At 38.6% G+C, this 144,179-nt stretch overlaps 2 protein-coding genes across 3 annotated transcripts; both read right to left on the reverse strand.

Moving 5' to 3' along the window:
• Positions 1 to 28,437: 28,437 nt before the first annotated feature.
• Positions 28,438 to 37,056, reverse strand: EIF1AX (eukaryotic translation initiation factor 1A X-linked). Its single transcript, XM_062515144.1, has 7 exons — positions 36,940 to 37,056; positions 35,990 to 36,073; positions 34,308 to 34,411; positions 32,909 to 32,959; positions 31,468 to 31,549; positions 31,269 to 31,360; positions 28,438 to 29,713 (listed from the first exon to the last, which is right to left on the reverse strand). The coding sequence occupies exons 1-7, from the start codon at positions 36,953 to 36,955 to the stop codon at positions 29,708 to 29,710; spliced, it is 435 nt and encodes a 144-aa protein (XP_062371128.1). The 5' UTR covers positions 36,956 to 37,056; the 3' UTR covers positions 28,438 to 29,707.
• Positions 37,057 to 38,602: 1,546 nt separating this feature from the next.
• Positions 38,603 to 112,971, reverse strand: RPS6KA3 (ribosomal protein S6 kinase A3). 2 transcript variants are annotated; one of them, XM_062488065.1, is made up of 22 exons: positions 112,844 to 112,971; positions 99,999 to 100,055; positions 78,718 to 78,834; positions 76,574 to 76,655; positions 72,756 to 72,836; positions 71,706 to 71,785; positions 69,183 to 69,289; positions 66,238 to 66,275; positions 65,722 to 65,864; positions 62,720 to 62,790; positions 58,329 to 58,417; positions 57,999 to 58,063; positions 57,799 to 57,901; positions 57,489 to 57,613; positions 55,599 to 55,721; positions 54,060 to 54,149; positions 49,615 to 49,773; positions 46,036 to 46,197; positions 45,753 to 45,829; positions 44,562 to 44,679; positions 43,733 to 43,873; positions 38,603 to 42,624 (listed from the first exon to the last, which is right to left on the reverse strand). In XM_062488065.1, the coding sequence occupies exons 1-22, from the start codon at positions 112,913 to 112,915 to the stop codon at positions 42,502 to 42,504; spliced, it is 2,223 nt and encodes a 740-aa protein (XP_062344049.1). In that variant the 5' UTR covers positions 112,916 to 112,971; the 3' UTR covers positions 38,603 to 42,501. The 2 variants fall into 2 exon arrangements, with proteins under 2 accessions (XP_062344049.1, XP_062344048.1); XM_062488064.1 differs by having other exon boundaries at positions 55,599 to 55,724.
• Between the last annotated feature and the right edge of the window lie 31,208 nt (positions 112,972 to 144,179).

The following is a 144,179-nucleotide window of genomic DNA, read 5'->3' on the forward strand; positions in this document are numbered from 1 at the left end:
CTCACGTATTTTATTTATTGAAATCATTACTAGGAAAAAGAAGCAACTAAGAGAAAATATTCAGCAAAGAAAACTAGATTTATGAAGCTTAATATTTCTCCTAAACTAGCCGAATGCACAACACACCTGTGATGGTGGTAAGGTTATGGAGCATAAAATCCATTTTCTTTTTTGTGCAAGCAGATGTGTTACCATGCACAAAGCCGACAAGGCAACTGGCTCTGGCATGAAGTAACAATGCAGAAGACACCCCGGACTAAAATTCTCACCATATCACACCAAGTTAATACATATTCCATTGACTGGTCCTCTTGGAAGGCAAATGAAAGCACACAGGAATACAAAACAACACATGTAATTACTACTGAAGGCATTGACTTCGAAAGCTTAGATAATTTAATCTCTTTACGTAATCAAAAATACAGAAAAATTAGAGTTTCCAGATTCTTTCACAAACCAGAAAAAGATTTGAACATCCAACGCTGCATCAAATGTATATTTATTCTTGTAAGGAAAAGCAGAGCTCAAAAAGTTAAATATTATATGATGCACAGCAAGCAATCTCTTCTGTTAAATCATTAGAAGAATTCCAGTTCAATATTGCTTTTCTAACTGAAATCCAATCAAAAAAGCACACACCTGTAATACTGGAACACAAAAAGTTGCATTTTACAGACTGTAAAGGAACAACTACATATAAGTGAAACATTAATACCAGAAGTTTGCTACTGGCAACTTTATGCCAAGAAAAGTAACATGAAAACAGAGAGAATAAAACAAACTTTGGCAAAGAGAAAAACAGTTTAAAGCAAGCTCATGCCTAAGCAAACAGCTACCACGACACAACTGTGCAAACCCTGCACAACATCAGGAATACCTCTTCTATTCATCACTGCTTTGGACCTTCTCACTGAAAAGCTGCTAAAAAAACAAACACCTGCTGTGTAAGTGAATTTTATGCAAGGATCACAGAACTGCTTTATCAATTTCAGCAAAGTAGACGTTTGTCTGCAGTACCTCAATACAAGAATAATCAGCTTCTCTTCGATCAAAGAAAAGCAGACAAACACATGAAAGAAGTAGCAAAATCCTTCAGATATTTAAGTGCAAAAGCAAAACTGACGTCCCAGAATTTAGGGCAAAACAATTTGATCTGGAATTTGGCAAACAAAGATGACATGCACACAAATAATACATTAAATGAAAAGAAGCACAGTACTTCACAAAACTTCAGATCACAGAGGGCACAGATATTAAATAGTTACATGAAAGTGCAACTACTGTGGATAATGCATTTAAGAGTCACAAGAAGAAAATTTGAAAACTAAGGATGTGACCAACAAGCATTTGAATATATTAGTTCATTACAGCTGCAAAAAGCCTGAAATGTACGTGCAATATGTACATACATACACAGAGGACAACTCAAAGCCAGAAGTAATTCCATGTGAAACATCTGGATTACTATTTAACTACAACAAAAAGTACTTTACTAAGATTCTTACAACATTCAGACCCACAGAAAATGCTGGCATTTTAGGATCTTGACAGCTTCATGACACAAATGAAGAAAAACAATAGTGCATTATTTGAATGACAAAGTCTGTCAGATGCATTACAGTCTTTTAAACAACACGACAATAATCTTGAGGGGTTTCTTTTCCTAGTTTAATGGCTAGATAGATTTCCACTTTGTGAAACCCACTTATCTTTACACAGCCACACACCATCATCATTAATCATTGTGGAGATAAGACACAGTGAAAGGTTCTTCTAAATATCCTATCTAAAGTCAGTCCAGGGTTATGTGACTACCCAAGATTTCAAGTCCCTTTTTTCATTGGGTAAGCTGTTTGAACACAAGTATATTGGGAAAACTGGTACATAGCATGTTCCTACATGCACTAATTCCAGGCATAGAAAATACATACAAAAATTATGATGAAAATACCAAACACTAGCCAATTACAGCAAAATAACTCAAATTACATAAAATGACGTAAAACAGATTAAATTGAACCCTGTTAAGAGTACTGAACTTTGCTTTTGATTACACCAATAACCTTGGCTGAGCATTACTACTCCTTCCACTATTTAAGCACATAATCCATGAGAGATTTTCCCTCTCAACCAGTAGATGTCTACAAGAAAGTTAAATCTGAGTGTGTAACACAAGTAACTAGATGCAGTTAACATTCCCAAACCTTGCATTAGCTTCCTTATCAGCTTCATCTCTCTCCAACCTGTACAGTCCAGCTATTTATAAAAATTTCATAAAACAGTATCTTTAAAAAATCAAAAAAGCATTATATAAATTAATGTCAAATCTAAACTGAGGATTACTGCTTCTAGGATCTGCTCAATAGCTTGAGCCAGTCACAAACAAAGGGCTGCAACGCCCTATCAGGGAGCTGGTGCAAAAACCTGATTTCATGAGGAGTGGTCAAGATAACTAAAAGAGAAAAGCCAAGCAAGCTACTCAATAATCCTGACACTGGGACCTTCTTGAAAAGGTGAAACACACAAGGAGGCAGTAAGATGTTTTGTTTTTTTTTCCAGTCACCTGAGTAGTCCAGAATTGAACAGAATTTAATGCTCTATTCTGTAACCTCAGAAAGCATTTTAAGTGAATGACAGACATAAGATTTTTAAAGAATTTCTCCTGTCAGCTTTGGTCCACATACATTGAATGACTGATAACCAAGAAAGTTATAATTGTATTTTATTTATTCATAGGATTTAAAAAAGCCTGACTACATAAATCTTCATACAGTATCATCACACACAATATATAGTTTCATTTACATTAAACATGCACATGCTTCTTCAATTAGCACATATAGAAATAATTACCTAATGTTAAAAAAACAATCCTGATGCCTTTCCACTGCTATGGATACACAACTGCCAAGCAAATGGAAGTATGTGACACTATACAATGCTGTCTTATAAACACTGAAGTTTTCAGATGGTTCACTTTCCTAACCTGAGCATTTCAAGGGATACACCTTCATTTTACTTCTCCAGTCCTGGAATTCAAAGGCAAGAAGACATTTTTCTTTGCTGCAGTTTAATGAACTTTATTGGAAAGTGGTTTGACTTTTTCTTTTTGAAGGACAAAGCCAATGCTACAACACTTAAAATACCAAAACAGTAACCTCGAGAATATGTAGTGTACTAAACTGCCCTGAACTAAAGCCAATACTTGCAAATGGTAACATCACATGAAAAGCAGCACATGAATTAACCTTGGGGATAAACAACCTTGAGTGTCCATATATGAGAGAAAACAGCACAGTACAAAAAGAAGAGTGCAAGTATATGTTGTTTACATCATTTTGGCCTATAAGAAATCACTTGGAAAAGCAATGGCATCAAGAAGAAAATCCCACACAGTATTTATAAAGGAATCCACACATTAATTCCTTTCACACAAACTGGTTTTGCAATATATAGTCTAAGATGGCACAACACATCATTTTTTCTCTTAAATTATTTTAGGCGTGATCATGTTTTCTATAAGGAAAAAACCTCAAACAACCAACAAACACATATTACTCTGAAAATCAAAGTGTCCAGTATTTAACCTCCTAGCACATACATTAAGCAAATCTCACTGGGCAGTAAAAAGGAAGATTAGAGATTCAATACTGAGCTACTTGTCCTTCAAATGCTCTTTAGTCATTACCTTTACTATAGACAGCAGCAGCAGAAATGCCTACATTTTGGTCACCTAACACTCTCCCTGACAGAAAGTTTCCTACAGTGTCTTCTCAGGCTATTGTTTGCCTCATGCCTTTGATTTTAGGCAAAGGGATATAACTGAGCTCTGCAAACACTGTTTTCTTGTGCCACAGAATTTTGCTCCTTTTTTGCAGAATTATAAACAATTTAACAATATTCTCAACCCTAGTAGTCAAGAGATGCAAAAAAATTCCCTTATTTCAGGCTTGTTTGTTACAGCTTGGTCTGGGCAGACAGTCTGAAGTGCCCTGCTTGCACTGCCATCCTAGCAATTCCCCCAGCACTGGAGGATCCTACAGATCAAAATTCAGATGCTGCTAGAGAACTACAAAGTTTGGGAAGGGGAACAGCGGCTGCCTGCTGTTGGGGTAACACCCCTTTGGGGGACAACACTGTGGGAAGGAGCATTTTACTCTGGAACAGAGAGGTAAGATTCTTCCTATCCCTATGACCAAGACGAGGACTCCAGGACCAAGACATACATACATACAAACACAAATTAAGAGAGCATCATTTCCACAGCCACATTAGTAGCTGTTGTTCTTGCTATAAAATTGGCAAGTCTCACAAAAAAGTCTCTCTCTCTGCTGCAGGAGATCCAAACCTCATCCATACTGCTGTTGGTAACACACACCACACATACAGTCTTTTACACCATGTATTACCTTCTAGCAGACAATTTAAATAACGAGTTTGGCCAAGACCACTCTGTACTGCCCTCCTTGGGCATTAGTGTTCAAATGCCAATGCTTGACCACAAGTAATTACATCTGTCTGTGCTTGTCCATGCCCTACAACACGATCCATTTGTTACCATCTTTAATTATAGTACATGCTACCTTTTCTATGGATTCCCATTCTCATACAGGGTGAAAAACAGATTATGTACTGGTCAATGTAAAGAGTGAAGGTTATTTGCAACATTTGCCCCTGAAGTTAGAATGTATAAACTAAAAAAAACACAAAAAGAAAACTGTCTGGGAAGAGTGCAGGTAAATATTGGGAAGAATTCCTTATTCTTTAGAAAGTAGGTGAAAAAAATTCCACACAAATATAAATTCCTCCCATCTTCCATGTGAAATACTAAAAAATGGAGACCCAAGCCCTAGAAATGCCTGACTGCTCAACAGCCCACAGTGTTACAGCAAAAGCCACAACTGCTGAGCGTGTGGAGAAGGGTGAAGAACAGCAAACACAGGTGTTCCCAGCTCCTTCCTTGGCTCCTCACACTGCGTTACCTCAGAGAAGTCAAAGTCTCAGATTCCCACTCCATAAATTTGAGAGAGTAATCCTTCTTTATCTCCTAAACAATTGTAAAGCTACTTTCAGTCACTAGAGTGGCTTAGGACAAACGGGGAAATTAATTCCCTCTTATGCACCAGGTTTAGACGGTTTACCATCCACAAAGCAGAGGTTCCATACCAGATAATTAAGGTAAAAGTGTAGCGAGCACCTGCATAACACCTTAATCACCGCTCATCTCATACTGGAGCCCAGAGGAGGTCATGTGAAGAAGGAGCAGCCAGACCCACCCCAACACCTACATGAGAAGCCAAGAGCCAAGGTCACGACCACCAGCCCTGGCCCCAACATCTCATCGTGCTGGGGGGAAGAGATCCCATGCCAGGTGCTGCTCCACACATACAGCACAGCAACCTTCACCACATCTCACACACCCTTTTCACCCTCAGAAATTAAAAGTTACGTTCACTGAGCAGCGAGGAGGGACCTTAACCAGGAGCCGTGCCTATATAAGGGCTCTGCGTTCGGTGTTCACGCCCGATACCCGCTCAACCAGTTTGCTGCCCGGGCTGGGCAGCACCGGCACGGGCAGGCCCAGGCACCGCCGAGAACGAGCTTTACAAATCGCTGCCTCCCCGCTCTGCACTTCAGGGCACAGCCGAGCTGCCGCCCGCCCGCCCCGGCAGCAGCGCCGGCGGCCGAGGAAATCGCGGCGGCACAAAAGCCACCTCACGGCAAACACCTCCCGCACCACGAACGGCAAGGACGGGGCTCGCCGCCAGCAGCAGCGGGACCCGCTCCGCGTCCCCTCGGGAGCGGCCGCCCGGCGCCGGCACCGCCGCGGCTCCCGCCGGGAGCGGCCGCCCCATCCCTCGAGATGGCGGCCGGGGCCGGCGGCACCTGCCAGGGAGCGACCCCCGCCTGACCCTCCCCGGGGCTCGGGCAGCGCCGGCCCCGGGACCTGGGACGGGACGGGACGGCGCCGGGGGAAGCCTCAGGATGCGGGCGAAGGAGCCGCCGTCCCCCGGCACCTCGCGAGGCCGCGGCCCCATCCCTTACCTGTGGCCCGTGGGTGGCTGCGCGCAGCCCCCGGCTCCGCCATCTTCCCCTCCGGTGCCGCCGCCGCGTCCCGCCGGGGCCGGCTGGGCTGGCTGCGCCCGCGGCCGCCGCACAGGCGCAGTGCCCGCCCCGGCACCTGACGGCGCGGCGAGGGGAGGGGAGGGGACGGGAGGGGAGGGGCGCGGCCGGGCCCGCACGGCGGGGCGGGCCCGGTGCCCAGGTGGGGCCGCGCCCTCAGCGCTCGGGCTGCGGGGCCGCGCTCGGGCGGGGCGGCGGCCGAGCGGCGCTTTGGTGCCCGGGCGCGTTCAGGCGGGTTATCCCCAGAGCCAAACAACGCGCGCTCTCCGCACGGATCCTGCCGTTCTCCCAGATTTTTCCGTCCAGGTGTTTGCGTCCCCTGTTTGCAGCCTCGTGGGGCCTCGGATGAATCGCTGGCACCGGGGAAAGGCACAGCCGTGTCCTTCCCATCCAGCTGCGGTCGCGGTTCCCCCCACGCGGTCCCTTCGGGCCGGGCTGGCCCTGCAGCGACAGGACCACTTTGTACTCGGCTTTAGCAAGGGAGAAATTAACATAATCTTTGTTTCTCCTCATCACTCACACACTAGTGGTTCAACTCCCCTCCCCAAAATTTTAGCACGCGCGTTGTGTACTTCTCCCATCGCTGGTTTTGCTGTTTCCGGACCGTGGTGGGACGCAGCAGTGCTGCGGGAGCGCGCACGGCCCCAGCGCTTGTGGCTTTGGGACAGCTCCTGCTCAAAACGTTGCCAGAAATGGTGTTAGATGCCAAAAATCTTATTGACCCATCTTCACTGCCAATTTACCAAAATTTAAATGTAAGATATATTTAATCCTTCCACTTTTCATTTTCACTCCTTTTGTTTTCTTCTTTTTGCCAAGCAATTATATTACCTTCATATTCTTCACTTGCAAGTACAGACTGTATGAGAGGAAGGAGGACAGCATTTACTTTGGTATTCCTAATGTGTCTCCTAGTAAATCACTATATCCTAAGAGGCAATTATTCTGTGGGGGAGCTGGGAAACAATACTTCCATCTACACATTCAAGTGTTTTTCTCATGTTTGGATTCACACACCTCAATAAAAGTTTCGCTACACAGATTTAGGGTTTCTGGTGCATATAGTAATAATTATTCCTAATGTTGCTTTATCAGTGAAACACATAATTTTCTTTTTTTATAACTCTGCCAGATTTTAAAAGTGTCAAATGATGTTTTCATTTCAGCTGTTTTCCTGCTGACCCTACATCAAAGAGCTCCACTTATTATTCTAACTGTCTAGAGATTAAATTGCACAGTTTTGGTCGTATTACAGAATAGAAACCTCACCCACATTACTGTAGCTGTCCCTCCTAATTTCCAGGGGCTCCTTTGGCAACAAAACCAGAAGAAGGAAGAATCTCCTGTAATATTAATTAATCTTTAGCCTGTTGCTGTCTGATGAACACAAGGGAAAGAACAGCTGGTCTCAGTGCAAGATACATGGGCTTAGTGATGAGGAAAAGAAAACTGAGAGGATGAATTTCCAGGGCTGGGAAATAGGACAGCAGAGAATGGATATGGGGCATGAAAGATGGAGGATCATGGCCAGAAACTGGAGAAAGGGGAATGAGGGTATCTGCAGGGTGGGTGGTCACGCCGTAGCCAGTGAGAGGAGAGGGATGGGTGGGGGCACTGGAGAATCTGCCCTGAGGAACATGAGCCCAGCAATGCTGGCTCTCAAGTGGTCGTGAAGCCCATAAGTACAGCATGTCACATGGAGACAGAAGTATTCTCCTGCAACTGTAATTTCCTCTGATAGTGCATTCACAGCATTCAGACTGGGAGTCATGCAGTGGAAAAATAATAATTAAAAAAGAAGATATTTTAAAGTAAACTTAAGGAAACTATACAGAAAACATGAAAGCTCCAAAGACAAAGCCCTCCCCTGCAGCACTGTATGTCGTTTGTGATATAAATCAGCTTTTAAATTACCTTTGCAGAGTGTTTTTTTCCACAAGACTCCCGCCTCATTCAATACAAGGATGACTTTAATTAATGTATAGTTCTTCAATGTTTCTCCTCATTTTCATCACGTAAAGTGGAATCTTTCATGTCATATTCTCTGTACATTCTTCAAACCCTGCCTTGAAGGCAGGTTAATTAATTTCTGTGATGAATTTCCTGTGGTAGTCTCATAACTCCTTCAAACGTAAATTTAACTTTGTAACAGCCTTCTAAGCAGAAGTAATACTATTATCATATTTCCACACAGGGAAGAGCTAACGGAAGGTAATGTGTCTGGAGTTGTCTGTAGCAGTTTGCAAATTCTTTTATGTTGTGGAGGCTGGTAAGCTGTTTTAAAGCAGGGAATAGTGGATTTAATACAATGTGCATCCAACAGCACCTCAGAAACAAGACCACAACTTTTCTTGCTCATGTTTGACTTTAAATACTTTATAGGACTTTAAGCACTAGATGTAGTGGGCTACTTACAATCTACAAAGCTTCAATATGCACTTACACCTGGGAGTCAGGAACTAATTTCAGCCATGTCTGTTTATCCTCCTTTATGACAGACAGAGGAACTCCAGGAAATTTTTTAACATTCAGCTGCTTAAAAGGAAGTTATGAACAGTTTAATTGTGCCCATACTTCACAGAATAAGATTATTTTCCTGACTACGGCAGCAAAAGGGGCCTTCCCAGCTGTCTGGATGCTTAGAATTGGAGATGTCACCATGTTCCTCCCTAACTCTCCACAGCCCACCTTCCTTTAATGTCCCTTCCTATCAGCAGAAGGAAAGCATCCTAGAGGTTGCACATCACCAGGAGCAATGGGAGGGTCCACTTTTGAGTGATAGGGGAAGGATTACACAACTTTCACACAGTCATACAGCCTTTGGCTGCTGAGGGATGGGATTGGAAAGTTTCTCCTCACCTCCTGGGCCAGGAGTGTGAATTATCACAGCAGTGCCTGCAAGGACAATGAGACAGCAGGGAGAAGCTGTGTGTTTGCTGGGCATTGCCGGTCTGATCACCAGCTCTCTGGCATGAATTATAAAGCAGCACAGGAATTTTCCCAGCACACAACTAAACCTCTGCAAGGCACATCACACTGAACACTCCATTTGGGAAAGTGTTTATTGCAGATGCTTTGGTTATTCTGTTTTCTTCATCTGAAGCCCAGTTTGTTCTGCTATGAATAAAGCTCTGATAACACTTGTTCTAGATTGTATTTTGAAGCATTGTTCTTTCTTTTAAGGTGTGTTTTGCAATGTTAAAATTAACACCACTTTGGATTTATTTCATGGAAACCGTTTTTCCTCTCTTATCACATATTTTCAGGAGATTCTGTCTTTAAACAGGTCTGTGCAAATGAGCTATAGTAGCTAGTGGCCAACCTAAGCCTATGAAAATCTCAGAGGTAAATCTGTAGAGAAGTAAATTCTTAAAGTCGGCTCAGGATACAGACAGAAGAAAAAGCTGGAGAGACTGATAATTTTGCCACCTTAACAGACATTCAAATAAAAACTGTCAAAAGTGTAAAGTAATTTTGTAAATCTTGGCTTCTTTTCTCAGTGCTTTTGAGATGGTGGTACCTGTGCAACCAAAGCTATCCCACCCTAGGAGTTCTTCTGAGGGAAAACAGAACAGTCAGTCCTGAGCAAACTAGCCAAATTTACAATGTTACAAGTCTATGTTGGTCCACAGTTTTTGCTGTAGTTTGCCATTTTGAATCAATAGCCGAGAATTTGAGTGCCCAAAAAAAGTAAGGCAAGTAGAATGGTTGCCTGGGGTATTTCAGTTGGAGCAACTGGCCCAGTGTCACACTTCTCCTAGGCAGTATATTTCTGCTTTAATTTCAAAATCATCCCTCCTTTTCTGAAACTCTTGGAAGTCCAGTGCCTCACAACCTCTGGATAGAATTCAGTGTCCAGACCGAAGTATTTTTAGAAGCAGTGCAAAGTCAACTGAAGAGAAGTACTCCTCTTCATCAGGTATGTTTATGTTCAAGATAAACAGAACATGACTCAGAAGTTAAAAAGTGTATTTTAGCACATGCATCAGAAACTGAGGAAAGGTGGTGGGTATAACTAAATATAGATGTTCCTGATTGTTGAAATACTAACTCAGCATCTTTAGCATTCCCATAAATAGATTAGAGGGGCACGAAGGGGTAAGATCAGGGGCAATGGCTTTAAACTGAAAGAGGGCAGGTTTGGATTAGATATTAGGAAGAAAATATTTATTGTAAGGGTGGTGAGTTACATGGACACATTGCCCAGGGAAGTTGTGGATGTCCTGTCCCTGGAAATGCACAAGGCCAAGTTGGATGGAGATTTGAGCAACCCAATCTAGTGGAAGATGCCCCTGCTCACCACAGGGGGGTTGGACTCTAAAAGAGATGAGCTCTTTTAGACATCTTTAGAGATGAGTTCCAAAAGGTCACTTCCAACTCAAATTCTATGGTTCTATGAAATGACAGAAATGCTCATGGAGTAATTGATGACAAGAAATCTCCATCACAAAAGTTCAATCTTTAAAAAAATCATGGGTATTGAGTCAATAAGCCAAATATCATTGTGATAAAAGAGAAAATAATTTTTTCAGTAGCTTAAGACTTTCTATAGAACATGTTGGTGGTAGCAGTCTTGAAGGTAGATACCAACAGCAAAATGTTGCTCTGTTTCAAAAACACCGTTTTGAAATCAGAATTCATGTTTGTATTTCTGAAGGTCTATTACCTGTTTCTCAAAAATACTTTTATAAAAAATAGTTAATTTGCCCAGGTGAAATAGCTTCAGTTTATGTTTGCTCTCATTGTTTAAGAAGCCACAGATACTCACAGGCATTAAAATTGCTTTTTTAGGTCCCCCGATGGAAGAGCAGGAACAATGTCCAACCCAGTCTGGAAAAACTTGAACTACATCTCTCTGCTTTATTTTTGTGTATTTATGTATCTAAGAGCTGTCATTCAGTGAGTAGTATCAGCCTAATGTTAAAATATTTTTTAGTATGAATCATAATGAATTGCTTTTGTATTTGTTATTTGACATGTGAAAAGTATATTATTTCTCCTTCATGTGAAAGTAGATTTTTAAAAACATTGTTGAATGTTAAATTGTTAAATCACACACTCCAATATCCTATGCCATATGTGATTTTTTTTGTACTCCCCAAATGCTGTGAACTAGGGGCTTATTTTCACTTGTACACACTTTCATCCTTTGAAGTTCAGTCACAGCTATTTGATTTGGAAAAGGTTGGCACTAACAGGGTTGATCTTCACAAAAATAAGTGAAAATAGAGCAAGAGAGGAACTCTCTCATCACCTTGTCCTTTGTTATTTACTGACAGCAGAGTCATTTTAAGTCATGTACAAACATAGCCCTGTATACACACCCTGCTTTGCTGAGCATGATAATGGGATAAACAGTAGTGGAATGCAGCACAAACCTATTTCACATTAATTTAAACTAATTTAAACTGAATATTTTGGTATCAATATTTCATTGAAAGAGTGATATTTATTATTTCTCCTGTAAATAAGTCCTTAAGTATTTGCCACCAAATACCTGCTATTTTCCTCCAGACTCAAAACCTTGCGAGCCATGAATCTTAAGAGCTGTGTTACTAATTGCTTTGCAGATTTGTGTGCAGGCATCATTGGGGAATATGAACAAGTTAGATTTTAACGCGTTCTTGATTGCTTTTGATTCTGGGATGCAACTAAAGATTATTTACTGCAGTATTAGGCAAAGAAAAGGCAAAAGATCTGTCAGCTTTTCATGTTTTAAGAGCATGTGACACAGTCTTACCTTTGCTGGGAGAGGCAGGAGACAGGTCTTGCTTTGGAAAGGAAGAATGCCTGCCCTGCGGCCATAGAAATATTTTTCTATTTCTCTTCACCACCTGCTGAAGTGAATGATATTTGCCTGAAGGATTTGCAGTTATTTGTAGTACTTTTGTTTAACTGCACCAGGATACTTTGCCAGGAAGTGGAATATTATTCCCTCAGCAGTACCTCAACTAAATATGCAGGAAAAGATTTTGCTATATAGGAGACAAGAATGGACAGGAATGTTCCTACCTTACACTGATAATGAACTGTTCTCAAGTTTATGGAATATCGAATTCTAAGATATTTCTATCCTGATTGAATGCCTAAAACAGCATTAAACTAATCAAGTTTAGATATAATTGAATAATAATTGTACTGCATGAGATGTCAGTCAGTCAGTAGAGAATTAGTTTTTTACTTTCTTTGGTTAAACTAGCATCCCAAGTATGATAAATTCAGTCACTTTGAAGAGAAGTGAAATCATGACTACCCTGATGTCCTGTGGTAACTTTATGATGTTGAATTGTATTCCCATTCATCTGTTTAGCCCAGAAATAAGTTCTGCACCTTTAAGACTGGTTCCGAGAGTGAAGTGGGGAAGAAGGAAAAGTGGTGGAATTTTTTCGCGGGTGTATTCAAAAGCAGAGATAAGAGCTTCAGCTCTCTCTTGGTGTGTTGTCTGCAGCACAGACAGCGGGACAGAGCTCTCCTTTGCTTTTAGTTATTAGCCAGCTGAGGCTGAAAAGTTCCCCAGACGGTGACTTTTCTTTATCTTGGCATTGATCAGCCCTGCTCTGGACTGGAAAACCCAGAAAAGCACCAGGAGCTCACACCTGTGACCCACCAGGGCCTGGACATGACATTTTCCAGCAGAAGGCACTGAGAGAGACTGAGTGAGCTGAGCCACACCCCACAACAGGGACTTTCTGAATTTGCCATCTCTTCAGAACAGTGAGAGGTTTTATTGTTTAATATTAATCATATTTTATGCTTGTGAATTCTTTGCTTGTTAAATAAACAGTTTTCTTCCACTTTTCTCCAAGGAAATCCTCTCCTGAACTAGTAGGGGGAAGGGCTGCTTGAATCTGCTTTCTGGAGGGACCCCTTTGGAAGTTTCCTCCCAAATTTGCCCTAAATCAGGACACCTGGGGATGCAAAACCTCTGCAACATATAGACCAGGTAGTCCAAAGAGTCATGTGGTCTTGAGACTGCACAACTTGATGAGTAGCACTGCAGTGCACAGCCAGGCTGCCTCACAGTCACAGTGAGACCACTTGGATGCTCTGTGCTCACCACTTCCTACATGCCTGGTAAGTCCAGTGCCTCACCCTCTCTGAGCTCTATCCACGAGATAACTCTGGGAGAGACGTGATAATTCTAGGAGAGAAGTCTGTCTGCTTTAATATCTAATTTTCAATTAGTTTTAAAATCATAAATATTAATTAATTTTTTACCTTTTAGGAATCTATGACACACCCAGACATATTTTAAGAAAATAATTAATACCTGCCCAGCATAGAGAAGTAGAAGTCAAATTCTGATTGCTTTTATTGAAAGAGAGGAAGAGCATTGTAAAAGATGAGGATTTTATTTACTCTTATACTCAATTTTTTCATTCTTCCTTAAATTCCACAGACAAGGTATGTGCCATGTGACTTGGCATACTCAGGCATGGAGGAAGCAACACTGGTCCCAGTCATTCTGTGGCTGCTTCAAAGCATGATAAATCAGGCTATGCCTGGATATGGTTACAGTCTGAAGGCCTGCTGGTTATTAAAATTAGATCAATAATTTCTAAGCAAGCAGTGTTTGAAAAATGGTTGAGCTGAATCTGAAATCAATTAGTATAAAATATTATACTAAGTGTTTTAACACAAAAGGGGGGGGTCTGTTGTTAAAACTTGCTCATCAAGAATGAAATAGATTTTCAGACTGAGCTCCACTGACTTCAACACAGCTATAACAAATTACTTAGTCTGTCTCTGAAGAGAAAAATCAGTTACTTTAGTTTATAATGTATAAACATTTGATAAAAAATCCTAACTAGATATGCTAAAAAGATAAAATGACAGCTTCAAGGAATCTCATGGAGATGCATTTAGATAGTTGCCCATGTGTTCCAAACTTGAATAAACATCAGATATTAATTGAATATTAGCTTACCTTAATTTCACAGGTTAAAGATCACTCTCATGAACAATTAAGCATCCATCTGCCTCACTGCCAATCCAGTCATGGAACAAGCCACTTCCTCTAGATTTGAACTTTATAAGAATTACAACTCAGCAAATACAGTGTATGCTTTTGGTACGTGTCTATAAACCTCTTACCCAACATAAGAGAGACCAAAATTTTAAAAAATATAGGTTAATTGCTAGTTATTGAGTAAAAATAGGCATGAGAGATTCTGTGGAAATAGTGTTGAGGATGGTCCAAAATGTATAATGTTGTTTTTGTAGCCATTTTGTGTATTTTCTGAATTCTAGCTAATTAGCTTTCCCTCTGCCCCCACTGAAAATCAGAATTACATCCAGCATGTATTTTCTAAATTCCCTCTTTTATATGTATTTACTGCATATTAGAATGTTCAAATTTTGTTTTTAAACTAATTTGTGATATTTATGACATTAGTTATTTACCTTATTGTAGTTAAAAATATTTAATAGTTCTATAAATTTCTTCTACAAATATGAAAATTATGGCAAAGTTTTCACAGCACTTTGCACATCTTCTCACTGCAGTGTAGTGGTCTGTTAAGACTTTCAGAAATAGCTTTTACAATGTTGTGCCTCCATATTTATAGGGAAACTAAAGGTACTTAGTAGATGACAGACATCTACATCCTTGTCTGAATTCAACTCCCAGGCTCTCTTGGATATATCAGAGATATCTCTCTGATGCTCCAATACAGCACAGTATTTTTTCTAACTTTTCCTAAACAGTCTTTACTTAAACGTGACTCTTGCTATTCACACCATCCCTTTCCTTTCTCTGAAGTCATTAATGTAAAATGCTGTTTCACCATCTTTTTTTTTCCTCCATCTTTCCTAAATTATGCATGTAATTCCATACTATTATTCCAGCCACAATTGCTAATCCTCCACATATATCTGTGTTGACCAGTTTTGCATTCTGATACAATAGTTTTGAATCCTCTGTTTTGTTTTACCAATCCAATATCTTCATGCTGGCCACCACAAGAGGCTAATTTTTAGCCAGCAGTTTCCCACTCCATGTATCAGTATTGGCACTTTCATTCCTCTGACCTTTTGATATTCCTTTCTCACTACATTATCATCACGTAGATTAAATGAACCTTTCCCAGCTTTGTTCCCTACTTTAAAATTTAAGCTTTCATCAATCAAATTAGCCTTGATCCAAGTCCAGACCTCAAACTACTCTGTGAGTGCGTGTGCGTATAATCATCCTCCAAGAACATTTCCCAGTGGCAGACCAACCCTAAGCCTTCCTACAGGTCATCTGTTGGTCTTCCCTATCAAATTGCACCTTCCTTCTTTGAAAAACAAAAGAATCCTATTCATTTTTTACTGATATTGTATTAATCACATTTAACTGGGTTATAATTTCAGACATTTTTTTCATGTCTTCCTGCTAGCTGCCAATTACTTCTGCAGTTGGAGCAATTTTTCCATGTTCCTTCATAAGTCTTGACCTACTGGAACCAAAGTGTGCAGGAGTCAGAATGAACATCTCTTCTATGTGATTTTGATTAGCCAAACTAAAAGAAAAGTATTTTAATGTCCCAAGTAAATCACTACCACCTGACAGACTCAAAACTACCCACAGCGTGAGGCACTTGGTGTCAAAACCTGGAATGCCGAAGCCCAGCTGGAGTTGAGACTGCCAAGGGGTGCTGGTTGGAACAAAGCAGATTCTGGAGATTGCTAATTGGAAAAGCAAGTTCAGTGAAAATGGACTTCTAGACAGAGGCCTTGCGAGAACAGGTATTGACAAAAATGCTGATGAACTCAATGCCTTTTTTCTGCTTCTGTCTTCAGAGCCAAAGCCAGCTCCTCAACTCCTGCCTGTGCAGACAAAAGTGGGGAGGAAATTGGGCAGCCAGCAACAGAGGAGCAAGAGGTTAGAGAGGCTCTGTATATTCAGATCCACTTGGCTGGATGGGAATCACCCCAAGCTGACTGGGAGACCTGGTGTGCTGGAGTCCCCCTGGTCTCTCTGACCTGCCTCAGCTAGCTCGGGGTCAGAGAGAGAGGGTTCTATCCAGCAAGGACAAAGATAAAAGATCAGAGGAGGCTCTCCTTCCCGGGATAATCCAAGTTTATTATCTGGAAGGGTTCCAGGGAAAGAGAGAGAGAGAGAGAGAGAAAATGGGAAACGTGGGACATTTTCAAACCTCGGTAAGGGGAGGAGGAACCCCGGGTCACAGCAGTCAGGGCTGGCCAGGGGGAAAAGGGAAGGGTTAAGGGGAGGGAGGAATCATGGCACAAACCGAGAGGGGAAACAGAACAAACCATCTTCAGTGCAATATAAAACCATGAATGTCCATTACAACACTGGTGAAGCCACTATCAATCCTTATCCTTAAAAAAAGGCAAGAAGGAAGATGGGAATCATAGAATCACAGGATGGTTTGGGTTGGAAGGGGTTGAGGATCAGAGGGTTGCCCTCTGGATGGGCCAGCCACATCTCAGTCAATGGAAAGAGCAGGGAGCAATAATCAGTGGGGTCAGCCTAGGAAGGAAAACCATGTTTGACCTGCTGAGTGCCTGCAGTGATGAAATGTCTGGCCCTGTGGGCAAGGGCAGAACGGTGGCTGCAACATACCTCGGTTTGAATATGGCTTTTGATAAAACCTTCCCCACCCTTTCCCTCTGGAGACAGTAGAAGTGTGGACTGGACAAACCACCTGTTTTGATGAATTGGAAGCTGTAATGATAGCAGTCACTAACTCAATATTTGGTTGGAAATCAGCAGGGCAGCCTGGGCTCAGTACTGGCACTCATATCCAGTGCTTTCATCAACAACCTGGCTGCAATGCAGAGCTCATTCTGAGCAGGTAAGACTGCGGTCAGGAAGCAGCTGCTGGTTCAACCCAAAAGGTTGCTGAACCAGAAGGTACCTGAAAAGCTTAAGGAGAAGTCATGATTCTTATAAGAACTATGAAGTTCTGCTCCTTGAACAGCTGGAATTGCCCCATGTATGGGTACAGAGTGGGAAATGGCTGGCAAGGTCACAATCCTGTGGGTTACAGCATACACCAGGGTGAACAGGAACCCGTGGGTAGCTAGGCTGAAAGGAAAGTGCAGGACGGAATCTTTCCCAATGACTTGCAGCTGAACTGATTACAAAGGAGTGGAAACATCTGTGCCTGCACCATCAGTTTAGGGGGATATAAAAGAGTGGGTTAGTTGGCTTCAAATTGTAGGCACTTGCAGTTTGAGTTGGAGTATAAGACTGCTGGAGTAAGAGCAGGAGTCTGCTGGCTGTGCTGTGAGGAGGTAAGAGACATGTGGTCGTGCAAGGGGCAGATATAGCAAGAAGATGCTGTATGAGGGACAGACAGGGTTAGGTGGCCAGGAAAGGACAGTTTGGATTTAGCCAGTCATGCAGAGTGGAAAGAAGGAGTCAAAGCTGAGTTTATGCCTGTAAGACAAGGAATTGGTACTGTGTGAAGCTGCCAGTAAGAGGAGTTGGAGTTACCTGGGAGAGGTCAATAAGAAGATGAGTGGGAGTTTTAAGGTAAGAAGTTCATGAAGAGAAGAAGGCATGTAGAGTTTGCTAATGAAGGACTGGTGGTGATACCAGCTGTGTCCATCTTGACATAACTGCAACAGGAACCCATGGCTCTTCTGGAAGGAGGCTCTCACTGGGGTATGCATTAGATGTGTAGCCAGCACATTGCAGGGAATTCAGTGATAACCTCTGCTATGTACTTACTGGTGAAGGCATGCCTGAAATAATCTTGGGTACCTCTGATCAAGACAGACAGGGCAAGATTAGAGCATGTTCAGTGGAGGGCTGATAAGAAAATTGAGGAGAGGCTGAAGATGGTGGACTTAGCTAGTAGAAAGGAAGCTATGAAGTAACATAGCATCAGCCTAGAAGTGTTTGAAGGATCATTAGGAAAGTGTCAAAGCCAAACTCTTCTTATCACTGCTAGCTGGGCTGACAGAGCAACTGCCACAGTTTACAACTTGGAGGTTCAGACTGAGCATCAGAAAATAAAATCGAGTGGCTGGGCAGTAGAACAGGCTGTCCAGAGCAGTACAGGAATTTCTGTCACTGAGGCTTTTCGAGACTCAGGTAAAGCCAAGATGGACATAGTCTAGTGCTGACCTGGTCCAACTGAAAAAACAGCCTTCAGATGTACCTTTCAACCAACATTGTAATAGTCTTGCAGCAGGTCTCAGGTCTTCACATCCTATTAATAAAGCCTATTATTAAAATAATCTATTTATTAACTTGTTTGGTTTAATGAGTGGTACTAAAAGATTGTCACCTAGCCTGTTTGGAAAGAGAAGACTCACTATATGGGAAACACCTTGGTGAGTTGCCTAACTGGGACAACATCTCTCACCAACCTACTTTATGGAGTTAGAAATGTTTACCTTTCTGACTTAGCTGACTGAGGCCTCTACCACATTAAAATATGAATATAAACTCAGCTGCTCCTTCCAACATGTCTGAAACAAATAGTAATTAGCCTTTCTCTGGCTTTCTGTTATCAAAGCAGTATCCAACTTCTTTTCTGTAGAAAATGATTTGATATAAATAGTTGTGTTCTGTAGTGAACTATATTGATTCTGTAACACCTCAGTCCAGTGGATTCCCAGATGGAGCCCACCACCAAGCGAACTTGCTTTTACTTGTTTTTTGGGGAACAGTAACCTGCTTGTCTTCAACTTAGAGCTGTGAATCTTTTATGCCCCACTCTCAGTGGATAGTGTAGATCCATACATCTGAATAATTTCTTGTATTGTGGATTTGCTTTGGGTCCAGTATTCAAAGTTTCAGTGGAAAACTGGTAGGAAGTGATGTACCTAAATGGGAGGAGCACAGCAGCCATACTTGGAGAAATTAAAACTGGAGTGTCTGGTGGACTATACCTGACCCACATGGAAGATAAAATAATGTAACTTTACAGAAGTTGCACAGAGCTGCATTTAGCTATTTGTCATACATGTCAAAATTTCAGTAAGCGTATTAATCAAGCATTAACTAATCTTAATTGCAAAGGTTAAAGTTCACTGTCATGTACAATTAAGATGAAGTTTTTTTTCCTCCCTGCAAATCCTGCAATTCACAGAATGTGTTGCTTTTTCCACATTTGAATTATGTAAGTTATAAGGGTGTAGAGATGGCTGAGGTCACCCTCACTAATTTCTGGAAGGGATCAGTGATCATGGGAGGTTCTTTGGGACTGGGGAAAAATAAATGTCACTGCTCTCTTCAAGAGAGGCAGAAAGGAGGATCCAAGAACTTGCAGGGCAGCCAGTCTCGCCTCAAACCCTGGGAAAGTCATGTTGTGAATGATTTCTAAACACATGAAGGAGAGCAAGATGTTGGGAAGTAGTGAAGATTGATTTACCAAGTGGAGATTATGCCTCCCTATGATGAGATCATGTAAGTGACCTGGTGGAGGAAGGGAGAGCAGTGGATGTTATCTACATTGGCTTTCAATGCTGTCTCTCTTAACATCCTTGTAGAGAAACTGATAAAATATGTACAAAAACAGTGGACAGTGGGGTGGACTGAATACAGACTGAACTGCTGGACTCAAAGGGTTGTGATCAGAGGCAGGAGCTCAAGATTGAGGTCAGTCATTTGTGGTGTAACCCCGGAGTCAATACTGCATAACATCTTCATTAATGGCCTGCATGATGAGACAGACTGCACCCTTTGCAGATGATACAAAACTGGGAGGAGTAGGTGATGAGTGTGCTGCCATTCAAAGGGACTCTGACTGGAGAAATCAGTCACCAGAATCCTTGTAAAGTTCAAGAAAGGAAAATGCCAAGTTCTGCACCTGAGGAGAAAAATTGAAGTACCTGAGGATGGACTGAAACACTGTCTGATCTCCCTTTTTCTTTTGTTGAAGTAGTAGAAATCTCTTTTTACCTGCCCTTGTCTCATGCAGTACCTAATCAGTAAAAGCTGGTGCTGTTTCAACCACTGGTGACTGTTTTTCCCACTTATCTGTCTGTGACAGTGGGTACTCAGCCATGGAAGGGCTCTTCAATTCTATTCACTTACAATATTGAGCTGAAGAATCTTTTGTCTTAAGTATTGCAGATAGAAAACTATGACTTTAGGTGTTGCTGACACCTAAAGTGACAAATAAATAGGGCTTTGGATTAGATGATAGAATATTTTGAATTAGAAAGGAACTTCAAAATCTATTTCAACCCTCCCCCTCTCCCCCCCACCCCCCATAAGCACAGACAGTTTCAGCTAGACCAGGCTGCTCAGAGCCCTGTCCAACCTGACCTGGAATGTTTCCAGGGATGAAGTATTCAATACCTCTCTGGGCAAACTGTTCAGTGTTTCATCACTCACATTGTAAAAAACTTCTGCTTCATAACTAGTTGAAAACTAAATTCTTTCAGTTTATAACCATTATCCCTTGTCCTATTGCAACAGACCCTACTAAAGAGCTCATCCCTAACTTTCTTTCAAGCCTCTTAAAACTAGAAGGCTGCCAGAAAGTGACCCCAGAGCCTTTTCTTCTGCAGGCTGAACAGCCCAAACTCTCTCAACCTTTATTAATAAGGAGAGGTACTTCAGCCCTGGGACTGTAGTCGTGGCCCTCCCATGGACCAACAGATCCATCCCTGTCCTGTGCTGAGGATCCCAGGGCTGGATGCAGCACTCCAGGTGGGGTCTCACCAGAGCAGAGGGGCAAAATTCTCTCCCTCACCCTTCTGCCCACAGTGTTTTTTGGATTCCACCCAGGGCATGGCTGTTTTTCTGAGCTGCAAGTTGCACTTTGCCCATTTGCATCCACAAGTATTCATGAGTCCTCAGCAGGACTACTCTCAATCTGTTCATCCCCCAGCCTCTGTTGCTTCAGCCACGGTGCAGCCCTTTGTATTTGATCTTGTTAAACCTCTTGAGATTCCCACGGCCACTCCTTGAGCTTGTCCAGGTTGTCCCTCAGGATAGCATCCTATCCTTCAGGTGTGGCAACCACCCCACTCAGCTTGGTGTCATTTGCAAACTCGCTGAGTGTGTGCTTGACCCCACCATGTCATCAATGCAGACATTAAACAGCACTGGTCCCAGTACGGAGGGGCAGCCCTCGATGTTGTTCTCCATCTGGGCACTGAGACACTGAACACTGCCCTCTAGATGTGACCATCCAACCAATTTCTCATCCACTAAGCAGTCCACCCATCAAATCCAGATAGACACAGAGGGCGTTTAAAACGGGGCTGGGACAGAGAGAGTCTCAGAGTAACAATTAAATTATTCCAGTGGTTGCACTTATTTCCTCAGAAAGCACCTCCCTAGAAGAAAGGCTGAAAGCTAATTAAATTAAAGGATGAACAGTGATCCTACAGAATGAACACTCAGACTGATTACAGGCTTAAGAAAAATACTTTGCTTAAACATGAACTTAAAAATAACCCCAGAAACTCACAGCTCAAGCAAGTACACCTTTGAAAGTCCTTCTGGTATGAGAAATATGTCCTACTCTCTACACCAGAATTTACTTTTCTGAGCTGGGATTCAGCAGATATAAATCACACCTTTGAAGCTTAGCTCCAAGATTTCCAAATGCTTTATCTGTCTACCTGTGGTTATGACAGTAACCAGTACCATAGTCTGTGGTGCAGTTTCAGTAAAGTTACAGGCACTTCTAATTGTGCTGAAGATATAAGCTAGTTTAAAAAGAAAATGAAAAAAAGAGAACCTCTACTTTTTTTTTTTTTTTATGCAAGACTTCCCAGTTGTATTTTTCCATTTATGCTCAGTCAATTGCTCAGTTACCTTCTCTAACAGAGAGGTGAGACAGTTCCCAGATCCTTGGAGTCAAGTTCTAATCTTGTGATTCAGATCCAGTGGTTCAACAGTTCAGCAGTGGTCAAAAAAAAAATCATACACCAGATGCCTAGCTCAGAAGTGAGTTTCGGTTTCTTCAGCAGTGGAGAACACTGTTATGCTGACACTGGTCCAAAGCACTGTGTCCATTTTGAGGCTCCCCAACATGAGAAAAATGAGCAGCAGATGACTAACAAGATTCCTGAAGGAACTGGAGCACATGATATTGGGGAGGCATTCGTACATCTGGGCTTGCTCGGCCTGGAGAAAAGAATGATGAGGGGCAATCTTACTCTTTTCTGCAACTACATAATTGAGTTGGAAGGGAAGAGAGAGCCAGACTCTTCTTGGCTGCACATCGTGGGTGAACAAGAGGCAATGGACACAACTCAGAGCACAGGACTTTCCAATGACATGCAAGGAAGTTATTTGCTCTCAAACTCTGGAACATATTTCCCAGAAAGGCTGTGGAACCTCCAACCTTGAAAATACTAAAAAGGCAACAGGACAAAGCCATGAGCAACCCGCTTTGCACAGAACATTGGACATGCAACCCCCAGGGGTCTCTGCCAACCTGTGCAATTCTCTGAGTCAATCAGCTGCTTGAGGCCAGGATTTCCTCAAAACCTCCAGAGGCTATACCAGCTCACAGCAGTATCTGTACCTCCACTGCTCTTCTCAGTGCATTTTCCCTTCAGCTTGGCTGGCACTAACACAAATGGAACAGTGAAGTGACCCAGATTAAAAAGAGGTTTGCAAAAAAAAAAAAAAAAAAAAGTTTTCTTTAGTAGCTGAACAACTAAACTGCCCTAAGATGGTTCAGGCTGTTCTGCACAGAGTGTTGTATTGTACACACTGTGGCAGAAGTTCAAAATGAGTATTGACTAGGGGAGGAGCTAAAGATAATTTATCTGAATTTACTGTCTTGCCAGTGATCACTGTTAAAATTTTTGCAGTTTCAGAAATTCTCCTGTTTTAATCTTAGTTTCATCTTTTTCTCTGCCATTTATACCAATACAACATTATTCTGCCAACACAACCACAGAGAAATAGAGTAACACAAATACTGACTTCCCAGAGTCACTGCCAACTCTATACCAATAAACATAAAACTAACTTCAGTATCATTAAAGGACAAATTTCACAGAAGAATTAGACTGGTGAAATCTGTTGCAAAGATTCCCAGGCTACTGCTAATTCATCTTAGGCCAAGCAAGGAAAAGGTTTCTGCAGCTTCTGATTTCTTCTTATTGAATAGTAAATAGTAAGATATAATAGTATCTGCTGAAGAGATCATATAGATATAGTACTTCAGCAGTGCAAAGTAGGTGCATTCATTATTGTTACAGTCAAAAACATTAAAACATATGTGTACAGGCAGGAGCCCCTAATCTGAATTCGATTGATAGATCTCCACTGGATCTCATTTTCTCCTCACATACTGTGTTCTTCAGTTTGTTCTGTGGATCAGTTGGTAACTCCCAAATTACCTTGAAAGTTTAAATTTCTCAGAATTCTTGTGTGGGGTATGCTCGGTGGTTTACAATTTACCTTCTTTAGGCATGAACGCATCAAAACAAATCCACAAAACCTTTTCACAAGTAAATAATACTTTGAAAACCATTAATAAGGAAGGGGTGAGTAATAAAGAAGGAAACTATTAAGTGTTATACTCTCCTTCCTTCCCCCTGTTATTTTTGCAATCGATTGAGATGTCAATCTACATAAGTAGTCAGAAACATTCATGCTGTCTTTTCACTATAAAGTTATTGTCTGCTTGGCACTCAAGCTGTTTCCTCTAAATGCCTCCCCATGTCCTAGACCAGACACAGATCTTCAGTGTTTTTGTTCTCCAGCATCTGCTTATGTAACTACTGATAGGTTAACCTAAACTACCTGTAAACACACACAATCAGCTAGCTACTGGCTATATTATGTTATCTTTCTTTGTAACCATACATTATTTTCTGTATTATCCTACACTAAATATTACAGTTAACCTAGGCTTTTGTAATCCTAAACAGTAGCTTTACATCAGTTTAGTTTAAAACCTTTCATGAAGCGAGATCCCTCCTTCTACATTTGTGGACAAAGCATACACCTGGCAATATGGTAGCATAAATTCAAACTGGAAGAGAGGAGGGGCAGAGATGGGAGTTGTTGAGGATGAAAGCACAATGCAATACAAAAAAGCACAAGGATGAAAGCACAATGTAATACAAAAAAGCACAAGCTAATACTGGCTTTTTCCACTTTTCAGCAACTGTTTCACTAGTCGGTGCCAGGATAACAATACACCAGTAACAGTATTTGTTCCACTTACAGGTGGCACACTCACACTTTTAATGAAACAGTCTGTTGCACATTTCCAACACCTTTGTGAAACTGGTGCCCTCTTTTGGGAAGAGGTTTCTGCTCACTCACCCATACTCTGGTTAACAGCAGCAATCCAAGCACATTACTAGGCTGGAAGTTGTGTAAGCTGCTATTAAGGGGATGTGGCTGACAACCACGGTGAGATACAGGTGCCCATTCCTTCTGACCCAGTCACTCAAGAGGAATACAGTACATCTGCACAACACACCAATGGGCCTTAGGACATCTTTTAAGATGCATTCAACTAACAGAGCTGCCAGAATCAGATGTGAAAATCCATCATACGGTTACTTAGCACCAGCTCCTTTTGCCATTTTTAGCAAAGCTTATGATCTAGCTGCGTATTGTCACTTGTCCAAGACAAAAAGGTCCCTGTGTCAGAGCTGCTGCAAGACTCCCTCTGGTCAGCCACCTGCTGCAACAGCTCATTATCAACATCCCAGTGTATTCCAGAGCAACCTGCCAAGGCAAGCTGGGACAGTCACTGTCCAGTGGGTAAAAAGGCAGCAAGGTCTTCCACATCCTTTTGGGGTCTTGGGCTTCTTGACAAGCCTTCAAGACTACATCTTTAATCACTGTAGTTTCTCTGTATATGTTCATTACCAGGGCAGATCTTTCTACTGGGTTAGGCAGCAAAAGACTGAAATTCTTCTCAGAAACCTCGTTAATGCTCCTTCCTCCACCCTTCACCACTGTCTCCTACAGTTAGTTTCAAAGTCTTGTAAATGAGAAGCTGTTTCCTCAAGCCCTGTGCAGCACTTGGCTTTCCTCTCCAAGCACAGAGGCTAAACACAATCTCCACAGTGTCCTGTCACTGTCTTGAGGACTGGCACAAGGCTGACTCCTCCCTGACAGCCAGCATCACTGATAGTGGAACACATGTAAGCTACACAGTTCTGGGTGTCCCACGGGGATCCTTCAGTATTTCTGCTGCTCTTTGCTGTATTTACTCCAGCAGGCAACACAGTATCCACTGTGTGTGTTAGGTACCAGAGGTGCACCTAAGCCCATACAAACATGTTTCAATCAGCTGCTCCTTTAGGAAAGAAGGTGACCTACTTTGAAAACCCTAGAAAAAATCCCAGGTATTTCCATTTCTGGCAATACTTATTGCAGACATGAGCACCTCAGAGTCCCTGAAAGCCTAGAAACTTCCTACTGAGATGCTGAGGCGCCCTGCTTGCTCCTGTTTGGTTTTTTGTTTGTCTGCTCCCTCCAGAGGCCAAGCATACAAAGGCATTTAGCTGATCATCTTCCTCAACCGGGAATAAAATTCATTACTTTAACCATAACGAAGAGTAGGGCTGATTAAGGAATACAGGTGCACGTGACAGAACAGACTCCTACACCAACAGCCTAGACACACAATGACAAGCCACCCACTTTTGCAAGAGGCAAAAATGAGTGCCTACAAAACACAGTGAGAGGGCTTCAAAAGAGAATTTACTCCTAAGCAAGTGATGCAGTAAGAGGCCCCAAGTCTCTGTCAGCTTCTGCTGAAGCTTTCCTTCCTTGAGCTGGCAGCCTGGATATAAATAAAACTGCTGTGCAAGTGTCTTCTCTACAAACACAGAAAAAACATGAAGAACAGCTCATACATCAGACAAGTTTAATCTGTGCGTTTTTTGAAAGTATTTTTTGTCCCACTAAACTAGCTGCAATTACTAAATGAAGGTAACTCAGTTTTCACTTTGCCTCTTTATTTGGCTGTGATTGCATTTTATAATCAGTGTTGAGCTCTGACATTCAATCTGACAGGCAAGATAGCACAAGCTATAACCTGAATTAATCAATGGGAACTCTGACTCTTGCTTGCTGTGATTAAAAATAAAATGAAGCAAAGGCCTCCCCCTTACTTCTTCTCTCCTTCTCCAAAAGGAAGGGCAATCACAGCCTGAGAAATGAAATAAGTTCTGAAGACTCATTTTGCAACAAAATGAGAAAATATTACCAACAGGTACCTGCAGAAAAGCCAGTCATGGGCCTCAAGTTTAAAGGAACAAATAAAGCTGCACTCAAACTACAACAAAATTATTTCAGATAATACTTCCCTCTTCCCACACATCTTTCAAAAAGCTACACCTAATTTTAAGTCTTCTATGAAGCAGTCAACCTGCCTATGGGATAGCAATGTCCACAGATGAAAAACTAAGTTTGAGTCCTCCAAGAAACCATAGGATAACTCAAGTCTTCTGATGTTCATATATAGAAAGTAATTATGGATTAGACTGGAGCTTGCTCAGCCACAGGAGCAGCTGACATCCCAATTCACCTGAGAGCAGGACTTACCTTATGGCCAGAGGGTCTCAGGGAGCATCAGTCCCAGCATTATTTTGCACAGAGATGCCACCAGTCCTATCAGTTTATCATGAAGAACCTGGTGGGAGTGTGGCCAGATACCATACAGAGCAACCTGCCAGCCTTGGTCATCAGCTCACTGACATTTGTGGGCATCACCCAGCAGAAAGAGCAGCCCCTGTGCCACCTAACCTCTGCAGGTTCTATCTGTACACTGATTTAAGTGTGTGTATAATATGGTACCACATGTATGAGATTTATGGCATGTATCACACATCTGTGTGGCACTAGCACACAGTACCTCAGATGTGCATGCTGGCACGTGCAGAGCACAGCCATGACACAACCTATCAGCAGTAACAAATAAATGGCACAGAGCTCAGCAGCCACACCAGCTCCTCCTCTTGAGAAGGGAACGAGAGATTGTTTCTCATGCACTTTTTTCAGTTGGTGCGTCTGGACTGTATTAGGGAAGAACATTAGGGCTGTCCAAGTAAATGCACAGTTGCCCCTATTGTAAGGTGAAGAGACAAGATTTGGAACAATGGACAAAAATAATTTTTAAAAATGCTGATCACAGAAAAAACCGTGAAGTGGGAAACAGAGAACACAAAGTTTGTATTTTAGCTGTGGGAGATTAATTTTTGCATCCCTGCATTCAATTTTGCACTCTAAGGAAAAAAAACCAGCAGCAATTCTCTCAGTTACACAAGAATAAGTAAAAAATTATCTAGGAAATACTTTTACAGATGGAGCACCTTTCATAGCTTTAGAGTCTGCAACCTTGCAATGCTCTAGCTAGCAGCTGCTGTTCTACCACTGTTCTCTGAACGAAGACATGGGAAAGACAGCTTCTTGTGCAAGCTGTTTCTCCAGCCCCAAGGGAAGGAGGCAAGAGGGATGATATCAAGCTGTCTAGATTGGACTGTGAAGGGGGCTTAGGCAGAGGACAGAGAAACAAGGTGGTCAAGGGTACTCAAGAAGGCAATACAGCCCAGCTTATGAGTAGAAACCTAAGGGTGTTAAACTGGTGCACTAATAAGAAATTAATAGTTAAGTAAGAAATTTCCTTAAAATCTGCAGTTAGGTCGAGCCAGACAAGAACCTGGGAGCAAGGAAGGCTGTGTTATGCTAAGAACTGTAGGCTCCCTACAGCAGCAGGGTATGTGTGTTTCCCCTTACCACTGACCACGCAGTTACATTTCACATACAGAAGATCAGTTTTGGCAAGTACAGTTCCCATAATATCTAAATCTTCAGTACACAGTCCCTGCAATTTAATCACTATCCTTCCTACTAGTACTGAAAGAACAGACACGTTCTGCACTTGGATCTCAAGAACTTGGAGAGCCTTTAACCATTTTCAGAGCTGCTTATAGCCTGCTGAATACAATGAGAAAACCAATGAGCTCAGGAGTGGTTTATAAGCCTTATTCTGAAACATTACACCATTTATGTTGCTTCACCATTGGACCTTACAGACATACAAAGACAGTAAATTGATACATTTAAGATCAGTTGTGTAAGAATACTGTACTGGTAGAATCTTTCCCTCAATATTTACCGAGTTTTTACAACAAATAGTTAAAATCCATTAAATATTTGGCAAAATTACTTAATGCTAAGAAAATGTTATTCCTAGAACAGGGTAGCTGATCCACAGGTAAGGAAAATAGACACCATAATGAAAGAAAAAGTAAAAGAAAAGACATTTTTACGAAAGCTCAGGATGTTTAAATCTCCTTAAAAAAACATGTAAAGCAAAGAGGCCACTCCGTATTTAAAGCCATTTTGTTTTTATCTACTGGGGGTAGTCACTTTACATCATACCAAAAAAGACTGTATAAGGAATACAGGTGTTAAGAATCAGATCTTTATGGCACAAAAGGAATTTTTCCATTAAACTGCTTTCAGAGTTGTTAAATACATTATTAAAGACAAAGACACTAAAGCTACCACAAAAAAAAAAATTGCATGATGATGTTAGTCTTTATTCAGTCTCTCAGCTGACTCCTCCAGTCTGAAGGTGTACAAGAATCTGTCCAGTAGTCTGTTTCATCAATTTGTTCTGGATGAAAAGATTCTTTCTACTTTTGACACAAACTTATTTTCTTATTTATACTGTTACTCAAAGTTCGCATAAGCTTTTATGTTGCACCTTACAATGTATGGAATTTCAGATTAAAATAAAACTCTACTCTTAACATAACCTTTTATATAATGTAAAAAATATTCTACACGTTTAACATATCAAGAATGTTAAGCATTTACTTTGGGGAAAATCTATTTAATGCATTTTTTCAGCACAAACCCAACTGTGAAGGCTTTGCATTTGTGTTCAGTCGGGTGCCACCCAGTGTTCATCGTCTGCAGCTGCAGCTCGGCCACTGCACCCGCCGCGGTTTCCAAAAAATTGCAAATTTGAGATGCTGCTCACTTTTCATCTTTACTCCTCTCCCACCACTCCCTCCACCATGGAAAATTTACATCTTTCAAATAATGAGTGTTTTTAATTATCAAAATCAGTATAAAAAATAGCAGCATGCTACTAAATGCGAAAAGCAGATTCATCATGCATTGTGAGTTTAAACGCAGATTTCTGCCTTCCTCTTATATTATCAAAATATTTTTTAAAGTTAACATCAAGGCAAGGGGTATAAGGACAGACACTGCATAGTATGATTTGATACTAATCTGAACTGGGTTATTTGCCTTTAATCAAAATCCATGATAATTACAGGGTAAACAATTTTTATTTCAAAATACAAGTTTAACTGGAATTGTAGTGATGAAAGCAGAAGAGGGAAAAATGCAGTCTTTTACAGCCCATGTCACTGTATTTCACTTACATCCAGAGATAAAAGCTCTAATTGGTGAAGAGACAAAATATTTGTGGCATGTCATTGAACCTGTGTGATAATCCAGCGTTATCCATTTCTAAAGAAATATAAATACTTTAAAACAAACATTGAAAATAAATCCTTTTGATGTAACAAACTACACTCTTTACCGAGAATTTTCAGTCTTCTTAAAAGTAAGGGACTTCACCCAAAAAATAATCGAAGTATCAATGTAGAACAATCCTTGGAGGAAAAAAGTTGGAATGTAAACCTCTGTTCCAAATTAGATCTGAAAAGCAAAAACACCACACCATGTATTTCATCCAAGTGTATTTTTAATCAAGCAACTCTACTTGCACAGTTCAATAAGAGACTTCTTGAACTTAGCATAGTCCTGGTTTTGCCACAGCTCATACATACCCTGTTTTCTTAACACATGAAACATTACTCCCTGCTTTTGTCCCCACCAGCCCTGTGACAATACTATGGTCATGCAGGTGAGCAATTCTGTATTACCACAGTATCTACAATACAATTATACATCACTAGAACAGCCATAAATTAGCCCATGATTCTCAAAAATGAAAATAAAACCAAATTTGAGAGTCACTTGCCTAAGTAATGAATTTCTAATGATTCTTCTGACATAAAAAACAAAGGAAAGGCTCCACTGAATTCCTCCTATTAACAAGGACCTTGGAGGCTGCACTTCATTCCAGATATATGACGGCGATTTACATATTTTACTTTCTTAAAGCATGATATTAATATTTTATTGAAGAGCTGACAAAAGCTTAAAAAAAATCATAGCTGCTCACTTAACCCCACACACAGATAGATTAGTTTGCAAAATTGTCCTACAGCTACTTATCTCTTTGATGTCTTACAACAGTTTCATTATTAAAAGCATGTAGTACTAGTTTGTCTGGCTCCAATGAGCTAAATCTTCAGTAAGCCCAACCACTGACAGGCCCAAAGTGAAATTTTCAAAAGTCTGAAGAAAAAATTCCTCAGCATTTTGATATTTTTACAATACTTGTTTTAATGAATCGTATACTGAGAACCTAAAAAGGTCAGAATAATATAAGCATTTTAAAAGAATTAGTCCTATAACCAACTCAGAGTGAGGACTAAAAAGATGAAGAATTAAAGCATAATAGTATTCTTAGAACAGTCTATCCTATTAAGTTAACTCACTGCCTCAGTAAGTTACTACTTATCCTCTCAGCCAGCTGACCCTGCACATATTCATCCCTCAGCTGTAAATTAAAGTGCATCAATTTAGAAAACATTGCACAGCAGATTCTACTTCTGCATTTCATTATAAAATTTGAGTTGTAACAACTCTACTACTATAATTGCAGAGTGTGCATGACCAGTTACTACACTTCATTGGTAAGCAGTAACACAAGTGACTGTGACTACTAAGATGCAGCTTTTTGTAGTTTTTATGTAAACCAAAATGGAGACTTAAAACCTTTGTTTTTTTAAAAAACAAATCCCTCGATGATTTCTTCAGTTCTGGTGGGGACAACAAAAACCTAGAGAGGAACTGGGGGTGGTCAAAAGACTGATTTTCTCTTAGGCACCTTCACACTGCTCTCCATGTGTTTCAGCAGCACGACACCAAGTGTACCACGTGTTTGGAGGCCAGCTCAGAATGACAGGACAGGAGAGAGGACAGATAGCTGGCACATGCATGCACCACACCACCTCCTGAGGAAGTCCCCGATGAGCCAAGCTATCTTGAGCACCCATGTATTCTCTGCTGTAGAGCTAAAAACAGCTTATTGCCAAAGATGACAGCTTCAAGCATATGATAAAAATACACATTTACTACTTACATCATCAATATCTTCATCATCATCTCCAATATCATCAAACTGGATTTCATCATCATCTCCAGGACCAAATGTGTCTGTTTCATTGATTTTAGCTATGAAGGAATTTAGAGAAGTTAAGGACTGCACTCACACTGTGCCAAGACAGACTGAATATTCTTGTCCAACATGAACTTGCAATTTGAAGTGAAAAGATTCTTACCATGTTCTGGAAGCTCCCCATATGCTTTCAGGCTTCTGGCTTCATCTGCATTGTATTTTAGAATAACATCAGCCTTGTTATCCTAAACAAGAATTTATTAGAATGTATTAATCATCTATGAAGGAAAAATAAAACTATTAACCTCAGCAGACTGCATTATTTACAGAGGATTAACATCTATCATATTCATCCCTTCCCCTCCAGTTCCTTTAAATGTGAAGTAAACACACTGGAGTATTTTCATTTCTGCTGAGTGATAACTTCATTTTCTCCAATTACAAGTAATTTACAGATTCACAGAATGGTTTGGATCAGAAGGGACCTTAAAGATCATCTACTTCTAACCCCCCTGCCATAGGCAGGGACACATTCCACTAGACCAGAGCGCTCAAGCTGGTGTTGAACACTGCCAGGGATGGGGCATCCACAACTTCCCTGGGCAACAAGACAAAACAGAGTTGAGACAAATGAGAAATGTTGAGAATTCGACAACTTGGCAAGTTGAGTTTCATGCCTTTGAAATTAACCTTTCCTCAGACAATACACATAGTGAGGTTTTTGATGGTCAATCAGAAATCAGAGAATCACAAGAGACCTTTGAGTCCAACCCATGCCCTAACACCTCAACTAAACCATGGCAACTAGTGCCACATCCAATCGTTTTTTAAACACATCCAGGGATGGTGACTCCCCCACCCTCCCAGGCAGACAAGTCCAGTACTTTATTATTTGTTCTATAAAAAAACTTTTTCCTAATATCCAGCCTATATTTCCCTTGGCAAAGTCAAAACTGAAAAATTCCTAGTTTTAAGTACTTTAATATATACAGTAAATGACAGTCTCTTAAATGTTTTATAAACCTAATGAACATTTCAGAAGCAGAATCTATTTGCAACAACTGATGACAACACTAACATTCATGAAAGGCATTCACCTAATGACAACTTGACAACTGTTTCCCATTACTGTTTATATTATGTAAAGTTATGTCACTCCATTTTTGGATATTTAAGTACTAATTTAATTACTGATTTATTTGCCTCTTACGGTAAAAGCCTAAACATCAATGATCCAAAATTCTGATCACCTAAAATTCTAATTATCACAATAAAATGCTTGGTACTTGACTCAATCTCCCTTTTGACTACAGGATGCAAGCACGGAACAGCTTCTTTTCTGGAAGAAAAAGGTCAAGCCTGATGACAATAAGCACCTTCACTCACAAATTCTCAGGGTGCAATTTAGAAGAACAAGTCAAACCAGAATTTGTCTACTCATTACAATCTTCCTGTAGTACAAGGAAAATAAAAACCATCATTTAGCATAACTAAACACAAATGCAAAGTTGGACAGGAATTTCCTCACAACACCTGGTGAAATTTAACAGTAAATAAAGCTAAATGTAAGATACTTATAGTGGCATATTACACTGAATTTTTACCTGGTAGTCTCTTAAGCCAATCAATATAATATCAGATGTATTTATCCAGACCTGAAGGAGAAAACATGTGTTACAGAAATTCAACTTCTGTTGTATAACATAAGAACCAAACAGCACATTTAGATTTAAGGAGAGATATAAAACATTTCACTACAGCCACCACCTTCATCTTCTAACCAGTATGCCAGAAATATCCAACTGAGTGTTTTAACAACAAATCCAAGTTCATAAAGACTCATAGACATTATTTTTACATGTTATGGAGCTGTTACAAGGCAAATCAAATTTCTCTGAAGAGCTTCTAGCCATCAGGGTGGTTATTAAGCCTTAACATCTGAGAATACAGAAAGAATGCATCAAGGCACTAGTCACAAACTGAGCTCCTCAAGGGCAAAAATGAAAGAAAAACCTGATGAAGGGGGTGATGGACAAGAACAGTGGAGAGAGCAAGAAAGTGAATGGAGTTGTTTCTAGGAACTATGTTAACCAGAAATCTGCAGAGCAGAATATGCTTTTACATGCAGAGGGTGGTTCTATGTGGATTCTCTGCCACATCCACTTGTTTTTATTTGGAGACTGAACTAATTTCAGTTAGAATTTCCTTTCTTTTAAATGTAAGGAATAGATAAGTGGTGCTTTTTGTAGCAAGAAATTAATTCTGCAGCACTTCGTGTTTATTTATGCACATTCTCCACTACCTTCAGCAGTTTCTTGCAGGCAGCTATAGCACTGGTTACACTGATCCCAAGACATGTGCATTCACTGCTGAACAAAAAACTGAACAATCCAGAATGAAGACAGTGAATGTCAGTTTTCATTGGAAACAGACTGAGGGACCTCCTCCTTACCACGCACCGGCAGAGGACAGGAAGATGTAACACCTGACAAGTACCAGAGGGGTCACCATCTGAAGATGGCAAAGTTAAGAATGCAAACACTCACACCTGACATCCCTGAAGGTACATATCTTCACAGATTGGCTTTCAACAGAAATATTTTGGGAATTGATGAAGTGGACAATGAAAAAATAGCATTGAAGGTGTATTTTCTAAATAGTCACCAAGTTCCCCATCTGGAATTACGGAGAATTTTATTGTTTTATATATGTAAAACTTTCTAGAATATTAAAAGCTTGTATTTCATAAACAGTCAAAGCAACCTTCCCCTGAAATATATACATTGAAAGGCTGCCCTTCAACTGTGAGTTTCACCCAAGAGCCAAGACTGCTTGTTCTTGTGCCAGCAATGGAAACAGAAGGACAGACTAGTTTACTATCAAAAACAGTAGTTTAAGGAATTAAGTGAAGTATAAGTATTTATTTTTGTAACAAGCTACATTTATAAATTTTTACAATTACATATCATGCATACATATCCTATTGCAATGCTTGAGAATTACCTTTTTCCTTAGCTTTCCTCTAATATGACATAACCTCTTCACACCATCAAAACATAATGCCTCCAGTCTTCCATTGCCTAACATCTTGATCACCTGGGCATATTCTGAAAGAGATGGTAACATGCTGAAACACAGAATCATTTAGGCTGGAAAAGATTTTCAGGATCAACAAGTACAACCATTAACCCAGCATGGTTAAGTCCACCATTAGGCCACGTCACAAAAGCACAGAGAGCAAAACTTCTGAACAAATCCAACTCCAAAACACACCCAGTAACATTTCCACTGTAACCCAAATTTGCTGTAACATTTTATCAAACATTAATTGCTGAGAGGAGCTTCAAGCATGCAGAGAGACTGCTGAATGTATCACAGTTTTGTATCACAGTTGACGTTAACATTTTCAAGCACTGCTCCTTCTTGTTGCATCCACACTTTCTCTCCCTCTGAAATGCTTACTACAGAAAATCTCAGAGCTATTGAGTCACACTCAGAGTCTGAAAGTTTATGACAACATCTCAGTGCTGTCACTGAGGCAGGAAAAAGCCACACACCCTGTATAACCACCCACTGAGACTCCGAATCCCTCTTGCAGAGGCTCTGTGGACAACACCACACTGTCCTTGAAAGGACATAATCTGGTGTTATCAGACACTGTCTAGAAGGCATCCAGACTTCAGCTGAGGTATATGAAGCACCTCTCCAACACCTACCCTCAAATCTCTTCACATTATCTTCTCCCTCACCAAGCAGCAAAAATCACATACTGGAAAACTTCACACAAGTTAGATAGTCCAATGAACCACAAGACTGCTCATCACTGAGAATAATGTTTCATTAAATAGATTTTGCTTGGGACATGTAAAGGATCTTAAGTTTCAGATGTACATAAAAATAAACTCCTTTTCTGCTTATAACCAACAAAAAATACCAGAAATTTGTTCAGTGGCACTCCTTCTACAGTGATTTAAATCAGTACCTTTCCCATATTTCTAACAAACCAACTGATTAATTGGTTATTAGGAAAGCACTCGCATTATGTGAGCAACCACCAGAGTGTGACACACAGGACAGAGCGAGCTGAAAGGGAGGTGAGCTCACTGTCACCAAAGGCAGGGCAGAGGGGAATTCCAGTCATCCCCTGGCTGAACTTTCTTGTGCCTTACTTCACCTGACAGCATCCCACCTACTGCTCCTGTTTTAGTAACTGTTAGACTTCCAGCCCAGGAGCCAACTGGACCAAACCATCAGGGGACAGAACAGTGAAATGAGCTGCTCTGTCACATCAGTGTCTTTGGGGAGCTCAGTGAAGGATCCAAGAGATGCTGGAGTTCATATAAAACACAAAGTGTGACTGTGCGTCCCAGGGACATTTACTGGCAAAACTGAATCACATCTGCTAATCCAGCTGCTCACAGACGCTCAAAACGATCAAGAGGTTTCCAGAGAATGTTTAAGTGCTGTTTTACACAGAGCACTGCACTAAGGTCAAGAACAGGGGAAACTTCATTCTTAAGTGGTGAAGCTATCAAAAATTTCCCTTCCACTAATGTCTTTCTCTTACACTCAGTATGTCATTTGGAATTCAAATACAACCACGATAAGAACACCTCTCTCTATTCTGTCACTTACAGTATGTGACTGAAAACAATGTCATTGCCACACTATAGTTAAAAACTCACCTTGCCCATCTTCTTTGAACACCAGTTCTCTTTTTTCTGATTCATTCTCATTCTTACCTCGTCGCCTGTTTTTACCTCCTTTGCCTAAATTAAAAGTGGGAGAAGTAAAAAGCGTGTGTTACTGTCTCTAGATACAATGAGTGAAAAAAGAGAATTATGGAGATTTTTACATTTGCACTCTATAGGGCTATTTTAAGTATACCCAGATCTAGATTTTTTTGCTTACTTTAAAATCTAATTTTTTAGCTGAGTAGTAACAAGGTAATTAAACATTAGAATCTCCACTGTTTAAAATGTCCTGGTTGCTCTGGAGTGACAGCAGCCTTCAAAAAAGATTTTCACAAGATGGCCATTTTCAGTTTCGGTGATCCCTGCTACCAAATGCCTCAAAAATAACGGTGGGATAGCCAGATGCACATAATCATCAAGAGCAGATGAATAACTTCAGTCCCCGTGGTGCTGAAATCCCTGAAATACTCAAGAGGAAGCCTACGCTGCAAGTGAAGCTGCCCTTTTTAAAAGGCACACACGTGGCAACAGGATTAGATGCTTTTCACGGAGAGCATAAGAGCAACTCATATTTGCGCCGCTGTTAAAATCTGCTGCTCCTTTCCCTCACGCTTTCTGCGTTTCCTTTCTGGGGTAAGAAAGAAGGGAAGCGGCAGCAGCACTGCCCAGCGAGGGCACGGAGGGGCCCGGCCGCCTCCTCGGCAGGGCCGCCCCTGACAAGCGAGCCGCGGGCAGGGCCTCCCGCCGCCGGCAGGGCCTCAGCGGCCTCCGACGCGCTCCCGGCAGGCGGAACAGGCCCGGGGACCCGCCGGGAGGGCCCCTCCGCCCGCGGGCTCCGGGCTCCGGCGGCGCCCACGTGAGGGGCCCCGGGCCTGCCCTGCGCGACCGCACCCGGGTCCGGCCGCGCCGCCGCGGGCCCGGCGAAGGGAAGGGCGACTCACCTTTATTCTTAGGCATGGCGCCGAACGCTCCGCCGCGGAGGGGCTGCGGGAGGGGCGGCGGGAGGGGCTCCGGGCGGGGGCGGCGGTTCGGGCTCGGCGGCGGCTCCGGGCGGGACCAGCGGCGGGGCCGGGGCTGCGCGGGCTCGTGCGCTGCGCTCCGGCCGCTTCGCCGACCCGGCCACAGCGCCCCCCCGCGGCCCGGCGGACTGCAGCGCCGCTGGACGCGCCCAGGGCCCGCTCGAGGCCTCGGGGTCGGGAAGGACCCCGGCCTCGGGAACGGGATCGGGAGCGGCCCCGCCTGGCACGGCGAGTCGCTTTGGATGGAGTTCGAGGAAAAGGAGGAGCAGCGCGCAGCCGGCCAGCCCCGGGACACCGCGCAGCGCTCGGCGGGAACGGTGTTAGTGATGACTCCTTGCAGTACCTGCAGTACCTGCCAGGAAAGACGGGGCAAGATTTTTTACAGGAGCTCATAGTGACGGAAGAAGGAGGAATGGGTTAAAATTGAGGGTAGGTTTAGGTGACACGCTAGGAAGAAATTCTTTAGTGTGCAGGTGGTGAGGCACAGGCTGCCCAGAGAAGCTGTGGATGCTCCATCTCCCGAGGCGAGGCTGGCTGAAGCTCCCAACAGCCTGGTCTCGTGGGAGGTGTCCCGGCCCACGGCAGGGGATTGGAACTAGATGATTTTCAACCCAAACTACGAATTCTGCATTCTTTGATTCTGTAATTCAGCGGGTACAAAGGTGAGGAAGGATGACAGCAGGAGCTATGGTATACCAGGCCCTGTTTCTGCCTTTGCAGAATTTCTGGAGGCTTACAAATTATCCAGTTTATTTGTAAATAAATTAAAAAATTGTTTTAGACAGGCAGGATAAAGCCTTGTGTGAACAGGGGGCCACAGTTGTGCCCACCTCTGATCCCAGGTGTGAATTTGAGGAAATCACAGTATCCTTGCCCTGTATCCATTACCAAACAGACCTCTCCATGTTCTCTGATGCCTTTCTTTTGGTACACTTTGCAAAACCTCTGGTGACATTGCTCACAAATTCTCTGTCACAATTACTGCAATTTTTTTGTAGACTATGCAACCTTTGAAAATCTTCCATACTTTCCAGGTTGCAAGGTTAAAAAACTTCCAAGTTATATGAGCTGTCAAAACATGGGCCTATTGCTTTTGGAGTGCTTCTGCCTATGTTATGTTTCAAATGTTTACAAAATGCATATATTATCCAACATGCCCATATTTTCAGTGTCCAGAGCAATGCAGGCATTGCAAATGCCATGTAGCAGCCTCCTGTTAAGTGGTACTTTAGAGTGACTGGAATCCGACAGGGTATTAAAATACAATATCCTTGCACTGCAGTCTCATATGTTATATCAGGTCTATAAGCACCAGCTGAACATGAATTTTTCCTTTGTCTCCATGTTTATCTTCCTTGACATGCTGCAATGGCAGGACACTTGCTCTTTAACAAACCCTTTCTGGTTGGCAAAACACATGCAGGGTGCTGTGAAGGTAGTTCAGTTAGTGATGAACAAGTAATGACTTCTGTAACATTTGAGAACAAATGATTACGCAAAGCACCCTTTAAGATTTTTGAAAGTTTATTCATAGTAGAAATTTCAATTTCTTTTGAAGACTACAAAACCTGCCATTAGACAGGAAAACAAGCAATGATAACTTTCCAAAACTGTTCATAGTTACATCTGGAACAGTTTTAATTACACATTAATAGCATGATTGGAACATCTCTTAGATCAGACTCTGAATAAAACAATCATTTAAAGTATTCAGTACAATTAATTATTTTTTAAACTAGCATTTCAGTTCTAGGACAGCAGTGCCAAGCATCTAACAGATGCTATTGTAATAGTCTAGAACAAGGTACAATACCACTGATTTCCTGGAACAGTACCCTAGACTCACTTACATGCCATGCTGAGAAAACTAGTATAAAGTATGATTGTATAGAATCGTAGAAAAATATTTTATCTGTGATTTTGTAATTTTTTAAAAATTGCTTAAGTAGACTTCCCCCTCAAATAGGTTGCAAAATAATTACATCCCTCATAAGTACACCTTCCCTTTGATTAGGTCAAGAGTATCAAGATAAAGCTAATCATTTACATCATTTTCATATGTGAAAATTCATCTATTAACCACTGCTGCTTAGTAAGGGCCAGTACACTTTGAATCCTTTCCTTCCAATAATAGAAAAGCACAGCTTCAGTTGGTAACACCACATTTACAAAAGGAAAACACACACACACACACACACACACAAATCCCAGACATGTAAATCTATTTTCTTATGAGCTTGTCTCTTCAGAAAAAAAAAAGTTTTAAATATTTTTTTGAAAAACTCCTTTTGAGTTTCATTCAGTGTTATAGTGATTATGAACAGAGCACTTTGCCCTTACTGGACACAGATGGCCTTTAACAGGTATTGCAACTACACTCTTCCCTCTGTTCCCTCATGCTCTTAAGCACACTAAATGGTAATGACACACTAAAAGAATTAAAAACAAACCACGGTCAACACAGAAAATTCACCTGTATCTGTATTCTCTTTTTTTTTTTTAAATCCTCTATGACTCTCTGAGTCACTTGTTTTGCAGACCAAGCAGCAGTCCAGCAATGATGAACACAGTGTGTCATATACTCACATTCTAACAGAAAGGTACTGAGACTCAGAGAAGCATTATGTGGATTTCTTTATAGGTCATAAAATCTGCAGCTATAAAAACATTAAAAAAAAGGCAAAAGTCAGTAACATAGATATAAACCAGGAAGTAACATACATAAACCATGCCTGGCCTGTAAAAGACACCTCCCTGATTAGGCAGGCCTTTTATACCTTGGTTTAGAAAGTAATTTAAAAATATAGTGGATCTAGACTTCAACACATTCAGCTTAGGCTGTGCTAAATTTTCCCATTTTGCTACAGTTTAAAATGTTCATCCTCTGCTGATATATATACATGACTTAATAGCAATATCTGTAAAGTCTAGACTAAATCAATGGCTCACTTGAGAGCATAGATATGTAAAATGCAGGAGTTAAACTTTGCTTCACTATTTGGCTAATGATCAGTGAGCTTGAGGACCACAAAATAGGGCTACAATAAAACTACTGAAAGTATTTTTATATTATTTTAATGTGGATATTGCCAATAGTGAGGCAGCTTAACACTTCCTTTTTGATCTGTTCTTTGCCAGGTACCTATATAGACACAATGAACAGAGTAGGAACTCCTTCCTGAAGTGAAATGTTATTAGTGACACACCGGCAAGTACTGCCATCCTTTTATTTCAACAGCATTTAAATAATTTGGTTAACTATATATGACAATCTTCTATTTAACACCTTAAAAGCTGCCAAAAGGTACAGTTTGTAGATTTTGAGAAGCCTTACTTAAAACTGCTCAGAGAGCTGAAAAATATATTTTTTGAGAGGTAAGGTTTTACTAAATTCCTCTGTAACTGCTGACAAAAAAATTCAAGATGGCCTTTTTCTGCCTTTACTTAAAATGTTTCTTGAAGGAAGAGTAGATGCATCTGTACAGCTAAAGGGAACTTCAATGCTAGAGCACCAAGTAAGGGAAAAATAGTTTGCTTGGGAAGAGCTATGTTTTCAAATTTCTGAGAGCTAGGCTAATTTAAGAATCCTTGTTTATAAAACCAATTTCTTCACAATTATATCACGGATTAAATACTTAGCAATTTTTTAAGGGCAATAAAAGTGAGATCCTTTGCAAATTTAGCAATGAAAGCTTCCCCAAGGAGCTCAGAAATTCTGGCAGAAGAAACACTCCCATTCAGAGAAAATCCGTGGTGTCATAAAGATGATTCTTCCTTTCAACAAACCACTGATGATTTCAGGAAAATAAGCCAATTAATCACCATAAAAGAAATTTAATACCACTAAGCCAAGAAAATACCATCTTATAAAAACCACAAAATTGTATTTTTCACCAACAGTTATTCACCCAGATCCATATTTTATTAAAGCTGGAATTCCCAACCCTCATTGTCGTATCTGGAAGGATTTTACATAGCCTATAATTTTGGCAGAATGGAACACTCACTGTATTCAAACACATTCCAGTGCCCCTTCTTATTTGGGCAACTTCATCTTTTCAAGACCAGCCATCAAGATGGGCCTTTAATTACTTTAGACACCAAGAGGCCAAAAGTTCATATCAGTAACCAAGAGAGGCAAAAGTTTATATCAGTATTTAAAGTGAGTCTTCCACCCTCCTTACCAACTCACTTCTACCTGCAGAAAAGTGAGAATGTTCGCTCTGAATGGCTTTATCTTACCCGACTGGCATGACACTATTTTCATGGTAAATTAAAATGACCCTTTTCAAACCAAACAGATCCTTATGATTTGCCTCATTTTGCTTTTGAAGTCAAAGTTAGCAGAAAGTAATTGACAGAACATTAGATCCATCAGTTTTGCAACCGCAATGAATGCGGTTAAAACCTACTCTTTACAGGCTGCTGCTTATTAGCAACCAGTATGTTTTGCTTTATCTTCAAATGTTGCCTTTCTTCTATAATGCCAACATTCATTCACTGAACAATTCCTTTGCAGCTTAAACAAAAGTCATAGAATACAGATAAAATATTAACAATGGATTATAAGAATAAATCATATAGAAATGTCCTCTATCAGAAAATATTTAGCAATAATTCCTGAGTCCAGAGATGAGATGGGAGAGACTAGAAGAGTGGGGAGGGGTAACAAAGACGGTGAAATATGGAACAAATTATCTTTTCTCTGGCTTATATTACCTATAGGATATATAGTATGGTGAGAGGTTCACTGTTTAAATTTCATAACATGACATGTGGCATCAAAAACACAGAAATGTAGAAAAGACACAGGCAAGGAAAACTATCCATAATATTACATTCAATAGCTGTTTAACAGTCAGACTTCTTTCAGAGCTGTCCAACAATACTGATTAATCCAGGTGAACTGTTTAATCAGATTTACTTGTCATAATGATTAATAATATCTAAGTAAAACAAGGCATGTATACATTAAAGAAAACAGCACAGAAATGTACTGCTTGTGAACTGTTTACAAAAACATACAAAATGTTGGATGGCACAATGTATAGTGCTAATATAAACAGATTTTTTAAGCTAAGTGCTTAACATAAACTGTCCATCTCGACCTGTAACAAAGAATATTTTAGGGGACAAAAAAAATATTCCTTATAAAAATAATGCTATGTGGTGCAGAGTGCTTTATTCAGTGTATTTTTGACAGAGGTGGCATTTGCAATTCTTCTGGTTATTCAGTCGTGAACATGATCACTTTCTTTGTTTCCACTTGTCACTCCATTTGCAGCTCCAGTATGATCAGTAACTTGCCATGAACAGTTTAAAGCGAGAGTAGATGAAAGCAGTAGCAGCAGCAGGAGCAGCAGCATTATAGGTACCAGCTGGGACAGAGTGTGCTTGCAGGTATCTGTCAGGTATGTGCTACCTGTCGCCATGATTTGTGCTATCATCTTATGCCATGGTACCAAGTGTCTGCTTGAGGTCATTTCACAGGGCTGTTGAGGTAATTTTTTTTATACCTCTCCTCTGAGCAAGAGTAGAACGGCCAACTGGCTCCAAAACTGGTGACTGATTACGATTCAAAGCAGAGTAAGTGGCTGCCATCGCACCCTGTGGGGTAGAGGGGAAAAGAACAGTATGTTGTGACTGATGCACACGCTATAGCAGTGCTAAATGCTAGAAACTCTGAACAAGTTACAAGTGTCAGTCTATTTTCATCTACAAAACAGAAACATACTACTGCATTACTCAAGTCCTAGCAGTGTTAGGAGCGAGTGTTTTTTAGGGTAATAGATAGTTTCACATTGCTTTAAGAGTCAAACCCAGAAGGTATAAGCTAGGTTGCCAAATTAAGTTCTGTCACTATGTTGTGTGAAAGAGTTGGGGGATGAAATCCCATTGGTAGACTGTGTCTGCTTATCACTTACATAACCATTTCATTTTCCGTAAAATACTTAAAAATCACCCACATCGTTCAGCAAATAACATTTATTTTAAAAAAGTTTAGAAAGTTGTGAGCTGTGCGATCAGAACTCCCCCACTTCCCACTTGTGTTCTTGGATGCTAGAAATTTCCAATAGCTGACTCAGAGAGTGTTAATCATATTCTTCAGATCCCTTTTATTCCACAGAAGAGATTCTTGAAAGTAGGACTGAAAACAAGGTTGAATACAAAGAAGTAGAATTCAATTATTTTTGATTTTCCTCTGCTTGTTCAAAGTGAAGAAGTTCCAGGTTCTTTCAGACAGAGTGCAGAAAGAGGATACCATAATAATTAACACTGCCCTTTTGACTTCTCTTCAGCTTTTACTGTGATCACAAAGTATTCTGTTTTCCTTCAAACACTGGCAAGTATCCTCCTCTAAAACTGTAAAGTCCACAGATGATTTTTCAGCTCGCCTATAGTCACCTGCCATTTTTCACTGAGATTATTTATGTTGGTTTCTGAAAGCACTTATGCCTTCCAGTGTAAGTCCAACACATTTCAAGCACAAGAAAATTATTCTTTCAAATATATTAGATTTATCACCATATGCGGTTTCACATTAAGACCTATTACATATTACAAGTTCATTTTATGGCTTAGTGCAACATCCAGTCGTAAGAACTATTTCACAATATTTAGAGGAGACACATGCTACCTCCTAACTTAAAAACAAAACCCCTTTTGTTTACATTGATTTTGGCTAAACAGCAAGGTGAAAAAAATATCTACTTACTTTCACTAAATGGGGAGCATCCTGCCTGTTCAGCTGGTATTGAGGCAACTGGTCACAGTGAACTATCCATGGGTGACTGAGAACTTGGGCTGCAGTCAGTCTTTGATGAGGGTCAACATGAAGCATTTTTGAAACAAGGTCCTGTCAACAAAGGTCAATGGAAATAACAGCAGAACGTCAACTTAGAAAAAGATTAATAGTTCAAAACTATAAAAGAAGATTCTAGAGGTATAAAAATATGTTCATAATGTCAGTTTTAAATAAATGAAAAATCTCCCAGCAATGCTAACAGCATATATTTTAATTATGTGACTTAAGAGATATTTGGTAAAACAAAAGGAAGGTATCCAGTTAAATGCAGAAAACTTTAGCATTTTAAGCATCCATATAGAAGGGGCATAAAGGATATTGCACAGTGAGGTTCAGAGTATTTGCTGTCAAAAATAGAGTTCTCAAAAATGCAATGTTTCATTGGTTTTCATTATAATGATTTAGACTACCTGTATGGTTTTTGAATGTCATGCTTCCACATGAAGTTTTATGAAAACACTTCTCACTGTGGATAATTGTGTGTATAAAAAGTGATAAAACACACTATTTCTAAGGACAGATGTTAGCTACTACAGTGTAACGCACACCTCTTCTTTCCTCCTACATGCTAAGTGACTGCTGAAACATGAACAGATCAACAACAGGGGGATTAGATCAGTATTTTAATAAAAGAATGTGTGGAACTTACTCAATCTATGATATAACACGTACATTATAACCAACATGTTACATTGCAATCCCTCCCTGATCTCCTAAGAGACAAAGCAAATATACTTGCCTTAGCTGTGTCTGAAACAGTGTTCCAATAACCACCACTGAGGGAGAACTTTCCACTTCCTATTCGGGCCAAAATCTCCTCTGGGGTGTCATCAGGACCATTTGCAAAAGGAGTGTAGCTATTTAACCAAACAAATTCAATGTTAGTAAACTTCCACAACCTGGGCCTCAGTAAATATTGTAACTCTGATTACAATTTCAACATAATTATAGGCAATAAATAGTGAAACAGTTATAAAAAGAATTCATTCTTAACATGTGAAAATACATGGCACTAACTCTAGATCTGCTCTTATTGTATGTATTCCCTCTATTTGATCTGAAAAGCAGATTTTTCCGATTGTAGTTCAAATACTGGTCATTCCTGAATTACAGAAAGTATTCCTTAAGCTTTCATATTCTAGTGAAGTACCAAACCAGTCCATTCTGTTGAAAATCTGCCTGAGAAGGAATAAATGCTGGTTTAATGCCAGAGGAAGAAAGGTGCACCAGTTTTCCTTGCTTGACTATACATACTCCTGCTGCTATCAGAATGCCCCCAACCAAAGAAAAGACATACACTTAAAACCAAATACATTTCCTGCTTATTTATTTTAAAATACAAAAATCTTTGTTAACTCTTAACCAAAGTGGCAATATGAATAACTTAGCATAAAAAGATAGTTGCTATTGCATCTGCTAAATAGATTTTATTTTAAACATCTGGTACTATAGTTGAAGTCCTTATTTTTCATCCAGTTAATTTCTGTTGAAATTTACAAATTTACAAAATGCCTTTCTATTGCATTTATTATATTCTAACTGCATCACTTCTAACATTTCAGTGATTGCATCTTGTACACAAACATGCTTTAATACATTGCAATTATATTTGCAACATATGTTTCCTTCAACAAATATGCTGTTTAATCTAGCTTTTAATTTTCACATGAAACAATAAATTCTTGGTGCAAAATCACCTTTAAGCAGAACTTAAAAACCTAAAACAGATGTTAGAAGCAAAGAATTTTGCACATCAGTCCCTGCAAACTTAGATTTTACTAAAGGCAAAGCATAATCTCAACCCCAAAGTTGAGATCAATTAGTGCTTTGATAGAGACATCTGCAACAGTGAGCCTACATTTATTACTTTTGTAATAAATTTGTTTGTATTGGTTTGGTATTCTACAATAAAGCAAACAATCACCCTTACCCAGTGAGCATGGTATAAAGTAGAACACCAAGGCTCCATATGTCACATGCAGCATCATAACCTTGCCTCTTTAAAACCTGAGGGAGACAAATATTTTTTCTGAAAAATAATGCTTAAAAATGCTTTTTAAATGCTTTTTTCACGCTATAAAAATGGTAAAATTTCAAATTTTTACTGTTTACAGAGTGATTCTACTTGTTAAACAAGAACAAAAGAAAAAATCTATCTAGCAAAAATATCCCAGTAAAATACATCAAGGCATATAAACAATCCTGGGCTTTACCTCTGGTGCAACAAAATTTGCTGTGTAACAAGGAGTCATCAGAAGACCATTTTCTGCTCGCAGCTGTTTTGCAAAGCCAAAGTCACAAATCCTAATTGATTCTGGATTACCAGATTCATCAACATAAAGAATATTGCTTGGCTTCAGGTCTCTGTGAACAACCTAAAAAAAGAGAAACCATTAAATACAATCAGCTAAGCACATAAAAAAATTTTTTTAGTATAATTAGCAATTCTGCTACTTAATTTTAAGTTTCCTATCAGTGTGCTCACTTTCCAGAGTTCCAGCTTCCACCATCAGCTGCAGTGTTTTGCTGCTCTGTGGTGTCTAGAGCACAATAACTCTAACTGGGAAACTCTAAAACCCCCACCAGACATCCCCACCCCCATAATTTATTTGTACAGACAGTTCCAGATGTCTTCTGATGGTTGAATCATGTATTTCCTTTTTAACATGCATAACTACCAGGCTCTTTAAATCAGAACCTTTGGCTACTAATATCTTTTGGAGTCAGGGGCTGATGTACCACCTTGCTATGTAACCCCAGACTAGTTACTGCTGGAGTAACTGTATTCCATTCTCTTCAGACAGTCTGAATTCATCTCAGAAAAACACCTAGAAGCCTGATTAAGAAGGAACTTTAATAATAAAAAAAACCCAAAGTATTGAAGTATTTTCCCAGTATAAAAAAAGCCTGTGCTGGTTGCTAAGTGGCTGCTTTTGCTCAAGATGTAAAATGCTTGACAATACTGGAGAAGCTGCCAAAGTAATGGCAGAATTTGAATCTAAGTTATAACGAGCCTTAACAAAACCTGGAATGTGCAAGGCCAGTCTTTGAAATCAGATGACCTGCTATATTTTCTTCACAAGACAAAGTTAGCCTACAGCCTCTAGAGACTCTGCTCTCAGTAAAGAAGAGGGCATACAGCACTGTAAGGCAGCAGAGTGGATCTAAATGTCCTCCTTTAAATATTGAAGTAGAACATGAGGGCCTTTATCTTCCTTGTTATCATACATGTTTCATTAATATTAAACACAGCTTCTCATTATTAAATTTAAATGGAAGAGATTGTGAAATATTTCATAAAAGTAATCACATTAGAACAAGAAGATACTCCCAGACTTCTGCAAATAAGTGATGTCCAGAAATCAGAAGCTCAACACACTCATCCAAACCTAGCAGAGCTTCAGGAAACCAATATGAGACGATGAAGAGCGCAGAGGGATGTGCACATTGCAAAGCCATTTAACACATTAAGTCTATTTAGTAGAGACTTTTCCAGCATGCAAATCCTGTGTGATTCTCAGATTTAACAAACCAAGTACTTAAAATTATGGAAATAAGCACCTTGTAAGCTGAAATATACAAATAGTTTTAAAGAATTTGACTTGGAACAGTAGGTGTTAAGGGAACATCCTGGCTTTAGATGTCAGTGTATAAGAGAACCAGTTCCTGACTGCCCTTGTTTTTGCCTTTTACCCTAATAATGAGTGAAACAACCTTTATTGCTCCAAGAAGCAAATAAAAACCCCAGTTTTATTCTTGTTGATGTTTTATTTTCTTTTTTTTTAAGAGATTCTAAAAGGGGTAGAAAGGAAGAAGTGAGCAATGGAAGCAGCACAGATCTGGGGATTTGGCAGTTTCTAGAACAGTCTGCTTGAGTTGTATGCTTTTTTTACAAGAAGGAGAAGCAATGCTCAAGTAGGAGGAAGAGTAAGTGTAGCAGTCCAGTTCAAATTAAAACACTACTTCCCAAGCAATCAAAATGTTTATGTCAAAGAATAAGTGAAGCACCTTCCTATGTTAAGCAGTGTTCCCAAAGGTAAATTTTGACAATGTTTAAAAATATAATGCTTCTTAAAAATTGCCAGATTGTTTTTAGATTATGTTGGCATTTTGTATAGAGGTAACATTTTATTTTAGAGCAACAGAAGAGAGCAAAATAACCTGCAGTAACTTTCAGTTCTTTATTTCTTAGCATTGTGCTTTTGACCAGCAGTCTCAATTACCTACCAGCATTCACAAGTTTGCTGCTCCAAGATGAAATGACACTTCTTATTTATCTGTTTTATGATGTCTCTTGTGCCAATCCTCAATCACTGTATGTGGGCCCTGCTTTTAGAATGCTCTGGGTGACTGTTGGAAGCACTGCTTACCCTGAGGATTTAATTCCTTGCTTAGCTAGTTTCTCAGTTCAAAAGTATCTTACGAATGTCCGTGAGGAAACTGTTCCTGGGAAAGGTTGTGGAGACTGCACACAGATGCAGAGACTGTCAAACCAGATATTACCTAATACCATATTCAAATAGGCTCCTCCAGTGTCTAAAGGAGTTTCAACAGGAAAATCCACGGAAGACACGAGGGACTCTTCCAGAAAAGAATTAGACTATTGAAGTGCTCACTATTTGCATATATGGCCAGCTTTCCTGTGGAGATGTACTTAATATAAGACTTGAAAATTTCCAAAAGCAAACCTTCCAAAGTGCACATGGTCTAATAAAAGTTAAAATGCCAATATTTACGGATATCTACAATAAAGAAAACATAACCTCTAAAATCCCTTACTAGATGCAAGGTCACTGGGCCTCTTCCAGCCACATGTGACAAGAATGAACCAAGTTATGATTTGTTATTCTATTATCTGTATTTCCATACTGAAGGTATCAAGGTTTGATCACAATTTCCATGGGTGCTGATGGCCAAGGACTATAATCTGTGCACACAGGCTCAAATGAAAACACACACATGAGCAAGTGACTGAAGTAATCACAGAATGAGATACCAGGTAACTCTGATCATAAGTTTTCTGAAATAACAGCTTCCAGACACAACAGTTCGTATTGAATTGCTATTTGCTACTTAAAATTCTTTGAGTATATGTTCCAAAGCCTCTTTTCTTGGGTAACAACATCATGTATTAGCAGCTTGACTTCTTCCTTGCACCCTTATTTTCTGCTTTTTCTCCATCCGCTTTTTCTTGTTTACTTAAAAATGCAACATAACTTGTCTTTCTTGCCATGCAATTATCACACTGTCCTTCTCTATATTTGATCTACTTCCTCTGTCTCCAAATTAATTTCCCAAAGTGCTAATTTTCTGTCACCTACAAGTTCCTGACCCTATGTCACAGGAGTTACAAGTCATAAACCATGTTCTTCAAAACTAAGTTGTCAAAGGAATTACAAGTATGACAGGTGGAAAATAAATTATCAGGGTATATCACAGGATGAGATTGAAATTACATTAGGTCTCATGGCTATGCAATAACACTGGTCCTAGCACTTCTTCCTGGACTTTCTTCCCCTCCTATCTTCTCTCTCAGTAATTATCTGCATCTTCCACTGAATTGCTGACAGACTGCATGAAGAATGAGAGAAACAGTTGCATCATCTCAGTTATCTGAACATGTACAGAGCTGATAAGGGAAGTTTTGATTTCAACATAAATTCCTGCTGCAATGTAATTGTTTACCTAAAACCACTTAATTACCAAAGAAGAATGTATCAAGATACAAATTTATCTTCTACAAGAGAAGATTAACAATAGCTATAAACATTTTGTCTGAGTTGAAAACTTACCCCTTGTGCATGGAGATATTCAACCGTTTTTGTTATTGTAAACAGAACAGCACTAGCTTCTCGTTCTGAGAAAAATTTTTGCCGAAGAATTTTGTCCAGCAATTCTCCTCCTTTCATAAGTTCTGTTACTACATACACATATTTTCCATCATCATACACCTGCAAAAAGTACATAAAAATTTAAACTTCAAAATATTTATTCTCTGCTGTCTTCCTGTGAAACACACAGAGATAGTGCAGTTATGTCCACAAGCTGTTTTCTTCAATGGTTTTCCCTGTATTTCACAACCCCCACACTATCCAAATGTTGTCATCTTCAGAGGTGAACATAAAACCTTTACAAAAAGGCAAAAACGTACCAAAATAACATAGAAATACTGGCATGAAAGTGTTTAAAGATAAAAGGGGGTAAATAGCAGGTAGTTTCCCCCCACACAGTTTCACTAAAACAGAGTGAACTAGATGTGAGAAATTAAGTAGTAAAAATGGAAACTAGTCTAATTAAGGCAAAACCAGAGCTAATTCAAGCAGCAATTATCGCACCAAATTAAAAATATAAATTGAGATCATTCCAACAGTCAGACAAAAAAAAAGGGGGAAAAAAAAAAAATAAATCAAGATTTACCTCAGATGGCCCCTGTGAACTGTAAATACAAAGTTGCTATGATAAAAATCAAAAACTTATACATTATTCTGCACATAAAGTCTATATCAAAGTCTAAAAGTATTCAAATATGTATATTTTATCTGTTACTTCTAATTACAGAAGATTGCTTAATTTTTGCATAGCTTTTATCATCCAAGGAAGCATTTGAGAATTCTTTACATTCTCACCAGAGGGCACTACAGACTGAGTGATACTAAAGCACATTTTAAGGTACATAGACTTCAGCATTTCATTTCAGTTGCACTTTGACAGAACCATGGAATGGTTTAGGTTGAAAGAGCCCTTCAATATCATCGAGTCCCAACCTTCCTCCATAGACAGGGGCATGTTTCACTAGATCAGGTTGCTCAAAACCCCATCCAGCCTGGCTTGGGAGTTCCAACTTCATCAAGAAACAATTCCTGCTTTAGTGAAACCACTTACAGACTGTTGCCTTGAACAATTTCACCTACTTTTATGGTGAGGTTGCAAATTTTTTTTCAGAAAAATGTGTGAAATAAAAAAATAACTTGTGTTTAAGTAGAAACAATTATCAAAATTAGAGTAAAATAAATTTAGGAATAGATATCAGCTAAGTAACAGAAAAGAATAAAACCCAGGTCTTCATCTCAGTTTCCTGGTCTTAAACTACCTGGGAAAAATATACTAATAAAGTTCTAAGTATCAAAACTTTTGTTCTCCCAATGACACTTTTAGCACCATTATTTGTATCAGATTTATTCTCTCACCAAATAATAATTAAAAAAAGAATGTTAAAGAATTCCATGGGCCTTACAAACTTATGATCTTAAGGAGATGAAGACATGATGGGTTTCTGTGTTGTCATTTAACAGGAATTTCTCCCTCAAGAAATATAGAAGACTGAGCATCTGAATACGTTTGTATTAAGACTTTAAATATTACACATTATTCAAAAGCAGAACCATCTAATTCTAGATAGTAAACTGGGTACTTTTTTCTGTTAGGCATGCTTCCTCTAATCCTGGTATAACATGAGGAGATCATAATATTTAATTTGATGTGACAGAGCATACACAACTCAGGATTACAGAATTCCAGCAAAATTTGCATTTGGTTACTATTTTATCTTCTGGTCTTGTCTGTCAGCCAAAAATCCCCACAGATAACTCACCCCAAACAAACCATTCCCTTTGCACCAATTCCTCTAATGGTATAACCAGCCTAAGTTGTTTTTGAATAAATACTGATGACTTTTTCTTTGCAGGTGCACATTGTCATGCTAAGATCATAAATGTGACACTACTTTTTAAAATTAACTCTGAGCACAAGCCACAGGTGACTCAGTATGTTTTTTTCTACAAGGTAAAGTGGAAGAAACTATAGTGAGAAACAGATGTAGGTATATGAGCCAAATATAATGCAATGAAGAAAGAAATCAAGGTTTTTGCCAAGGGAAGTAAGATTTTACAGACATATGAGGTATTTTGAAATCATAAATAAGCACTTGGACAGGGAGACTGGATATCTTATATTCAGGTTTCTAAAATGCTTCTGAAAAGATTCTTCAGTCAATGCTTTAAATAACTCAAACCAGGAAAAAAGTTCTGTTACAGAACAGAAACTATTACATAAAAAGGGTAAACTACTTATAATGGTCTGGCACAGGAAGTTCCTAGGTAATGTTTTGCTGGAAGCTGTGTGCTTCCTCCCTTCTTACACTGTTTCCTAGGCATCCACTAAGGGCCTCTGTCAGAGGCAGGATACTGGATAAGAAGGACATCTGATTTAGCACAATATAGCTCCTTTTGTTTATATACTGTGTAACTGAAAAAGACCACTGATAACAATCAGAAGGAAAGCCCCCAGAGAACTCTGCACTGCAGAAAGAATTTGATCTCTTGAATATCCATTGTTTCAATTCAAACACCTTCAGAGTTAAATTACATAAAAAGGCTGAACAAGAATGAAAACTTACATCTTAAGCAAAATTCAAATATTACTGCATTTCTTCTTGAAACAGAAGAAAAGAAATAAATTATTTCTTGCAGAATAATGATTTCCAAAGCAGGCACTTAAATGCTGAAGTATTTTATTTTGGCACTTCAGATTAGAAACATCTAAGTTGAGCAAATCAACGAGTTTTATTTTTAACACAGTACATGGTGCTCTAGAGTTTGAGACCTGAAGGCAAAATACTCCTTATCTTCTCTGAAAGCTGTAATAGCACACCACTATAATGTGGGACATGCAAGCAATCTGCCCCATGGGTCTGTATTAGGACAAGAAAAACTTAATGCCAAATTCTTATAGATTTATACAAGATTCTTTCTTACACTGGACATCCTTCCATAATTTCTGCTTGGGGACCTGATCTGAAGCAGAAGTGAGTGAAAATTATAGCCTTTCTCCCTCTGTGGGCTTAAGGGCTTTTTTTGGTAGTCTCCTGTTTGTGTATTGCTGTTGCTGTACATAAAAGATGGTTCCTGCTGAAAGATGACTGACTATGATAAAAGATTAATTACAAAGTGAAATAATACAGCATATATTGCTGATGTTTAAGACTGCCTGGATTTCTATTCTCAATGTAAAATAATCATCATGCCGAAGTTGTGGTAAGCACTCACATTCTCATGTCTGTCTTCCTGTTTAATTAACAAACTCTGTCATGAATTAAAGTAACACATGAGCACATGCAGCACTAAAAGCACCACGAATGCTGATGCAGGTTCTGTTCAGCACAGCTTTCAAGTAACTTTACTGCTCAACCACATGAAGCAGAACAGAAAATGGGACTGTAAATGTGGGATCTTGCTTACAATAAGATAAGCTCCCTGGTGGGCTCCCCTGAATATCTACCTTATTTTCTCTGTCCAAGAAAGGGCCAAACAGTATGCTATCAATAAAGTGAAGACAGATTATAGTAGACCAACTTCATGCAGAGTTCTCTGGTGCTCATCTCCGCGGTATTTATGAGCTGTTGTTTTAATGACTTCAAAATGTCTGAATCTCCTTTCAGCTGAGCTCAGCTTCCTGGAGATGGTTTGCTGTTTTGCCTGAGGTTTGGTTTGGGGGACCAGAATATTTCCCTGTAGTCTAAGAAAGTCAGTAAGCATATGCCTTTTTAATTTTTAATCCTCTTTAATGAATAACCAAAGAGACAATGATGATTTTATTTATCAGTTAGATCATCAGAATATACTGTTCACTATGAAAACCCTCTACACCTCCCAGCTTATGTTATTCCTTGCTTTTTAAGCACAAAGTATTTTCATGGTCAGAGAAAATAATACAAGGAAAAAATACCTAGATAATGTTCATACAAAGGCCAGATAAAGGTACTGGGTAAAGAAGAGTGAGAACCATGGACATGGAAAAGATTTTGTCTGCTACTGAGTAATACTTGCTACTGTCAATGAAAATTACTTTGGCTACTGTGCTAACAGTGAGTCCTTTGTTATATAATAATGTGCATTAAAATTGATTTTGAATAACGTAGGCAAAATCAGATTCAAAGTTAACAAAGCAATCAAAAAACTTCCTTGTTTCTTTAAAAATACAGCCAACATTAAATAAATTATTCTTGTGCTTGGATTTATGAAGGATGAATTATTTGACTCCTTAGAATAACACTGGTACCACAATATCAGCGTCTTTAAAACACAGACATACCAGTAAAAAACTAGATGCGATTGAATAAATTGCACTGGGACATTGTTTTATTTTTAAAGGCTGAAAAACATACAGCTTGTCATCTCTCAAATTAGAAAGTGATTCACAATTATACTACACTAAAGGATGTCTTTAAAACACTACTTACATCTTTCAGGGTAATAATATTTGGATGCTGTCCATAGCGCAGCAGGATTTCAATCTCTTCTGTTGGATCTCTTTTACTCTTGTCAATAATCTGTAAGAGCATGTACAGACATAGGCATAATTCTTTTTGTGACTCTCATGTAATGCTTTGCTATGCTTATTAGCACCAGCAGTTAAGCAGTATTTATTGTTGCAAAAGGCATGGATTATAACCAAACCCAAGTTTGTCAAATTGGAAAAGCAACGCACAGCAAAAAATGTTGGGAAAAATGAAAGAATCTCTTTTGAAAATAATTTTGGAGGATAAGTGATCTGATCTCTTTGGCTGTGATAAATAATGCAAGGCTTTTTGGTAGATAAGACTTCAGTGACCCAATATTTAATAAAATAGGAAGTTCCTAAATTAACACAAGATACTGTTTGGATGATGCTAATGAACTGATTTTCACAATGCTAATCTCAAACAAATATTTGCAGCAAAAGAAAGCAGAAGAGAAAAAGAACAAAAAAATTAGAAAAAGTAAAAGTTCTCAGTTAATTCAAACATGCATTCATTATGAAAGTCCATTTGAATCTCTGGCTCTAAAGTTCACCTTGTTCAAACAAGCAAAATATTGTTTTGCCCTACTTAAATGCATTCTTATTCTTCTCACTGTTTTCCTCTCCTGAACAGCAGAATTTCCTGTAGTATCTTTTCCATTATTGTGTAATCACTTCATCCTTATGCCCATACTGCTACCCATTCCCTGCTAACAGACCAGACACTGATCATCTTTATTCTTTTTTTTCAAGATTCCTTGAGGAAAAAAATGCCTAACAGAGGGAATAGAAAAGTGAGTGAATCTTCACAGCAAATGTTATAGCTGAGGGAATTATCAGCTGTTCCAGGACTTTCTTGCAGTTTCAAGAAATTACTTCAAATTGAAAGCACAGAAGTCAAATCTGTTCCTGGCCAGAACCAGAATAAAAATAAGTATTTAACTTATTTAACTGCCAAATTGAAACTGGAAGCTTTCCAGGAGGCAATCTACATACTTAATTATGTAAAATACAAAGATGAATTAAGTAGTAAGCTGTTCAACAATTAAAAAAGAGAACAGCCTCATAGTATAGGATTTAAAGACTGCTTTTCCCCCCCACTTATAAAGTCTGCTAATCCATACTCTTGCTCTCATAGTTACCATTTGGTCCCAGGCTATTACACAGAAAACCTTATAAGCATGGCTCTGGGAAATCTACTGATTTCAACTGAGAATTTAATGCCTTCAAAGAAGCGCTAGAAAGCCCTATAGAATACCATAAAAACAATATTAAAAACCTTGCTGTAAACCAGAAAGACAAAACAGAGTTAATGTTTATTCTGGAAGTTATACCAGACTGAAGACTGTTATGAACCCCTCAGCCATTTGAGAATTTATGAATTTACTTTTACAGTTGCATATAAAAATAAAAACTAATCTTAATCTCTATGTTTCTCTGTGGCAAATAGAAATGCCCAATGCTAAAATCTGAAAAGTGTGGTTTATAACAAAGTAATTACCTTCACAGCATATTCCATGTTTGAAGCTTTGTGAACACATCTCTTGCAGACAGAATAAGAGCCAACTCCAATATCTTCCTTTACTTCATATCCATCAGTGAACTGAATGCTGTTCCTGTGCAACTGCTACCAAAATAACATTATCAATTGATGAATATTTTTAAATATTTAACTGATTTTTTATTAAAATAACTTTTTAAAAATTCCTATTGATTTGCTTAAAATTTTAAACTGATGACTCTACTAGGACAAAGTGGTCTAAATCTTCACTGCCTTCTGTTAAAAATTAGTATAAGATAGATCATACATTAGATGTATTATAAATAATGTACACTGTATTTTAGAAATGGATGACAATTTTTCTGATTGCTGCTTTACTAATTTAAAGATATAAACTCCAAAGAAAATTTGAAGACTTAAAGACAAAATAGTGATAGAACAATGGTAAAGAAGCATCACTTTTTATTATCTGAATAGACAGAATGCCAGCTGGAAAATTCAGACATACTGAATAGAATCAGATTGGCTGGAATTGCATGGAACAGCAGTGAAAAAATCCTTTCACAGAAATAAAAAGCTGAAAGGAGGACAAGTGCTCACTCTTGTAAGGGAAGGAAATGGTGTTCTAGTGTATGGAGTTTGTGCAAAGGATGCAAAGCATTTGCAGGAAACCATCTGGGTATCCTGCAGCACAGAAAAGAGGAAATAGGAGTGAGGAAGTTGTTGAGGGGCACAGAGGAAAGGCAGCAGAGAAACAGACCTTCACAAGAGAAGGAAGCCATATACAAAGAGCAATAATGCCATCTACAAAACTGTGTGGGAATCAAACAGCACAGAGACCCTTGCAGAAACTCTAGGAAGATACCAGGATCAGGAATAATTCTGATACATATATCACATCACAAAGCTTTTTGAGAATAAAAAAGGATCTAAAGTTATATTTAAAAAAATGTTATTACACATGAAACAGTAATGTGTAGAGAAAAGCATGTTGCAACAATTCTAGACATGAGAGTGTTAAAGAAATACAAGGGCTATTCACATTCTGTATAAATTATGGGTCTTTTAAAATTTCCTCAGACATTTGCAAAATACTGCAATGAAAAATACAGTGCAGTGAAAAATACATATAAACCAAATCATATAGGACATTTTTATTCATACCTATACATTAAGAAGTTTTCAACACAATTTAGATCATGAGTTGATTTCCATGACTCAGTAATTAGAATTACTAAAAGAAGAGAGAAGCAGTACAAATACATTTTCTGCAGAGGTATCCTCTTCCAGGTGACAACCTCACAATTATTAATACAGGAGACTCTACTGGAGTCATTCAAATACATCAAGGAAGCTAAAGCTTGAGTGTACACTGTAACACTGACTTGTATGATGCACTGAGATCAGTCACAAAATAGCACAGATTAGCAAATTAACTTCAAGTGGCTTGGGAGGGACATAGTATGTCCCGAGTCATGGATTCCAAGATGAACAGCAGTCGAGAACATCCAGATACAATTCCTAGTCATACTCTAGTGCCTCTTACTACCGCATTGCAGGAGTCAACTGACATTTTCATGTACGGGGGAAAAAAACAATTAATCAATATATCTGTTATTCCACTCCACCTTATGGCTTGACATTAAAGAGGTCATACAGTACAGATGGTAGAATGTTCTCATTTAAGGTTGAAGCCTATTTGGACCTGTAGCTGCTCAGTAATTAAACAGGTTCTGTACCGTCAGAGATTTTGTTTGGATAAAATAATGTGATTTTTTTCTTATATAAAAGGTAACAGTGATTTTTGTCATGAGACCTCTTTCTGTGACAAGGAAACAATCAATCCACCAAGAGACAGCGCTGATTTTTTTTTTAATTAGATGTACTCACCTGAACAATTGAATGCACTCCAACTGTCTGCATTGCTTGGCTTTCATCATCCGATGCAATAGCTACAAAACTAAATCCCCGAAAAAGTTGATGTGCATTAGCACTGGGTGGAATACCGGGCGAATCTGAAAAATACATCATCTACTTACAAGCAGAATCTTTAACATGCAGATATGAGACTAAGTACTGAAATTTTGGTAGCACCTTGAGTTTGTAAAGACAACAATTTGCATCAAATTTTGAATTAAAAAAAAATTAAATTCAAATTTTGCTTTTGAATATGTAAATTCTCTCATTCGTATCTCTTTACCTTTTGGAGTTTTTGCTGTAAACTCAGGGTCAAAATAAAATGTATCTTCAGGTCTGCTAGTTGCAGGTTTAAAAGGAGGATGGATTTCTCTCCGGTACAATTTCTGAATAGAAGGGACACATTGTAAATGGAAAAGTTAAATGATACCATAGAAGCTTAACCAAGAAATTTACTGGACTGATTTTCAATTAGATACTTACATTCCAATCTATTTTGGAAAAGAATGCATGCCTCTTAATTTCTTCTACTCCATCTGGACCTGCTCCTTTTATAAGGAAGAAAAATGTCTATGAATTATTTTCTTCTTGGTGAAAGGAATGGAGAGCAAAATTATATTTCTTACTCCTTCTGTATTAATTTTAGATGTAGGACTAGCAGAAAAGATAATACTTTAGTGATCACTGGAAAGGCAAACTACATTCTTACTTTAAAGCCTATTTTACACAGGAAACAAAATTTTAGTCAGCTTAGTGATCACTGATATTATAAATATTATGATCAAAATTAAAATATTCTGCTAAAAACTTTACCTAATCTGTTTGCTGGGTTTCTTTTGAAAAGCATTCGCAGGAGACTCTGTGCTTCAAGACTCAAGAACTGGGGCATTCCAAGTTTGGCCCTAGAGAATAAAAATAATTAACAGTATACAAACATATCTAGGTAAGAATTAACTCTGCATTCCCCCTGTCCTTTGCCATTCAACAAGTCCATAATAAATCAAGTAGCATCACTGAGAAATTGCCTTCAGACATCAGACACAGAGTAAAAGTGCTGTCAGTCATGTAAAACATGTTTGGGTTTTTAATTTTTTTAAAAATAGTATAGTATTTTCAGTAATGACTCAGAAACTGAAGTAGAGGAAAAGATGGAAAAACATGTAGAGAAGAATAGCTAGAGGATAGCAGTTTATAAAGCTGTAAGTTTTCATAATACACTTTGATCCACTTATAGGTCCAGTTACCAGCAAATTACATGAAACAAAGCATTTGGATAGTTATATAACAGAAGGACTAAGAAAAGTACCACACTATGACACACACTAAGATGATCAGGAAACAAACTACAACACAGAAATTGAATTAAGGTAGGACAGACCTTGCAGGATTAGCTGGCAAAAAACCCCAACAAAACAACACAAAACTCCTCTTTTCCTTTTTCTCCCCTCCCTAATCTACTTGAAATAATACTTTTACAACTTGCCAGTCTTGAATTTTTTGATTTAAATTTCTGTACTTTAACTTTGTTCTGTAATCATTGTCATATTTTTCCCTCTCCATTTAACATTGAACCTCTGTTCTATCACTTTTACTAGGGCTTACTTTTTCTTGTAACTATGATAATGATAAAGGAAGCATATAATGCCCTCCTTTCCATCACTAATTCAACTGTAGCTTGTATTTTTCTGTAACAGTCCATGACACAAGCTCTGTGTTTCAATCAGAACGTGATTTGTCTTGCATTCCAGGTATTTGTAGATATTCACCTCTGTGTCACTTGAGTAAGTGCATACACATTGCCACTGATTCACAATCCATTACTTTAAAACTACAACTTACTAAATTTTCCATTTGTTTCAGCATTAAAAAAAGCTAGGGCAGGGAGGAGGAAAATCTGAAGAACTTTGGCTTCTTTGGGCTCTTCAATAACATACTACAGACAGATCAAGGCCACCAGTGGAGAGAAGGAATGGGCAGTGGGCCATCCAATTTTTCCTGACTGGCATGCACTACCACCTTTCAAAAAATCCTGTATCAGGCACATGACAGAGGGGAAAGAAAGGCAATTGCCAGGACCTCAGAGTTACTGTATTATGCAACTACATGAGTGACAGCATTTTTTTTCTGACATTCCTGATGAACAATGACATAATTTTATATGAAGGCATATCTCTTAAGTAAAGGAGAAAGATGTTTAAAATTTAACTTTGTTGCTGCAACCTATGATTTCTTCAAACTGCAGTTTCCCAGTTTTTGGTAAAACACACAAGAATAAACAAAAATTTGTCTTGATAATGTTGAAAGAAATAAAGAACCACAAAAACCACTTTGTTGTAAGGAGAACGTATTTTCTGTGGATTTTTAGAAGGTAAGAAAAGCAATACATCATAAATATACACTATGAAAACTGGAATTCATATGCACACCTGTCCATTTTAAAGTTTCATGAAAAATTTAAGGAAAAAGATACTAGGTATGTGGAAAATAAAAAGAAAACATAGACCAGAAAAAAGTGTGAACTTAGCAGAAAACACTTTAAAATATCTTCTGGTTTTCAGCTGCTTATATGACCAAAAGAAAAACACTTTTATGCAAGATAATACTCAAAGCATACGAAACATTAAAAGAGGGTAAAATGTCTTTACATCATAGCACACTTTCTGTGCAGCTATTTGAAACCATTAACAATTGCAAAGACTGGAAGGTAAAAAAAGAAAGAAGTTGGAAAGGGCATTAGGAGATACATTCTGAAATGAAATCTGAAAGTAGTTACAGAATCATATGAACCTATAATTGCCTAGGTTGGAAAAGACCTTTAAGATTATCAAGTCCAACCATTAAACCAGCACCACCCAGTCCACCACTAAACTATACCCCTATGTGCCATATCTTTTTAAAAAACCTCCAGGATGGCTGAGTTTTTTTTATAAAAACCTCAGCCACTTCCCTGGGCAGCCTGTTCCAATGCTTTACAACCCTTTCAATGAAGAAATTTTTCCTAATACCCAATCTAAACCTCCCATAGTGAAACTTGAGGTAATTTTCGCTCATCCTGTTGCTTCTTATTATGGAGAAGAGACTGACCCCCACCTGGCTACAGCCTCCTTTCAGGTAGTTGTAGAGTGATAAGGTCTCCCCTAAACATTCTCCAGAATAAACAAACCCAGATCCCTCAGCTGTTCTTCACAGAATCTGTGCTCCAGACCCTTCACTGGCTCCATTGCTCATCTCTGGACTCACTCCAGCACCTCAATATCCTCATAGTGAGAAGCCCAAAAGTGGCCACAGGATTTGAGGTGCAGCATCACCAGTGCTGAGTACAGGGGGACAATCACTGCCGTGGTCCTGCTGCCACACTATTGCTGACACAGGCCAGGATGCCACTGACTTCTTGGTCACCTGGGAGTACACTGGCTCTTTTGTTCAACCACTGTTGGACCAACACTCCCTGGTGCTTTTCTGCCAGGCAACTTTTCAGCCACTCTTCCCTAAGCCTGGCACGTTCCCTTAGGTTGCTGTGACCCAAGTGTATGACCCCGCACCCGGCCCTACTGAACCTCATCCCATTGATTCAGCCTGTCGAGATCTCTCTGCAGAGTTTTCCTACCCCCATCAGATCCATATTTCCTCTTATCCAGGTTTTGGTGGGCACCTGCAAACTGACAGTTAAATCCCCTTGTCCAGGTTGTTGATAAAGATGTTAAAACAGGCCTGGCCCCTCAGGAACACCACTTATGACTGGCCATCAGCTGGATTTCACTCCACTGAGCACCGCTCTCTGGGCTATGAATGACTATGAACATCAATCACCTAGAGAAATGCAAGGATATTCTACATGGCAGCTGAATACAGAAGATATTTATAGCAACAGTGAAAAGACTGTTGAGGAACAGAGCAAAATCACATGCAGGCAAAGAGAAGAGAAAGGTGTGACTCATGAGACACAGATAGAAAAAAATGCATGGCTCCTGAAACAAGTGAGAGTGCAGCAGAACTATCTCAGATGAGCTTCTTGTAAATAGGAGGTGGTCAGAAGTTTATGCTTGCTGTGAATAGACAGAACTTTTTAGTTAAAAGACATTGAATAATCACAACATTAAGATTTGATCTGGCATGGTGCTGAAGCAGTAGAAGAAACTAGCATCCACAAATATATTTGCAAATAAGATGAAGAAAAAAAAAGGGCAAAGAATAGCGTAATATATAAGCATTATGAAAAAAAAGCCAAGAAAATAACGAGCGTGTTTTCAAGTGGTTTTCACATTCTAATTACTTAGGAAAAAGATGAAAGAGTTCCATATATTTATCTTTCACAACAGGCTGTTAGTGCAAAAGAAATTCCAGCTTTGATATATGGGTAGACAAGTGGTTAACAGGACTGAGAACAATGATAAACAATGAAACAGAAAACAAATGAGAAAACCAAGATAATCTTATGAGCTTCCATGGAAAAAAATGGTATTACTTAAAAATAGATGGAAACAGAGAAGTGAATCTATGATATGAGGAAACAGACTTGTTTTGCACAGTGTTTGGCTACAGTCCCAAAATGGGTCAGTTGCGCCATAAGTTGTATTAGGTTAGAGAATATATGGGGCAAGGAAAAAAGCAGACCTTCATTAGCAAAAACAAGAACATTAACTGCATGAAGGAAAGCAATTCCCACAATAGAGCTAATGCAAAATCTATGCTGAAAAGAGAAAAGAGGAAAATTGGAGCTTAGGCGACTCATAGGAGAGTACAGAAGGGAGAAGTATTGGGGAGGAAAGTTGTTCACAGCATTTTATATAAAGAGGTAGGGTGAGGAGCTGGTAAGATAAAGAAGGATAAGGAGTGAAAATACTTTATCAAAAAAACTCGAAAAACCTAAAATAAAGGGGGGGAAAAAAACGGGAAAAAATTCACAGGTTATCAAAATGATAAGAAAGTTAAAAAATATTATGGAAATAAGATGGGAGAGATCATGTGGTTGGAGAACTTATTGTTACAGATTAAAGAGCTGCTATGAAATCCTTTGTACCTGATATGGTGGAGGAATAGTGAAGCAACTTAGATAGGCAGCAAAGGGAATTAATAATATGGAATAGGGAGTGAGGATTTACCAGTACCTTTGAAAATGAGGGAGGAGTAGAAATTAGATATTGCAGCCCGGAGGGCATCCCTGTAGAATACCTGATGAGATATATAAATAAGAGTGTACTCACTTGAGAATCATAGTCATGGTTTCTTTTCTGTCTTTCCCTTGGAAAGGTAGAGTACCAGTGAGCATTTCAAACTGTATAGAGTAAAACTTTCATCAATTACATTACCTGGACAAAAACTAATTTTTGACAAAACTACTTAGCATCTTAACCTTCCAAAATTCATGCATGTTAACAATCAAGTGTGTGCAAAACAACTTCATCGTACAGTTTCAATTGCTAAGAACATTGAGCAGCGTTTACCATTTTTAAAGCTGCAAAATATTTTCCTATATTGATAACTTGCTTTACATCCTTTTATCTGAACAACTTAGACTATAATGTTCTGTGGTTCATTTCTTACTAAAAAGCTTGTTCTAGGAAGACTTGATCTGTACAACTGTATTTTTAGTTTTAAACAAAGGGGAGGGGGTAGGGAAAAAGATTTTCCTTTTGAAAGTTAGTGATGATTTCTCCTCATGCAGAAATTTTTAAAAAAGGTCAAAATTTTGAAAATTGGCATGTACATAGCCTTCATTGGGAAGGGGAAAAGGTTAGCTGATTGACAAAGACATGCATGATGAAAAGTGGTTACTGTATGCATACGGTGGAAATAAAGCCTGAAGGAACACGGAAGAGCTACACAGTACGTGCATACACATTCTACAGTGCCTGGCAGTAAGCAACAGACACTGCTACAATACTGATTTGTTCTGAAAGTGACTCAGTAAAAATAGAGAAATATAAAGGCACTCCTGTTGGACTGCAGTATACTGCAGGGATATCAGACCTAAGTGAGGCAGTGACAGCAGTCTGGCAGCAGTCATGGCAGCCAGCACTTAGGCAGATATCTGATTTTTTTGGTTTAAAGATGGCAAAATTATTTAGTTCAATGCAATTTCATGGCATACAGCTAACAACATAGAAATTAAAATAATTATAAAGGAAACCTCTGAACAGCTTATGTAAACTTAAGTCATCCTGAACACAAGGTATCTCTATTCTCCTCTTTTCTGGTATGACCCAAACATTCAGCCTACTAAACATAAAAAATGTACATGGATAACTTGAATAAATAATGTGTGACTATAGTATTTGTAGATCTACAATACGAGCATGAAGTTGCACTAATAGTATTCTTTAAAACACCATTTTATTGAAATAAAATTTGAATTTCTTAGTGCCATCTCTTCACTGGTAAATACTTTATACTCTAGATAATAATCTTTTCAGATATATTTTAAAAAATAATAATAATAAGACCAACACAGAAAAAGCCTACTTTTAACTTTAACACTTAAGACAATTGTCAGGAAGATGTGAGAGGGATAAGCCAGAATGATAAGAAAAAAAAAAGTTGTTTGTGGTTTAGAAAGATCTTCACAAGGTGCACTTAAAAAATGAAACCTTTTTAAAGTGGTATATTTCCAAGTGCTCCACAAACTTACATGAAATGCAGTTTCTTTAGCAAGCTCCTAATTTGTCACAAGCACACATATTTGTATTAACAGCTCAACGTGCATTTTTTTGTCACCCCTCCCAAATACCATATTCCAACACTAATAGGCCAATAGTACTTAAAGACTAAGTCAACATTGGCCTTCTCTACTTATCTTTAATTTCAGAAGGAGAGTACCTCAGTGCCTCTGAAAACTTTAAATGAATGTTTTTACCTGTATGGCATCCCTTAAAACTGTCACTGTTTTAAATTATAATACAGCTCTTAACAATGGCTTAAGCATATTTCATGACCAGCAGCACAAGAAAAGAAGCCAAATGATTTGTTGAAGTATCTTTAAAGTCTCCATATCTATGCTGTAACTTCTGTTCACTCTAGATACTGTGTACTTACACCACACCAACCATCACTTGAATTTTTGATCAGCTCAGAAATTAAGAATGAGTTAAAAGTGGATACTTACAGATTGGTTATGAAAATTACAAATTATAAATGCAAGCAACATCTTACAGCAATTTTCAATTATACCACATCCAATTGATAAACACCAAATTATGTTTTCCAGCTTTATAAATTAAAGCTGGAGTTTAATTATGTTTGTGTTACCAACAACGAATATTCAGCAACTACATTGAAATAATCTTTTAATTGACTGTTCTTAGTGATAAAATGTACAGCTGTGGGGAGTGTGTGTGTGCCTGTCTAGAGAGAGTTCTGTTACCAGGTGCTACTTTTACATAGTCAGTTTTCAGATCACAACAGCATTCTAATCATCATAAAGCAATAGGATGACCTATTTTCAGAGACAAGAGTCCTTCCTGTACTATAAAGCACACACATTAATTGTACTGTTACAGTTATGTAGTAGAAGTAGTAAGAAATAAATACATTTATGCAATTATTTGATCTCCATGTCAAAAATGCACACAAGTATTTTAAATATTAAGTCTTTCAGCGTTTCTTCCTTAAATACCAAACATGATCTATTATTCCTTTCCAATTCATATTCCATATACATAATATTTCCCGACCATGTAACTTCACAGTAATTACCCCTTGCAGAAAGGGGTAAATAAGCAACTGAGAAACTATATCCCATATCAGCTCAGTGTCATTTAGATCATTTTTATGAGTGAGAACAACTGTCATTCTTCCACTAACTTGTAATTACACCATAGAGTCTAATTAGAGGGTTACCAATCTCCTTTCTCCTCTTGAATGTAAATTGAAATTTAAAATTTGAATATGAATTTCTTCCCCACTTTGAAATAGACAACATTGCCCTGTATACTTCTGTGTTCCTCTTGGTCCCCATAACACACAAACTACTATAAATAAAAAGTATTTTAGTTAAATGATGATAAAAATATGGCATATTATTTGTGTTAATATGATACCTAATCCATGTTCATGATCAAACTCTGTGGTGTTATTAATTTCACACAATTTAGACTTCCTTGGAAGTTAAAATTCATGTAAAGCTCACCTTAGGGGTTAGTGTTTGATTTGTTTCACCAGACCTTGCAAATCACAACTTTGCTATGATTTACATTTACCAGAAACCTACCATTAAAACACCAAAAGACCACCAGTCTGCACTCTGTGTATGGCCTCGTCTGTTAACAACTTCTGGTGCCATATATTCCACTGTTCCACAGAAAGAGTAGGCTTTTTTTTCATGATCAATTGACTCCTTACTTAAGCCAAAATCTGAAAGGAAAAAAAATAATTCCAAATGCAATTAAAAAAAACTAACCCCGTTCATGGTTGATACTTTTACCATAATATGAAGTGTCATGCTTTTATCATTCCTATATGCAACTGAAGACTAATATGGGAATTACAGGATTCTCTTTCCCTCCCCGCATTATCATAGGTCTGTAACATTAGATATACTTGTAAAGCAGATATCTTATTGAAATATTCAGTTTTCATTTATTTCAAGCTAATTACACTACTTGCTTCCATAGCTGAATTACCATCAGTTAAATTACTTATTTTATCATACTCATTTACCAAAAGGAAAATGCAAAGATTTTACTATGAACAGAAATGATCCTAGTATTGCGACTCCTTTATTCACCTGTCAATTTGATATGTCCTTCCTCATCAAGCAGGATGCTAAAAAACAATAAAAAGAATATAAAAAACTAATTAAAATATCTTTTAAGTGTTGTTTCAGACAACATACTGACAACATTTAGGAATAAACAGTAGATGATACACAAGGACAGGGAGACTCAAACATGCATGAAAATGAATTATTACAAGATAGATTCAAACTACACATTTTCTTTTCCTCTTTCTTTTTAAAGATTAAGAAACAAGTTCATTGCAGTTTTATTCAACTATTTGATTAAATTCAGTATTTAGTAACAGTTTTGGCCATCTGCAGCACATGCAGCACTACTGCAATTATTAAAAACAGAGTCATAGTTCTATTTCTCTTATACCAGGTATGTTTCCATATGTATACATAACAGGTATAAATTTGTAATTACCATTTCAAAAGTTGTTGACCACTTCAAGTAACATGAAGTAATAGATATTCTCATATTGTACCAAAGGACAGGACTCACAGGCCCTATACTCATAGCAGACCCTAGGCTTCCACCTTTTCATTTCAATCACAAGAAAGGCCACACTTCTCCAAGATGCCAACTGTCCTTGACCACCACTGAGTATCACTGCATTGCAAAGCATGCAAAGTATTCAAGAACCGGATTTTGTAACACCTTCTACACAGTGGATTTAGTTCCTCCATCTGCATTTCCTCCTGGGGGTAAGACATGACCCAGGCCCCATCCCCTTGCACTTTGCAGTTGCCATGGCAGGAACCATTAAAGCATGAACCATATGGCATGTCCTTTGCCATATGCAAACATTGCCTTCCTGCCTGCCAGCTGATCAACACTTCCACCCAACTTGGTGTTGTCTGTAGGATTGCTCAGGGTGCACTCAGTCCCCTCATCCAGAGCTCCAATGAAGATGCTAAACAGGTCTGGTCCCAGTACAGAGCCCCGGGGAACACCACTGGTGACCTCTTGCTGGATATAATTCCATTCACCAACACTCTCTGGGCCTGATCAGTTTTTTACCCAGTGAGGAGTACACCCATCCACAGCATGTGAAGCCAGTTTCTCAGGAAAATGCTGTGGCAAACTGTGTCAAAGGCATAGAAACACACAAGGTAAGAGGCTAGCATGTATGTCTCAAACACTGAAAGTCATTGGGCTCTGGGGCCAACCACAGACTGTTTGGTAATAAGAGATAAAAACTGCTAGTAATAAGCAAGGATTGCTGGTAATAACACAGTGTGAGAAAGAACAAGATGTGCCCAGAGAAGAGGCCATGTAGACATAGGGCAGCACTTTTCCAGCACAAACATCCTTGTTCTAAATCCTGAAGATAAGCGCAACCCACTACAGCACAAGTGCACGAATGAGGTTGCGAAGCAGGCATGGACTGCAGGGGAAGAAAAAGACCACCCAATAATCCCCAGGATGCTCAACCAATTTCCAGAAAGGAAGGTCTGAAAGAACAGACTGTGCCTAACAACTAATTTGTACAGAAAACAATAAACTTACCTTCATGGCAGGGAAACCTATCTATAAAAACATACCCCCATGAAGTCCAGCCAGCACCCTCCAGACCCTGGATATCCCATCAGTTGGGCCGACACTGTAGCCAAGACTGGTGATTTCTCTCTTTTCTTCTCTTTCTTTTCTCTTCTCTCTTCCTTATCATCTCACCCCTTTATCCAAACCCCACAGCATGTGCTTTTATAGTAGGTCAGGGACTAAAATACCATTTTCCATGCCAGGTATGTAATTCACTAATAAAAGATTGTGATTTTTTTCAGACCCTCTGACTTGTTGCTCCTTTTCACCACGAGCATTTACAAACCTTGGGCGGTCTTTTCCCCTTAACAGTTGGATGCCACAAAAGGCTTTAGTAAAGTCTAGGTAGACAATATCCAGAGCCTTTCCCTCACGCACTGAGCAGGTTACCTCATCATAGAAGATGATCAGGCTGGTCAAGCAGGACGCGCCTTGCATAAACCCAGGCTGGCCTGGCCTGAACCCCTGGTTATCCTGTACACATTACATGATGGCACTCAAGATGATGACTTCATGACTTTTCCTGATAACAAGGTCAGGCTGACGTGCCTATAGTTTCCTGGTTTTCTCCTTCCAACCCTTCTTACAGCTTTGTGTCACATTTGCCCACTTCCAGTGACCTGAGACCTCCATGGTTGACCTGGACTACTGATAAATGATTGAAAGTGGCTTGATGAATTTTTCTACCAGCTCCCTCAGTACTCTTGGGTGAGTTTTATCCAGTCCCATTGACTTTTGGGGTTCTAAGTTGCATAGTAGTCTGCTGGCCATTTCTTCCTAGATTATGGGGGTTTCATTCTGGTCCCAGTCTTCCAGCTCAGGGAGCTGGGTACCTTGACAATAACTGGTCTTGTTATTGAAGACTGAGGCAAGAAAGGCATGAAGTACCTCAGCCTTTTCTTCATCCTTTGTCACTATGTTTCCCCTCATATCCAACAAAGGATGGAGACTCTCCTTGGTCTTCCTTTAGCTGCTGATCTGTACAAGTATTTTTTTGTTGTGTTCTGCTTCTGGAATTTTGAACATATTGATATTCCTTTCATCCTTGCTGCTGCAAGGACCTCCATCCCTTAACTGCCCTGCTATGACAGACCAAAGGACCTGGGTAGATTCCTCGAAGAGTGGTGTGCCACCCCCAGGCTTATCTCTGGCTTTGTCCCCCACTCCCCTTCAGAGTTTAAATTTCTCTCAACAAGCCCCTGTAACTACTGAGCTAAGATCCTTTTTCTTCTTTGAGACAGGTCAAATCCAACCTTTTAAATGAAAATAGCTCATAAACCTCTCCCACCTCCCTCTGATTCAACTTATATAGTAAATTACCAAAGTTTAATAGTTGGGAAAAAGTGCAGAGGAAGAAGTGCTATAGAAATGAGATTAATACACTGCATTTCTCACAGAGGAGCCTTACTTTTCTGGTTTTAGGTCCCGGTATATTATTCCAAGACTATGTAGATGGTCTAAAGCAAGTGCTAATTCTGCCAGATAAAATTTAACATCGTCTTCTGTGAACATCACCTGAAAAAGTAATACAACGTATTTCACATGTGAAATCTGAAAAAGTTACACCAGCACCAACTAAACAACAACAGCAGTTTTACAGAAGGGTTTCTTAGAATACTTGAATTCATCTCTACACAAAACACTAGAAAATTCAAATTTCTTGGTTACACAAAACCTATGATTTTATAACCCACACTATTTCATACTTGAAATACTTGGACATACTTGGAAAAGAAGTTTCAAAGGCAATATATTATTCTTTTTGCAGACTGGGAGATGATCTGTTTCTGATTGTTCAAGAAAACAGAGACACATTGTAGTGAAACTGAAATATTTTGGAAGCACTTTAAGAATGTGACTACCTCTTGGTTGGAAGAGACCATTTCATTTACAGCCAACAAATGGACCAAGGAAATCCAAATGCCTGAATTCCATCCATGAAGTAAGAGAGAAGAAAAGTATATGCATCTTGGTTTTGCAAAGACTGTTCCTAGGTACTCTGAGAAAGAAGCTACAGCAATGATAAAAGCCCCAAGGTGCAGCCTGAGATGCAGAAAAGGCAGATGAAAGGAGTAAATTAAGTGCACAGCCTGCATAAGAGCATAGGAAGGATCCCAGGTAGTAATTCCACTTTTTTGGATTAGGGAGAGAAACTAATCTCTGTTAACATTCATTGAAATGAACATATTGTCCCAATATATCGACTGTTGTGATCCCTGACAGAATACATTACAATTCAACTCTTCTGATTCTACAGAAAAAGATAAAAACAACAGAACTTGCATGATTTTATTTTATTTCAGTTACTACTCTGTTATTTTATTTGCTTTGTTTCAGAATCTAAGGCTAATACTCTAAGATAAAACATACAGACCCATAAAAAAGAACGACAATAGGGAGCAAAGCTGAATCTTAAACAAGAGTTAAGAATGGAGAATATGTTTTCCCCTTAGTAGTTTCATGAGAGAAAGCAATACTAAAGCTTTTACAATAGGTTATTGCTGATGTTACTTCTACAAAAAGCCAATATTTAGTGCAGACATATTCAATAAAGGAAACCTATATAAAAACATTTAAAAGCTCAAATAATAAAAGATCCCATGAGAAGGATAATACACCCATGCTGCATTATTCAAAACCATTGCATGGGACTCATCTTTCCTACCCTTAAACATCTGCGGTGTAGCTCTCTAGCTTTGAATTAATCACCTTTCCCTTTGTAGTCAATAGGAAAAAAGCAACAACTTTTTGTTCATCTGATCTATTTCAACACATGGAGGATGACATTAATACCATCCAGCATTCCCATTTCACTCACCAGTTATGAACACCTTAGATTCAGGTACCTATTATGACTATTTCTCATCTAACCACATTAAATTTTATCAAATGCTCAGGATGAAAACGTCATCAGCAGGAAGCCAATATACACTCTCTTTTGAGAATCAAGAATGAACTCCGAACTTTAAGACTATCTCAGTTTTAGAGCACTAATAACTGATTAGTTATCTGTGAGAAAACAAACAACAAAGGGCAGCTTGAAACAGATGGCAGCATCAAAAGTAATAATTTATGTGGTCAGCACAGAAGTAATGTACAGCCATATACCAAGTAAATTCCATTCTACTCTTCTCTTAATAACAGTATAGCTTTGCAGTGGTAACCCAGCTGTCCAGACACTGTGGCAAAGGAAAATGGAAAGAAGCTACAACTGCAAGTCCAGGCTACCAGATAAACACTGGATATAATCTGTCCTTACAGATATTTATTGTAAGTTTTTGAACAGGAGTAATGGATAACAAAAACTTAAAAAATATGGTGATATATTGGATGTTAACATTTATTTTAGGAATTATAATCAAATTAAATTGAGGTAATGAAACTCTTAAAGGTTATTTTCTATATCTACACAGACATATTAACATCATGACAGAGGCAAAACACTCATTTTTTTAAAATTTCTAAAATAAGTAGAACACAATTCTCGCTTTTAAAATACTCATACATAAGGTGATTTTGCATTCATGGCTCAAAAACCAGAATATCTTGCCTGCCCCCAAATTCTGGATATTAAAACCAGACATAAATTTACTTTATATAAATCCAGGTTCTGAGTCTTATATTTAACATGGTAGCAACATAAGGAGATTTTGCCAGGTATAAAAACCAGCACAGAAAGACTTGCTTTGAGACTTATTCTAAGATTTGCTTGTCTAAAACTTTGTACAGAAATAATGTAAATTGCCATCAACCCTTCCTTCCATGAAATGATTATGCAAAAAACCCCAAACAAAAAAAAAAATGTACCTGGTTAAAAACAGATTAAAATTTTATTCAGTGAAAACTGAATTTAAAATGCAAACTCTTCTAATACAGACATTTTATATTCAAATTATATCGACAGACAATTTTTAAAATTTAAAAGGTGTACCTCTTTGGATAAACGTGTAAACAAGTCTCCTCCCCTGAGAAAATCCAAAATAAGATACAGCTTCCCTTCTGTTTGAAAAGCTGAAAATATAAATTAAAAAATTAAATATCACCTAACTTTATTCATGATCAGGAAAATAACATACCTAATAATTCACCCTTATTTTCATTACTGAAATGAATTTATCTTCCTCCCTTGTGGAAAAACGTATTGAAATGAATTAGGCAAGTGATCCTCACCCACGGACCAAGTAATTTGCATGCAATGTGAAAGCAAAGCAAATCACCAATAAAATTCCTTAAAAAAATAAACTTCGCTTGGGTTAGCCAGCATTTTATTCTGAATTTTAAAGTAAGACGCCAGATTTTAAAGGGCGAACTAGTAACTAATGAACCTTCAAAAATCAGAAATTTATCTTAACAGTGACATTTAGTCTAGTTTGCAAAAGAGTAGCAAGTAAAATAGTGAAAGGTACATAATTTAAGCATCAGAAAGTGAGATAGACATGAGGTTTAACTATAGGAAGAAACAAACCCTGAAAGAAAAATATGAACTAAAATCCCAAATCAAAACAAGCCAGAAACTCCACCTTTTCTTTACGTGTTCAAAGTACTGATATCCTCCCCCTTACACATAAATTCTGTTACAGCTGCTCATACTATTAGAATTAAAAGGCTAATTTCCACCAATTTCGATGCAAGTGGAATGAATGCCATTGTATATGTTTTCCACTGAGTAAACAAAAGCAACTGTAAGAAATAACTTAAAAGTGTATGCCATATGAAAGATTAGAGGTTTAGTAAAATAATGGCTAGTTTTAACTGCTTTTAATAACACAAAAGGCTACAGGCTCACAGTCCCATAGAGATTTAATTGCAGAGTCCAGCACATGCTTCTTTTGCATGAGAATTATTGCAAAGCAAGTAACTTGCACAACTGGGACTTCAGTACTGAAGTTCTATGATTTTTGGAACCACAAAGCAAATATTAGGAACTACCTTGACAAACACGCATTTTTACACTATAAAAATGAATTTTTCTGCAACTCACCATAATGTAATTTGACAATAAAAGGATGGTTAACTTCTACTAGAATGTCACGTTCCATTTTTGTCCGAACCCGATCTCGAACTACAAAACATGATCAAGCAGGATTAAAAAAAAATTAAAAATCCATTATGACTCAGTATTTCTCATGTTTTTCCTGATGTACTTTCCACTGTGCCTTGTAATATTATAATTGTGTGCAGGTCACTATACTGTATACAGCTGAGAATTGACAGAATTTTTCCCACATTTTTTTCTGATAAATATCTTTACGCATTTTTATTTGATTCAGTTTTTGCTATTGAGAAAACCTAACACTAGGCAAATAAATGTAAGAAAAGCACATGAGAAAACATATCCACCCTTCAGTCTCCTCTGTACTTAGTTAACCCTTTGAACATTACAGTAAAACTGCCACGGCTCTGTATAGAAAACATTCTGCTTGTGAAAAGCATAAAGAATTAAAGTCGTAGCAAAATAAACACAGCATAAATGTAACCATACTATCATAAAGATGTTTATATTGATTTAACTCATTAAATAACTCACACTAATAAAATATTTGGAAGGGATTTTTTTTTTTTAAATTTCCTTTATTATGAACTTAAAAAGAGATGCTATTGATTCAATGTAGTGTATACTTCAGATTTTATTTTTGATTTTAAGGACATTTACTGAGAGTAAATGTGCATGGAGAAATACATCAGATATTAGAAGCAGTTGCTGCTCAAACTGCCTCTGCTGTCCCTCCGTAGTGGCTCTGAAGAGGACATGTTCCTGTGCTCCTGTGGCACCAGAGATTAAACCCAAGTGAGCATCACATGCCAGCAGTGCAGGAGTACAAGCAGGGCAGTCAGCTGAGCACAGCACCTGCTTCAGCTGCTGTCCACAACTCTCCTGCCAGCTCCAGTCAGGGCTTGGCTCCCATCTGAAGCTCTGAATCAGCCAAAACACAGACAAAACTCAGTACTCTACAGGGGAGAGAGCTATCAAAGTTTGCTTTCAGCGGTTTAAGATGTTGTATTTTTCTCTTTCCCTCTAACCTACATTTTGTTACTGCTCCTTTCACAAATGTATCTTCCTGAAGGAAGCACCCCAGAGCAATGAAGTCCCATCCAAAGTTTAAGTTGACCGCATTCACTGTACAGTTAATGAGCCAGAGTTCTCAGATATTAAAACATAAGGCAGAAAAAAACCCAAAACCCCAAAATCCACTGAGAAGCAAAATGGTGTTTAGCCATTTATCTGTGTTTTCCCAGAAACAGGCACCTACAATAATACAGATACTTATGAAAAAGTTATATAGATATGTTTTCATGAATGAATACAACTATGAAGTTTCTACCTGCCTGCAGAACACATTCCTAAAAATGGAAGCTCATGAAATAATTGCTCAAATACAGAACAAACATCACACTTGAATGTTGACTTTTGCATCTAAAGCTATCAAAATGTCACAAGATAGTTGTGCAGTTTAACTGTTGCAGCAGTTGATCTGAATTATAAGACAAATTCAGAATATTTTCTTATTTAGGCAGGTTGAGGTGAGGAAAAAATTTTATGTTTACAGTTTAAAGGCACTTTCAAGAGCCTGGAGTTATGCAAGAGTTACATGGAAAGTATGGACTTAACAAAACTCCAAGCAAAAAAAGCGTAAAGAAATGAGCTCATTTCAGACACTAGCATAAGCTATTATTTGACTTGACATCTGATTTTTGTTTGGCTGTAATTTCCATATGCGTTCTACTGGAAGCACTGATTTTTCTTAAACCATTTGATTCCAGATGATCTGGCAATATTTGGCTGTTTCTCTCTCTGCATGATAAAGGGTCACTGAAAGATAACACCTTATATCAGAGCATATTAATAAACCAGTCTCTGTAGTAAACAGAATTATATATTTATATTCTTGGATTTGCTCTAAACATTAAAAGTTGGACTGTGTAGTTACATCAATGTGTTCTGTCTAATACAGCTGCATTTCTAGGAAAATATTCTAATTTTGATTTGTGGATCAGGTACACTGTTTTCAAGTGTGGTCTTTTTATCTTTAATTATAAAGCACAAAAATAACTTTATGAAATTGATTTGAAAGAGCTAAAGAAACAGACAAATGAAGTAATATGCTGTATTATTAAAAATATAGTACTATATATATTAAACAAGGAGCAATTATGGAAAACAGAATTAATTCCTTTCAATTTCATATTAAAGTTTCAACAGTAACCTTAATTTGCTTACAACTCTGCTCTTCCTAAAGCATGAATCACAAGCAAGCAGTGCACCAAAAGCATCTGATAATCCACATACAAAGTACTGGGAACTGTGGTAACCTCCTCATGGTGTCACCTTTCTGCTCAAGCCTTTTGCATCCTTGAATTCTTAGTGCCCCAGAGAGTGTCCTTTCCCAGTTAAAAGTCATGCTTCCAATTTCAGTATATATCAGTCTCTCCCATCTGTAGGCAAAACTAGAACCACAGCTTGGACTGGAATTTTTACACAAGGTTAAACTGCAATCAAATGGTGATTAAGACAAGCCCTCAAACATCTTTAAAAAGCAACTGCTGAGTGACCTTTGACCAGTCCTGAGCTATTAACAGGCTGGGGAATGAAAGGCTGTTGAGGATATTAATGTACCTTAAATGACTGGAAATCAATTTCAGAAATATAGGAAGTAAATGATGAGAATGACACGTGCCACAAAACACAAAGGAATCAAAATATAGGAAACTGTTCAAATACACACTCTCTGTAACAGTTTTAAGTGTAAGATCTGTGACATTCAGCACAAGATCTTAAGTGAAAAAATGTCAGCATGTCAGCAGAAGTTCATAATCCAAAGTTTTTGTTCCCTTCATCATTCTACAAATATTTTACAATAAAATTATATGCTTAAACTGAAACTCAATATAATAATCTATAACACAGGTAAATCACTATAAGCTTCTGGAGCCATCCCAAAAATTATAATTTCAGTTTCAGGACAGTCATGAATTAGTAAAACTGCACATGGACAAAACTATTAAATAATGGCATAAAAGAACAAGCATACAATCTGGTTAAAGCATTAGTGAGAGATATTACTTTCATCTTTATCTATGGTAAAAAATACCTTTTTTTTTCTGACAATTCTCTGAGACAGAATTGAGATTGTTCAGGCTTAGACTTATTTTGCTACTGAAAGCATTCAAGATCAAAACAACCCAAGAAACAGATCAATTCACAATTCGATTTTGCTCAAGTAACTTAGATGATTAAGTTATGATGATTTTATAAAATGCATTCTACATCAAGATCACATGCCCATGAATTTGAGGCAAATGCACTGTATGTATCCATTAAAAAAAAAAAAAAAGACAAAAAAAGAAGACGACTAAGTCATGTGCTTAAGAACTTCTAGAATAAAACAGCCAATATAATGTGCTTTTAAATATCATGACCTAATTATAAACTGAGCAAAAGGCATTAACTGTATCCTTGGTGACACACAGCAAAGGAAAAACGGAAGGATATTAAGTTTCAAATAACAGCTCAGGAGCAAGTCAGGTGGCAGATGTAACACAACCACTTCATTAACCCACCATCACCTAAGGAAAGTGGCATGGGGAGGAACCTGCTGTCTTCTTTAATTACCAGTATGGTATTGTTAATCCTTAATCCTTCCAGGTTTACAAAACAAAGCAGTGTATTCTGCTATTTCCTGTTTCAGAGAAGAAAGCTGTAAAACACAATCTGTAGAGCAGCAGCTCTGTAAAGGTTTTGGTATAATGTCCCTGACTTCTCTCTTTTATTTCTCTTCCCTTGTTCTAAATAAAGCTTACCTTTCAAGGTGGCCTTTTTCAATACCTTCATTGCATAAAGCTGTCTGGCATCTGATCCTGAGATTTTTTTGACCAGGAAAACCTGCATTAAAAATTAGAAGGAATTCTTAGAAGAAAATAAAAGCAGATTAATGTACTTTGCTATGAAATTCAAGTAGTCACTATGATTTCAATGAAACTCTATTTGGCAGTTTTAGATTCTGCAAAGCCAAACCTCCTTCCATTTTTTTCCTTCTATTCCTTTATTATAATCTAAAAGGTTCATTCAGGATACTCTGCCAAATTAACTTTGGTCTAATTTAAGTCATTTCAGTGAGTACAAAAAGATTCAGCAGTTCATGCAAATTTAAAACACAAAAATCAGCTTTTTAAAATTAATTTCTAGTTTTATCATATTGAAGTTCATAGGATGGCACAGCAAATGTGCTAATAAAATAATTTTCAGCTATGACAATAAATATGTGAACAAAATCTGATCCATAAACCTAATCAATGTATAACTAAATAAATTTAAAAAATATCCTAGTGTTACATGTACCAATAAAGAACAAACAGCCTAAATTAAAGGGTGTTTCATTTCCTTCTTCAGTGTCGTGGGATTTCTTAACTGGTATTGTTTTTAACACCCTTAATACAAAATTAATTACAGTAGAGACAAATTTTAAACTTAGAAATACAAAAATAAATAAAAAATCCCAACTCTCACAGTTTTTCTGGATATGGACATGTATAGAGACATGTTGTGGTACATGAAGTTAAACATGCTATATGAAATCAGTTTGATGTCCGGTTTTGTGCCCAATTCTTGCTTTTGTTAACATCCCTTGCACTATTACCCAGAGACTGCCAGATTACCTTCAAGAGACCTTGAAAAGCATGCAGATTAACTTTTTACAAACTAAGTTGGAAACAGTGACATATTCACAAATTGTTAGAACAAAATGATTTATGGATTTGCATAATGTCTAAGACAGCTGAGGACAAGACTGACATTTTTGCAGAAATTTGAGACACCTAGACAGTTTATAATTTTTCTTTTTTTAAAAAACTCACATTCCCCCTTCTCCCTCCCATTAAAGTACTGAATTTAGTATTATCAATAAGAGTGATTGCTGAAATGATCATTTATTAGCTTACTTTTCCTTGTCCTTGAATGATTTACTTCTTGTGATCTGAGGATTTCCAAATAAAAGCTTGGTTATAATTCTGGATTAAATCAAACCCTTGGAATCAGGTTTCCCAGTGAATTCTTACTAGCATGAATACAAAATTTTATGGTTTCTAAGCATCTAGATTTACAAACTTAACTGGAACAATAATGTGACTAATAGTAACTTACTACCACCAAAAGAGAACTGGACCTATTTTTCTAATTTTCCCCATATCTAAGGTGGATTTTTTTACATTCTAGAGCTTAACATCACAATCAAAATTGCAATTAAGGATGAAAATGGATGTAAATGCTCTGCTGTCTTGCCTTACAGGTCATCAAGACTGAACAGATTATATCTTGCCATGTGATCTTAAACTTTTGCTTTCAAGTTGGATATGGACAACTAAAAGTATAAAAAATTTATGCCTAGTGAGATCTCAGTACTCACAAAATGCTAGAAACATTGAGTCTTTAACAGATACTCAGATAAATATCAAGGTACATTGCATCTTAACCAAATTATGACAGCTAATGAACACGACTGGGGTATATCACATTTACCTCAGTAGCCATTATCACCCAAAATTTGTTCAGCACAATTGCAAAATGCTACAAAAACCAGCTTCTGTACTGATAATATCCTACCATTAGCAAGCAACAAAGAAACCTTTCAATCCTCACCCTCTCAAATACGGAAGAGTAGCTAGAGAGGAATGACATTCCATTTTAACAATAAATACCCAATTATTTCATATCATGCCGTTTTTTTCTATTGAACTTTCAAATCCGCATATTGTATTAACATAAAAAAATTAATGCTTTAAAAAGATCTGCCACAATTACGGTGCCTAGTTAATAGCACTAATTTAGAAAGCAGTTTTAACTTGCAACATTGCCTTAATGCAAAACTATGGCTGTTCTAAATACTTCACAACCAATATACAATGCTATATTCCTGAATAATTGGCTCCACAAGAGTTCAGTTACCAACCTTTCCAAAGGATCCTTGTCCTAGTACTTTCAGAAGTTCAAACTGTGAAGGGTCTGCTTTCTCATGTCCTTCCTTTACATGGTGAGTTATTGCAATTTCTTTGATACTTCCTTCTTCCTGAGAGAGGAAAACAGAGGAATAAATTTAGATTAATGGTTTACAAATATTTACGAATTCACAATATGTTGAAAAATACCAGTGCCACTGAACACAAAGAACTAGATGATGCCAAATAAAAGCAAAAAATACCCACTTAGCAATGCTATTTGCATAATTAAGACAGACAGCACTAATTGAGTAACAATGTAACCTAAACTTTTAGAGATGCACCAGGATCCAAACAATAATAGAGCAGACAGAAGTCAGCAATTCCCAAGCCTTTCCTCTTTGGTTCACAATTGGGTTCGTATTTCTGTTCCAGATTCACAACCAATTAATGGAAACCAATCTTTTTAAGAATTTAGTCACCTTAAAACACACCTAGAGTGCATCAAATGGACCAGATGTCTTTGGGAAGCCCTCCTTTTTAACACTTGAATGTGGACCACTACGCTGGAGCAATGCTAATGCTCACCTTTTAAGACAGTGTGAAAAAGCAACACTCTCCACTCCCACTTCAGCAGCAGGCTCCATCTGCCACTGACAAAATTCTGTTCAAGAAAGTATTTTGCCTTTCTTCTCAAGGAGAATCTATCCTATAAAAGCTGCCCAGTCTTCATCCTTTCCCCTTCTGTGACAAACTGGTCACCAGAAAGCTCTAAGCAGCAGTGAATCTGATCGTCTTGTGCTCTGCACTTAATGCAGTGTTTTCTGTACTGAGTTTGAAAATACCCTGAATAGTGACGCTCCTTTCCACCCAAGGAAAGAATTTCAGAATTTATCAGCATCAAGTAAGTAAAAAACCTGCATTCTTGTTAATGTCATCTGAAGATCTATCTAGGTATTACCTGTCATCCAATCTACTGTAAGTTAACACACAATGGACTGTTAGTTAACACACAGAAAGCAATATACTGTCTACAGTTTTAACTTCTTGTTTATTCTCTTTCTATTTTTTCTAGATGTTATAGTGAATAAAATAAATCTGAGAATACTTTTCATCTATTTAATGAGGAACTCAGACCTGTTTGATATTTCAAGGGACCTCTGGAGATCATCTTGTCTAGCCCTAAACCCTCTGCTCGAGCAGGGCCATTCAGAGCCAGCTGCCCAGGACCTGAGTATCTCCATGGATGGTAACAACCTCCTTGTGCAGCCTGTGGCAAGGCTCAGCCAGTCTGACAGTGAAAAAGTATTTCTTGATGTTCAGACAGAAAACTCCAGTACTTTCATTTTTGCCTACTGCCCCTGGGCAGCACTGAAAAAAGCTCTTAGCACTCTCCCTTTACGCTGGTCAAACCTCATTCACCATTGGGAATCCATGCTGAATAACCCCAGCTACCTTCCTGTCCTCCGTGTACACAAAAAATGTTTAGTTTCTCCTTGATTTTCCTGAGGATTAAGGCCTGGCTGACCAATCAGTGGTTCCCTTGATCCTTCTTGCCTTTTTTGAAGATAGGAATTGATATTTTCTTTCCTTCAGTTCTCAGTCACCTCTCCTGGTCATCACAGTAATTAGAAAATAATCAAGGGTGGCCTCACAATAACAGCTGTCAGGTCCCTCAGCACTCATGGGCATCTCATCAGGGTCCACAGACTTAGGTACACCCTACTCGCTTGAGTATTCTCTAACCTAATTCTCTAATCCAGTGGCATGACCTGACGGAAGGGCCTGAAAAATTGTATGAGAGAGGGTTTAGATTGAATATTAGGAAAAGGTTCTTCATCCAGAGGGTGGTTGGGCACTGGAACAGCTCCCCAGGGAAGTGGTCACAGCACCAAACCTGACAGAGTTCACGCAGCATTTGGACAATGCTCCTGGGCACATGGTGTGACTCTTGGTGACAGGGCTGTGCAAGACCAGGAGCTGGACCTTAATGATATTGATGAGTCCCTTCCACCTCAGGATATTCTATGATTTTCCTCTAAGAGTATGTCTTCCTTGGTCTAGTCTTTCCCTTCAGCTACATGCACCAAGGTGTTCACTAATTAGTTACAGTGATAGATTAGTAAAGGCAGAGTTCTAAAACTGTGTTTCTGAAGCGCTAATTTGTAAGTTTTTCAAGCATTCTGCAAACTTTATGTGCATGAATTGGTGCTGAAAGCATCCTTTTGCATCTGAGTACTTCAGAACTATATATAAATGCAAAGCAACTGTCCACCCAAGTCAGCATGTTCCAACACATGCTTCTCCCAGACTGCCAATTCTTCTTCAAAAGACTACAAAATTGGAAATGAGCAGCACACAAGAAATCCTAAGAGTTTGTGCGAGAGTCCATATATATTAAAACTCCAGCACATGATTTGGAATAATGCACAGAACGTGCTAGCTAGCAACTTTTAAAATCAGGAAGGGAAAAAGAATCCTCCAATGTGAAGAATATTATTTTAAGAATAGTTTTAGAATACCCAAAACAAATCCAAGATGCCATCTAAGTTTAGGTGCCTGTTTCCATTTTAAGACAGCCAAAATTTTGCATGTGTGTGCACACAGGCATGCTGAGTACTCCACCTAATAACCTGAACTTTTGTCTTTTCAGAAGAAAGTACTACCATCATTGACTCTCAGCTGAATCTTTATGGAGTCTGAAAGAAATATTGTTTCCTTTTACTTGTCAAAAGAATAAATTGCTGGTGGACATTTTTGGTTTTATCTTCTAAATTAGTATGTGATCAGTGGGATTACATACTACTTAAACCACCCACTGAATCTTAGAGAATCCCAAGGGAGGAATAGAACAGCTCAGCAAAACAGACTGCCAAGTACACATTACTGAAGATATTTTGATCCATTTCTGCTTAACTGTTTTACCTATTTGCTCCCTGGCAATCCTGGGAAAGTCTGAAATGTGAAACAGAACCCTCTCAAATATTTTCTATCTACTGCCTTCAGGGATGCAAAGCCATCAGGTGGGCATGAATAGGACATGGTACTGTTGGAGCAAGTCCAGAGGAAGGCCATGGATTTGAGAAGTGGACTGGAGCACCTTCCTTACAAAGACAGGCAGGGAAAGTTGGGGCTGTTCAGCCTAGGAGAGAAGTTTGCCTGGAGACCCCATAGCAACCTTCCAGTATCTGAAGGGGGCCTACATGGAAGCCAGAAGGGGATCCTTCATTAAGAACCATAGTGATGGGACAGGGAATAAAGGGTACAAACTGGAAGAAGGGAAATTTAGGTCAGGTATTCGGAAGAAATTCTTTACTGTGAAGATGGTGAGAAACTGGAATAGGTTGCCCAAGCATGTTGTAGATGCCCCAACCCTGGCAGTGTTCAAAGCCAGGCTGGATAAGGCCTTAAGCAACCTGATCTAGTGAGTGGGTTAGAATTAGCTGACCTTTATGGTTCCTTCCAACCTAAACCCTTCTATGATTCTATCTTGCATTAAAAGCATTACAAAACTCAACAAGAATGAGAAAAGAAGAAAATATATTTGCTTGCTCTCTATACACAAACAAAAATTATTATTTTTGAATGCAATGCAATTATTATGCAACCAACTTTCCAGTGGTTATTTTGAGTACCCGCTAAAAAACAAAACAACCCCCAAACCACCACTTCACATTCCTGATACCAATATTCTCAGACTTTTCATTTTCTCAGGGCTCAGTTACTCTTCAGTCCATAAAAGGCAGACCTAATAGAACTCCGTTTTAAATGAAAAGTAACTCAAATGATGTCCAAGTTTAGTTTGTTGGTAACACTTGTTTAGGAGCAAGATTTATGATGAGCGGTTGCCCACAAATTTGCAGTTTCCTTTTCTGACATAACTGATGAATGTTTGTTATTTTAACCTAAACAGTGTTCTGCAAATGCAGTTAAAAATACAAAAGCTAAGCCTTTTATAGAAACACAAATTATACGCAGAGGTAGTCAAGCCTCACTATCTACTTGAATTAAAATACCAGCCTTACACACTGTAGAAAGAGATCTCTGTTTTCAACCAACTGCACTAATTACATCAGATGATAGATGTCATCTTGCAGTAAACTGGAAGAGAAGCCAGCCATTCCATCTGGTACTGAATTGTTTGATCATTCCCTGGTACTTGGCAAAAACATTTGTCCCATGTGATGAATTGAAAAGAAATGAGATGCTGGAATGCTTGGGTCCTCCTTTCCTTTCTTCCATCCCTTGACAACTTTCACACAAGTATAGACAGTCAACTCACCAGCTGCAATGGTGGGGTCTTCCTTCCAGTTACAACTATACCCTACTGCCTACATTTTATTTGTGTTATCTATAAGCTTGGAAAGCTCCCTTTTCTCAAGCGTTATACTGCAGCAAGGTCTAAATAAAAGTCTCAAAACAATTACCTCTTCTAGGCACACATTCCTCTCAAGACCTTCTTCACACTAGAAAGTTACACTGCTTCAGAAAGTAATGTTAAAAAAACCTGAAAACAACCATGTGAATTAACTTTTAAGTGGTTATGACAGGCTTCCGCTACAGTGAAACTAAATACAGAATACAAGGGAACAAACAGAAGGTAACATTACTCTGAGTTTCCTTAACAATGTAATAGTGTTAAATCAACACTGGCCTAGAAGGGAAATGAGTGACAAACAAGTTTAGGTATGATTTTAAAATATCATATTCCAGAATAATTTCCTGTACAGATATAGTCTGCAAGTCAGAACTATTCTGGGCAGTATCTCTGTATAAGCAAGCTTATAGTAATATACCTCACAATACACATAGGAAAGACCACCAAATGGACCATATGGCACAGAGAAAATCTGAATGAAAAACTTTGCAGAAAAAAAAGGGGATTCTGCAACACCAAGGACAACTCATTTTTATCTTAAGTAATCAGCCTCAAACTGGAATAGGAAACATGTTTGCCAGTAAAACAAGAAAAGGACAGACATCTTCTAGGCAAGCACTGAAAAACTACTTAATCATTAACAGGCCAAAAATTGTATAATTATGAGCTATATAAGCTATAATAATAATAATAATCTTTATTACAAAAATAATAGCTTAATCATGTTGCTGGGGAAAAAAAAAATCAATATTTTAGGTACTTAATGAACATTAAACACTCATTTTGCTTCTAGCAATTGAATTTATGCGAATTTCCTTTACCTTCACTTTTTAATTCAAGAGTAAATTAACTTTGCTGCAACATAAAATACTGGTATTTGTTTCTGAGATCTTATTACAGGAACAACTAATAGATAATGCGTTAAAAGAAAACCAGACTTTGAACCTTAAAGGAAGTAGTATAGAGTCTTAGTAGGTACATATTTCTCAGTAGTAATGAAAAAGCCCAGAAAAGCAAGAGAAGAACATGAATTTATCTATACATAGACTCTTCTGCAATTTACCCTTGAGAATTCTGAATTTTCAGCAGGAGACCTGAAAACTGCTCTGTGTAAAGAAGTGGCCTGTGCAGAGCTGGATGGCATAAGTTCAACAGTGCAGAACAAGCTGTGTGTTATCTGCAGACCATTTTCTGAGCAGCATGTTCCAGGGACAGCTGTAAAGCTGGTTTAGGATTCCTAAACTGGGCTCTGAACTGGTATTTAGAACTACCAGTAAAAACCACAACACCATTGCAACACTTGTTAGTGCTTAAATAGCACCTTAAAAAGTGGAAGAATTTTTAGTCTACAAATTTTATGTACAGAGAAACAATCAACTAAAGATTAAAATAACTTAAAAATATTTATCAATGTATGCTGCAATATTGGCAAAATAATTCATGAGGAAACACTCCAAATCATCTAAACAGGCAGCACAGGATCAGATCTGTGCTTATTCATAGCAGGAAGAGGAAAGCATTCAGAATAAAGACTATTAGCACATCCAAACACCACAGGAGTGTCATGGCACCTAAAATTCTCAGCCTCAGCTTCCTGAAAAAAAATGCATAAGCAAAGTGTGAACATGGATGATGACAAGTGCTTGGCAAAGAAATTTCAAAATACCAGGACAGAAATAGGAAATTCAGCAAGAATTTACTCTTGAAGAGGTGTAGAGAACTAGATGTGAATTAACTTAAACATCAAAGAATAAACTGCTGTGTTACATATGGAATGCTTACTTAGGAAAGGTATTTCTGGAAGACATATTTCTCCTTTTCCAGATACTCCAAATTATGAGAGTATGAGTAGAAATATTTTAAACACTTAAATCTTAATAACAGCATTGTTTAGATAAGTTATGAAAAGAATAATTAGTTCATCAGCTTCATGATGAGGGACAAAGTCTTGAGTATATACTTTCTGATATACTGAAAGTATAAATTAAAATTATTATATGCATAAATTACTCCAAAGGAAAAAATGCAGGAGCTGCCTAAAAAACTGTAAAGTTTTTGTGCAAAAATAATAATGGACCAGTGTACTTAAATTGCTCTTACACACAGATGAGATTTAAGGGGTGTAAAGTCATGAAGTGACATAGAATTCAAAAGATAAGGAAAAAAAAGTACAGGGAAATATTTACAGCTTAAGATATTAAATCATAAAAGTCAATAGCATGTAACTCAAAAAGTACACTGTACCCATCCTGAACAGAAAGACTGACTGCACAGTCTCTGCTGTCAGCTTCAGTCAAATTAACTAAACAGAAAAGTTGACCAAAAGCAAGATACCCAAAAATGAAGATTCCTAACAAAGATGGGCATGCAAACAAGATTGGAGGTTGGACAGGTCCAGGAAGATTTTTATTTGATTCTAATAGTGTGGGATTTAAAAAAACTCAAATAAAAAAAATATTTCTAATTAACTATGCAGAGAATAACAAAAAACCTGACAGGTTTATTTTTTTTTATCATACCAAGAGCAAAGACAGATACGTGCTGTGCATACCACCAGTACCTAAAGAAGAAGGCTTTTGGAAAGAACATTCTATTTATTTTTAACATGTTGAAACACCTCAAAAGGATTAGCATTCATTTTTGGATTATTCTGAGGCCCATTATTGTGGAAAATGGATGTTCTTACTTGATGTCAAAAAGGAGTAACAGCAGTTAAAGGCTAAACAAAATAAATGACTCCCACACCATACCTGAGTTTCACCTGGAACAAATTCAGAAACAGATTTCTGACAAAGTTCTCTTTATAAAAGCTTGATTTAGAAAATCCATGAAGTTATTATTGCATGAGACATGTGCTAAATAACTACCCCATCTTGAGTCCTTTGCATCAGGAAGGGGCTATTGAAGATAATACGCAACATCCGCACGCTGTTACAAGAAGGGACTCAAAAGAACAAAACAAGGCTAGCTGCATGTTCACTTTCCCATGACATGAACATTACCCAGATGAAGGTGAAAATCTCCTCAGAAGTGCAGTGAATTTCTGCTAGCAGATGACTAAATACTGATCAAAAAAATCCCCTCTGCACACTTGTTGGCTATACAAAGTATAGCAAGAAATAGAACACCAAACCCATAACACCAGAATAAAATGTTTCATGGTTGAAGAAAGTAAAAGGCCACATACCAATTCCTTCTGCATCTAACAGAGATGGAAGTTATAAAATAGCATAAAAAAGAAACAAGAACAAAACATTAACCTCACATTTGTTTTAAATAAAACTTCTGAATTTTACAACACAATTTCTGGACAGAAAGAAACCCCTGTAATAGCTTTGCTTTTAGAACTGAGAAGAAACTTGACTATCAGTAGGACTTTTAAATAAACTGCCATTTTCCAAAGCACACATGACTAGGACAGATGTGGCTATACATAGTCAAGTTCTTCAAAACCCACTGGGAGGGAAATCTGACACATGCAACAAATCCTTGGATGGGTCCAGTAATCATGAAAGTTCTTTCTGGACATCAAACATTGTTGACGTGCTGACCAAAAACTGCAAAAACGAGGTTAAGAGTTTGACTTAAGGTAAACATTAGATAAGAAGTTTAACAATTTTTAATCTCAATAAATAATTAAAACCTTTATAATAGCTAAACCATCTTAAGTGACTGCTGGAGAAATGAATTTAAATACTGGTAATCCTGGTTCCAGCATTAGTCAGGTTTCACCTTTACCTGCTAATTCTGTATTGGTCTTAACAGAGTAAAGAAGGTACCAGAACCATTTTTGACATATAGTTCCTTACAGACATAAGTCTTAGTTATGACTTAATTTGCTCAAAGTTTTTTTTTCAGAGTTTTCATTGTAAAGTGATTTTCCAGCTCCTGTTCTTATAAACTCTTCCCTGAATTTATTTTTACTACTTCATTGTTCATGCTGTTATGGAAGCCTCTGCATCACTGATTTATGCTGCACATAGAGCAACAGCCCCCACGCTTCCAGCCACAATCCTCCTGCCTCGCCCTGCAGTGACCACAGCTGCTGAGGGACAAACATGGGGCTGTGCTTAGTGGCACTGAGAGTCCTTCCAAGAGTCACTGCCTGACAAAGTCCAGTCACTCCCCAAACTGTGCAAGACTTTTTTCTTAATACACCATTTAGCATTTAATTGTGCCAATATTGTGACTTTAAGACTTATTTTAAACAGGGCCTATTAATATATTTAAAAATCTTGGTGGGATCTTATCAGAAACTCTTTAGGGAACTATTTAATGAGTATTTTCTGTTTAAAATCACATATTACAGTATTTTTGGTGTCTATTTTATATGGTAATAATATACACATGAGCAACAGCCAGATTCACTATTAGGAAAGACTACAGTTCTGGAACCTCAACTCCTATAGTCAGGAATCAGAATACGAGAGAGGGAAAAAAATCCTTTTGATAGCTTTCATCATAACAATTAAGTCAAAACCATACTGCCCATATTGGTGAACATGTCCCTCAAACATCAGCCATTTTTCAAGGTAACATCTAAATCAGTGTATCAGTCCTAAAATCAGGGTATGCTGTTGACCATACAATTTTCAAAAAAGCAAATCCAATTAATAAAAAGCTTATTGCAATCTTATTTTTCTCTTGAAAAAATGTGCAGCAACAAAGATACTGCTTTTATCCTTTTTCATCTGTTAGTATAGATTATGTAGCAACACACTTTTCCATTTTCATTACAGAAGTAGCAGCTTTATTTTCACCCCTTTCAATCCCTTTTCAGAAGTGTTTTGCTTCCTTTAGACAAATGCACTTTCCTGAAGCACATGTACATTCAGTACAAGCAAAGATAAGGCTGAACACAGAAAAATGGATTCCCCAGCAATTTACTTAACACTGCTCCAACAGTGGTTATAAGTTGCCTTTTACTACTTTGTTACCTTTACTGTACTGCTAAGAGCTCTGCTGGACATGGCTGTGCTTGGCAAAATATTTGTCTGTCACAGGCATCATAATGCTGATCCCCATAATCAAATAAACCATTCCTGAAGTATTGACTATGATATTAAACCTTGGTGCTGAAGTTACATAAAGCAGTTATGACCTGTAAGGACAGTAAGCTTATTGAATATCAAGTGATTTTAAAAGGATGACTCAATGCTGGCACAGTTCCCCAGCTCATATACACAATTTCCTTTTCCTCCCCTCCCTTGAGTCAGGAAGTCTCCTAGATGCATTTTTATATTCCCAGTTTGTTATGAACATAGGATGAATTTTCAGCATTATGCAGAAATGAAGCTCCTTCTGAGCTATACTTTCTAAAGTAATAAAGAGCCAACAAACTGAAAACCAATTACTTTTACCTGTTGTATTAGAGCTTATAGAAATCTTCATTAAGGCAAAAATGGGAGTTAAAAATGTGATGAGTGCACGAGTATAGGTATTTTTAAATATCTTAGACACATTTTGCATACATTCATACAATCTATACTTTTTATACTTCTACTTTCAAATTCAAAACTACCTTAAAAATAAAACTCACAGTCCAACAAGTACTTCACAATTTCCCATTACTTTGATAAGCAGTGTTGGTGAGCTAAATCATGGACCAAAATCCATTCCTTATAACTGTGACTAATATTCAAGTTGAGTCACTTAATAGAACTACTTCTTATATACTTATACACAATTGTTCTAAGAAGCAGATTAAAAATACTGCTTCTGAAGTAGAAATTATTCCAAAACAACAAAATGCGAAGCAGTACCATGCATAAAATTAATACAAGATGATCTAAGGATATTCTGTGTATGTTGTCCTACATTAAAATCAAAGAAAAGCAAGAGTAGAGCAGAAGTTCTAAATCTGGACATCTGAAGTCAGAAAGACATGCTTCCACAATTTAAGTCTTTGCTTCTTTTTAAAAGATAGAAAAACTTACAATTTCAACTAACATCATATCACTTGTTGCAGACATCTATTGTTTTACCTGGTAGAAAATAAGATTTCCTAAAAGAAAACTGTATTTGTAAACGTTTAGTTTCAGGGTCTGTTTTTTTTTTAATGCTTACATTGTTAAGTTTCTCAGAGAAAAACAATCTGTAGAGATAACAAAAACATTGTATTTATGTATATCCATTTCCACTCTTTTTCATTTCTGCTTTTTTCTGCAACAATTTTGAGATCTAGAAGGATGTCTATGTCTGTATTTGTTCCACATAGCCAGCTCACAGAATGAAGACTGCAGACCTGGTTACGGAGACAGAGCTCCTCCCATTCTTTTGGTTGTACAGATGAAGCAAGATAGGAGTTTGAAGAATGCATCCTGTCCCAGAGAAACAAGCCAGAGGACAAGTAAGGCTTTACGGATAAATGTCGTTCACAGGCTAGGAGTGTAGTTCTGAAAATGCTTTCTTTCCTTAGAAAGAAAATATAAAAGGACAGGATAGAAGTAGGACACTACCCCATTCTTCCTAAAGGAACTGTGAGCAGTAGGTTGTTTGGCAGGTAAGCTGAGGAATTCCTGTAAGCATTTTAAAAGCCCAGTGTCACCAAAAGCAGTTTTGCAATGTAGTTCTTTTTTGATCAAACAGCACAAAATTATCTCATGAACTGAAATGTGATCGTCAGCACTGGAAAAAAATACTCATTGGGTGGAACTTCCATTTCCCAGTAACTGATACAAGTTTTTCGCTACTTGTAAGCACTAACATTTCAGAGAATTGAAATAATAATAGTAATAATAATAACAAGAACAACAACAACAACCACCACCACCTAATTAAAAGGTGAAAAATCCCTGAACTATTTAGTTGGGAAAATAATCCCCATATTCAGCACGGATCGATGAAAGATACAAATCCTGTTTTATTACCATAATTTCCTAAGCATATACTGAAATCTATATGGGTTGAAAAACTTTGGTCTGCAGTAGCTAGCATTTTAAAATCAACAGAATGTTGAGGACAAGCTAACCAGGTTGCCATAAGTAGATAAAACAATGTCCTTTTTTCAACCAAATTTCTGAGGAATGTCTTTAATGTTGCCAGTGGAAAAGAACTATAATTCAGGACTATGAGTTGATAAACATTAATTTTATAAGGTTTGCATCAAAAACCCCTTGATTTTAATGCAACCTATGTTCTATTGTTTTACACTCATGTCTTGCTCTGGTGTTTCAATTATGGCAAGAAAATTCCATTTCATTTTTTAATACGGACTGCAAAATTTAATACAAATTGTTTAAACCAGTACACGAGCTAGTAGGTGTCTACTGCTTTTACAAGTTAATAGACATTCACTTAAGGTGTTAAGTCATTACACAAGAAGGTCATGGGGTTTTGGGTTTTTTACCCCCTCACTGAAAAGTATTTGCAGACTTACAGAAGGATAAACATGAAAACCAATTTGACTTCCAATGATAAAAAGTTCCGTTCTATTGCATTTTTACATGTAATGTTAAATAGTTCTGAAACAGTGTTTGGGATGACACAATGCTCCACTAGTAATTTTCTCAACTTAAACCAAACTTTTTAATGCTTAAATATATGCCCAACAAGACAAATTATACAAATTAAAGATTTGCTATGACTAAATTATCAATTAAAAGTTGAAATAACCCTAACACTGTTATGCAAGCACCATTGCTCTTCATATGATTTCAGAAGTAAATTTAATACATTAATAAATCTGAGTTATTTTAAGTATCACCACAGAGAGCCATATTTTATAGTTTAAAGCACTATATGAAGATGTAATCGTCAAAGTAACCACTAAATATTAAAAACATAAAAGCTTTCAATAAAACTTGACTCTCTGTGAGAAAACATATAGCTAAGCTCACATTTAACACCCCTCACCTCCCCCTGAAATATAAGTTTTACACTATTTACATACATGTAACAACCTCCTAACAAGGCTAAATTATCAGCAGGTATCTTAGAAACTTGTACAACATACAAACATACCACAGACTTTTTTTTTTTTAAAGGAAATAAACACTCTGTATGCAAACAACACTGATCCCTACTCAGTGAAAGACTAAAACTACTCTGAAATTCGAAGATAAATTAAAGTGAAACTTCCCCCTTTCCCCCTTATTCTCTTAAGAAAGAAACTAAGCTCACCCGAACAGAGCGAACACGCAGAGCCAGAAACTTAAACATGACTAAGAAACCATGATGCTTGGATTTTCTGACTGAGCGATCGTCAGTCTAGCAGGCAAGACCAACCCCGGCGTTTTTGCTGTGACCAGCTGTTCCGGCAATTAGAAAATTTCCTGTCAGGCAAGTCAGACACAGCTGGGGGGTGGGGAGAGGGAAAGGGGAAAAAAAGGTCAAAAAAAAAAAAAAAAGAAAAGACACGTAAAAAAAGATACTGATTTCACACACACACACACAGAGCCACGATAAAGAAAGACTGGGCAGCAGAGGTATTCATGCTGCTGATATTTCTAGAGATCAGCACAGGAAACTTAAGCAGATTGCCTGATAGCAACAGGCTGTTGCAGATGTTACTGATTCCTGGTTCCCAGAAAAGAACAAAAGAGACCAGCATCTCTTTCAGAAATCACAGTACTATGCAACACTTCACTAAGCACAATAGCAAGTACTTTAAGTCCTATATGTAATAATTGTATTTTTATTAATTTAAGATCTCACATATATAGACCAGTCCAGAGAATGCCTAAAGATTGTTTTTATTTACTAGAGTTTAGCTAAAGGACCAAAATGACCTCGTGCCTAGTCCTTTGAAATCCTGCACACAGAAAATGCTACACAGATGTTTTAGGCCAAGGCAAACTGCAGAAATATTTGAATTGGATTGCCCAGCTCAAATGTGTGACTTATGCACCAATATTGTATTGCTCTGTAGAGAGTGAACTTCTTGAAGTAAAAAAGATCCCTAAGCTTTCTTTCAATATTTAAAAACTCTCAAACATTTAAAATGTCTTAGGAATTAGAATTCAATCTAGTTACTTCAAAGAGTAAGAGATGGTTTTAATTTGATCTCTCAATTTAGTATGGGAGCTATTTTCCTGAATATTGACACTATCTTTAGCTTTTTTATACTTGTTAAAACAATTAATTCCAAAGTACATGCCCCTTTAGTGGAACAAGACTGTTTTTCAAGCAATAAATAAACAAAGACAAGTAAAAACCTTTAGTCAAAGGCATATATACAAGTATTCAGCTATAAACATATCCAGGTGATCCCATTTAAAGACTAGGTATACAGCAAACTACTGTAGTCCTGCTTGCCTAAGACATGAAAACAAACCCACCCTGCAGACAGCTTCCCCTGACTGGGTTCTAACAAGTATCTGGATTACTGCATTTTTTGTTATATTTTAATTACTCTTCAGAAGACAAAGACAGTAATTTAAATAACAGAACACATTGCTGCTATCTCTATCCCACATCCTGGCTTCCTACAGTATCAGTTTCTAGCTTTTCCTTTAAATTGGGATTACACATCACCCCAGTGTGAGCAAAGATTCTCTTGTCAAAATGGAGAGGCGAAATAAAGACCCATCTTTAGCCATGTCCCAGAAGCAATATTGCCCCCTTTTAGTGTTCTCTTGTACTCCTCTGGGTCTTTCTGTCACATCTGCAGGAATGATCTTTCCAATTCTGTGTACTAAATACACATAATATTATAATAAACACAGGCCCCTAGGTAGTACTACTACACAAAGGAGGACTTTGTGACTCAACTGAGGGCTCAAAAGTCCTCAATGCCAATGTGCTTTTTACAGTCCTCCAGTCTGGTACAGCCTTTTTGGAAGAAGCAATCTTTCCTAAAACAGCAGTAACACAGCATGAAGAATTATTAAATACTAGTTTCAAGATGAACAAAGCTTACTGAACACAAGGAGCTTACTGCAATACAAGGATTTCAAATACTTCATAAACAGCCTAAAAATGACTTGAAGCTAGCCTCTCTTCAATTGTTTCAAATTTGCAGCTACTTCCCCCTTCAAAACTGAAATACCTCAAAAATTAAATTTTGCAGTTTATCAGCAACATAGTTATTTGCACTTGGAAAACTTAAAAGAAATTTAAATAAATAAATGGGAGACCATTCAAGCTCCCTTTACCTTGTCAAGAATTGACAAAATTACACTAAAAGCAGAGTGACCAGGAATCTTCAAGTCACTAAATTAAACCCTGTGGTACTAAAAAGAGCTAAAGGCAGAAATGAAGAGTAAATGGTAAGAGCTGCTCTAACTACAATATTCCTTCAAGATGAAGAGATATCGTGGATAAATAATAATTTTCTCATCTTTTGGCTGTAAAGTAAGAGTGTATTTTGCTGCAGATATGCTGCATCTGCTAAGGGTGACAGGAATAAGGCATTTCAACTGAAACATTTGTACAATTACTGACTACTGCTCTTCCAAACCTTTTATGTGACCTCCTAGAGAAACACAAAGCACAGTGCTCAGGGGTCAGTGGGGTTACTTCACAACAATAGTTCTCCTATAACTGGCATGAGTCTGGCAGGTGGAAGAAATTTCTTGTGTTCTGGGAGAACACAGCCTACACAGTTCCCAAAGAGCACCAGCAGCCAACCAGAAACATTAAGATATAAGCTACACAACTCTGAGAATCTCTCAGAAGAGAGCTCGCCCTTTTAAATATTCCTCCGTTTATATGGAGACAGGTTAGGGGGCAGCAGTCCCCAACAGGGAAATCTCTGATAAAAAGAAAAAATTGCTCCAGCAAGTTGCTTCCCTACCTCAAAATCTTTGATAAGGGTTTGTATTATACTTGTTTATCAGGAGACCCAACTGTCTCCAAAATAAAGGCAATGTGGTATGCCTGCCAGTCACAGTTCCATCAACCACAGAACTCCACTTGCACAATGCATGTCCTTCTTCAGTACAGAAATGTGGTCAATTTATCTCCCCTCTTCCCCTTCTCATTGTTTAAATTGGATTATCTGAGTTTAAAAAAATTAAGATAAATGGTTTTTCATTTAGGTTTTCAAGAGAACAGAGCTCACAGACACTACAGAGAGCAGGAGAACTGAAAAATGCTGAAGAACTCTCGAAGCAATACAGAACATTTGGCAATCTATGAGTTTTACTGAATGCTGGAACATGTGGAGTCCATCAGGTAAATTGACAATCTCCTATACCCTCAGTCTGAGAGATGTGTAACAATGCAAAGTAAGTCTTTACAGTGCTAGAAAAGCAAGGCTCTGTAGTATGGACTGCTTTCAATTATTCGCAAAAAACAAAGAAGCAGCACGCATATGGAATGAAAAGCCCTTGTTTGACAAAGGTCAACAGTTGAGGGACAGAGAGCTAATTTTAAGTTTTCAGTAGCTGAATAACATACTTTTCTTCATAATATATATATTTGTACAGCCAAAGCAGCAATATTCTATTAAACAGGGGGTGTGGCAGCTTCCATCTGTCAGTTTACAGGCTTTGTGGGGCTACCATCTGTTTTCTCTCTGTGTAACAAGTAAGCAGCTTGACTTTGAGCATTGCTTACACTCTCAAATAATTCAAATTTTCTGACCAAGATCCAGAAAGTACCCTACACATAAGACACCAAATGCAAAATAAGTCACTCAGAAAATCCATTAGAATGCATCAAAGACACTTTTGCTTTAACCTTTCCTCAACACCTGATGATGCTTTGGGGGAGAAAACAATTCCAGAGCTTGCCTTCTTCATATAGTAGTTTGGTATCTAAGACCAAATGGTCTGGACCGTTTACAAGGATGCTGTAACTTCTTATTTACATTGAGGACCTGCATCCTCAGAGAGGTAAGAAACACCATGTCACTAAGTTGCTAACAAAATACATCCAAGTTTCAGCAGAGTAGAGTGCTTTGGAAGATAACAAATTTCCAATTTCATCATATTAGATGGAAAAAAAAAAAAGTCTGCCTTTTACAAAGCACAACCTGGTCACTGAGAAGGAAATGACTGGATTCAATTTTTATAGATGTAAATTGTTTGCCTAAAAAAAGCTTATTTGTTCAAGAATCAAATTATTTGATTGTGAAATAGACTACATGAGTACCTATAACTAAGCACATTTAGTAGAATACACTAAAAGGAATGTAAGAATTAGAGAATACTTTAAAGCACAAGTTTAATATTTGTAACCCAAGCTGTTACAAGTAGCTACACATGTAGCTGTTTCAGCTAAAACTAAGTATCCATCTATAAATAAGGAGAAATCCAAAACCTGGATTATGGACCATGAACACTTGTGAACCCAAACATTTCCATAATGTTTAAGAAATTAAAGCTATGTCTTAAAACCTCTACCACAGAGCCAAGAATTTTAAACAAACAACTGACAAAAATGCACACACAGAAAATTGAAATGTGAAGGTTGCATCAGCAAAAGTAGAAAAAAACATAAAAAAACAATCATCAGAAATGCTTTCAACGTCGTGTTAACAAACACGACTGTACTTAAACATGAAAACTGTTACTGATCACCTGAGCAGGAATATCCAACAGAAGAGCAGTCCTGAAATGGTGCTTTGGCTTGCCAAAAGGCAAACAAAAGTTTCTGAAACATGGAGCTCTCTCTAGTACAGAATATTAGAAATTGAGGTAAAACTAAAAATCAGTTAAAGCCTCTCTGAAATGTTTTAAAATCTAAAAATCTGTTAGTTTAGTTATGTTTTTTCCCTGAATTTTCCTGAATAATGTTCTCACCCTACATTATTTTCACAGATGAAGACATAACAAATGAGATTACCCTAGATTACTCTGGATTTCCTATTACTGCTTGAATGATGGGGGCTGTTTTGCCCATGGCTGTAACTGGTGAATGATCCCCCTCTCCTTATCTTGACATTCCCATCCCCGTGCTTTATAGACTTAGTGTAAATTGTATGGTATATATGGATGTAAAATATAGAATCTCAGCACTGACCAATCAAATTCAATACTTCAACAAAAGAGATTGTATTGTCCACATGCTTCAGATTATTTTTCCAATGTATCCTGAATCACACTTTTCTTACCAACTTTTAATAAAAAACACTGATTGGAAGGACAATGATCTTAATTTTCATCTCTCCTGACTGCAAACATACGTGTTATTTAAATTCTACCAGAAAAAAAATGAAAAATACTTTTTTAAACTACTGACTTCTCTTTGCAAGCATTTCTTACTCTACCTTTTAACTACCCACTAACTAGTGTTGCCTTAGTTATATATTTTTAGTAAGAGGATGGCAGCTGCTGAAAGAAATTTTCCTGCAACTTTAAAACTTCACTTCTAGTGAAAAGAAAACTCTTTACAAATTCTTGGAACCTAATAATTTTCATATGTTTAACGATTAGGCTTAAGCTAGTGGAATGCAATGGTAACACATCAGTTGTACTAAGCATTTATCAGCTACATAGAATCCAGGTAATAGCACATAAAGAACACACCACAAATATGAAATGCTCTTCACATACACACAAAATGGGAAGCCACCTGCTAGACTAGCTGCAGTGTCTGGTTAGCTTTAACTAGCAATAAAGCATACAGCATGATTGCAACAGCTCAAAACAATTAATTTGCTGAGTTAATTTACTCAATCTCTATGGACACAGAGGTACCAAAAGCAATGGCAGAGAGCACAATAGTGAGAAGGGTAGCAAATAAAAGGCTTCAAATAGCTTTCCCTTTCAGTAATGTTCACTTAAGTTTTCACATTAGGTTAAGCTTCATCCAGCTGTTCTTACATTTATTTCCTGCTGGTCCCAGGTCATTTATGAGATACAGATAAAAAAATGTTGGCAACAAGCTATAAAGTCAGATATAATCAGCAAACTTGTTGCAATAAAAACAGTATTGAATGAGCTCCCTTTTAAAAGGAGCAAGACTTGGAACCACACAGCATCTTGGACTCCTCAGAAATGGGAATCTTTATGGCTCCTGCTTTTCCTAAAACAACCAGCAAATCTGAACCACAGCTATGTAACTCAGGCTTTCCTGCTAATTAACTTTAACACGGATGTAATGAAACAACTTATCTTTTGATACACAGAATACTAGAGAGAGTTCTGATGTACATAGAACTGTGTTAAATTTTAATATTTACTTTAAGCTTCCTATCTCGTTTGCATTATCAGCATTCTATCCAGCCACTTAAGACAGCAAAAGGATGCAGATTTCAAGCTTGCATTTTCTATCTCCACAAATGTGGCAACTTCCTATCCTGAACTTGCACACCTACTAAAGTATTTTTTTCTTCTTACCTGATTTGCTAGTACACCCTAGGTATTCTACTTTCCTCAGTTACAGGTAACAAATTTCATTTCATTTCAATTTTAGTTAGCAACTATGTAAGTGCCCCAAGTCCATTTAAGTGCAAAGTTAAACAGAACAACTTAAATGAGTTTCAGCGGTAATGTAAAATTGTCTGTATCTTGCACCAAAACAGATTATGCAAGCACTGACAATCTCACATCTCAACTCAAGTAGTATTTTATCACCTGACTGACAGCACTGATTAGCTTCCAGCTGTAATTGACTGAGTAGCTGTAGTAATGTCTTGTTTAAAAACCCCTAGATAATTTACACCACAATTGGCACCACAACTTACCACAGCCTAGAAATAAATGCAAAGTATACTCCTAAAATACTGGTCTGAGACATTAAGAAACTAAAACAATCTTAACCAAGCAGCTCAAGCATGACAGCAAGAATACTAGAGAAATGTTTCAACTTTTTCATGGTCATACTGTATTAAAATCAGTTGCTCACCAAAAAGGCAGCAGTTTGGAAATTTCCAAAGGAAGTACAGGGAAACATTGGTAAGCATCCCGTAATTATCAAATATTGAAAAAGAAGTTTGATAATTTTGAGGGACAAACCTTAGCTGGCTGCCAGACACCCACCCAGCCATTTTCTCAATCCACCCTCCTCAGCAGGACATGTGGAAGAAAAGCTCATGCACTGACTTAAGAACAGGGGCAGCACACACCAGTTACCACCATGGGCCAAAGAGTATCAATTTAGGGAAAACTTATTTCACCTGTTGCCAGGAAGTGAGAAAAAGATGAAACTAACCCCACCTTTATCTCCACCCTCCCCTTTTTCTCACTCTGGTACCACTCTTCTACCTCCTCCCTGTCAAACAGCACAGGTGGAATGGGAATTGCAGTCAGTTGTTAACACTGTTTCTGCTACTTCCTTAGTTTTCCCCTGCTCCAGCACAGATCCTTTCCACAAAACTTAGTTCCTCAAAAATAGACTGCTCCAGTCTACATCCCCCATGAGAAAACCTGCTCCTCTGTGGGCTTCTCTCCATGGGCTGCATTTCCTGCCACCAGCCTCCTCCAGAATGGACTCTTCACAGGCTGCAGCTCCCTTCAGGGCACATCTACCTGCTCCAGGGTGGAGTTGTCCATAGCCTGCAGGATGGAGATCTCCACTGTAATTCTCCATCAGGCTGCAGGGACATCTTGCCTCACCATGGTCTTCTCTGGGGCTGCAGGGCAATCTCTGCTCTAGCACATGATGCACCTCCTTGTCCCTCCTCCTTCACTCATCATGTTGGTGTCTTGCAGGGCTGTTTCTCTCACACTTTTTTTTACTCATAACCATCACAGATACAATAGAGCAATTTTTACCATAAACATGCTATCACAGATCTCCACCCACATGGTTGATGGGCCTAGCTTTGGCCAGTACTGGGACCATTTTGGAGCTGGTTGAATATGACTCTGTCCTACATGGTAGTGCAAACTCCTTGACCTCTTCTCACAGGGATCAACCCTCCCCACCAAAACCTTGCCTTGTAAACCAAATACAGACTAATTAAATTAAATTACAGATGCAAACCAAGGAAATAAGCAATGGAATAAGTAAATTAACAAACCAAACACTTCCCCAAAGATATGTTCTAGTTTACACAAGAAGTCAAGTAAGCCTTGTAGTCTATTGTGCACAATATTAGAACAAACTATTTCCTAGCGTTGCCTTCTAAACACACAATTACTCTTCTTTTCTTACTGTTTACACTACACTACTTCAGTCACCTGTCAGCAGTTGCCTCATTTCTTCATCTTGGGGTAAATACAGCAAAGCCTTGATGCTATGAGGAGGAACCAAGAGCAACTATACAATGCAGACTTGCAGTCACCCAGTTTTCATGTCAGCTTAAGAACTACATCTACTATGGGTACATCTGAAGACAAACATGAAAAAAGCAACTTACTATCTCAACTGTCTCTGCACAATTTCAGCAGAGAGAAACTACTGTGGTGTTGCAATTATATCCATGCTACATAGATGGAAACAGCTTTGACCACCTACTCACAACCTAAAGTCTGCACAATATGCAACACAATATGAACCCTGAAGTCCAACCAAACATGGAGTTTCAAAAATTGTTTTTATTAGCAAAGCCATTTATCACCAGACTTAACATTCAGCTAGTATTGTCTAACACAAAAGTACAGGTAAACTTGACATTTAACAAAATTCACAGGCATTGCAACAAGAAAACAGAACTCAGTTGTCTTCACATTATGAAATTTTGTAAAATGCAGGTTTGACATGAAGACAAGGAAACTTAATTATCACAGTCAGGAAGGCTCACTGATCCTCTCTTTAGTAACAATCTCTATTTTTAAGAATCCCAGGTTAAGAATTCATTTGAAGAATGCCTTTCAAAAACAAGCACAATGGGAACTACACTTTCACAGTTGTCCCTCACCCTTGACCTTCCCTGAAATGCTATTAAAAGATGAGGAATGAGTTTTGAGAACAGTAGGATACCAAACTAGACTGGAATCAGTGAGAAAATAACCTCTCAAAAAATAAAAAGATCTGAGAGTACATCTCATGTCCAGTAAACTCAAACAATGAACACTAGTGGCAAACTGCCTATTAATTAAGTGATGTCAATGTGTACTGTTTTTATTACAGCCATCTTTTACTTACAGTTTGTTGGTTGATATCATCTTCTGCCATAGGTTCATCTACAATTTGCTGTCCATTCTGTAAAAAAGACACAGAAAATCAAAATAAATACTGAATCCAAGTACAGAAACAAATGTGAGATAGACTTTCATAGCATGTTTCCGTACTCTCTTCTCCATATTCTACAAAAGCAGGTAATTGAAAGTAAACATGGAAAACTCCTATAAGCTGGCATGTAATCCCACTCTTGCTTTGATCCTCATGTATTCTCAACCTGGATGAAGTCACAGTAAGAAATACATAAAACCACCTGGCATTTGAAGCCTCACTGCTACACAGCTTGACATTATTTTACATTACAACAGCTTCTGCAAAATAGTTAAACCTGATGAAGACTGAATGGCAAAAAGCCACACAAAAACAGAGAAAAGGGTTCTCTCTAAGAGCATGACCTTACATAGCAAGTCAGCTCTTATTCCACCTTAAGAAAAATTCATGACTACAGTACAGACTTAGAAAAAACACTGAATGCAATTCTAATTTTACTAGCAATTTTACAGCCTTTACCACTGCACTTTCCCAAGGGCCATTCTAACAAGCCATACAGAAAAAGGCTTTTGAATTTGAAATGTATCCATAAAGATAAAAAAAAAAATAAATCTTAAATACCTTGTTGGTCAAGACAGGCTTTTTCTTGACAGTGATACTTGGAGAATTTCTGAGATATTTTTCCCTGAAAGACTTGGAATGACTTTGCTTACACAACAAACATGACCAATAGCAAGTTGTAAGGAAAAGTATGAATTTCCTAAGTTATGGTACAGGGCATCACCTCAGGCATTAATTCTTAGTTTGCTCCCAAAGATGAACAGTAATTCAGTATCATTTTAGAAATAAATTAAGATCTATTAAAAATGGGTACCATTTTCCATTACTATTGGGGACAGAATTTGAGTTCATTTGTGCATTGTTTCCCTAGAGAAACCCAAGTCTGATTAATCAATTTTTTCAATTCCTAATTTACTTAAAAGTCACATAAATGTATAGACAGTTGCCTTTTAGATGTCAGAAAGTTAATAAAAGCTGCTCAGAAATTCAGAGATTTTAGCTTCATTCCACACCTTCTTCTCCACTACTCAGTTTTTCAGCAGAAATTTTCAGAACCTTCCTAGAATTCTTCTGTAACAGCTTCTGATTAATAGAATCTTTTACCTTGCATATGGCTAGAGGAGAGTCTTTCATATGTGACAGATTAAATCCTAACCACTTATGAATTCTAATTTCCAAATATTGCAAGCACACTGAATGTTCAATCAGATGATTACCAGTTCTCTAGCAACATTTCTCCTGAGCTTTTTTTTTTTAATGGAAGATGCAGCTGGAAAAAGCTAAATTACAGGAATAATGGATTTCCCAAATACAACACAGGTGGCTTGTGTTTTTTTGAGGGGGTGTTTCTTTAGGTTTGTTTGTTTGTTTGCTGGTTATTCTGTTTAGGTGGCTGGGCTTTCTGAATGTCATTCTAGTATGTACATCTGGCACAGGGCAGCAGTGCTATTTTCTCATACTTCCTGGCTTCAGGAAGATACTAGAGATTTCTGGCATGACTCTGGTCTACTCTAATCTTTCCATGGGGGAGGACTAGTAAGAAAACAGTGGCATGTTCTATACATTACTACAGCAGTGAATATAATCCTTAAAAGCTGTCTCAGTTAAGAACAGTCAACACAACCTTCTATCTGTACAGCAAATTACAGGTAATTTGGTAAGATGATTCTCCAAAAAGCCTGCATTCCCCATAGTGGAATATTTTTTACTTATAGTGTACAGTCAGTGATTATTGTATTGTACTATCCTTCCTTAAGATAAATAAAAAGTTGATATTATAAAATAGAAGACCAGAAAAATACCAGTTTAGCTAAGTAACAGAAATGAGTGTTTTTAATAAAGGCTTTTTTGCAAGGAAACATATTGAGAGTACATATATCATTACCATCAAGGCCACAAGTCATATACTTCCCCTTTTCTCAAATTTATGACAAATTCACATTTGTATTTTAGCTACACATCTCTACATTCTGTTTATGCTATAAGACAGCTTCCTTCGGGGAAAATAAAAAAGAAAAAAAAGAGTAGAACAAATAAAATAATTTACTTTAGCTGGAAGGGAGGAGTCTATAATGTCTTAACAACAATGGCTAAACTCTGAGGCCTAAAATAGGGCAATTTGTACACCAAAACCATGTGCTTTACACTGATTCCACTCCACATGCAGATTTTCAGAAATGGTGATTCCTGCTACAGTAGTCATTCTGCTAAATAATAATGTACATTAACTTCAGGTTAAATAAGAATTTACCATACAATAAGTTCAAGTTTTCACATTTACTATTTTAAGACAACTGAAACTAGTTGGAAGTGAAAACCACTCTCAGAAACTTCAGACAAGCACCCCTTCAAAGACAAAAAGGCAAGACCAACCTCTGTTTGTCAAAAGGCTCTAATCTTCAACCTCACTGACTTTCTCAACCAGAAAAACCACAGCAAACTTCTGCAAAACAAATAAACTGTTCTGCACAATCTGGTTTTCCTGTTTAATCCTGCACTCTTTACAGTTACTTTTCAGCTGAACTCAAGAAATGCATTCAAAACACACTCACTGGAACTAGGAATAAACTCAAGGAATCAGCATGAACACCGTGCAGTCATGTCTGAGCCAGAACACTGAATTAGCAAAATCTTTTTAAACAGGTCTACCCAAGCAATGATTATGCTAAAGGAATCACTGGATGGTAGAACCAGTTTTTCTCAGAACAGTCTGAGCCATGTAAGGTAAAGAAGAATATGTATATATGATTTATGGTTTGCTGGTATATACCATTAAATGGAAAGCAGCTGTGTATTTGCAAAGGCTACAAAGCAGACAGCCTTTCTTAGAAGTTAAAATGTAAAGCCCAAAGGTTACTGTTGGAAAAGGTACTATTGAAACCGGTGTGAGGAGGTCAGCAGCATGCTTAAGGGGTGAGCAAATGAAACATTTTGTTTTGCTGGGCATAGACTCCCTCTAGTACTTAACTAGCACCAAGGGCATGCCTCGATGACATAACAGACTGGAGTAGGTATGACAGTCTGAGGAACACAGACTAAGACAAGGCTGAATATATCAATATATGTAATTCAAAAGACAGTGACTAACTTTGATTATTCTTCAGGTGCTCTGCTTCCATAGCAGGACAATTAAGTAAGCAGAATTGATCCAAGATCGGGCTAATCCCAGTATTCTGGTTCCAAAAGTAAAATGTATTTCAGACGGTGACACAAAAGTACAACAAAAACAACAGAAAAGGTCCACAGAAAATGTCTACTTATACCTGAATACATCAACAATCAGTTTCTGCCAGGGAAAGGAGGGTGCACATCCCTTATAAAGACAACCTACAAAATGGTCTTCCAATCCCTTCTGATTCAACTTCCTATTCTGTTTCCCAGTGCAAAAAGTCATGTTAATTAAGGTACAATATTTGTTTACCCAAAACTTTTAAACCTGTTGCCGTATCTCATTAAATTAGTAGAAATCAATACCTAAACACAGCTGGGTTCCTGCAGTTTTCCTGAAGGCTTATGGACAGGAACAAAGAGATCCTACAGGTTCTCCACTAGGTATAAAGCAGAGAGACACCAGGGAATCTTTTTCAGGCAGCTGGTACATGAATGTCCCCCATATGATCTGATAGAACATCTGACACAAAAGTCAATCAATCATCAATATTTCTAGCAACCAAAAATTACAGGCTGCAACCCACTGAACTCTCAAGATGTCAGAAATCTTCAGAAGTTCCTGGCAGAAGGACAGTTTAAAGAAAGATTTTTTAAAATTCAAATTATTTCAAATCTGGATCAGCAATGCACACTCATAAAAAAAACACACTGAAGGGATGATGAGGTCACAAGTAGCATCATATGTTAAGGTACTGGTATCAACAAAACACGGTCACAGCAAACTCTGTATAAAAAAAGTACACCAAGAGATGTAGCCCACATCCCCCCACAATCAAATAACCACTTCCTTTGAAGCACTGAATATCCTACACTTTACATACTACAGTTATATATTGATCTGCAAGGCATAATGCCACCTTTTTTTTTTTTTAAATTATGGTTCCAACATTTACTGCAAGAAATCCAATTCATCTCAGAAGTCTGGCAAAACTCATCTACACAATAAACTGAATGCTTTTCACATCTACTTTTCTGATTAGCACTGGATCCAGATGGGTAATTTTGTATGTACAATACAGCACCTAGCATCCATAAATACAATTAGGACTTAGTAATCTGGGTCAGGATACCTTGTTTTAATAATAAGGTCAGGTAACCATCATTCTCATTACAAAGCTTTTTACATGTATCCAAACCACATCAATTAAAATATTAAGTGGGCAAATCATTATGTTTCCTATTGAACTAATTTTTCCTATTTTCCCCTTAGTTTAATCAATACTATGATAGATAATATATGCTTGATGTTTTTAGATTTAGTTTAGCATCTCCATTCCTACATTCTGTTTGCAAATCCAAGTTCCACTGTTTTGGACTTACCTTGCTAAAAACTTTGTTCTTTTCTGCAGACTAAAATAATTTTTCTTCTGAAGTACATTAAGTTTATCACCAGACCTTCTTTCATATTATACACCTTCTTCCACCCCCAGAATATCTCCCCTTTGCATTTAGACTATTGTTAGACTATCTCAGGATGCTTAAGTATTCTTTCCGGTATATATTTTAACATTTTTCCTCAACTACGTCTGTCACCTACTTAAAAACCCATTATGAAACTGATACCAATTGCACCATTTGGAATAATTCCATTGCTATTAAATTCACAATTTCCTAATTATTAGTACTGCAATTCAGCATGTAAATTAATAAGTAGTCTTTATACTATAAACGGAGCTCAGTAGACTTTGGAAACTATTGGCTTTTCCATGTAATTGGTGTCTTGTAGCAGAACCATAAAACTCAGTAAAGAAAAAAAATGTTATATTCTTAGACTTCATAATTAATCAAGACCTAACAAGAGTTAAATCAATAATTAAACTGCATATCAATGCAGAATGATGCTTTGAGGACACAAGTCAGCAAAAAGAGATAAGACATCAGAATCAGACCCTTTACAAATTGTTATGTGGAAGTTTTAACATGCCAATGAGTAACACAGGTGAACCTTCTCTCAGGTAACTCCTAGTTGTCAACTACCAAAACTTCCAGACTTACCCAACAACTGTAGTTATTGGATTTAAACACGAGAACTTTCAGTATTATTTATTATTTAGTCATTAAAACACTGGGTATATATAGATCCAAGCTCTTTGTCTTTGGTGTTTCTAAGGGACTCTCAACTGACAAAGCCCAGGAACCGTGAGGTCCTTGGACAGAGTAAAGCTGTGATAATGCTCCTGCTTGTTTCAAAGCAGCACAGAATGCAGCATTCCCACTGAAACACTTGTAACAAATCTGCCACAAGCCTGTGTGGAATCATATTCGGTAAAAAACTTTTGAACTGTGCACATTCAAACTTGCTATTCTAAGCAGCAATGAGGCACTATGAGGAAAAAAAAATAGATCTGCAAAAAAATAGTCGAAAATAGACTAAGAGGACCTTAAGAGGTCATCCGATCTATCTCCATGCACCAAAGCATAATCAGCTATTCCTACAATGCTGCTCACAAGACATTTATGTCTAAGCTCTTCTTAAATCTTCAGGAGTTTTCACAATCTATTCCAGTGCTTAAATATAATATAAGGCTTTAATAGGATCTGAATTAATGACTTGTGCCCTAACTTCTGAGCTGCGAAGCCACACAGATCCAAAGCACTTACCTAAATCCTGACCCGATTAAAATTTACGAGATGTAAATAGCAGAAGTGAGCCATCATCTTAGACTTCTCTGGCTATTCTCTTATAGAACTTACCCAAAACATTTTGCATATACTGTTAGAAATAGTACAGGTAAGTATTAAAATCTCCTTACTAAAAAAAATGCCACAAGTATTTTTTTATATAAAATTTTGTTAACTCAAGTTCAATTAATTTCACATAATTTATTCTCAATTTTATTTTCTAAGGTGATTGACTGCTTCCTTTGCTGAGTATTAAAAGAAACAACAGGATGTTGAAACTTGCCTCTCCATAGACAACCTCAGATAAAAGCCATTAACTTGCAAATCATTTAGGTGCAAAGCCAAACTTCTTTAAGTTAAGATGCTTGGGCAACTTTAACTGTGATTTCGTAAACACTATCTACTTTGCCACCTTCCTCCTATCTAGTATGACTCAAGAGTACAGTTTAACAATACAGAAAAGCAGTCCCCTTTCCTGCACTGCAAGGCTTTCCTTGGCTGGCATTTGTCCAGCACTGTGCCAAGTCACATTAGAAAATAATAGTAAAAAAAGTTTGCAGCTCTCAACAAGTTTAATTCTCTGAATTAACTTATCTTGAAGTCAAGCACTGTGCCACAACACTACTCAAGATGCTGTACACACACTGTTATAAAATCTTTGTCTTGGACATGCAGCAGTCTGTGTAGCTAAAACGAGCTTGAAATCATGTGTGGTCATGCGTTCACACACACAAAAAAAAACCCAAAACAACAAATCAAAACAAAAACAAACAAAAACCAACCAACCAACAACCCAAAAAAATAAGAAAAAGGCAGGAAAGAGAAAGGCTCATTTAGTTTCCTACCTGTATAAGTGGATGGGTACTAAATGATTACACTTAACACATCAATTCAGCAGCCTTAGTAAAACAAAGCAGAAAAGTCTCACAGCACTTAATCTCTGTTCATCTGCTCCAAAGAGGAAAAAGAAATACACACATTAGAAATCACCTGCCTCAATATATCCAACCACTACTGCACACCTGAAAATAAAATAAATTCCTACTGCTTGCACACAATCTTAAGAGTGACTCTGGCACCTGACAGTGTACAAATCTTATTACCAAGCCTGCATCTGCATGAGAAGGCAAGTGCACCTCACCTTCCCTGCCTCCTGCAGTCCCAGGCCCATGGAAATGCCCTGTGCCTTCCTGGGCTCCTGCCAAAGGACTGGAGGCATGCAGGGAGGACGTGCCAGGCCCTTCCCCTATGAGCACGGACAGCCAGCAAGCACAGCAAGGCTGTGCACTGCAGTTCCCTGTGCTGCACACACAGGTTTTCAGATGTCAGCTGGTTTCTCAGAATGCATGATAAATGCAAAGGGTGAAATTTAATACTGCAGTCAAGTAAAGCATTACTCTTTACACTTATAATTTATTATTTTGATACATTCAGCTAAGAAGAGAGAATAAGCTGTGGAAAAAGTTCACTATTTTCTAAAATTCAGGATTTTTGAAGTGACTGTATAACAAAAGTCAGCTACAAGAAGACAAGAGGAGAAAGAATCCCCATGAAGCTAAAAGCACGGTTTTCACAAGTAAGTTCTAGGTTCTAACAGTAACTAATTTTGGAAAACATGTTATGCAAGAAATAGTTCAAATAATATTTACATCCTAAAACCACCACCTTTTGAATTTGCAGGACAAAAAGGGTTTTATTTTTCAGAGCTATGAATTGCTGGTTATTTTAAATCACAAAATACTATTTCTTCACATCATCTGCATATAGCTAAGCACATTTCAATAAATTAATGCTTAGATTAAATTATTTAAATTTCCTTTCCACATTAATTTTAATTTAAACTTAGAAACTGTCAGGAAACAGACCTAGAGGACAACAATGTATTTTTAAGATACATACTCACTTATACACAATTGAATGACTTCACTGAATAAAGAAATTAATAAATATAAAAAAAAGGTAGCACATTTCTTCCAAAAATAGCGACGTGGAGCATTAAGCATACACAGAGCTTTCTTGCATCAAAGGCAACATATGATAACTCTTACTGACAAGAACAAACCAGCAGTAACTTTATGGTCAAGGCACTGGAGTAGGTCCCAAGAAATTAGAGTTTTTGTAGTTCTAGAACAAACTCCATGAATGATGCCAGATGGGGTCACTAAGCTGTTGAGACTCATTTTCCCATCTGTTACACCAGATTTTTTCTCCCCTCTATTTCCAATGGGTGAGGCATTTAATCTTATTTCAGGGAATAAGGAGAGAATAAGTAGCATGCTATCATGTATGCAAGCATATAGCACAGCAACTGTGGTACTCAACCACTTCACCCAAACTCAGAAGTCCCCTGAAGGGATTCTAACTGTTTCCAGTTCTACTGATTAAATTGTTCTCCTCTTGAAAGTCATCAAGACTGAAAAAAAAAATCAATTATGCAAATCTACTCTGGCCTGAAAAACTGCTTAAAGTTTCACTACTGGAGTATGGCTATGAATTATATCTGTTGGGGAAAAAAAAAAAAAAAGCCCCAAACCCAAAACAAAACACCTCCTCCAACCAAGTGCCACAGGATAAAAACAAAACTCCAAACCAGTATCTTGAATAAGTTCTTAAAGCTGGTAGATCTGCCAACTGCCAAGATCAGTCAACACACAAAGCTAGTATTTTTGATGTGCGGAAATAATTAAATGCCCACCTCAGTCTATGTATCACTGACTTTAAATCAAGCATTTCAAATGACAAACAACTACAGTTAGTGTGACAGACCACAACCAATTCAAAGATAACAGACACTCCTTTAAATGTGTCAATCTGCTTACATCTACTTTGTGTTACATGTCCCAGCTGGGGCAAGAAATATTGTCTACACTACAACAATCAAAACAATAACAAGATAAGAACTGCTGCTGTTATAAGAAAACCAACAAAAACATTCAAAAAGTTAAACTCAACACCTTTACAAGGAAACAAAGAACTGCAGAGAGCACACAGTAGTGCATAAAGGTACTGAATTCAGCAAAGTAAAGCTCCTGCCTTCTCCTGCCCCACTCAGCAGACCACAGGACATCATTACTATGTCACAGACTAGGACTGTGTAAAAACAAAGCAGGTAAAAATGGTACCAATAAGGATATAAAAAAATCTGAACATGCTCCCCCTCTCCCTAACACTTTTCATGCAGATGATGTGTTTATAGCATTTACCTATATATAAGATCTGTTATCTACCACAGCAGTTTGTGCAATACAGTGTATACTACCAATTTAGATAAGAATGAAATTCCCAATTCCTATTTTTAACTCAGTACAAGAAAATGTCATCCCACCAATCAGTGAAAAATTCAGACTTCAGAATGCACTGTGCTGACAGCAGTTGTGCATGAGAAGCAACAGCCGAATGCTGCACGCAATTTTGTCTGTAATGGAGAGACAATGGACAGTCTTCAAAATCCCCACAGACCAGTCCATTTAGGTGATTCCACTTTGGCTTTAACTATTTACCTGTGCTGGCTATAGCAGAAATGACTGTAAATATAGCCTTTGTTCCTGTGGAAGACAAGTACAACACTGATTACAAAATACAGAATGTGAAGAGACAATCACAAGCATGGACTCAAGGCTACAGGTGGCAAGACATCCAACAAACTTCAGCTCCCAAGCCAGAAATATATATTGGCATAGAGAATGCCACACTGACAATCAGAATGAAATTACAAAGCAAAATTTACTTTACACTAGTTTCTGTAAAGTATCAGCATGACTGTTAAATGTTAGCATCCCTTGTCTCATGCAAAGTCCAAACAATCTTGGATACAGAATATAAACCAAAGAAATTTGTGAAGGAAGAGTCATACCATCTATTTAAACACCTGAACAAGTGACCATAAAACCCTGTCAAGAGCAGAGCAGTGGGGAAAAAAACCCAAAAAAAAAAAACTTTCTCCACAGTCAATTTGGAGTATCTAAATTAAAACTCCTAACTACAGCTGTCACAAATGCTTCTCAGAAAGTCCAGCAAATGGCATTTCCATATGATGGCCAGCTCTTTCAACATATTGATGTCCAAAATTTGGCTGCCATAACTGTATTCATTCTCCTCCAGTTCACACTAATATGCATAGCTGGGAGTACAGATCAAAGGATCAGGCTAGTTATTCAGGTATTCAAATGCAAACTCAAATCATCAATATTTAATTTGCTCGAAAGCAGATGACTTGCAATAACAGGCATATTCTCACCATGAAAAACAAACCTATGCTTGTTATGAATCCTGAGTAGACACTGAGTCAATAAGAGACAGCATCATTCCACAACTTTTAAAGGCTCTGTGACTTACAACATGAAACTGAAACTACACATATTATACAGACTAAATATTTTTAAAATAGCGTAAAACTTTACACATAGAAAAAGCTGCCAGAGATGTAATGTGGATCACTGACCTATTTGCACCTGTAGAAGCAGAAGTCCTGAAAATTATTTTTGAAAACCACAAAGCCACATTTTATCTAAAAACATTGTCTGCTTTATTTTTTAAGAAAGACTATATTCTACTGTTCTGCACAACTAAGTTACAGCAGCTGTTTGTGGTTATTTACATTTCCAAACTAAAGCTATTTAAAGGTATTTTATCCTCCTCCTCCTAAATTTGCTCACCCATCATAGATTATCACCTCCTTGGTGGTACCACTGTAACTGCAAGACTGTGCTGGGAAACAAATGAAAAATCAAGTCAATTAAAAACTCCACCAGTCATTACGACAAGGGAAGTGTCTGAGCTGAGTTTTAGAGCTCAAAAATTTGTAATTCCTCGTGCAGGTAATAAAGTGTTACAAGAACTATGTTAGCAAATCCCAGAGGTTAGTGGAAACACTTCAGTCAGAGTTACAACTAAGGACATTATTAGTATCAAACTATGACTGAAATCACAGTAAGTTTCAGGCAAATGGAAGAATATTCTTGCCTAAGGACACTCTTGCAGAATAGGGTCTGTAATTAGGATATTGCTATGCTACAGATAAACACAACTCATGCAAATCAAACATCTAAGTTATGTATTTAGGTCATTTGTCTATGTATTTGAGTTAAACTTATCTATTTTGACTAAAAATCTTTTCTTATAGTCATTTCATGCAAGCAACGTTTCTAAGTAACTTTTTCCTTTTGACTGTCATCTGAGAAGCTTTTGCAGGTGCAGCCTGGTCTTTTCAAGAACTGTTTATTCTAGACTAGGGCCTTGGAGTACAAACCTGTCAGTTCATGCTGCTTCATGTTTTATGAGTGGTCCTAGACATTTTCTGGTGATAAACTACTGTAGACTCATGTCAATATTAAAGTTTAATTATTTTTAAGGAAGTGATAAAATACACTTGCTTCAAGAAGTTTTTGACAGCAATTTTAAAACAAATAGTGTCTGAAATATGCTAAAACAAGTAACAAAGTATAATCACACATGCATACACATTGCAAATAAACTGTCTTTCTACCTATGTAGCATACATACTATGAAGTTAGACTGCATGCAGTGAGCATCAAAGACTAAAGCAACAGTTGTTTTCTCTAAATGATTAATCTAAGTGTTTCCTCTTAACACCTTCGGCCCCACCCTCAAGCATCACACTACTATTATAGTTTCTCCCAATTTAAAATCATCTCACTACTCCAGAAGTCAGAGAATATGTAGCACGAATTTAAAAGTAACTACACTACCTGGCAAGAGTTTAAAAGATGTGCGTGTCACATCTAAACTGTAGGTTCTTCTGACTCCCTGAGATACAGAGATTTTCAGCAGAAGGATGACAAGACAAAGATCAAAAGGACAAATCCTGATACTGCAGAAACTCTGCACTGGTCTCTCTTTGCTCCTCTCACTAAGGAGAGAGTTCTAACCTTGCGACTAATTGTTGTGAGCTGGCCTGGGTCCACACCGTTCCACATCAGCATCACTTGAAGCAGCCTGGCTGCGTATCAGCTGGAGCCGATTCAGGTCGAAGCTGCAGTGTCAGAAGCAGCTTTCTCATTTCAGACGGAATCTGGTCACAAAGTAGCACACGCACTGAGGGCTACTAGAGACTCACGAAGCAAGCACAACTCACTGTGTAGATGCAGCCTTCACACAGATCCAAACCAGCAGTAGTAGGGAAAAAAAAAACCTAAACAGCTGAAAGCTTCTATGGCCTCGGATGCAAGTGATTCTAATTTCCAGCCGCTCTCATTATTCCAGCCTAGGAAAGCTGACACGCGTCCTGCCTAACAAGGACAGGCACAACACGCACTCCCCGCTACCACAGCGGGAAGCCCACACAGCGCGGCGCCCCGGGGACGTTCCCGGCAACTCCGCCGAGCACAAAGCTTCACCCACCCATGCTTCACCAGCCTTCACGTCCCTGCGGTTTCCCAAATGCTCGAGAAACTGCCGGCAACCCCATCCTGCTGAGGTAAGGGGGCAGCGGCACCGGGCGGGTACCCACACGGACAGCGGCAGTAAAGCGAGGGCACCGGGCAAGGCGAGGGCACCGGGCAAGGCGAGGGCAGGCCTGGCGCCCCTGCCCACCTCGAGCCACGCCGGCGGAGCCGCCCTGGGAAAGGAAACTCGCCGTGACAGTAACCAGACACCGCGCTGGAACAAAAGCGCCCAAGCCGGCGGCCACCGCGGAGGCAGGTTACTCCCTCCCGGGAACGGGGCGGAAGGGGAGGGAGCACGCCGGGAGCAGCCCGGTCCCGGGAAACACGCCCCGAGCCCGGCGCGGGCGGGGGAGTCCCGGCCGGTGCCGGCCGTGAGTCTGTGCCCCGGAGAGGGAGCGGCGTGCAGGGGCCGGCGCTCGCCGAGTCCCGCCGCCGGGGGGACCTCCAGAACCTCGCGGGGGGAAACTCTGCCCCATCCCCTGAGCGGCGGCGCAACCGGGAGTCCCGGTCCCGTCCTCTCCTCGCAACTTCCCCCGCAGCTCCCCCCCGCCCGCCCCGTACCTCGGTGCTGCTCTCGGCCGTGCTCTCCACAGCCATCTTCTGCCAAGGGTCTGCCAACTGCGCCAGGGGCATCTTCCCCGTCCGGCTCCCGCAGCCTCCGCGCTCCGCGTTCCCACTACCCGGCGGGGGCGGCCAGGCAGGCAGAGAGCGCTGCGGAGGGCGCGGGACAGCCCGGCTGGCTCCGGCGGCGGCTCCTGCGGCGACTGCCGTCCGCTGCCGCCGCCGCTGTGCGCCCGTCCCTCCCCCGCGCACCTCCCCGCTGCCGGGCGGGGCCGCGCTGCCGCCCTCCCCCGGCCCGGCCCGGCGCGGCTTCCGCTCACGACATGGCGGCGGCCCCGGCCCGCCCGCGCCTGCGCCCGGCGGCCCCGAGAGGCGCCGTTCGTTGCGCCCCGAGCCCGCGAGGGGCGGCGGGCCCGGCCCCGCGGAGACAGAGTGCGGGAACCGGGGCTGCCGCTGCTGCCGCCCGGCTGCGGGGAATGGCCGGCACGGGGAGTTTGTGTCACGAACAAGCGCGGAGGGAGAAGCTGAGAGGCGGGTGGTGCTGTGCAGAATATCATTAGGCAAAGAGGGAAAGGAATTCAGATGTAGGAATTTGTTTTGTAGCAGCACCGTTTAAGTAGTAGTTGGACTGCGTGAGTAGGAGTTGCCTCGAAGCGGGAAAGTCATACTTCCAACAGGCCAAGGGACATGAAGATAAAGCTGTCAAAAAAACCCACAACCTCCATAGTTTCTGAAAACGGCCCATATTTTACTTTTTATTCTCAGTTGTCAGCTGGTACGCAAACATATAAACCGAGACCCACATCCTATGGGGTGTTACATGTTTACCACTGTCATAAACACCCATCGTTTTGCAACCTTAGATGGCTTGGCTGATGCTGAAGAATCCTTGAATCCTTGAAACATGAGACCAGCAACTGAAGGTGGGTGAGCACTGGTGTCAGGCTTCTTGCTGTTGGAGCCAAACTTTCCAGAACTACTTGAGAAGGCTGCTTAGTTTTCGACAGCCCCCACTGCCCTGAGCATTTCTAGATTTTGACAGGTCACATGATTTTTTCCATCCTTTGTAAAAGTTAACATTCTTTAAATACTTGGAAGGTTTTTTAGAGTGGGAGAAATGGCAAGAGTGCTAGTAATTAGAAGTGTGTGTGTGTGTGTGTGCATGCACACACTGCTGTGATGAACACAGGCTGCTTCTGTTGCTGCTTGGTTGCATTTTTGATCCCACTTCATGTAAGCATAAATACCTATCTACAAAGAGGAACAAAGGAGTGGATAGGCAGTTGCTCATAATGAATCAGTCTTCAGCTGGTCCTACAGAGACTTCCATATCTGGAATAAAAGGTCACAGTTGGATGATCACTTGAAGCCAGGAGAAGCAGATGCGCCCTCCCCTTCTTCACTGCAGTTCAGTCTGGCCCTTGCATCGGCCTCTCTTTTGAAGGGGTGCAATTGCTTGTGCTATCATGTGGTGAGTTATACCAGGGAACAGATCCACATCAAAACTTACCCTTTTTAACCTTCTGTTGTCCTCAAAAAAACCCTACCAACCAACCCAGCCTATTAAAGGCTGAAGAGGAATTGGGACTGCTTCCTTCCAATGTGGTTAATTTGCAGAACTCTGGCTGATTAATAGTATGAAATTTAGAACAAGGCAATAGAAAACAGATAAATCAGTAGTGCTTGGCAGCCTTTATGCTTAATATAATAATGTTTGCATTATTATATTAATCATAATACAAGGAATAATTTTTCATAGTCTCATCAGCGCAGGTCACTTCAGTCTCAGACTGGCTGCTGAAATGTTGAACATAAAACTAATTTTTCACAGCAGTCACACATTATGTGGTTGACACAAAAATCAGGACTTTAAAAGAAAGCCCTGAGTTAATGTAAAAATTCATGATGTTAAAAAAAATGTTACCTCACATCCCTCCGGAAATACAAGTTTCTATTCCCCCACAGGGATATTTCATTTGACTTTATCAAAGGTCATGTATTTGTACCTGCATCAACTACACCATCAGGTACATACATCTGAGACGTCCCATTAGGGAGAAGAACCTGAGAACTGAAAGGTGGCAATCACAACAAGAAAACTACACCAAACCTAAGCTTGCATTTCACATAGTTCAACAAGTCCCTTTTTATAAAATACTTCCTTCCTCTAACTAAAAAACTCCACAATCTCTTTTCCTTTCATACTTGTCCTTTTTTGCAATGGGTACATATTCTAAATTACTTGTTTGAATTTTAAGCTCTTTATAGAAGGGGAGAGAGGTCACAGTTGGGTTATAATTTCTGAATTTTTTACATAGATCCTCTTTTGTACTTCACTGCATGCATTTTTAAAATCCAAAATAAAACAGGGGCAAAGATCTTCTGCACCAGCAGGTAAGAGAGCTGCAAACATTAGGAATCTGACCTTTTCTCAGGCGCTGAAATACAGAGACTAGGTAGAAGTGTGCCATTTCATTGTTCAGGGGTTTCAGTATTATCACACCACACATTTAAATTTTATAAAAGAGAAAGCTGGATTGGGATTTTAATAGGAGCTACTATGCAAGAACAGACTTCAGGGCAAGAAAATCATCTGGAAAGTGTCTCCACAGGGAAGACAAACATATCAGTTAATCTCTGGGAGATGTAGGGGATTCTGACTTTCAAATCCTGCTAAGCTCAGAGTTGGATCATCCTCCCAGCAAGAAGTAAGATGCTGAAGATATTTTGCCTCAATACAGTGGCTCCTATTTTCATTCCTTCTGTCTCAGGCCAAAATAAGGTATTTCTTTCACCTGTGGCACCAAACCTCTCCTTTTACCCTTTTTCCCTCTAGGCACAGCTATCTCTGCTTGACTGCAGTCACTGCTAATAATTGTCTGTCACCAGACCCGGTTGTGGGTGTTGATTTCACCTTTGCATAAGTGGTTGCCATCGTGGTGCATCCACATGGATGTTTTATATGCATTGCAACAGAAGATTTGATCACGTTTGTTAGGAAAAGGATAGCATATGGCACTGAAATGACTGTGCTGTATAAAATCCCATTAACTTGTCATATGAATTAGGTGGGCTTCACATGCTGCACCATTTTTTTCCCTCTTGTTTCTAACAAACCTCACTAAAATGTCACTTGATTGCAAGGGAGACATCAGCTTAATAGTACTTACCTGTCTTTTCCCACAGGCAGCCTCTTGTAGCAGAAAATTAGGGAAGCTTGCATATGGTTGGTGGTATCTAATGCTTTGCTTAGCTTCTAAGTAGTACCTACTTACTCTTTGCAATTAGTGCAGAATTATTTGCAGAGTCAAATTATCATAGTCATGGCCCCCGAAATAGTAAGTATAAAGCAAAATTAGTTCACTGATATTACCATCAGAATAATATTTGGGAACTTGAACTTGCATTTTTAAAATACACATAAAAACAGGGAGAAAACTGAATGAAACTATGGCAACAAGCCCCATAGTCTTGACACTCCCCTATAAGGTCTAGTAGTGCATTAGGTGGGAATTATGATGAAGTATCTACTGTATAGGATATGAAACAGTAAATACAGTGCAAAAATGTGAATTTCTGTTTCAAGAATTATGACCTGAGGTGTATAATTTAAATTTAATGCACAGGAAAATATACAGAAGGTACTGCCCAAATTTATATGGGAAAAAAACCTCCAAGAAGTTAAAAAAAAATATCAATGCCATTTATTTGTATAGCTAATAGACAGACACTCTTACTCGCAAGACACCTGGATTCAATTCCTAGCAGAACACAAAGAACAATTGTGTAATTTAGCCAGTCACTTCATATAGATGAGGTTCAACAAAGGAGACTTAGTCTTTTTTCATGATCTTTTCAAAAGTGTGAGGATGCCTTGAATGGAGAAGCATAAATACATCCTGCCAAAATAAACGAAGGAAACCTTAGTACTACTTAGAATTGGTTGCTCTGTGCTTTAGGTGCAGACACAAAGAACATCTCCTTAACCTCACTGGGATATTGGAAGGATGGTTTCAATGATGTTTGGAAAGCTGACAAAGACCAGGGGAAGAGAGACAAAGTGCTGCAAGAAGTTTCCAGCTGGTGCGAGTTGTCATAGCAGAGATACCAGAAGGATTTGCTGTATGAATCAGAGTTATAATCAATAATTAAAAAGGGAAGAACTGAAATGAATATCTATTGTGTATTAAGATTTAACCTGACCTTTCAAAAAACATCTGCTGAAGGGTGCTTTCACCAATACAGGCCCCTGGATGATGGAATCATACAGGAATGCAAACATTTCCTGCATTTTCCTCTGGCAGGCTCTTCTTTGAAGTTCTAATCCTGCAAGTGTAGTAGATGTGATAATGACAATAAGAATGCTTCTAAATCCTATATATGTTAGAGATACATTGTCTGACTCACTACTTAAAACTATAGCTTTTCTGGATGTAAGTATGTTTACATAAAATTGCACTGCAAGGGTAAAGCATAATGCATCAGGCTCAATGGAATCACTTATCCGAGTTTTATCTGTGGTCACTCTGCTAGCAGGAAATAATTGTGCCTGTGGTTTCTACATCCTGAGTGGAAATCTGGAATTCAATAAAATATGGTCTCATTACAGCATACCTGTCTCCAACATATGTTCTCATTTTAGTGTTTCTGTACATACAGATAGCTCAGATTTATCTTCTGAATGCCAAAATTTATCCTGTTTACCACAGAGTATAAGAAACCTCTTGCTGAGCTTTGAAATCTTGCATGGAAACCTGCTGTAAAATACTGAACACAAATTGTCACCTCTTTGCAGTGGAACACTGAGAAGCAGATTAGAATTTCAGACTGTGATATTTTGAGACAAAAAGGAAATGGTAGAGTATGAACAAGCATCAGTGTTCAAGGGTCAGGATTCTCTTGGGTTAAATGCAACTCAAGATAGATGTTCCCAAAAAAACCCCAACAAAAACCCACCTACCAACCAAACAACAACAAAACCAAAACAAAAGCCCAGAAACAAAAACTGTGGTGATAGAGGTAGAATATGATGTCATATTATGCAGTATAGCAATATAGCAATAAAAAACTTGGCTTCACAAATCATTGCTATTAAACACATGAGGTCTAGAGGAGGCCACAGCATTATTTATGCACCCTACCTCCCCCAGATCTAGGAATTTAAGGGTCACAAACCCTTTTATTATTGTTATCAAATTAAGTCTGATTTAAAGAGCCTACTGACAAGGAAAGCCTAGTTTATCTCACTTTTCTGCTATTTAACCTTACTACCTAAATTTCCTGATTTTATGCCCTCCCAATTAAATAGTGCCTCAGTCTCTTTAAAAGCTACTTACCAAATCTACTCTAAAAATCTTACTCTTCACTTCCTTTTACAGATCACCCAGCGTCTCTTAGCTAAGAACCCCTTCTAAATCTAGAAAGCTTCACTTTCTCTTTACTGACCCTTAATTATACTGAACAGGATTCTCCACACTGAGCTAATAGCTGTCCTTTATCCCACCTGAGAACACCTGATGCTCATTCCCAGTAGTCTGGGGATATTTTCCAAAATATGTGCTGTTGAAGTGATCATACCTAAAAATAGAGTTTGCTACCTCTACTGGTTTGAAAGATTCATATATTCTCTGAAGACAGTTCACTGGCTTTTTCATCAGCATCTCAGCTTTCTGCCTTGCCTTTTGCCCTGTGGAGAACGAAGCAGTGCTAGAGGGGGCCCAGATTTGTGAGCATGTCCAAAAATGTTCTCCCGTGATCAATAAAACGTATTACATCATCAGATATAAATCAATAAGGATCATAATTGTGTACATTGTACAAGAGGCTGTGTAGAAGTAATATTTTCCTCAGCTCCCTGTATGAGCCCCGGGCCCCTCTGTGATTCAGTGAAATGATGGATTCACATGCCTATGTGCTATCAAAAAGGAACTTCTCTGATGACTGACTTACCCTGAAGTGTTTTTTCAGCACTGAGTATTGGCTGTGAGCTGTCAAACTCCAAAGCATACTGGCACCCTTCCTTGTGTCCCACAAGTGATTTGACTGGTGAAAAGGTGCCTACTCTAAGTATGTATATTTTACATCCTCAGCACATTGCAGTGACACAGTTTCACAGTGAGTGCACATTTCTATCCCCCTAAGTCAGCGCTTACTGAAGGGAAGCATGAATGTGATGGAAGACAGTTCTGGAAGCATTATCTGAAAGCAGTGAAGAGAAGTATGCTAGATGAAACAACCCTGTTCCTCCCATAAGTACCTCACTCTGCCCCGGCTGTGTTGACCCACTTTGTCCTATTTGACTGAGCAAAGACATGCTCAGGGCCTTGCTTCAGAGTCACAACTTGGTCAAAAGGAGTAGCAGGATGAGGAGGCAGCAATATTTATCCTGTACTGCAGAGCAGCTGAATACTGTGTTAAGATGTGGTTCCTTATTTAGAGCTTTAGTGTTGCAAAATGGTATATATGCAAGGTGACTCAGAAACTGTAAAGCCTGTGCTGTCTGATACCCGCTGGAGGTTCTGGGTTTAAGCTAATGAGTGATTAGCTTAAGCTAATGACTTGATCTACTACTAGATAGGTAAGATACTGGAGGAGTGGAGACTGGGAAAGATTTTTGGCTTGTTGGTCATTCTTCAGTGAGTGCCAAGGAAGCTAATATAAGATGTAGGATAAAATGGAGAGGGAATGCTGAGAATAGAAGATGGCTTTTCAAACAGGGAAAAGAGCAGAACAGTTTTAAAAGCATAAGGAGCGGTTCTGTCTTGTATATGAATAACCAGTTAAATCTATATATACTTGAGTCAATATTTAGTGAATCACAGGAAATCGTAAAGGCTGTTGTGTTAACAGTGATAAGCCAGAGAGATGCTCTAAACATTTGTAGAAATCTGTCAGTATTTGCTTTTTTTAAAGTCACTTGATACAAGATTAATGAAACAAACAACCATTCAGTGTCTCATTAAATGTTACAACTGGATAAAATTTCCAATGGCTTAGCTTAATGCCTGCAGTAAGAAGTAAAGTTGCAGCTCATGAGTGGACCAGTAAGTTAATAGAGTTTTTGGTATTACATCACCACAGACAGTAGAAAGGATTAAACGAGTTGTCAGGATTATATTCTTTCTCTACTGATTCACTTTCAGCAAAACTGAAACTTTGCCTGACTTCAAAGAAGCTATTTTAAAAATCACAATTTTCAGGAAGGAATGACGTTATTTTGGCTGCTTCATCAGAATGAATGCTCCTCTGCTGTGCACAAATGAGCTGCTTGCCCTAGTTGAACAAAAGCTACGATGAGGGCTTTGATCCCTGTTGACAGTGCTCCTGCAGTATTTCAGTGCTTCATTCCTTTTTGCTTTCTAGAACCACTACTAATGACGTTGGTTAAGAGAGAATGTAAATTGCAATAAGATGGCCGTCTCCAGAGACTGCTGAATTGGTCTGTTGCAAGGCTTCCTAAATTATTAATTTCATTACTACAGATTTTTTTTTGGTTTAATAGTTGCTCAAGACAAAGAGATTCTTTATTAGCTCCTTAAAATCATCAATCATCAATCTGTATGACAAAATTTGTACACTTTAGTCTACAGAAACACCTTTTACGACATATCATGTCATGAATGTTCTTATCTGAAGTGTGACATTCCACACTGGGTTTATTTTTTCCTTGGAGAGATGCAGGAAATCTGTCACTAATTTCCTTTCAGCCAGCTCTGACTGACTTTTTTCAGTCCTCTTAGTCCTCTGAACATTTCTTCTCCATTTTATCTTCTGAAGACAGACACCTTTTTCTTAACTTCATTCTCTTGTTTCTTTCAAGGTATTCTTCACCCTTCTCACACAGCTTAAAGCTAGCACTTGGCAGAAGATTGCCTGCTCTCCTTGCATTATATTAAGCAGACCTGAGGTGCCCACTCACCTCTTGAACATCTATTTCCTCGCTTACCATGGCTGTTTTTTCCTGCCCAGTCATCATTATTTTTTGATTATCTGTGTATTTTATGTGGTGCATCCAAAACTTTTCTTCCTCCTCTCTCGAGAACTTACTTGCTGCACAAGAAACCAAGCTCTCTAATCCTCCTTGTCAAGTCATCAGCTTCTCACTAAATCATGTACCTTCAGGAACTGCATATTGGCAGTTCAGCATTTCCTTCCTGTCTGTTGCCAATGCCAGGAGTTGCAGTCCTGTTGCTGCAAAGTTCTCATCACCTCACATCTCATCACTCACCGACATAGCCAGGCTGCTCCCATCTCCCTCGACACTTCCACACTTTGACTTCTTTCTGCTTCTTACTCAGGTTCAGCCTCGTAGCTTGGCAGAACTCTTGTCTTGGCTTATTTCTTTATTTTCTCCTTTATCTTGTTCGTGGGCCTGTATTCTCATACATCTTCTTTTCTGCTGCTTCTCAGCCTCATGCATTTTTTATGTCACTCTGTGCTTCAGGCTTCTCCTGTAGAAAGAGGCCTGCTTTTCCCCAGATCCCCTTGAGTCTCCCTGTATCCACCTTAACAGGGTCTCTCAGCTGCTGTGCCAGGAAGTCTTTTATTTTTTCCCAAGTTAGAAAACTCTTCAAAGCACAATTTTTGTACTGCACTTGAAAAGCAGAAGCTTTTCACCTCCACTTTAAAAAAAAAGCAATGCAGTTGAGAGAGGTATTTTTGCAGATTTAGAGCCACATTCTGTACTGCCCTCAGGGCTCACAGGTTGGGCATCTGAAGACTGGCAGATTTCATATAAAGTCACTTTTGAACATTTTGGCAAATGGTTTAGACTCTTCTCTGGTTTACTTAGATGCAATTCGGAAGTATTGGAGGACCTGTTCCCACTTCATACAAGGCTAAAATTGCTGTAAATCTTATGTTTTGATGCTTCCCAAAGAAAGAAAGAAAGAAAGAAAAATGTTTTATATGGTTATAAGCTTTTGAAAAATGCATGTATACTTTTAAACACAGAATAACAATAACAAAAAATACCTAACTTGAGGCAGGGGGTGCAAAACAAATATATTAGGAGTAGGCATGAGTAAAAAGTTAAGTTTTCCTTTCTCACTTTCATGCTTCTTCTACTGGTGCTGTATAGACTGAAAATAGCTCTGCTCTTAGTGATGTCATCACAATTAGAGGCATGCTGTCAGCTTAATTTATTTTCTGACTTCAACAAGGGAAATAGAATTTGACTGCTGACTCACTTGTTAGGTCTGAAGTGAGTAGTTATGTTTATTTCATCTATTTTGGCCATGAGTTTGGGTCTTTAAATATCTACCTTCTTTGTAGCAGGTACAGGTACTCCTATTCATGAAGGAAAAGGGAAATGAAGACTGAAATAATTTTGCACTTTGTTATCATACAGAAGATGTTGTCAAAAGCACGAGTATATAAGATTTTTGCAGAGCTGTCCTACTGAAGAGTTTTCTCCTTCCATACCAGGCCACAGTGTTGGTCTAGTTGTTGGTTGTCTGGGATGGTTGAATTCCTACTTTCACCTCAACAGCCAGTGGTGTCAGCATGCAATGGTTTGGCTGCACATCCACTGCTAAGATCCTTTTATTTTTCCTTCCTGGTCTGCCCCAAAATGCCTCTGCAAGCTAAGATGAAAATGTCTTGTGGAAAATGAGTGTGAAAATGGACCCTTTTTTGTCTGTTTTATTACATTTTTTCTCCATGTAGCTGCAAGGTTGGGCAGAATTTCTCCTGCTCACAAACAATATTTTTGATTTCTACATGACATATTTTATGCACATTATACGGAAAAAAAGTTGCAGTTTATTTTGGACGAGCAAAGTAGCATCAAGTGGAGGCTTTTCCTGACAGCATACTTTTTTTGGCTCTCCTTTTGTATGTAATTATCCAGGGGTCACATCCTTTGCTGGCAGAAGATGAAAAGGGATCTAGGTTTTCTGACTACTTTGCATTTTCAGGGATGCCACTGACTCGCCTAAGCAGAATGGAGTTGTGTCCATAATCAAAAGATGAGATATATTTGAATGCAATGAATGGCGCTATATGTTCAGAGCAAGGAAGAACGCACACATGAAATAAGAATAAGCAAAAATACAGAGATTGTTTAATTTGTGTGGTTTTCCTCAGGATGTTTAAGTAACATTGCCTTAGTTTCACTTTATTTTTCTGTAAGCCTTAGAAGTTATTTCATATCAGATCTAGTCTAATTTTCTGTCTTTAGCTTGTTTATTTTTAGTTTCTCCTTCTAAAGTTTAGGTTAGAAGCTGCTCCTTGCTTGTTTTGTTAGGATGTAGAAGAAAAACATGCTGTCATTTCTAAATTCTCTAAATTAACGGACTCAATAACTTTTTGATTTGCCTCTTGATTTTTAATCATGTGTGTGCATTTCTGTAGGAAAAAAAATCAAGGAATTCTAGAAATTGGCATCACAACAACACTAACAATACTCACAGAATCCCAGAATTACATAATCACAGAATGGTTGGAGTTGGAAGGGACCACAGTGTGTGGTCATCTGGTCCAACCCTCCTGCTAAAGGAAGTTCACCTAGATTTGGCTGCACAGATTGTTCCCAGGCGAATTTCAAATATTACCAGAGGAGATATTCCAGTGCCTTGTTACCCTCAAAGTAGAAGTCAGCATAGACAGTATCCACTGCTGTTCCCTCGTCTACCTGGCCAGTTGTGCCGTACAAGGATGACTGATTGGTCAAGCATGTTTTCCTCTTGGTGAATCCACTCTTTTAGAAGTCCCCTGCTAGACATTAATTTCAACTGTAGAATGTACTTGCTTATAAACAAACTGGAAACTGATGGCAACATTTAATTTAAATATGAGGTACATAGAAAGGTAATCTCTTCCAACTGAGAATATTTTGTGATTCTCTGATTCTGTAATGTACTAGCACAGTGAAGCAATGAATAGAATTATTTTCCTGTGGAAAACATAAGCATAATTCAAATAAATACCTTCAGGAGCAAAAATCAATCTGGCTCTTAAACTTTTATTTTAAAGTGAAACAGTTCATCTGGTAATAGAGGATTGCTGCATAGCATCCTTCAACTTAGGAGTTTTCAAAACAGCTTTCTGGTATAATACCATTCATTTAAAGGATATGTGAAGAACTTTAATTTGCAGAACCAAAATTTCAATGCTGTGTCATAGACTGGAAGGGACTTCATCTCACATCCCACAGTGTCATCTACAAGGTTCGTGCATAGTCTTGATTTTAACTCTCCATACAGTTTGATGAATTTTTCACATAAACTGCTCTGCATTCCAGAAAACAGCTTATACTCACAGCTTTCAAAAGACAAGGACCAATCAAATCTCATGGAAGTATTGTTTGACAAAGAACTGAATAAACTTTAGGTAGAAACCTCAGGTTCTAGCCCAGAGAAAGCTCAAGTAAATAATTATTTACTGTTACTACTGGCAATTATTGAGCTTGTTAAACAAGATGGAGATTTCAGCAAAAGAAACAATATCTGGAAAATAAAAAATTATAGAAGTAATAAATAAACAGTATTGCAAAAATTGGGAACTCAGACTTATTGATTGATATGTGGTTTTTTAGGTGTTCAAAACCATTATCATTAGTACTTTGTCTACCATAATATTATTCTGTTATGTATTTGGTGATGTTTACAAAAATTGTAATAACAGGATTGAATGTCATGCTTTCATAGGGGTGTGTTCAAACTCAGAGTCTAAAGGCTGAGGGAACATAAACGACACCAAAGCCATTTCTTTGTTTAATACGGTGTGCATTACATGCATGTGCATATGAAATACAATAAAAGTGAAGAAACTATGGAAGGAAAATTCTTTTTGCCTTATGTAATTTTGTCATAGAAAACAGAGTAAAGCCCAGGTTTTCTAAGGGTAATGTCTCAGATGAGGCCCTGAGATAAACTAAGTATTTGTTCCATCCCTTGGTTCCCAGCACGTCTACCCATTTTTCCTGCTTTTTCTCTCTCACAGCTTAACCATTTGTAGCATCAGTATTCTAAACAATACCTGGGCAGCAGCTGATCTGCATGCTTTATACTTGTCAGCAAAGCAAAAGAAATACACAGCCCAACTCAAGTTCAGCAAAAGGTAGTTCAGCTTGACTTTTGAGCTGGAGGAAGAAGCTAATACTGGTGTTAATTACACGCCTTTAAAAATGCAAATCTTCATTACAGCTATTGTTGCCAATTCAAAGTCAGTTAGATTTAGTGTCTGTCAAAATTCTGATCTGCAACTGCCTCCATACAAAAGACTGCAATCAAGAACTTGCCAAAATTAAATAGATGCGTGCATTGACATGCTTATTATAGCATTTATGATGCATTAAGTGCCAGGTGGATGCATGGACTATGAGAGAATAAAAAATACAGAGCAATCCCAGTTTTATGAATTTGTATTGCTTTGTGAAACATACCTAATACCCTATTTTTCAGAGGCATTGAGATGACATACGTTCAAAAAAACTTCTCTAGGATGGAGGAGCAGCGTTTATTAAGGTTGAGAAATGTTGATTCTTGTAGCACATCTGTAGTACATTTTTATGGTAAGGCAAGTGAACTTCACTGTCTGAAAATTGTAAAGTAAAATGTGGGCATTATCGCTAGCAATTTTGTAATTTTGAGACATGCACTATTAACTTCTATCAGTCTTTCAATCATGCCTACAATAGAAAGATGGTACACGTGTAACTTACCTGTAGTTGTATATTGTGTCTGTGGCTGAAGATGAACCTGAGAATGTGAGGAAAAATGTTCAGTTCTTGATTTCAGTCACTTGAAATCAAGCTCAATGTTGTATCTGGAGGAGGCTTTCTGTACTCAGACAGTACTTTCTCAAATGGAGCAACAAATTATGATTTTTCTTGTAGACAAGCCTCTCCCAAGCTTTTCAAGCCCCTGGGCAGCCTCTGGCAAGGCCAATGTCTCAGGCTGCTACTCAAACACAGACCTTCTTACCACCCTGAATTCCTCGCCGCTAGGACAATGCAGATGTGAGAAAGAGAGACCCTAGCTGGCAGAAGTCTCTTCTCTTGCACAAAATCAGTGTTGTACAAGAAAATTATCCAGACACTGAAATGACTTGCTGGGAACCTTTTAGTGTAATCCTACACAGCTCTGCCCCTGATTTTGAACTTTTCTTGCCCAGAATGCAAGAGTTGCTTTCTCCTTTCTCTCTCGTGTCAGATGCCATGTCAGGAGATGCCCATATGCCTACCAGCCCACCACATCTTATAGATAGCCTTGGATGTCTGGACAGATTTCACAGCAGCCTCAAAGACAACAGATGCAAGAGGGGTCCAACTGCATCAGGTGAGAGCTGACCCTCACTGATAGGAGCAGATTGGTGGCTGCACCTAAATAGGTCAGCAGTACTCTGATCAACCTTCACTCCTTAGGCTGAAATGCTAAACAACAACAACAACACAAGCTCAAAACCAAAGAAATTGAAAAACTGACTCCTAGTGTTTCCAAGTGCCAGAATAGTTGCAGTGATAATGACAGGAGGGGTGATAAGTGATAAGTGACAGGAGGGTTGTGGTTGGGGCAAAGGATGGGAGTGGACCTGAGAGCAAAACTTGGAGGGACAGCTAAGCAAACCACAACAATCAGGAACTGCTCAGACAAGCAGATGCCAAGAAAATCCCGCTTCCCTGGCCTTGGAATGAACAGATGGACCTAGTCCTACCTTTTTGACCTGCCTATCAAATCAGACAGGACTGCTGGGCTTCTGGGTTTTTCACACACGAAAGAGTCAATTAATTTCTAACCATGATTTTCTTTTAGACAGCAACAACAGCTTTTACTGAACCCTGTTCTGGCTTTGCCCATTTCAAAAAATAAGAAAAAGCTGGCAAGTGTAGTCAAAGGCTGTTTCTCAAACACTGCTCTGGTCCTGACTGGCCTTCCCTTCCTCAGTAATCATCTGAAAAATTATCCTGGAAAAAAGGCCTGCACTCAAATCATAAAAAAATGCCAATAAACATTTCCACCTTTAATGTTTATGAGTGAGAAAGGCCATGATAGGGAGTTTCAATTATTTATTTGATATCTAGAAGAAAATGTTTTCCTCAGGAGCTCCCCTTACCCCTCCTGCAACCATGGCTGAAGCTGTCCCATAGACTGTGCTCTCTCTGGTTCACCAAACTTTAAAGCTGTCTCAGGTCTTGGTCTGTCCATATAACTGTTCCAGGAAGATGAGTGGTAGTCCAGTCTTCATCTTCTTGCTAATGTCCCTTCTGAGCTCTGTTGCTGACTTCCAGTTTATCCTTCTCAATCCCAACTGGTTTCTGTGAAAACACATGTTATATATCTCTTTGGTGTTGAGTAATTCATGGCTGAGGGTTTCAGTATTTGCACAGAGTGGGTGAACCTGCTTGTCAGTGTGGGAGCTTTGGTTTTTACATATTTGGGTTGGCCAGAGATGGTGTAAGCTCAGAGAATATGGTGGAGGAAATGAGACTTACAGGGCCAGCATATGACAAAATGGCCCCAGTTTATTAGGCAAGGGCTGAATATTTACATGGGAATATGGCCCATGTATGCCAGATTCCATGTGACCTTTGGGTGGAGACAACAAGTTAGTACTAGAAACCTATTTGAGGTAGATGGGGTGAATTGCAGTGGGACACATCTATGTAAATTCCATTTGAGAGATACTTTAAAGTTGATGAGCCTGATCACTAACATTCAAATTGCTAAAATTGTATGAATGAAACTATTCCTGCAGAAATATCTTGGAGAAAGTGTTGTGAGAATGCCAGGTGGGAGTAATAGAGGGGAGGATAAGTGCTTTGGGCTGTATTAACAGATCAGAATCAGACTATAAGCTACTGATGAGAAGCTGCCTTGAAGCACAGTGCTTGGATTTGTCAATTGAAGTAATTGTAAAGAAAAATGCAGGTACATGCAGGTGTAAGTGACTCTGCCCAAACCTTATCTGGAGTATTGTGTGCACTTCTGAGCATCAGTGACTGAGGGAGAGGGAATTTAGACTGGAACAGGTGCAGAGAATTGATGACAATAATGGAAAGTGTTTTAGACTAGAGAGCTTGCTCAGCTTAGAAAAGTGAAGGCTGAAAGAGGACCTGATTACTCTCTGTGAATGTTAAACAGGTAAAACACCTGGAAGGGAAAGAGCCACTTGTGCTCAAGAACAATACTGGCACAGAAACTAATGTGTATAAATTGTCTGTGTATAAAACTGGGTTGAAATCTGGGATGATTTATAACTATCAGAGAGTATTAAGGTTTAGGTTGCTTTGAAACTACAGTGGAAAGAAGGAATGACAGAATCTACGTAGTTTTAAACCAGAAGCTGGTCAGTTTATAAAAAGGAAGATGCAGATTTTTTGCCAGTAATACCAGATAGGTAGAACTTGATGCAGTGGGAAATTCCATCCAGTCCATTGCTCCTAGGTTAGTCTCTAACCTTTATACTTGGGCAGATATAGCAAGTGCCCATAACAGAAAAAAATAAAGCTAAATTAAAATTGAAATATTAACTCTGTTAACCTAGAACCTTGAAAGCAAAGGAATAAGACATTAGGGAAAAATATTTTCTACATGGTCCTTAAAACTCAAAATACTGAAGGACTGCAGAATTTCACTCCACTGCAACAAAGACAACAAAGAACCACCCAACTTCTGAGCTCTGAAAGGAAACCTTATGGGTGGCTGGAATAAGAAATATTGGACTAGATGGGCCAAATTGTCTGTTCCTAAATTTCTGTGATAGTTATTCCTGAGAATTATTGGCATTTCTATCCATCTTCAGTGTGTTCTTCATCCCCTGGAATAAGGATCTCATTTTAGGATCTCTGATGGTTGGTTTCTGGTAATGACAATCTGCAGAGTGAACCTCAAGGATCAAAAAGAATGGCCAAGGAAAAAAATAGATGGCAACAATTAAATCAACATTCTGCACCTTTATTTTTTGGCCCTTCAGACTAAAACTTGCTTAAAACACATATACCACACTCAACAGCTCTGACAGAGCTGTTATCTTTTTCTCCTGTAGAAAAGAAACCTTAAAATCTTTCAGATGAGAAAAGTTTTAAAGGTAACCCCTTTTTTCCATCACGTTTTACATTTTTGGATCTAAGTTTCAACACTGAAGATTCCAGATGCTATAAAAACATTATTGAAGTGCAACATGGTATTAAGTTCATGTTTCACTGGTGCAGAGTGTACTGGTTTAGACACCCAGCCTGGCAAACTGCTGCCACTGCTAAAACAATATATCTTTTTTTCCCCCATAATTATACCATTTTTATCCCTGAGTGAGATTTTTCAGACAAACTATTGTTGTTGGGGACATAAGACTCCATTTACCACTGCACTGCAAACTTTTCCATGCCCCCACAATGCATTTAAATGTATATTTACTTTTATAAAACAATGGTTTCATAATCAGATATTGAGCAAAGTATAGTTGTGCTAATAATAAAGTGCTACAATGCAGACATGGTCATTTTCTTAATTAACTGTAAAAAAAATTCTCTGTACAATACTATTTTGTTTTTTAAACTGTCAGAACCCCCTTCTAAGACTCAGATGCTCAGATGTATCAAAATTTAAAAACAAGAAGTCTTTGACTGGAGCATGGTAAGACCCTGGGTTGTCATGCCAGAAAATAATTAAGAATGAAAACAAACTAGAAAGCCGTATTTCACATGAAAGAATTACATCAGTGATTGTAATAAGCAGTAATTTGAGCTGATATTCCTATTATTTCCAGAATGGAGTTACAAAGTCCAGATTTTAAAAGAAATATAATTTTCATTGTGTTAAGTTTCAATGTCATTGGTAGAAAAGCTATACTTATCTAAAAATGGAGGACCAGCTCGTCTCTTCAAGGCAACTGCTATGGAACAGCCTGATGAAGTTTAATAGTGTCTGTGGCTGGCAGTGCGTGGTGGAACAGACAGACAGCGCTCACCTGTGGCAGAAAGGTGATCACTCCTTGGGAACAGGCATAAGCTCCAAACCAGCAGCACAATCCTGCTGGCAGGGTCTCCTCCTTGACAGAACCCCACGGATTGCCTCAACCTGCTCTCATGAGCAGGGAGGAGCTGGTGGCCGCTCTGGTCACACAGGGCAGCTCAGGATGCAAAATGGTGGAGGTTGGGGCACAGAGGAAGGCTGGAAGGTGAGTAGAGGACCCTGGTCTTTGGGGAAGCAAACAGTGACTGGTTCAAGGTTTACCTGGCATGATCCCTTGTGGAGTTGATATGAAGGGGAAGAGTGCCCAGGAAAGCTGGCTGGTTTCTAAAGGTAACTTACTGAGATCTCAGGAATGAATCCCACCATGTGGGAAGACTGATCTTCTGGAGAAGGTGTGCATGGCTAGGTGGGGAGCTTCTCATTGAGCTAGCTCACAAAAAGGAAGTGGAGAAGATGTAGAAAGAAGGATAGGCAGTATAGATGGAGCAGTGTTGGGACTTTAGTGTCAAAATTAGAAAGGCCAAAGACCAGATGGCGGTGAAACTACTGAGGAGCACAGACTGGGAATATTAGTTTCAAAATAAATTCAGGACCCAGGGATGGGTGGAGAAGAAGTGCTAGTTACAATGGAGCAAAAAGGGCTTAAGTATTCAGTGCCCTTTCTTTGCCTCAGTATTCACAAGGAAAAGCTGATTTGGAACTGATATGATGTGGGATGGAGAGGGACAGCCCTTCCTCAGTGGGGAGAGAACAAACAAGTTACAGACTTGAAGGAAGCTGAATGGATTGAATACCAGGGGTGGGGCTAGGTAGGATTTATCTGAAGGTGCTGGAGAAGCTGGCCAGTGTAATTGTGGGATCAGTATATGGACAAAACATTTTTAATTTTTTTTTTTTTAATAGCAAAGCTGCTGTGAAGAAGAAAATGGAACAGGCATGAGAGCAATTTTAGATGTAGCTGAGCTATGTTAACTGCACTGGTTATTATAATGAAAGAAATTCCCACAACTGAGTGGGCCATGGGACTTGATTTTCATACCTCTTGTCCTACTTTTATGTTTATAAGGCATTACATGTAGTGGCTTTGGTTAAGACCTGGGATTTGGTGTTTAATATTTCTGAAACAAAAATGGAAGATTTGCTATATTTATCACTGAGGGAAGAGGGAAAAATCCAATACTAGGTGAAATGATACTTTTAGAAGCTAGACTTGGTATGAGCTTTCACAGCTGGCCTAGGTGAGATAAGCTGGTACCCTGGTGAAATACTCATTTGCCATCTGGGGAAGAAATTATGTGAGGAAATGAGCTCTTACAGCCACTGGGCCAAGTCCCAGTGTTTCTGTGTAGATTTAACTCAGCCAAATGCTTGTCTGATTCATGTGGATTCCTCTTCAGAACTTAGGTATTCACAAACAAGTAATTATAAAATTGATCCCTCTCCTCAAAAAAAACCCCCAAAACCCAAAAAACTCCAAAAACCCCCAAGAACATCCAGTCTGTGAGTCGTCACTTGCAAATCTGGATTTCCAGTATGGAACCTGATCTGCCTAAGGCTCCTCTCATTCTCGTCTTGACTCATCCTTCTGTGTGTTCTGTAATACCCAGCTATCAACGTTGCTATCCATGCTTCCCAAGTACTGCTTTTGCTAGAGGAGTTGAAGCCTGGCAAAATGGTGGGGGAGAGTAACAACCCACCTCACACCACCACCTTCTCCTAGAGGGATGACTGATCTGGCTGTCTCTTCTCTGCTATTTCTCCAGAACCCATAGAAATACAGTCTTTTGGAGATCAGGAGCTCTTTCAAGTTAAAGTACATTAAGCCAGAGGGTTCAAAAGTGAAGGTGAGCAGACAGACAATGTGGTTGAATAATCCCTATCTCCTTCAGAAACCAATATAAATGTATAATGAATCTAAGAAGGAAGAGAAAAAAAGGAAGCTGAGGTTGGGAGTGAAAGATACCAAAATGTCTCATTTTCCCTTTCATTTGTGTCATTAGGTTTGAATAGGAACTGAGCTGGACCCTAATTCAGCTATGCATATTTCAAAGAAAAATATTAACTTGGGCCATAATTAGCAAAGTTGTAATTTAAACAGAGTAAAAAGGAGACAATATAAAAGAAGCAATGATTCTTGTTCCTTTAAAAAAAAAATCTGTTTGATATTAATATTTGGGCATCTATTGACACAATGGTAATTGCTTTGAGAAACAATTAAAGAAAAAATGACTTCTTTGGAGCTAGGTGGCAATATAAAATAAATTGCTTGATACAATGGAATAAGTAGAGAAATTGAGAGAAATGTTTTATTACCAGTTAAGAAACAGCAAAAGGGATTAATTTAAGATTGAATGCATAACCTCAACAGCATTGTTTTCCATCTTGCTGTGATTAGGAAATTTACATGTTGTTTGAATGTATTGCTTTTAATGTACATAGGGATGATACAGTGTCTGTGTATATACTGAGATAAATTCAATTTCACCTTGGCTATCTGAATGACTGAAATGAAATGTAATTATTAAAGAGCTTTGGTCTCCTAATGTTTAAGTCTAAAATTTTCTTAGATCTTCTCTATTGATATCATCTGTGTTAAAAAATTTTCAGCGTGCTTCCTCAGATTCAGCACAGGGTGAGCACTTCCTTTGTTAGTCTGACCACACAGTTTCATAACCACTGAGCACCACTGTTAGTCCTCATGCCTTTATTTGGTAGGGTATGAGCTAAGCAGTGGTTAAACATTTAATCTGGGCAAGATCTTAAAGTTAGGTGAATTCTGCTGGATAAAGATGCCCCTTCTTGGTGTTGTGCCTGGGAATGCCATGATTTATCACACATATTCAGGCACAAGAAAGAAAAGGCAGAGAGAAGGGGAGAAGTATTTCTGAGATGAAACTCATCTCCCTAAGGCTATGGAAATGGCTCTGAACACCTGCAGTGTGCAACTTCCAGATATCTGGAGATGGACCAGGCAGGAACTGACTTTGCAAGTTCCTTGAGAAGCCAGAGAAAACATGGGCTTGTTAAATAAGAGTCCATGGAATTTTTCTATGTCAGGTTTAATGTGCTTAAATTTGCAGGCTATAATTTAAAAATAACAGTCTAGGCATCTGACAGAAGGTTGTCCAATGACTATCTTCCTTGCTTCTGCTTTTTAATTCCTCCTGTATTTTTCCAAAAATGGATCTTCTGTGTTTTTCTCTCCAGGTGTATTAGTCAGGGGCTCAGCATCTTCTTATGACATAATTTATCACTTAGTTATCACTGTCCTTGGGTATTCAGAGCTGAAAACTGGCCAAGAGCCAAGGGTTTCCAAGCGTGGCATGTGAACTGGCTGGTCAGGCTTCATCGTTCCTGTGCACCCTGTGCTCCATGCGAGAACTGGCCCTGTGTCCTCCCATAGGTTCTCTGTCAGCTGGGAGGGCAAACACAGGAATGGAGACAAAAGAGACCCATGCTCAAATTGTTTTAAGCCTGGCCTCTTTATGCAGATGCCTGATATGATTTAAAAGCCAAATGAGGACATTTCACTGAGGTCTGCAGTGTCCAGAGCTGGTTGTTGGGCTGCCATACCCCACACAACTTCCAGTCTTAGGCAGTGAGATGTGCAATCAGCTGAAGCACAATGTGACTTACGGGGAACATTCACTATATAGGATAAGTAACTATATATGGTAGAACTTCGTAAGTTTACAAAATTACTTACTGATCTTGGTAATGCAGAAAGAGAATGGGTGGGATCTGGAACAGAACTACTAAAAATGCCACTTTCTCACCTGATTTATAAATTCCAGTTTTGGGCTGTACTTAGAGCTGTAATCAGTGTTTTGAAAGAAGTTAATCCCAGAGCATGAGGAGTGACTAATATTATTACTCTCCTTTTAGATTGCTTGCACAGAACTTCTCTTTCTGATAAGGAAGAGGAATTCTCTACCCAAAAGTCTCATCTATTGGCAGCCTCTGCTGCTCACAGTCAAGGATTACTTTCATTTAAGAAATTACTTGGATAGTTTTCATAATCTGCTCAAAATTTCCCTTTCCTTCCTCCTATTTTTTTCTCTTGCTTATATTCTTCTCTGTCTTGCATTTCACAGAGGGCTATCCAAAAAAGAGGTTGCTACGATCTTGCGTCTTCTGCTCCAGTAGTTTTAGAAGATTTAGTGTGGAGAATAATTCAAAATTACCCCACTTATGAGTTTCAAGCTCCATTTCCCTTCTCTAAAGAAAGGGATAGCCTGTATTAAAGAGGCACCTCCATAGTCTAGAGCTCAGCAATTGAAAAGCAAATAACAAAATCTGAGCTCTTCTGCTGCTCAGGAGTTTTGCATTGGCTTAAACAAAGTTAACAGTCAAAATGATGCCCAGGCAGAAAACATCCACCTGTCCAAATCCAGCTTGAGACACCAGTGATTCAGAAAAGGGGAAAGTCCTCCTTGTGCTGCTTCTTTCCAAGACATTACCTCATCTGCTTTTAATTAGGTCCCTGTTCACTGCAGGATTATGCAGTTACCAGTGGCTCAAAGTTTTAGCTCTTTGTTGTTGCTTTTCTTCTATTTCTGTTTCAAGAGAGATCACTGCATTGGGTTGGGACTTCCCTCCTAGATGGTTGTCTCAGTTTCCCAGTAAGTTGATTCAGTCATGTCAGGTCTAATAACACTTTCTCTTCCTAAAGACACTATTACAGAAAATCCTCTGGCCTTTGCAGTTCCTTTCTGGGGCTGTTGCAGTCTCTCACGGGTAGGCAGCATCTTTGACAATGCAAGGGAGTAAAGCTCATCCCCAGAAACGTATCTCAACCCAGATATAAAGTTTCTCAATCCTGATAATTGTTCCTGGAATGGAATAGTCCCATCTCTGACCTGTATTTAGTAATTGCTGTGAGTTTAATCTTCATTTGTTCTTTATCAATTTTACATCATGAATTTGTTGGGAATTACAAAGGTTTGATGCAAAACATAATTAATGTAGGAGTACTTTTATAGATTTCAAAGAGCTGTTTTTAATTTGATAGTTCTCTTTCAGTAGGAGGTAGACAGTTCTGGCTCACAAATGGGTAACATTATTTTGCTTTTCTTTCGTAAGTGACACTTAACTACTGTTTCTAATAATATTGCAGCAAAACAGTTTCTAATTATGACAGAGTGTTGAAAACACTGATGTGCAGGGGAAGTTGCATAATTGTAAAAAATCTTTGCTTCTTGTGCCCAACACTTTAATCCATCCATTCAAAGCCTAGAGGTTTCTTGGTCTTTCAGCTGTGCTTATCTGATAAATGAGCTTTTAAAAATAGAGATGGCAGTAAATTCAAAAGGAGTTTCAAACCTCTAAGTACTGGGAGGGTGTAGATAAACTGAGCTTATATTACAAGCAGCTGCTGTGCTAGCAGTCTACAAAACAGAAAATAGGCCTGAAGCTGAATCATTTATTGAAATATCACAGTATTTGGTTATGGTGTAATCTGGTTCTCCATGTGTTATTCTACCCAACAAAACCTGATTTCAGTTTAAGATCAGTGTCATTATCTTCTGGAAGGCATATGCTGTTACTGTGCCTGCTGACAGGCTGCACACATGTGCTAGGAACCGGCTGTGGCTTTGACAGCTGGTGCCAACTAATTGCCTTTAGCAAGATAAACATGGTCTGGATTTTGATCAACTACTTTTTAGGATAAGGGACCAATGGAAGGAAGCTGTGCACTGTGGGAGTCCAGGAGACTAACGGAGAAAAGATGAATGTTGTAAAGATATTGTATGAAGGCAAAACCACACATATACTTTATGCTTATAAAGGTACATTCTATACAAGAAGTTTAGAACAATCTGTGATTTTACCTTTGCTGCATCCCACAAAGAGTATCTCCTTTCTTGCAGTGCCGTTTTATTCAGTAATTGTCTGAAGTCATTAGACTTCCCACACAACAATTCACAGTCAGAAATTTAAGTGTGAAGAGAAACGCATTGCTTCAGTTTGTGGAAGAATATGTACCCCATTTCCATTTGGAATTAAATTCTGATGTGATTTATTTGCAACTGCCCAAACAACCTACTCTTATTATTTATCTTTCCTCATGAACTTGTGTCTTGAAGAAAAAATTGCCTAATTGTTCATACAGCTGCTGCACAGGCACAGACTTGATGGATGCACCTCTCCCTTCTCATGCCAAACCCAAGTGTCAAGAGGAATAACGTGAAGAATGCTGAAATTTGTTTTGAGCTAGACCTGTGTTTGTATTGTGTGGCATACACTAAACTAATATTCTGTTAAGGCAAAGCAGAAAATTCCATTTTCACTGTGGATTTGTTTCAGTCGTGCAAATTTCTGGGTGATGAGGCTGCTATGACTTTTCAACATTTATAAGGAACAGAATTATGTTATCACAAGAAAGAACTTTGAGAAGGGGAAGCTCAGAGAAGCTAGCAAATTTAACTTCAATGTCATCTGAATTTGAGACAATTAAGGCTCCTGGTTGCCAGCTGTCTAGTGGTAGTTCCACTGTTAGCTGCCTTCTCTGAAAACCAAGATTGTTTTCTCCCAAGCCATGTACTAAAGCTTCCCCAAGGACAGAGGTGTTAATAAGCAAGATGAAACATCCCTACTCTGGCACAGCACTGAAAGGGTGACACCACGCTCACAAAAGCACAAATGCCACATACATGAATGCATTCACTGTACAATTACTCTGTTTGTGTGCCAGTTGCAGTAATTGGATAATTGGGTCCAAAACTGCCTAACTACATTAGTAACTGCTCTTCTTTAAATTATATGTTAGCAATGTATAAAAAGCCCCAGTGTCTAAAAGCCTTTGTTACAGAAACTTTAATTTCATGAAGGCTCATCCTAATTGAGAAAAGCATGCCTATGCACCCTGATTTATCTTTTTGTTGATTCCTTTTGAATCTGAACAGGTCTGAATCTAGACAGGAGAAAAAACACAACTGAAAAGGAAAAGAGGCAGTTGTGAACACAGACTCTTGTTTTTCTCTCCTCCTGATCCTCAGAGCTTTTCAAGAAGTGCAATGGGAAATTAAATCAGGAGGTTTTAAAGATCCAGCCTTTAAATAAGCATTCTGACATGGTTATTAAGTGACAGGTTGTTACGACTTTTTTTTCTCCTCTCCTGGCCTTTTCACAACTCTCATTTCAGTTAATTTTATAATAATAAAGGAATGACTTCATAATGTCCTGACCTGAAGCAGTTTTGGAGAATGGAGCCGTGGCAGTGACAATCCCATGAAAAGTCAAATTGCCCTAAATGGCCACTCCATGAATAGTAAACAGATAGTTACCAGCAGGACCATATTTTTCACCTGAGATATCTAAATGGAAGCAAATGAACTACTAGTTTAGTATACAGATGCTTGTTTCTCACCTGCAACCAGTAACCTGGATAACAGAGGAAAGGAAATGTAGAAAATGGTGTTGCCTGATGTTGAACAGAGTTCCAGAGATTTTAGAAGATTACAGATTAGTTTTGGGCATTAAGAGAATGCAGAATCACTGGATATGTAGGCAAATATGCTACATTCAGAATGATTCATTGTGGTTCTGTAAAGGTAATGAATTTCTCATAAATCTATCAGAGTTCTCTGAAGCAGTGAACAGCCATGCTGATATGGGAAATACAGCTGATATGGTCTCCTTGGATTCCTGAAAGTCACTTAACAAGATCGTTCACTAAAGGGTCTTAAAGAAGTTAAGACTGGAATGAGATGGACAGTGCTGACATGGACAGGCAACCAATTAAAAGAAGTTACTTTTCTCTCCAGAGGGAATTTAACACTGTGGTTCCATAGGGACATATCTGACAAGCCATGGTCTTCATTACATTCACAAATGAATGGAATAAGAAGTAACAAAGTCCAGTGACTGTTCTGAACTCTTCTTTGTGTTAAAAAACAAAAGCTGGCAAAGTTTGAAGAGCTGCTGTGACGCCTTATGATAGTGAGTAACATGGCCAGCTGGGGAAAGAGAACGCGTGAAAACGTAAAAAGAGTTCACAAAAGGAATTCTAATTTAATATATTTGATTGCAGACTCTGAAGAAGCTATTATCAGCTAGTACAGAGATTCTGAAGTTATAATGACTAATTATGCAGGAACATCAGCACAGTCCTGAATGGCAGTCAGTATGAAGCAAATTACTAGAGAAGAGAGGGAGAACGATACATAAAACAATATTAGGCTACAATATCTTGAAGGCTGTGGATAGAGCTTTTAGCCTTCATATCAATGTATGTGTGTATATATGTACACACACATACATATGTATATATTGACAAAAGAGTACTGTTGAATGACAAGGAAAACTGTGGGTTAAAAAAGGCTCAATACAAAAAAATCAAATGTAGACTCTAGCTATGAAAAATATTGACTCAGAAGAAATATGAAAGAGAGCTGTAAAGTCATATATGGGATGAAGATCAATAAGGAAGGATAATTTTGCTCTTCTAAAATAAAAGGGAACATCCAAGGAAATCACTAAGCATCAGCTCAGCTGAAGACACCAGACATGGGGATATATGAAGTAAACCGAAAAGTTTACTTTGATTCAAAAAGTGATTATAGAAATTCATGAACATAAAAACAAAACAAAACAAACAAAAAAACCCAAAAGCAAAACAAAAACAAAACAAAACAAAAAAAAAAAACAAAACAAAACAAAAAAAACAAACCAAAGTAAAACACACCCTTCTATTTAATGCTGAGGTAGATACCTCATTAGGAGAATTTGGCAATGCCTCTCCCAGTGATCCCTTAGGAAGACTAACTTTTAACAAGTGTTGCATGTTGACAATACTAACATTTTCTTTGGCACACAGTTGCTATGGAAATAAACAGTAACTTGGCACAGACCTCTTTGAGAAACTCCAGATCAGTGAGTGTCACAGACATTTCATGAGTGAGTTTAATCTTCCAACCTGCACACACACAGGTCTTGAGCTGACAGGAGAATAGTTTTAGAGTAAATAATGCATATAAAAACCAGTCACTTTGTATGGGAGGTTTTACCAGTTTCACTATTGTTGAAAAAAAAAGCAAGTGTCCCAAAAGGGAAGGTAGAGTGGAATAAAAAAAAAAAAAAAGTTTGCAGGTTATTTCTAAAATAAAATTATTCCCAACTTTTGCAATTGATGATTCATAAAAGAGGTTTTTTCTTTTTTAATGTATGCAAGCGAGCAGGTTTTTTGCCTTCCCTGTTCTGACTTTTGGATTTTATTTCTGTTTATTTTGCTCTTTATATCATAATGCCAAGATATTCTTGATCCAGTTTTCAACAGTCCATTCCCACTTAGCATGTACTTGAAGTACTTTAGAGAGGTTCCTTAATTTTTTTTTTTAACTATCTGGATCATTATCCTTGTCCTTTTTCATTCTGAGAGCCCTCAAAGAGTCACATTCACACACTTACATTGGATGCAGTGGCTCAGAGAAATGACAGTTTCCCTTCAGATTGCCATCTCAATGACTCAGCAAGCATTTTAAGATGATCAGAATGAGGATGGCACATCCCAACCTCTGGAAATGTTGTAGACTGTGAAAATTATTTAATGCATTTTAAAACTGAAAACAGGTATGTGATAGTACTGCAGAATTACTAGTAGATGATGTTGTGGACAGTAAATCCCCAACCCTGTGGGGTTTTTTTACTTTTTGTTGGGGGAATTATCTTTTTTGTGGAAATGCTGAAAATACTGAAGTTCTGCTTAACAGCTCTGGCTTCTGTCATGCAAGTGGCCTGAACACTCTATCTGCCAGCCAGCTTGGTGTGTGAGAAAAACACATCTGTCAGTGCCTAAAAGCTGGGTTTTCAGGAGTCACATACATCTGTGTTCACCTCTTGAATACACACCAAATATGTGCAGCTCCCCTTGTCAGAGTTCCTGAGGAATCTACTGCAGCTTCTGGAAAGCTTTAACACCTATGGATGTGCTATAGTCACATACCCAGAAAAAGGAAATGAGAATGATAAAAATAAATACCAAGGAAAGCAAGAGTTCCGTTTTGTATTGAGTTCACAAAATATATGGTTACCAGTAGAATTTAAGAACCAGCCATACACAGCTGCAGATGTTCAAGACAGTTAACACTAATAGAGAGATTGGAGGGCATGTGAAAAAATGGCATCTTAAGAGGCAACTTATTGCCAACTAAGACTGATGGTCCTTGCATCTGTTGCACCCCAAAGATAACTCATATTGCCATTGCTGTTGATATTAAAGGTTATAACTCAGTTTAAGTTGTACCCATGGTCTGGTGAGGGGCAGAGCTTGGAATGGAGCAGGTGGTTGGCTGCTGGTGGTTTTGGTGCCCTAGTGTGTATTTGCTGGCTGTACCTGTGCTGAAGCCAGTCTTGGACTCCAGCCATCATGGAGATGGCCTAAAATGCCAAAGGATGTGACCTGACACAGGCTACACCTTTATGTCAAGTGTGACCAAAGGGACCCAGTGCTTGAATTGGGGTTAATATAGGGTGCAGAGTGCTTGCTGGTCTTGGGATACACTGGCACAGTCAAGCAGCACAGCCTTTTTTGTGGCTCTGACTCCAGGATGTCCTTCCCTTGTGCTGTTCCAGTAGCCCCAAACAGTTTCACTTCAGGAAGTAAGGTTTCACAGATCAACTTTCAAAAGTAAACCAACAACAAAATATCTCACAGACTTAAACTCTTCTTTTTCTGTTGGTATCCTCATATTTTAAACGTAGAATTTAAAAGTCTTTTTAGTTCTAGACCTCACTTTTCTCAATTTGCTTAAAAAGTGCGTAGGCAATCACACAGCAAATAATAGATCTATGTCAGCATATTTGGGATCATGAAACAGTATTTGCCAGTTTTGTTTGGCTTAGAATCAGAGTCAAGCAGTGTGACTTCTTTTTGCACTTGACAGTCTTGGAGAAACAGCTCTGAACAGTAATTAGACCCAAGTACTCAGGTCTCTATCTATGAATAGCATGAGATTCTGCTGAAAATCTGTGATGAGCTGAGTTTTCTTCTAGCTTTTAAATACGGGAGAAGGAGTAATTCCTTTCTGGTTTTAATTCATCCAGGCAGCACCAGTCTCAGCAACTGCAGAGCAGTTATCAAAACAGAACATCAGTGTTGGCAGATGTCAGACTTGTGGCTTTCATGGGTACCATCTCCTCCTCTGTGAAGCATTCAGCATGGCACCATAGTGTTCTGTGCCTTGGTAGGGTGGAGTGGAAGTTGTTTGGACTAAAAGCCTTTAAACAAACTCTGTGACATACAATATTTGTGTGTCATTTGCAATCTCTATGAAAAGCCAAATTAATGGTAGAGAGTGTTTGATGACACAGTTAGTAAGAGTATGTACAACCAAAATATAATTAGTAGCACACAGGAATGTTGTAATAACAAGGAAGTGCTTTGAACATTTGAGATAAGTCTCAACCCAAGATAAGTCATGAATACTTCACCTGTACATGAACAGGTCTCTAGCAGCTGGTCATGATACACATAAGTAATTTTCCATCTCAATTAGGGAACTGGTAGAAGGAACCAGTAGCTCAAAGAAGATCAACATCAAAAGCAGCCTTGAAGTATAAAAAGCAACAGCTTCCAGGTAAAGGCTGAGTATCTCATTTGTACTGGGGAAGGAGTTTTGAAAGAGTGTAGGAGAGGTTGGCATTTAGCTCTTGGGGTGCTGCAGGAGTAGTCAAATGTTGCACTTTAGCTGACCAAGTCCTGACTTAGTAATCATAGATGAAGGACATGAAAATGGCCTTGAAGCAATCTGTTGGTGAGCAGCCAAAGCCAGGCTAGAACCTGCTTAATTGCTCCAGGAACTTTATCTCCAGTTTTGCAGCAAAGGCATTAACCTTTAGTTCTTCTAGAATAGTCCCTTCTATTGCCACTTGAAAAGAGGTAAGCCCAGAGTAAAACCAATGTGTTTGGTTTGTACTCTTTTTCTGGAGACAGTAAAGCCAAATTAACCAGCATACTCTTCCACCTAGAGATGTGTTTAGTGGAGACATGTCAAAACAGTAGCACTGCTCTGGACTGGGAAGGAATTTAAATGCAGCGAAGAGTAGATGTTTGAAAGACACTTGTCAGCTTCAGGCAGGCCCTAACTCACCACCATGACATCTCTATTGGATAGTAGGAATAATTACTTTTCTCTAAGCATTCAATATTTCTGGTTTTCAGTCATAGCCTGAATGCTGTGGGGATCTTACTACAAACTCCACTGCTAACAGTTTATGTGACACTTCCTAACTGAAAGACCTCATTGGTCTGTTAGCAGATTATAATTATTGAACAAAGATGCTGGATCCCTCAGGAAACTCCAGCTCTATAGCTGTAACAGAGACAGGCTCCTCTGTGTACAGGAGCTCATTGTCTCAAGGGGTAGCTACAGGATCTGGGCTCTAACTCTTGACTCTTTCTCTGTAGTCTAAACATCTCCTTTCTCAGAAGAGCAATGTGAGCTTCTGGCTTGTAGCTGGAACCCTCAGAAGCCACAAAACAAGATGCAGACGTGTTTTACAGAAAACTTACATTCCTGCTAGTACTGGACCTAACATGAAACTTAAAGGCTTACAGACAGCACAGGATTATTCTCCCCTCCCGGGGCAGCTGAACAGAGAGTCTTTCCCCATCCCATGCAGTGAGGTGTGATTGCAAACCAGCTGGTATAAATTTCCACAGGAACAGACTGTGTATAATTGCATGATCTTTCCATTGCCGTACAAATGTGGTTCTCAGAAATGGGTAGATGTAAATTTATATGTAGCGGTGTTGCAAAATAAATAGCTCATTGCTTTTTAACTTTTGGCTGTTTATTTGTAAATAATTAAAATTTTTTTAGAGTCGTGTTGATAATTTAGTAGCAAAACTGTAACCTGGTTTGACTTGTTACTGGCATCTCACTGCTTTTCTAAGAACAGTAACAGCCACAATCAATACCTTAAAGATGAAAATGTGGCCTTAACATAACCTTTGGGTTATGTTCTGTCAGTGATGTTACAGTTTCATACATTTAAACCCCTCTGAATATTTGATGGATATGCTTAGTGGAGATAGCTCACTGCTATAACTCTTACCATAGGTGAGCTTCATTATTCCATCCCAAAATAAAGAAATAAATTAAATAAAGCTGATTAATGCTCAGCACAGCTCAGACAGTCCAACTGCAGAGGTTTAACAAAGCAAAGCTCTTCCTGTTCCCTCCAGACTCTCAGTTCATGAGTATTTTGGCGTAGCTGAGAGCTGTCCCTGCTTCATAGTAATTTCATGAGTATGAATGAATGTGTGCTGAAATCCTCAGGGATTCCTCCCATCTTGGTGCCAGCAGCAAAATTTTAATGAGAGAGGACTAGTCCAAATGTGGAGGAAGGAATTGGAGCTGTAGTGGATATTAGCTGCTCACGGGTTAACATGAGGGAGTTCTTTCCTACTGTTTAGATTACAGCACAAATCATCCAAATGTATCAAACTGCTTTAGTTCTTCCCTAGTATAGAAATGGTTTTAGCTCGAAACCTCAGTGTTAATTTCCTTTTATGCAAGTTGAGGCACGTTTGGCCCAGACAGCAGAAAAACTGCTGCAATTCAGTTACACTAAAGCTGAGGAGCAATAAAATGCCAAGCCTTTCATAAGCCAGGAGACCACACATGCACTCTTCCTGCTCAGTAGAACAAAACCAGCAGAAAAGTGCCCTTTTTGCCAGTGCCCAGTGAAGCCTCCCAGGTGCAGGGAGAGCAGGGGCAGCCCATTGAGCTGCCAGCCCAGGGCTGGCACGACCTGCTCCCTAAGTCTGGGTAAAAGTCACCCCAGCTCCATGCCCTCAGCAGACCTGCCTCCCTGCCTGTACCCTGAGCGGATGAGGCACTTCCCTTACTGTACCAATTCCTGCTGACCTCCTGTGCTGTCTCTTCTCTTGCTAGCCATGTCCCTCCTATTTGTGAGCAGGCCTGCATTCAGTCTTGGAAAAATTTGCAAGTGACAGGAATAGAGCTTCCCATCATTCACTGCTGGCAGTCCTTCCTTGTCCCCATCATGTCCTACAGTGAAGGCAATAAACTACAGCTAGAGACCATCACACTCACTGCAAAGTCCCAGCAGTGTCATGGAAAGCCTACCCCCACATCAGGATTTTCTTAATTTGGTAAATTATGGCCTTGAAGAGGGCATATAAGTTGCATACCAGCATTTGGGCTCTAATTACTTCTCCAGTGCCTTATGCAATGACACTAAATCACCCTAAGAAACCATTAAGTAGGACTGGTATTTTTTTGTAGTTTCATTATAATGGTAAAGGCTGAAAAAGGAACAAAATCGCTGTTGCTTATATATATGCTTCCTGTAACATTGTATGTATACTTGTACAACCTTCGGATGTCCTGGGGTGGAGATTTCAAAGCTGTTTTACCTTAATTCCCTTGCCAGGGAAATTTCAGGAGAGTTACAAT

The sequence above is a fragment of the Cinclus cinclus genome, chromosome 2, assembly GCF_963662255.1.
Source record: "Cinclus cinclus chromosome 2, bCinCin1.1, whole genome shotgun sequence".
Lineage (NCBI taxonomy): Eukaryota > Metazoa > Chordata > Aves > Passeriformes > Cinclidae > Cinclus > Cinclus cinclus.

Bases quoted from the DNA above. Each gene is read 5' to 3' on its own strand.
- RPS6KA3 (XM_062488064.1), bottom strand. From the start codon at position 112,915: ATGCCCCTGGCGCAGTTGGCAGACCCTTGGCAGAAGATGGCTGTGGAG. The intron at 76,656-78,717 runs GTTGGTAACTGA...TTTTTAATGCAG, and splicing joins GACAAGGATCCTTTGGAAAG to GTTTTCCTGGTCAAAAAAAT. The intron at 57,902-57,998 runs GTAAGTATCTAA...CCTTCTATTCAG, and splicing joins TTTCCAAAATAGATTGGAAT to AAATTGTACCGGAGAGAAAT.
- EIF1AX (XM_062515144.1), bottom strand. The intron at 34,412-35,989 runs GTGAGTTTTTAA...CATCTCTTTCAG, and splicing joins GTTCAAAGAAGATGGGCAAG to AATATGCCCAGGTGATCAAG. The intron at 31,550-32,908 runs GTAAAAATTCAG...ATTCTTGTTTAG, and splicing joins TTGGCTTAAGAGACTACCAG to GATAACAAGGCTGATGTTAT.